We start from the raw sequence: 144,179 nt of genomic DNA, 5'->3' as shown, positions 1-144,179 counted from the left end.
TGTCAGAGAGAACAAAGTCTTAACAGGGACGAGGGCAGTGCATCTGACCAGAGTTGCTTTCATGAGCAGGGGTGGGGATAATCCACTAGAGCAAGGGTCACGTATCAGCTCTGAAGAAATGTCTTTCTAGCTGCAGAAACCGTTGACTACCTTCTGTCTTTATGTCCTCAGGAAAAGTGGGGCCTAGAAGCCTCTCCCTCAAGAGATTAAATTGTAATACTTTTTTTTTTTTTTTTTTTTTTGAGACAAGATTTCTCTGTCTAGCCCTAGCTGTGCTAGACTCACTTTGTAAACCCAGCTGGCATGGAACTCAAAGATCTGCCTGCCTCTGTGTCCTGAGCTCTGGGATTAAAGGTGCATGCTACCATGCTGGGCCTATCTTGTAATACTTTTAAAAGAGTGTAAAATTCAAATTTAGTCTCTATTTTTAAAAGTTTTCCTGAAACACAATCATGTTCACTCTGTTTCATATTCCCTGCACCTGCTTCCACAGAACTACGTCATCACTGGGAGTTGAGAGGATCCATACAGGGGACAGATAGCACTAACCTTACCACCCGGATCTCTACAGAAAACATTTGCCAGTCTCCGTTAACTGAAACCTCTGATCAGTAACTATAGCTTGATGATTTCATTTTGTCTACGTGGACATGTGTAAAATGAAACTCTCAGCACTGGCAACCCTGAATGCTGTCTGGAGGAGGGAACAGCGGATATACAAGGAGAAGGCGAGGGTCTAGAGGGGCAGCGAAAACTGAAACAGGGGAGCTTGATCTGCTTGCCCCCATCGCTGCTGGGTAAGGCTCTTTGGGTACAGCTGATGTGAGGAGTTCCCACACCCCAGTGAGTAACTCCTCAACTAAGTTCTGTAAGGAAGTCCAAGAAACTCAACAGTTCCCCAGAGTGACCTTTGGTGGAATTGTAGGAGAAGAGAACTTTAGTCTCCCCCTGGTAAGGAATTTTAACAATACATACCTAAATATGCATGATCAGGAATAGACTACATATGAATAAACTACCCAATCTGTGAGTTCTTCCCTAGTAAACAGTCCTGGGGTGACAGTTCCCATTCTGTTGTTATTGTTTAATTTTTATTTATTTATTTATTATCATTATTATTATTATTATTATTTGTTTTTTCGAGACAGGGTTTCTCTGTGTAGCCCTGGCTGTCCTAGAACTCACTCTGTAGATCAGGCTGGCCTGAAACTCAGAAATCCGCCTGCCTCTGCCTCCCAAGTGCTGGGATTAAAGGCGTGCGCCACCACTGCCCAGCTTTTTATTATTATTTTTAACTTTTATGTATGAGTGTATGCTTGTGCACTTCTCTGTGTGTTCTACACATTTGTGTTCCTGGTACCCACAAAGTCCAGAAGCGTGTATTAGATTCCCAGGAACTGAATTTGCAGGTGGTTATAAACCACCACCATATGGTTTCTGGGAATTGAACTCAGATCCTCTGCAAGAGCAGCCAGTGCTCTTAACTACTGAGCCCTCTCCATCCCAACCCCCGTTTTGTTGTTATACAACAAAGAAAGCCCCTGAAGTTGTGTAAAAAGCTTAGCAATAATATCTCCCTACCCCCGCTCCCACCCCCATGTAAACTGAAGGAGAACACACATGTGCCCAACTATTTATTTCTACACAACTTGAACTCTTTGAATGTATCACGAGAAACTAAAAGTGGTGGACCTCCCAGCTGGAGAGTCAGAGCTGGACTGACAGGGAGAAGTAAGGGAAGATTTGACTCTATCCCTCTTCAGTACTCTTTTGATATTTAAATCATTGAATATATGACCTTCTTAAAAGTTAGGTAACTTTTAAAGAAATGAAACAAAAATTCACAAGTAATGCGCCACTAGTCTTTCTCAGTGATGTGGTCCAAACCGACCCCTCCCAGGCCTCCTCTCTTTTCAGCAGATAAGGGTGTTAGGCAGGATTTCCTACTCCTCACAACCATCTCTAAGTCATCAGGAAACAGGTTTCTTCCTGTCTGCCTCATCTTTTGGACTCCATCTGATCTATCCACACTGTAATTTTCAACGGTACTATATTTTCCGATCTATTCATGGCCTCTTCCACACCTTCAGTGTTCCTTCACCATGCAGACCTCCCACCATCCTCCATCACACTACATCTTTCTCCTTTTCTTTCCTGAGTCTCTGGCCACTGTCTTTACCTGTCAGTGAAGCAGCCTCCACCTCTGAAATGGTTACAGGCTTCTCCCTTTAAGAACATGTCACTCAACACTCTAACGTTGTTCAAGTCTACTCCACCAGCTTTGGCCACCACAGTTAGTTTTCTTAGAGCTTCCAAGTCCTCTGTCTGTAGTGCCACCACAAGTATCCTTAGTCCCAGATCCCCACACCTCAATTCCTTACCCACACCACTCTCCTGCCTGCCCTCTATAGTAGAGGCTACACCATATACCCATTTGGGGTTTCTGCTCTCTGCTGGCTTATCAAATGCTTATTCTTATATTTCCAAGGCATTACCTAAATGGCCATTCATCCCTATTTTCTCCTTTAACTCTAATGAAGTAGTTATCCAACATTAAACTTGATTCTGTATTTTAGATCTGAAGTGTTCCCCCAAATGTTTTGTGTTTAAGTAAAGGCTTGGTCCCTGATATAGCCATATTTAGAGGTGAGTTTTTTGAAGACATCAGATCATGAAAACTCTGACATTATTAATAGACTGATCAACTGATCCATTCAGACTTTGGTGGAATTACCAGCAGGTAGTAGAAACTTTAGGTGGACAAACTAGGTCACTGGGCACTTGCTCAGGAAGGGTTTATCTCATCCTTAGTCCCCTCCTTCTGTTTCCTGGCTTCCATGACCCACACAGCTTTACTCCACCTCTGTATTCTGCTTCACCATGGCCCAGAGATAATGGAACTGTGTGACCATGCACCAAAGCCACTGACATTACAAGCCAAAATAAACCATTACCTGTTTAAGTTGGTCAGCTCAGGTATTTTGTCTGACTACACTGTCTGTCCACTGGAGGCTTGTCTTTTTAGGCTGTTCGTCTCACTCGACTCTCCACACGACTCATCTTTTCTGACACATCTACTGGCCTTTCCTCAGAGTTCCTTTCACAACTCATCACCATTACGTCATCTGTCTCTCTCTCCTTTGTTGCATTCTGTGACATGCCGTTCGTCACTATCTCACTCTCACACTCTCGCTTTCTCTTCCAGCCTCTCTTCTCCATTCACTTACCACTGTGAGCGTCCCCAAACACTACTGTCTATGTAAGATCCTTTTTTGAAGACTTCATTTTTCATGTTAAAGAACAACTTCCACATTAGCAATTGAAGCACGAGACAGATAGTGCCACCCACGCACATCCACACGTGTGCACGCACACACACAGTGCTTCATTACATAGACTAAGTAGCTGATGTCAATGGGCACATCATATCCAGGGAATGCCTCCGATCAGATAGAGCTTCTGGCAGAATGTGTATCTAGGTGGGAGCAGGGAAGGATTGCCTGGGAGGTAGACCACCTTAGTGGCCCCACTGAGTCTTGGGACTCCATAATACCTTTCCCATGACTCCACTTCAGTATTGTTACGTATAGGTTACCAGTGAATGGTCTGTGGTTGGTATTCAACATAATTGAGATAAAGTTTACTAAAGAAAAGTGGGAAGTACTCTCTTGAGAAGTGAGTGTGACAGGACTTTTACTCAACTCCGTATTGCTACAGCATCAGGCACCAGTGACTTTCTGCTGCAGGGCCACACAGTGGCCTTCTTGCCAGGTGTAGTGATATAGAGGGAACTGAATCAGAGGTAGAAGATACTCAGAAGGTGAGTTTATGACTCATCCAAGAGGTAGCTCTGGGAATGCTCCAAGCTGCCCCAGGGCGGTCAGAGTTACATTTCTTCCACCTAAGCATCTAGTAATCATTATCTGGAGTGTTTAAAAAAATTATCAGGCACTGTTCTAGATACTGGTGATATAAATACTAAGAAAATTTGTCCCCTTCCTCCCAAAAGATCATACTCTAGTACCCATTGAACCACATGTTAAATCAAGTGTAATCTAAAGTTAGACTGTCTTAAGAGAAACAAGTACAAAGCATTATCATATTTGATGTAGTTCTGATGCTTATAATGTCTTTTCACATCTATTACTATATTTAATATGTATAGAACTTGAGAAGAGGAAGCAGGAGAATTGTTAAGAATTTGAGACCAGCCTAGTCTACATAGTGAGTTCTAGGCTAGGCAGTGGTGGTATCCACCTTTAATGCCAGAACTCGAGAGGAAAAGGCAGGTGGATCTTTATGAGTTTGAGGCCAGTCTGGTCTACAAAGCAAATTCTAGGACAGCCAGAGCTACATAGTGAAACCCTGTCTCCAAAACAACAACAACAAAAACAGTGAATTTTCAAGACCCTACCGTAAAAAAGAAAATTCCTATATCCCCCCCCCAAAAAAAAGTGCACAGAGAAATAGTGTGGAACACATGTTAGAGAAGAGGACACCAAAGCATGAAGAAGTCATGTGCACAGTTGTGTTTCTAGCCGATGGCTGAGAGCTGGGGCGAGAACCCAAGTAGTCAGGTGGGATTCACATTTCTATACCTGGTTCTGCCTTTCCCTGGTTCCCTGAGCTGCTTAGGGAAGCTGCTAAGTTGACTGCTTTTCTTTTATGGTTCCTTTACTAGTAAGAATCTGTTCTCCAGGGAATTCCTAGTCCAAGAGACACAGAGGGACCTAAAACTAGCAAACCTGGCCTAACCACATCGTAGGACTCTAGTGCATTCTATAGCCTTCGGTACGTAATGCACACTCCATTGAAGCACTTTCAGGTGCAATAAAACCAGACCTAATCTTAGTCTGTTGTATCTACCATTCTAAGAAGAAAATTTTCCTGGCTTCCTTTCTTTTCCCAAGCGTCTGCCTTTCCCAGAACTCAATAGAAGCAGGAAGCATGCTTCATTCACCACTACTGGCAGCAATCCATGTGGCTAACACGATTATGAGCTTCCTGTGAGCGACACGCATTGTTGAGGAAACAACAAAAGATGAAGACAGGTTATCCCTGGTCTGTGCTCTCTACCTCAAAGCATACACTTGTGCTTCTCAAATCAACTAGGTCAGTGTATGGGTGCAAGTTCCATGACAGTTGCATAAGGCTGAGGGTGAGCGGAGAGGAAAAGAGAACAGAAAGGAAGAAGATAGCTTTTCAAAATCCATCAATGCTTTTGTCTCCATAGCAGGGAGAGCTAGGACTTCATTTGTTTGCATCCTCATTTCTCAAGATTTCAGATAAAAAGCAGCCATCACCCTAGGTCAACTGTGAGGAAAGGATCCTAGATCCTCACAAAAACATCATATTCCAGGAAATTGTGCTGGAATCACAGTAGAAGCAGTGGCTTCAGTAATCACTGCCCCCAGATTCCTCCAGAAAGGCTGGACATAGCTTTGTGTTATTTTAGGCTCTCTGGCTCAGAAAGCACCATTGGATGGAACATTTTACCTTCCCCCGCCCACCAGTTCCAATTCCCAGTGCTGACTTGTGGTCAGTAGAGAACGTTCAGTTTATGTCTTAAGAAATATGGGACAAGACGATGGGTGGAAAAGTGCCAGTGTGACAGTGAAGGTGCGTCAACAGGCCCTATGACAGGTAGCAATTGCCAGCCTGGGAATCACTTACAGTTACAGAAGTTGCTTTCTCTCCCGGCCACTGTCCCTGATGGGAATGAAGCAGTTGACATCCAAGCCAAACCACAAGACTCTGGAGATATCTTGGGTAATTTGCACACGAGTTTTCTCATTGTTGAAAAACTGCCCAGAAAGTCATATTCTGAAGAGGAATTTCTTTATTGGCTGCTTTTTTATTATTTCTTAAAGACATTTTTCTCCCAGTCACTTGGGTAGCATGCTTACTTAGGCTTGCCATATTCTTGTTATAATGAAGATTTTTCTGTGTGCCATTAGGAAGGAGCTGACTTTGGATATGGGGACAAAAGCAGGTAAAAGAGTAATGGACTTATTTTGTGCAAGTATGTCCATGAGAATGTGCCACCTCAGCAGTGCCACCTCAGCTGGATATACAAATTAGGCTGGAACTGGCAACCCCAGCACAACGAGTCAACAGTATAGTTGAGGTTGCTAGTCCTGGAAAATGCAAACTGGGGTAACCTCTCACTTAAAATATGGGTTCTGTGCTGCCCATTAATTCTCTCTATACGTAATCCAGCAGGTCACGCCTACATTCTGGGCCTCTGAAAAGAAAGAAAAGAAAAAGAAAATCCCAGTTTACACAGGTTGCCAGTTTCCCTAATGTAAATAAATATTCTGACAATGGAGAACTTCCAACAACTGATGTAACCTGCTCAAAAAACTTGCTAAGCATGTAACAATAGGCTCATGCTAGTGATTCCACATGGCCTGGGGAGGGGGGAGTCATCTTACCTGCTACTTCCAGGCTTGGTGGCTTTGTTACTTATCACACACATGCACTTGGCAAGTCTCACTTGCCTCTAGTGCAGTTGTCTCTGCAGCCCAGGTCATGTAGTAAACACTACTGGTCTCACAGCCAGGCCCACAACCTCTCTTCTTAGAAAACTGTGGCCTCCTTGATGCTCCCTCATGCCGCCATATTTGGACTAATGGGCTCTCTACCCTAAGCTTGATCTGATTAAATCAGAGCCGATACAGATGGTTGGGAATGTCTGGACAGTGGCAATCACATTCTCTTGTGATTATCTGAGCAGAGCAACCTAGAAGCTAGGTTTGGAGAGAAAGGAAAGAAAAAATAAGGGGGGGGAGGAAGGAGGGAAGGAGAAGAAGAAAGAGTGTTTTCTTATCTGTGGCTGCTATAGTGTTATAATTGAGAGAGGCAGCCAGCTGCTTCTTATGAGTGTTCTTCAGGTTCAGGCTTGCTGAGCGGAGTTACAGCAGAGCTGTGAGTGACACGCCTCCAGGCCTTTTGGAGCCCTGACATTCCATCAATAGTTCTGTCTGTGCCTCAGACCAGCAGCCTTGACTCCAAATGAACACTTAGAATTGCCACCTTGGACTTTACTACAGACCTGTTCGGTCAGGAGCTCTAAGGTAGACCTAGAAATTTGTGTTTCTATATGCTTTCCTTATGACTTTGGTCCTTGCTCAACTTTGACAAAGAATGTCTGTTATTACTATTCCAAAGTGATTACATTTTATACAAGAAAAACATGTTCAGACTGTTGCAGGTTTATTTTCCTACTAGCTTATTATAATAAAGACCAAAGAGATTATTTTCATTAGTTAAGTGTTTACTTTTCGGAATAAAATCTAGGAGCTGGAGAGATGGCTCAGTCAGTGAAGGGCATCCATTGAGAGTATAGAAACCTGAGCTTGGTGCCCAGCATCTATGTAAACGTCAGACACAGCAGTCTGAATCTGCTGGGAGACAGGAACGGGTGGATCCTAGACTCATTTGTGAGCTCCAGGTTCAGGGAAAGCTCCTGTCTCAAAAATAAAATAGGGAGTAAGTGAGGAAGACACATGCTGTCAGCCTCTGGTCTCTATGTACTTGCTCACACGCATGCACACTCACACAAACAAACATGTATGTGCAACACACACACACAAATAGATAAATACAATATTACTCAAGATAAATGATAAATTCTTTTATTTAAAAAAAATTAATCCAACATTCTAAAAGCTAGTCTAAAGTAACAGAAGGCAAGTATGACGACTGAAACATGGCCGTTTCATGAAACGGCCATGAAAGCCAGCACAAGCATTTCAGAACGCTGCAGCCAGAGAGAACTCAGAGCAGATGGCTCAGAGGCGGCGTGGTTTTGAGTGGACAGGATTTTACAAAACGCACCACTAAGAACTGAAATGACTCATGCTTTCTGGCCCTAGGAAACAGCTTAGTGCCCACTAGAGAACGATTTGCATAAGTACAGTAAAAAGTGAAACGGGAACTGACCTCACTCTATCCTGACGTATATCAAAGCATAGTTTTCACTGCTGGTTTTGAGTCATTTGATTAAATAGGGATTTTCACTTTAAAATGTTCTAAATCGGCAGTTCCCATGCGGAGGGCTCAGGGTTAACTTTTTTTTTTTAAACTAATGTTATTCTAATTCCAACAGAACAATCTAGAGGCTGGATTTGGGAGGAAGGAATGGTAGGGAAGACAGACCTGAGAGAAAGGAGTCGGCTGCTTTGTGCCTTGCTTCTTGAGAGAAAACTGCAGGTTGGATAAAGGGATCCTTCACATAAGCAAAAAGGGTTTCCCGGAAGATTGTTACCATTCAGCATTTGAGATGGTTATCTTCGCCAACAGCCACAACTAGTCCTGTGCGGCATGGAGAGACAGGCGGTGGAGGGAGGGGCATGAAGGAGTCGGGGAAAGGGATTCCCTTTGCAAAGTGGAAGGCAGAGGTGAAGGGCAGATACGTTCCACAGAGGAGTGACTTTCTCCATGATTACAGTGACACTTCAGGCCACTAAATGAGTGTAGGTTACTGTCACTCCCAATATTTCAACTGGTGTTCAGTTCAAGTCCTAACTGACACAGTTAGCATCGGCTCCACGAGGGAGTACCCAGTCTCACAAGACTGTTAGTCAAATGTTCCAGGGTTGTACCTGTACTGTCACCAAGGGACCATAAACTGAAGGTCCCCTCCAGGCTCCTCTCAGATTTGGTTAGTTATTAGAACCATTCACAGAACCTCAGGAAACACCTGCTTACCTTCTCTGGATTGTTAGAAAGGAGAGAGGCTGGGGTTGGTGGCATGCCTGGCGGCCCTTAATTCTACAACTTGGAAGACAGAGACAGGCAGATCTTTGTAAGGATGAGGCGTGCCTGCTCTACATAGTGAGTTCCAGCCAGCTGGGACTACATAGTGAGAGCTTGTCTATAAATAAATAGATAGATAGATAGATAGATAGATAGATAGATAGATAGATAGATAAAAAGCCAACAACTAGGAATTAGTAGAAGAGCCAAGAGAAAAATGTAGCATGAGATCTGGCAGGATCCAGAACAGGGGTCTCCTGTCCTTAGAGCTGGCTGGTGCCTCTGTTCCTCTTCTTGAATGTGTTCACTCATCCAGAAGCTCTCTGAACCCTGTCCTGTTTGAATGGTGCTTCATTGTGTATGCATCATTACTTATTGAACTATTGGCCAAGTCAACCTCCAGCCTTTCCTCAGAGGATAAGCTGAAATTCTGATCCTCTAGCTCAGCCACTGGCAGCCAGCTCCCTTTTTCAGGCAATCTAATAGCCCCTCCTCATTAACGTTCGGAAAGGAACCTTATTTTCCTGAGACCCGCTGTGTTTTAAGGGACGTCAGGAAATAAAGAAAAGAACAGATACATCCAGTGACCAAATCTATATCAGTAAGTTGGAAAATCAAAAATTGGGGGATAGCCCTATTTGCAGTACCCATGCTGTGTCCCAATGTAGACCTCCGAAGCACAGTAGCTATCATTGCCAGCCTTCAGGCAAATAGATCCTGGGCTTCAATACCAGTTACCAGCTCAGTGACCTGGTTATTTATTAAATTAAAAGATTAGCCCCACTTTTATTCTCTGGAAAGGGGAGAAGAGCATAATTAAATTACTTTTTAAAACCTAGTGTCCCGGTTTCCTTGCCTGTAAAATGGAGATAATAATAAAATGTTATTTTTATTATTTTGTTTATAAAATTTTAGTCCTTTCTGGCATGTCCCCACCCTTCACCTCTGCCATCCGCTGTGCAAAGGGGGTTCCTTTCCCCCACTCCTCCCTCTACCACCTAGCTCTCCCTTTATGTTTTATCACTTTATAAATTATGACATAATTTAAAAGTGTATTTGTTTTCTTCCATTGGTCACTGGCATGGAGCTCCTGAACTAGGAAGCAGAAGTACTAAAATACATATTTCCTTCCGCTATCTGGTTCTCATCTCAGGTTCCTGCCACGAAGCTGCTAGCCCTTTGGAATTTTCTGGGTGATAGGCACATCTCTCTCTTTTTTCTTCTTCTTTTTTTTTTTTTAATTAGATGTTTTATTTATTTACATTTCAGATGTTATACCCCTTTTCCCTATCCCCCTCCCCATTAACCCCATATCCCATCCCTCCTCCTCCTTTTCTGCTTTTTTTTTTTAGGTTTTTTTCGAGACAGGGTTTCTCTGTGTAGTCCTAACTGTCCTGGAACTCACTCTGTAGACCAGGCTGGCCTCGAACTCAGAAACCCGCCTGCCTCTGCCTCCCAAGTGCTGGGACTAAAGGCGTGTGCCACCACTGCCCGGCCGGATCTACTGTTAAAAGAAAGTTTGTTTGTTTGTTTGTTTAAAGAAGAAAAGCAACAATAGTGGTAACAAAAATAATTCAAAAGAAGGCCTGCCTTTGCAAAAAGTACCGGGAAATGCAGTGGTACATTGTCTACAATTAAATCCAACACCAAAAATTTAAGGACAGCAAGTGTCACCATCCATTACTTTAAGGTAATATTTATAACTTTCATTTCATTGTTCTATATGCATGGTTTATATTTAGTTTATAAATTTGGTTTGTAAACAAAATGAGTGCTGTAAGTATACACATTCTTACTGCATTCAACTTTTTAAAAAGAGTATAATTGGGGCGCTTGCTGTTCTTCCAGAAAACCTGACTTCCCAGCACTCATGTTTAGCAGCTTACAAGCAACTCCATGGCTTCTTCTAGCTTGACAGACACCCACACACATGTGGAATTCAGTCAGGTCACACACATACACACACACACACACACATACACAAATAAATCTTACAAAAGAACATAATTAAAATGACTAATCTCCACACTGATTGTTTAAAACATTTTCCTTTGAATAATTACTTCATTTTCATACTTAAAAATATTGACTTAGATGGGTGCATCAATGTTCACCTATGACCCCTAGTATTTGGGACACTGAGGCAAGAGATTTCAAGTTCAAGGCCAGCCTTAAACATAGAGCAAGACTCCATCGCAAAAATAAATAACAAATAGTGGCATTGGGTGGTCTCGATGGAGCAGTGCTCCAGAGCTTGCCCTGGTGGTGCAGGCAACAACAGGATAAGTGGGAGGAGCCCCAGTGAGGATCCAGTATCGATGGTGGCACAGAAAACAGAGACCTCGAACCAGACCAAGGACTCACTGCAATGAACATTTGCAAGAGAAGATGTGTGGACAGAATGATATATTCTAAGACACACAGTGACATAATACAGCTTCTACAACAAGATGTTTTTCTAGGCTTTGAGTGTGTGTGTGTGTGTGTGTGTGTGTGTGTGTGTGTGTGTGTGTGTTTTACTTTGGGCGGAGGTTGCAAGAGCAAAGAGCAGATATGAGGAGACAGGGAGCCAGTGGGACTGAGATGCATGATGTCAAATTCCAAAAAAATCAATAAATAAAAAGTTAAAATAGTAATAATAATAAATATAATAAAAGAAAGAAGAAAGACAAAAGATGTTGACTTAATAATATTATAAATTTAAGAACCATTTTCAGCATCCAGCCAGAAAGAAACACACACAGAGACTCACACACACGTGTGCTTTATGTACTTCAAACACACACACTTTTTTCTTCCAAAATTATTGTTGCTATGCTTGTAAAGTTGTGGGTCCAATTGTTTTTATTATTGTTGTCCTAGTTTCCTTCATTAAGGATCTTTACACATGTTTACAATATTCTAAAGACATTTGCTCATTGTGCTCTAAACATCCCAACCTCTCTGAGTCCTGAGAACCTGCCACGCTCAGTCTACTGCACCTGCGCACTTGCTGACTCCACCCCTTTCAGAGAACTCTCCCTGTCGCTGCATAGCTCACTCTTCCAGATACTCTCCGCTGAAGGTTCCCTTCCAGAATGCCCTCCATAGCATCTGTATATAAAGAGGTCTGTCCTGTTGTCACTCACTGTCTCCTTTACTCCCCTGTAATAATTACAGGATCTCCTGGCTAAAATGATTGCTTTACGTATTCAGTACCTACCTCCTTCATGAGACTGTGGTGCTCAAAGACAGGCTCCACTGCCATCACCGTGTTTGTTTTCCTGTGTTTTGCCCTGTTTGGGATCGGAGCCACCTTAAACACATTAGATGAGCACTCTCCTGCTGACCCGAAGCTCCGTGCCCCACAATGCATGGTTTTGACCACTGTATTCTCAACATCTGGCACATTCTATGATACATAACAGAGACATGGTAAATGTTGGGAAATATGGTGACCCCTGCATTCTTGGTGTAGTGAATTTCTGGACATCATATCTCCCAGGAGGTCATTGAAAATGCTCAGGGCTGACTCTGTGAAAAACATTCAGCTGGGCGGTGGTGGCGCACGCCTTTAGTCCCAGCACTTGGGAGGCAGAGGCAGGTGGATTTCTGAGTTCGAGGCCAGCCTGGTCTACAGAGTGAGTTCCAGGATAGTCAGGACTACACAGAGAAACCCTGTCTCAAAAAAACAAAAACAAAAACAAAAAAAAAAAAACATTCAGTAAGTAAACTGAAGGGGCCAACAGAGGGTCAGAGACACTGGAAGAGCCAAGTGACAGAGCACTCCCAAACAGACACCGAGAGGGTAGCTTTGCTAACTAACCGACAAACGCTCATTTCTTCTCTTTATTACCATAGGGTACTTTGCTCCATGGTTTCATACAAGGGTTGGAGGGGGGGAATTGGTACTTTAAGGGCCCGAGTGAGATCCAGGCAAGTTGATGCTCTGCAATGGCTAGGAAAGACGAAGCAGTGGACTGCAGGACGCAGTTAGATTGTTATCCAGAAGAATAACCAGGTCTTTGCTCCCATGTGTTTGGTAAACTGTATGTTGAATAATTGCCATTTTGCATTAACTCTAATATGTTGTTTCTTCTGAAATCGGTTTTAATAAATGATGCCATGTTGCAGCTTTACTCAACTCAGTAGCCTTTAAAAAAAAAAAAAAAAAAAAAAAGAGCAGCCAGAACTGTGTGTGTTTTACAGTTGGTAACACGTTGGAATCCATTTTAGAAAGACGAGAGGTGATGATCAAATATTAGTGTGTTCAGTGAAGGCACTTGGGAGCATCTCAGTTGCAGCAAGCCCTAAAGCAGTGTCTCAAAACAATGAACAGCAAAACACGGGTGCCAGCAAGGCCTGGTGCAGCTGCAAGGCAGTGGGCTGTGTTCTGCTCTGTGAGGTTCTAAGCTGCTCTTGCATTTTACACTGCTCAGTAGAATGTGGGTGAAGAAAACTGCATGACTCCTTAGGCCTTGCAAGGATGTTGAGAAGTTTGGAGAATCTGCCACCCTGGTATAAATACAACCACTGAAATGGTGAGAGATTCTACAGAGGGGCACTTGGAAAAGCAAGATCAGTCCATGTCTTCCAGATGATGGCCCAGTCACCGCTGTGTAGGCTAAGATGAGTCACTCACACAGAGCGCAGCCTGAATTTCCTATCACTCAAAATCATAAGCAGTAAGATGGTTTTCATTTTAAGACCCTGAATTTTAAGATAGGTTGTTACACCATAATAAACGAGAGAGCTACAGAGTTAGAAGTTGAGTCCTACACACTCTTCTCAAGCTTTTCCCAGTTTGGAGCCAACTCTCTCCTTCAAATAGCCCTTGGCAATGTGAGCCCTTGCACTAACAAAGCATTGTAAGGCAGAATTTAATTAAAAAAAAAAAATTCCCTTAGGGTCATTACCTCAAATTCCTTTTTATTGGTGATTGTTTCTGTTCAATGCCACAACGCATCACTGATCGTCAGGGCTTCCAAAAGATGTTTGACTCCTAACCTGGTGTAGAGCTTCAGGACTGCCAACAGAATTGTATCCAGCAGTCTCCTTGCCTAGTCATGGTACTTCCTTAACAGAGCCACCTCCGGTGACTAACTCAAGCCCATAATCAGTGAATGATCTGAATCTGACAAATTTCAGAGCTGCCAGAGCCCAGGAGACACCAGCCCACTCCCTTGAGAATTGCCGCTAAGAACAGTCAACTTGGTGACCAAGCAGGATATTCTCAGTGTGAGCAGAAGTTTCTCAATAGGAAGTGTGAGAACCAGGAACATTGCAGGGAGGGCCAGGACCCAGAAATATTAATATCCGGTGAAATGTAAGAGGGAAACAAGCCACTTCAGGAAGAAAAGCTATTTCAGAAACCAAGTGTAGAAAGAGAAAAATGACTGAATAAACCACAAGTCACAAAGCTAAACATGAACAGGAACTTGTGATTCTGTTTTTTGCTAAGATTGTATGCTCTTTTGAAAAAGATTTTCCTCTTTTGCTCCATGAAATGTGTGTGTGTTAATACTTTAAGATAAACTACATTGAATCATTAATTTCTATTATTCCTATTCTGTGGAATGCTGAATCTGTGCGTGCAATCTAGTAATATTTATTTAAACTTCTCTCACCAAGCCAACATAGTACTTTCTCCTCTGGGACCCACAGGGCTTTCTAAAGGGGCACCTAAAACTGAGAAAATTGAAATATCTTTTGTAGCCTCTGACAAGCACATGAGGCCTTCTGCAGGGACTAACAAAGATTTATAACACCTTTCACAAGTCATAGTACAAATCCATCTGCCAACCCAGAAAACAGGTAGTTCTTCTCCATCAGAATCCAGCCTCACGTGAGTCTGCTGATGTGTTCAATCAGACAGTGACCAACACTATCCTATCTAGAATTCAGAGGAGTATCAATCTTGGGATTGAATTGTAGAACTTCAGATTCATAAACCCAGGAAGAAAACTAAGGAATGGAACCCTTCCCAAGGAAAAGCAAGCTACAGAGAAGAGTTGGCGGACAAACAGCCTGATGTGCTCTGTATTCAATAGCTTGCTGTAGGAGAAAGACCATTATTCTTTGCCATGAAGTACATATGTCCACTGTCACTTGATCATTGTAGAAGGACATTGATTAGCATTATCTAGACAAACCCCCTTCTGAGGTTGGGGAGCTCCTCTGAGACCTCCAGATTTTTTCTATGGCTCCCAGTTAGCAAACAATGCCAAAATGTAAACAATGCAAAAAATGTTTTGACACACTGCAGATCAGTGATTCAAAGAGGAGTGTCAGAGCGGGACCCTCCTTCCTCAACATAAGTAAGCTTAAAGTAACTGCAGAAGTAAGAGATGTCGTCACAAGGCCATCTCCCCAGTCCCCAGCATTTCTGCTCACAGCACCTGAGTGTACCCACTTCCCTTTCTGACACTTGGGTAAAAGACCATCAATTTTACCTCCTTCTGAAGATGCAAATGTCCCTGGGTAAGGAGTTTGGGGGCAGCAGGAACTGATTCTACATCTCTGTACTCAGAACAGAAAATAAGGAGGAAGTAGGGCCCAGGAGATGTGTGCTTAAAGTATGAAGGCTGGGTGCTCGTGGGACAGTAGGCTTGTACATCAGCCACAAGTTTGAATGGTGAAATACAAGAAAAAGCTGCTCTGTCTCTATAAATTGGCTAAGTTTTAGAAGCTATGTTTAGTGCTTCCCATAATTTCAGTTAACTCAGCCATTGTGGATTTCTGACGGGGTTGAAGACCTATAGTCTCATAGCCAATCCTGGCTATTTACTTTGAGAGAAAAGATCTGAGTGGATGGTTTTCAGCTGACATTCATTCTAAAGCCAAGAAAAAAGCCAGGTTCAAAACTAAGTGTTTTAGTTAGGAGAGATGACAGAGGTTCTGGTTAGTCAACAAAATGATGGACTGGGTATTAGGACTGTCTTGTACCTCACTGGTACAATTAGGAATAATTATGCTCTAATTGTATTTTGAGAGAAAAGTTTTATTTTAACAGGAAGGGTGATGTGTAGGAGGAGCTAAGGGTGGAGGAGTACACAGAGGAAGAAATGGAGTAAGGAGAGGAGAAGATGAAGGAGAGGAGACGCTAGGTGATGAGAGAGAGAAAGAGAGAGAAAGGGGGGGCATGGAGGCAGATGTTCACTTGTCTCCACCAGTCAAAGGTAGTTTATATATCTAGGTTGGGTATTGGGTTACACTTCTGATTGAGCATTACCAAACTTATAAAGCCTTTGATTAACATTTTTTAAAAAATTGTATAAAAGCAAAAAGGGAAAGGGGGCATGGGATAGGGGTTTTCTAGGGAGGGGAAATGGGGAAAGGGGATGGCATCTGAAATGTAAATAAAATATAAAAGAAAAAGAAAAAAAAGAAAAAGCTGCTGAAATAAGAATCCTCTAGGAAAGAAATCGTGGCTGAGTGAAGAGGAGCAAGGACAGTGAAGGATGCTGGGCAAGGAACCATCGCAAGTTGGCAAAACGATACCAGAAGTTGGGGCTTAAAGAATTCCCTAAAGTGACTGTGGTCCAGGTCATCCTGAGATGTAGGGAGAGCATGAGGTAGTGTTTTCTTTCTGTCCTCAGGCTCCAGGATTACAGAAATCATGGCCCTGGGGATTCACATCATGCTGTGTTTCATCCTGACTTGAAGGTAAAGTTGTGTCTCTGGCCCAATGGAAGGTTTCCAGGGCCAGTCACATGTGGTCACACCGAGTCAGGCGCCTTCTGTTTAGGAAACTGCTGGCTGACGTACAGCTTCTGTTATCTTCCTTTACATTTCCGACAGTCAGCATGACACGTGACAAAGTTCCTCTAAAGACCAAGAAAAAGACGCAATCCAAAATTCAACGAATTCTCAGAAAGTGCTCCATTGCCTGTGGCCATGATCTGTGATGTATATATGATTCATGAATTCATAGTAGATGTCAAGTTGTCAGGACTACAACAGCCACTGCTGAGTAGTATTTGTTTCTCGTTTATTTTTAAAGGACTTTCTCCCTAAAGCAAAGTGAAAAGTAGAAGTTTTCATATGAAATATAATTTCTCAAATCTGAGGAAAAGGTTTAGACTTTGGAGTGTGATCAGTTTTTGGTTTTGGGGGTGTTTTGTTTTGTTTTGTTTTGTAAGACAGCATCTCATGATGCAGCTCTGGCCATCCTGGAATTCACTATGTTCACCAGGCTAGTCTCTAATTCACAATGTTAAACCCAGCTGTGTGTGTGTTGAGGCCAGAGGGCAACCTTATAGTTTGCAGGTACATATGCCAGACTAGCTGGGCTATGGCCTTCCAGGGATTCTCCTGACTTTACTTCCCATCTCTCCACAGGAGAGCTAGGATTACAGATGTATGTCTACTGTGCCCAGCTTTACATGGACTCAGGCTATACAAACTCAGGTCCTCACACTTGTATGGCACTATCTTACTGAGCTATCTCACCAACACCTAAGTATCCTGTAGGGTGGTGGCACACACCTTTAATCCCAGCACTCAGAAGGCAGAGGCAGATGGATCTTTGAGTTCGAGGGCAGCCTGGTGTACAAAGCAAGTTCCAGGACAGCCAGGGCTACACAGAGAAACCCTGTCTGGAAAAAAACGAAAATACAAACAAAAGAAATATTGTTTGGAAAGCATATTTAGAAAAATAAGTCCAATCTGAATGTGACAAGATTCTGAAACCAACAATCTGACAGGTCTCAGGACATGGTCAGGGAAGCCCTTGAGTGTCTAGGTTCTTTCGTGGAGATTCCCAAGATCCTGTCTTCCTGACTGCAGTTCTCAGACTCTTCATTCACTTCAGCCAAAGCTGAAGATTCAACATAGAAACAGATAAAAGTTCTAGTTGTCCTCTCTTTTGCCAGATACTAAGTACATTTCTAAAACTTTAATATAATACCCATTTTTTTATTGCATTTGGGGAAGATACACTATATTTTTTTTTGAGACAGGGTTTCTCTGTATAGCCTTGGCTGTCTTAGAACTCACTCTGTAGACCAGGCTGGCCCCGAACTCAGAAATCCGTCTGCCTCTGCCTCCCAAGTGCTGGGATTAAAGGCGTGCGCCACCACCGCCCGGCTCACTACATTTTCATAATCAGTGATGTTTATGTTAAAGTGTATGTTGTTGCTATTTTAACTGAACTGAACACATCAAAACATCTCAATTTTATTTTCTAACATAGGACATTTTAGTAAATATACACCACATAAAAGCATTATTCTTAAAGTCTTCAATGTTTTTAAATAGTATAAAGTGGTCCTCTTATACTGAAATGTTTGGAAATTGGTACACGCATCTTCCTAGTTGGCTTTCCTCAGGTTAATTCTTTAAACTTTGCAGCCATATGCTGTGGTTTAATGTGGTTTAAGGATTTATATTTTTTAAAAGTTTGGTCCTCAGTATGACTGTGGTGAGGAAATGGGCCTGGTGAACAATGGTCAGGTCATTAGGGCCACTGACTTTGGAAGAGATGAAGAAACCTCTCATGCGATTTCCTAAGATTTTACAAGAATCACTAATGAGAACAAATAATCCCTGATCTTCTCCTGGTTTCCTATTTTGAGATGTGACCTTTCTTTTACCTGTTCCCACAAATGTCATCCACCATGTAGGGACCCAAATGGGACTCTCTGCAGAACCTGTTCCATGCTGCTTGGACCTTTAGTGTCTCCCAGACTAGGAGATAAATAGAACTCTTCATTACAGTTAGCCATCCTGCACAGTTCCTTAGAGTGATGAGAAGTAGACTTATACCCATTCCTTCAGCTTAGGTATCCTGCTGCCTGCACTCTGGCCTCCACCTCCCAACAGCGTGAAGGAAATAATGAAAACTATGCAGTGATTGGTACGACACAGGAAGCAACCAGTCTCCATGTTTTAGCAACCACAAGCAACGATTCTGCCTGAAAAGAGCAGGTCTCCCACCACCACACCATCTCCGAGCACCTAGGTCTTTCCTCTCCACTTGTAAACTCTTTCTTGAATATATGAGAATTCCTTCTCCCACACCGAAGTCCATTCTACTCAAAGGAGAATCATGGGGCTTAGCACTGTACCTAGTGCATGAATTAAGATAGCAGTAGTCCTCAAAAATTTGGAAGAACACAAGGAAAGGTTTTATTATAGCAGCAGGAAGAAAACAGGTCTCCAACCTAAGGAGATGGTACTTCAAATATTGTGTTTTTTTTTCCAGTGTCTGGAGTATCAGATTCACTTATGCAGGATAGGTACGTAGCCACGTGGATCTGCCAAAATCAGTTTAATAAATCTGCCAAATCAGTTTAAGTAAGATCTGGTTAGCACATTGTGAAGAGTGCCAGTGGGTGGTTGTGTCATCAGAAATGCCTGGAATGTACTTAGATGTCTCTTTTTTAGTGGGATGAAATTCTGAGAATTGGAGACGCCAGATACAGGGAATTTCCAGGGCTCTGAGACTAAACACAAGAATGTCAACTCTGCACCCTTTCCATTCCTTTAAAATGGGTGTCTCTTCAAGCCTTTGTTCTTCTTTCTTGTTGCTTTTATAAATGGAATAGTGTCTTCCCCGTTACATCCCTAACTCAGATATTAAAGTGTTAGCCCTACTTCTACAGACAGGTGAACATCAACCCAGTAAGACTGCTGTTCTTATAAGAATGGGAAATTCAGACCCATCAACACATACAGAGAAAGACAATGTGAAGATACAAGAGGAACAGATGTGAACGTCAAGATGGGTGTCTTCAAGCCAGTGAAACAGGCCTAAAATCCTTCCTTGCAGATAGCCTGGTTTTGAACTTCTCTCCTTTAGAATAGACAGATGGGGATTTTCTGTTTTTAAGTCACTCAGCCATGGGACTTGTAGCCTCCAAAAACATTCCTTCAGGTTTCCAGATTCAGCCAAACTTTCTGTCAAGAGAGAGAACTTGCTTTAAGGAGAGAAAAATCTCAAGAGCTCCTTGCCTTCCTAAGTGAGCTATAGCAGCAAAAGAATTCCTCTCATTGCGGCTCTGACAGCTACTTGAGCGACTTGCCACTCAGGAAAGCCTTCCTCCACCTAAGGCTTGGGATGTCTTAAGCAAGAATAAGGAGACACTCCTCCATGGAAACTAGAAGTGTGTCCTGGAATACACGAAAGCCAGACTTTCCAAATCTGTACATATAGCATTCCTTGGGGGTCTCCTTCTTGGGGACTGTTGTTCAAGATAGTCAGAACATGATCTCCATGTATATCTGGCCCACACATGTCCTGAAACATGTAATCACCAACAGGGTGAACTTTCTGAGGACTTTATTGTTGCTTCTGACCTTGACTTAATCAACAGTTGTTCTCTCTCCTTCTGTGCCCACACCCTCTTCTGCTCCCGCCCCCCCACACACACACACAACTCTTGCTCCAAATATTTTAAAGCTGATTCTTTTTTTCTTAAATATTTACTTATTTTCATTTCATGTGTATTGGTGTTCTGCTTACATGTATGTCTGTGTGAGAGTGTCAGATTCCCTGTCACTGGAGTTACAGACAGCTGTGAGCTGCCATGTGGGTGCTGGGAATTGAACCTGGGTTCTCTGGAAGAGCAGAGAGTGCTCTTAACCACTGAATTGTCACTCCAGCCCCTAAAGCTGATTCTTAGAGAGTAAATCATTAAATGTGTGTATATATGTGTAAGTACATAGGACAACTTTCACCACTAATGCCCCTGGCGTCAATTTTTAGCCCATTTACTATAATGAAGACCTGAATGGCTGCTGGGTGAGCATGCAGTACAGTTGGCTTTCCTTTTGATCACGTTCGTCTACAGGGTGAAGTAGGAAAGTGTGGAGCACCTCCCCAAATGTAGGAATCCTCCCCTTTATTATGTACATTTTTCGTTTTCCATTTCCAATTGTTAAGCTTGAGAATTCTTTTTTTATAGGCACGCGTGTGGTTATGTGCATGTGTGAGGTATGTACGTGTGTGTGATATGTACATATGTGGGTATGCATTATGTACATGCATGTCTTCAGAGCATGTAGAAGCCTGTGAGTCTTCCTCCATAACTCTCGACTTTATATGTTGAAGCTGGGTCTCTCACTGAACACAGAGATTATGCTCTTGACTAATCTAGTTAACCAGTTTACTCCAGGGATCCCTGTTTCTGTCCTCCCTCCTCCTGCAATTACAAGAGGGCTGCTATACCCATGCAGCTTCTGTGTGGCCTCTAGTGACCTGAGCACCAGTCCCCATGCTTGCCTGTTGAGCATGTTAAAAGCTGAGTTTTTAAAGGGTATGCAAGGTGAGCAAACATGTGCTTGGCTGGTGCTGTTCTCACTCCTCATGGAGATGATACAAAGTGGCTTTTGGTCTTTAGCGTGGAAAGTCAAGAGTTTGATTATTTTATTGACTCCATTTTTTCCCTCTCAATCACTTGCCTTTTATAAAGATAGCCGTCATAATGGTTTGTGTGTGTGTGTTGAGGAGTCAATCAGTTAAAAGTGTGTGATAATTATATTAATTATAATGGGTTTGTTTTATATTTGGTAGTGGTAGGTGTGTGTGTTTGTGTATGTCTGTGTGTCTCTCTGTGTGTGTGTCTGTGTGTCTGTGTGTCTGTGTGTCTGTGTGTGTATGTGTAAACCAAATCTGTGGCAACTTATCTATTTATTTATCATTTTATTTTTTGTTTTGTTTTGTTTTGTTTTTCAAGACAGATCTAGCTATTCTGGAACTCGCTTTGTGGATTAGGCTGGCCTCAAACCCACAGAGGTCTGCCTGCCTCTGCCTCCTGAGTGCTGGGATTAAAGGTGTGCACCTCCAGGCCTAGCTAAGCCTGGGCAACTTTTAAGACCTTTTTGTGAGCCTCAGTGTTCATAGAGAACACTATGTACTGGGGCTAAGATCTTATTAATGAGTAAGTTAATTCTTGCAAAGTACAATATTCAGGGTGCCTGGGAAGTGCTCATTCATTTTAAAGCCACAAGCCAAGTATGTCTGACAAGTATCTCCTGTGTGAGTCTGAGGGCTCAACATGGGGGTGAGTACTAGGTGTTATGACACAAAGTGTCTGCATGTCTCCTCTCTCGGTCTCTGTATGTCTCTGTATCTGTGTGTGTTATAGTACACACATGCCTTAACCAAAGCTTCTCTTCCTTGGTCCTTCTTGCTGTGACCCCAGGGCAGTCTAAAGAAATTCCTGTTTCTATGACTAGAACTACATTAGTCATATACAAGGTATTTCTCTAAAGCTATGTAATCAAGTTCAGAAAAGTCACGTTTCCTAGGAGACTTGGGGATTACGACAGCACTTTCCACCAGCCTCCTTCTCCTACCTCTTGCCCATCAGCCCTCTCCAAATGTATGAATCCAACAGCGACCAGAAGGAGACGTTGAATGGGATGAACTGAGCCACTCATCACAGATGGCATCTGTCTTTGTGCTTGTCCGATGTAATTTCAGGCTTTTGTTTTATTTGGCTTAGTCCAGAAAACACTCAGCAGTTTGTCACCCCTGATCCTCTGTGAGGTCCATGCTGTTGTCATTTTTTAAAACCCATTACAATTAATATAATTATTACACATTTTTAACTGATTAACCCCTCAACACACACACACACAATCCACTATGATTTTAAAAGGCAAGTGATGAGAGAGACAGACGGAGTCAATAACTAACCGAACTCTTGGCCTTCTGTGGTCTACACACTCCACCACCACAGCTCTCAGTGCTATCTTGTGGAGGGTTTTCCTTTTTTAAATTTTCTTCCAAAATGTTTTCTGAGAAATAAAAGCAGAAATTGTCCTGTGTGCCCACAAAATCCACTTCCTCTACTGTGTTCCATGCTGAATATTTTCTGAATGGAAATGATAGTACATGCTTCTGCAGCAAGATGGCTCTCTATTCATTCATCTCTCTACGAGTTTGTCTGTGCAACAAACTCTGCCTAAGCAAGTTCCTACCTGGTGTGTGCAATCCACAGTCTAGGAGTTGCATGAACCCCAGGATAGCTAAGTCAGTGGCTCAACACAAAGTCCGTAACCTTAAAGCACAAGGGATTTTCTCCACCTTGGGGGGTAGAGTTAAAACAGGGTTTCTTTTTATTTTTTTCTTTTCATTTCTTTTTCTTTTCATTATTATTTTTTTTATTTATTTATTTTATGTATGAGTGCTCTATCTGCATGTACACTTGTGTGCCAGAAGAGGGCATCAGATCCCATCATAGATGGTTGTGAGCCACCATGTGGTTGCTAGGAATTGAATTCAAGACCTCTGAAAGAGCAAACGGTGGGTGCTCTTAACCACTAAGCCAACTCTTCATGCCTGAGAGAGGATATCTTTGTGTTGCCCTTACTGCCCTGGAACTCACTCTGTAGACCAGGCTGGCCTCAAACTCAGAGATCCACTTGCCTCCCAAGCGCTGGGACTAAAACTGTGTGTCACCATTGTCCGGAATTTTTCACTTTTTTCGATAACTGGATTGTTTTCAAATGTGAACTTTGTAGATGAAAACAGCATATAGCAATGTCACAAGGCTAAACACACTATTGAGACACTGAGACTAAAAAGGCAATGTGTTTAATATTGTCAATGAATATAAAGTGCTAATAATGATGGTTGACATTTGACATCAATGTGAGAAACAAAAACAACCAGAAAAGTATGTTCAGAATGCAGTACAGTGATTGAAAATTGAGGGCAGTCCGTGGCTGTGAGTCAAGGGGGTTGTGACCGCATGGGCCAGTATCTAGGACTCAAGGAGATTGTCTTGTCTTCTCACTGGGTGTATGGCTCTTGGCTTACAGGTTATCATTATTGGTCTGGAGTGGTAAACTGAGTCTCTGAGAGGCAGAGATGACTTTGAATGTCTAGAAAGGGTTAGCAGATTGGTAGCAGTGTAACACTGGTGGGAACCCTGGGATGGTTATGTCTCATGTGGCAGCAAGAAGGCCAGGAGCAGCTTCTGAAGAGGAGGAAAGCAAGCGATGGGGATGTGTCGAACCCTGCTCCAGATGGGTCCCACAAAGTCTCCGGCTTGGCAGAGGATAGGGTGTAAACAGCCGTTGTCTCTGTCTCTGTAGCTGCCCCTGCCCTCAGGTGGTCCAGGGTAGAGTGTCAGCAGGGAAGGTCTGTTGCTGCCTGTCACTCTCTCTGCAGCAGAGAGAGGAGAACCTGGAAGGCCCTCTGGGAGAGCCTGTGTCTTCTGAAGTGTTACAGCTCTTTATTAAGCCAGGAAGTGTCGGCTAGGTAGCAGGGAAAGAGAGTAGATTTCTTGCCCAGTGTTAACAGCTCTGGAGTTAGTAAGAGCCCCCCCCCCCCCCCCACTGGCTAGCTGGCGAAGAGGGGAGGATCCACGAATAACTCAGGGAAGCTCTCGAATAACACAGGATGATTCTTGTGCGCCTTTACTTCTCAATTAAGCTCAATATATACAGTTTGGGGTGGGTGAAGGTTTTAGCAGCAGGTGATCCTATTGACTTGGTCTGAGGTTTTGGGGGATGCCTCATATGCATGAGGAGAGCCTGGGGCACTATTCCTACTTGACCCGATGGCCATAAACCTCCCTCTATGGGAGGGGCTGTGAAGGGCAGAAGCTGAGAGAGCCAGGGGACCAGGAACAGAGCTGAACGTCTGCTGTCCCAAAGGGTCTCAGGGGTTCAGAGGCTCGTTCGACCAGGCGCCTGGTTGTCTCTCATAGCTCAGCGCCCCACAGGGATGTATGTCAGTGGAGAGGCCTAGATGACCCCTGCTCTTCCACAATGACAGGAAAACCCAAGTGAGAGTCATGTCAGTCTTTCTCCATGGTCAGGAGTTAGGAAATGGGAGTTAGTCAGACAGTTTTAAGGGTCAGAAACTGCAGCAACAGTGGCTGCTGTTGCTGCTTTTTTTCCCTCTGCAGTTTGCTTTGACAATTTGCATAAGTGAATTTGAAAGAATGACAGCTCTGAGCCCAGAGGTCACCAGAGGAGCAGTTAGTCATTAGCCCACTTCTTTACCTCCTGTCCACTTGATGTTTCTAGCCAGGCCAGAATTTTTTTAACAAAACAACCCTGGCATCCAAGCCTCCAGATACACAGCCATCTTCTTTGAACAAGCCCTTCCTCTAGTACAGACTTGAATTGTTTAATTTTCATTTTCCTAATTTTATAGAGACAAAGACATATGGAGCCTTGTACTTTTAAAACCCAAGTTGTCTTATATACACAAGCATCTTCACCTTGTCGTGCCTCCAAAGTGTGTTCTTCAGCCCTGCAGGCACAAGAGCTGGCCCTCAATAAGAACTAACACTGCCCATTCTTAAAATGAATTCACTATATTTTTTTTTCTCTCATTCTGGCTACTCTCCCTGCTTTGGAATGGATCCCAGAAGAATCGGGTTTGGCTGTGTCATGGTGTAGAAATGAAACACAGAGAAAACAGAGTCTGAGTTCTGTTCAGACACTGGCAGGAAGCAGGAAATCATCCGAAGACTTCAGCCACTGGATCCACAATGAGCTTGGGTGGGTGGGCAGAGCAACACACTGAGTGTGAGCGCTGGAGTGCCAAGCCTGTGGGTGGAGAGGGAGCTGATAAGAACTCCAGGCCCATCGTCATCCAACATTCACAACATGTCTCATTATTTTGCTTCTTCATGAGTTAATAAACAGAATGTTTTTTATATTGGAGAAACCAGACACAGCCTGAGAATAGGGCGTCTGGGAGTAGATAGGACAGCACTGGGGAGACAGTACCAGCTGTTGAGTCAGACTGGCTGGAGTTCAGCCCTATGCCTGACCAATTTTTCTTTGAGGCCCTGCCTCACTTGCCTGGAACCCAGACGTTCCTCCAAAGAGGACATGATGGTCTGCGGCTGTGAGGATCCCTGATGAGCTGTGGGCAACAGCTGATTCTGTAGTGGGCCAGTTCCAGATGCTTCAGTCTGGATTCTACATACTAGAAGGTTATTATTGTATTTGTTGTTTCGAGATATGTGGGAACTATAGTCTAAATGAGTTTCATGTTGAGGCTGAAGGGACAGTTACTGCTGTAGAACATCGTGGTGACTGTATCACATTCAAGCAACTATTCACAAATCATTACACTTTTCCCCCCAAGCTGGGAAGTAGCTTCAGTTAGGGCTCCACTGAGGCCTCAACCACTGGAGCTTGTGCTGCGTAATCCAGATACCAGTCAACCAGACTGTAAGGCATTTCTGCGTGTGTGTGTGTGTGTGTGTGTGTGTGTGTGTGTGTGTACACTCTCGAGCACGTTGAGGTCATTGTAATGAGGGAAGGGATTTCCTTCATAGATATCCTCCAACAGTGAAAATTGAGGTGACTCTGCTATCAGCACTGAGCTGTGGAAGGCCACCTCAGGGAAGAACACATTTAAGAAGTTCCACAGTCTCTACATTCTCTTCTTAATAGTTATAAGTGAACTCTCCCCCATTGTCGATGGCCCAGGAAAAACAGATTCAGCTGTAGTCAGTCCCACTTGCTTCAGAGCCTACTGTGTCCCTTCAGGCCTGGGATATCCCACTACCCCTAGCTACAGTGTCCCCACTCCATCCCAGCTTCCTGGCTCTCTCCTTCTGTCAACCCCTGCCCAGATGGAGTCGGGGAGTGATCTGGGGCTCAGCCTCCTCCACTATGCAAGCCTCAGCCAGAGCTGCCGCTGAGGAAATGGGAAGTGTATTGTCTTCCCTTCCCAAGACCCAGGTTTTAGCACTGAGTGGAGATTCCCCAGAAAAAGACAGAGTCTTAGTGTGATGACATCCAGCCCCGAGTGCAGGCCTTGAAATGAGATAGTTAGAAATGAGTAAGCACAACTGGGCAGGAAAACCAGGGAGTGGGGAGAACCAGGGGATTCTTGGTCTCAAATTCCTAGTTGGCCTCATCCTGAGCCGTTCTGTTACTTGTAAGACAATCCCTGCCCCAACTGGCAGAGTACAGTGGGAGAGGCTGTGGTACCTGTCTGTAGATGACTCAGCCCACCTCAGGTGCTTTAAGACATTTCCCTGAAGTCCCCCACCCCAACACTTCTTCAAAGACACAGAAAACGGAAACTACCCTTCATGATGTTGGGACTTTGGGTGGATCCTTTCATACCCAAGACCTGCCATCAGGTTCACAAATATCCATTAGGTTTAAGTGGGATGAAGGCACAAGTTGTAAGATGCAGCATAGCAGGGAGGTGGGATTTAAAGGCTAGAGCTTTAGTGCAAAAGACAAAACAGCATGTAAACAACAACCAGAATGCACTCTGGGAGATACAAAGAGTCTATGAGTGAATGCCAGGGCCAAACGCATGAACCATGTGAACAAGGGTAAGCGAACCTCCCATGCTCTACTGTAAAGGGAAAGGCAAAGCAGAACCTCAGAAACTACTCAGCGAATTCACTAGGTCCAAACCTGAACCAATAAGTCTGCAGCGGCTGTGGGTGAAGCTCAGTGGGTAAAATGCCTGCATAGCTTATACAAAATTCTGGGTTTGATCCCCGACATCATACTACAAAATCTAGTTGCTCACATTTTTAATCCCAACACTCTCAAATTAGAAGCAGGAGGATACAGAACTCACGGTCTTCCTTAGCGTCATAGAGAATTAAAGACCACCAGGCTTAGACAAGAGTTTATCTCAACCTAGCAGTGGTGCCAAATGCCTTTAACCCCAATACTTGGGAGGCAGAGGCAAATGGATCTCTGTGAGTTCAAGGCCAGACTGGTCTAAAGAGCTAATTCCAAACCCTGTCTCAAAAAAAAAAAAAAAAAAAGTCTCTTAACAGCTATGTAATTGGACTTAGAGCCAGCTGAACTGGAGAGAATCCATGTGCGATACTAGAAACCTAGCCAATTGCCTGTGGCTGGGGGGTGTAGGCCCTAGAGGAAAGCCTACTACTGCTACTTTCCTAAATCAATATCGTTTCTCTGGCTTCATTCTGAATACTGATGCTTATACCCACAAGATAAGTGCAACTGTCACTCCTCATCAGAGAAACTTCTATTATCAGCACTGAGGCTACTACAGAAAATCCACAAATGGTCAAACAGAGAGGATAAGGGACCAAGGAGTGCCCAGCCCCAAGTGATGTATATCAACAATGCAACCTATACCTAAGGAACATTGCAGAAGAAGAGTTGAAAGATTATAAGAGCCAGAAGACTAGGACACCCTGCTGCTAGATAGTGCCTTCTAGCTAGACATGACAGAAAAACAGTACCCATGAAATCTCAAAACTATGGATGCCTAGGCAAGACCTGAATAATGATACCACCAATTGACATGCCATTGTAAATAGGGGAAATAAAAAAAAAAATAAAAAAACCCTACCCCTAGATGAAGAGCCACAGGCAATCAATAGCTGAGAGGAAATTAGTCTGCTCCAAGGCCAAACCCCTATCAAGGTTATCTAATCCCAAGTGAACAGCCCTAAATGTGTACATAAAAGCAACACCAAGTGATCTCAGTCAGATGTGGGGGCAGGGAGAGTGTGGTTCCTATAGTCTTTCCATCCCCTCTTCTGCATGTGTGATTATAACAATAATAGTTCAAGAAAAAGATTGGAGGTAGGGATGTAGGAGGAGTTTGATGGAGTGGTAGAAACAATAGAAATACTATACTCATGTATAAAATTCCAAAAAAAAAAAAAAAAAAAGAATTAATTTAAAACAGTCTGGGTCTAGAGAGATGCCTTAGTAGGCAAGAGTGAAGGACCTGGGTTGGGTTCCCAGAACCTAAATGTTGGTTCACAGTCACAGATACCTCCAGTTCCAGGGGATCTGACTTCCTCTTCTGACTTTAATGGATGTTGGGGGCTCACAGAGAAACACTAAGAGAACCAGGAATGTTATACATGTGAGAGTATTTCCTCAATGGGGGAGATAAAATTTTTAATTTTTTTAAAACTGTATTCTATCTAGAAAGCTAATAGTAGATTTTGCTAGTGACCTGGGAAGCTTTTGCTACCTGTAGAGGCCTCAGCCAAATTACCCAGAATGAGTGATTACTCCAGACACCCTAGACAGCTATCCATCCTGAGGGAAGACTATACAAGTACTTTATGGCCTACTGACCTCTATGCTATTGGTCAGAGACCACACGAGATTCTAGGCCTTTTAGCTATAGAGCCCACCCTCATGGTCACATGTGCTTTCATTGTGCACCTGGAATTGGACTGATTAAACTGATTGTTGGCTGGAAACCTTTTCCCAAATTGTACTGTGTTTTAAATACGCTGACAATGAACTTCCTAGTATTAGACACCCTGAAGACTGATCCAGGCTGAAGAAGTCAATCTGCACCAAGTTTTCATGCGTATCTCTTTGTGGGGTTTACTTCTCTATCTGACACCTGTAGGGACCCCCTCACGTTGACACCATGCCCACATATGATGTCTGTGTGTGTGTATGTGTGTGTGTGTGTAGATAGTCATACACATAAAATAAAGTTAATAATCTAAAAATTTTTAAATATATAAAAGGAATGTCTCTTTTTTTAAAACCTTTCAATTAGTCTATAATAAGAATGAAATTAGAAATCTTTCTTACAGCCCCAAAGTTGGCCTAGGACAGAGACAGTCCTCCAGACAGACGAACACTATTCATAAGTGAATATCCTTCTATAGGTTAAGACTGGCTTTTCTAGCTTTTCTTACTTTGTTTGTTTTGAAATCTATATCTAAGGGAATTTGGATAGAAAAGAATGCTTAGCCGGGCAGTGGTGGTGAATGCCTTTAATCCCAGTACTTGGGAGGCAGAGGCAGGCGGATTTCTGAGTTCGAGGCCAGCCTGGTCTACAGAGTGAGTTCCAGGACAGCCAGGGCTACACAGAGAAACCTTGTCTAGAAAACCCAAAAAATTAATTAATTAATTAATTAATTAATTAAAATAAAAATAAATAAAAGGAATAGAAGAGAGTAACATTACCAATGCAGAGGTCCAGGAAACATCTTCAACAAACTCATAAATGAAAACTTCCCTAACTTAAACAAAGAGATGGCCATAAACATACAAGAAGCCTACAGAACACCAAATAGATTGGACCAGAAAAGAAATTCCTCCTGTCACATAATAGTCAAAACACTAAAAACACAGAACAAAGAAAGAATAATAAAAGTGGTAAGGGAAAAAAAGCCAAGTAACATATAAAGGCAGACCCATCAGACATACACTAGACTTCTAAACAGAGATTTTAAAAGCCAGAAGAGCTTGAACAGATGTCATGCAGACCCTAAGAGAACACAAATGCCAGACGAGGCTACTACACCCAGCAAAAGTCTCAATCGTCAGAGATGGAGAAACCAAGATATTCCATGACAAAACCAAATTTAAACAGTATGTTTCCACTAATCAGCCCCACAAAGGATAATGGAAGAAAAACTCCAACATAGGGAGGGAAACTACACTCAAGAAAACCAAAGAATGCTCCCAAGAAGACACCATATCCGAACCTTCCTAGAGCAGCCAGTAAGAACCCTCCCCCAACCCCCACCCCTCTGGAATATCACTCCCCTTCTGCCCCTGGCTTGGCCTATCAGAATTACATCAGACTTCTCACCAGAGACTATAAAAGCGAGAGGATCCTGAACTGATCACATACAGAACCTAAGATAACACAAATGCCAGCCCAGATTACTATAACCAGCAAAACTCTCAATCACTATAGGTGGAGAAACCAAGATATTCTATGACAAAACCAAATTTACGCAATATCATTCCACAAATCCAGCACTACAAAGGATAATAGATGGAAAACAACACAAGGAAGGAAATTACAACCTAGAAAAAGCAAGAAAGAAATCTTCCAACAAACCCAAAAGAAGATAGCTACACAAGCATACTTCCACCTCTAATAACAAAAAATAACAGGAAGAAACAATCACTTTTTCTTAATATCTCTTAACATCAATGGACTTAATACCTCAATAAAAAGACATAGACTAACAGACTGGATAGGGAAACAGGACCCAGCATTTTGGTGCATACAGGAAACTCACCTCAGCAACAAAGACAGACACTACCTCAGAGTAAAAGGCTGGAAAATAATTTTCCAAGCAAATAGTCCTAAGAAACAAGCTGGAGTAGCCATTATAATTTCGAATAAAATCGACTTTCAACCAAAAGTTATCCAAAAAAGTCTACCAAGATGAACTCTCAATTCTGAACATCTATGCCCCAAATGCAAGGGCACCCACATTCATAAAAGAAACTTTACTAAAGCTCAAAGCACATATTGCACCTCACACAATAATAGTGGGAGATTTTTAACACCCCACTATCAGCAATGGGCAGATCATGGAAACAGAAACTAAACAGAGACACAGTGAAATCAACAGAAGTTATGAACCAAATGGATTTAATGGATATCTATAGAACATTTCATCCTAAAACAAAAGAAGATACCTTTTTCTCAGCACCTCATGGTACCTTCTCCAAAACAGACCATATGATTGGTCACAAAGCAGGCCTCAACAGATACAAAAAGATTGAAATAATCCCTTGCATCCTATCAGATCAACACGGACTAAGGCTGGTCTTCAATAACAACAAAAACAATGGAAAGCCCACATACACATGGAAACTGCACAATGTTCTACTAAACGATGACTTTGTCAAGGAAGAAATAAAGAAAGAAATTAAAGACTTTTTAGAATTTAATAATAATGAAGGTACATCATACCAAAATTTAAGGGACACAATGAAACAGGGCTAAGGGGAAAACTCATAGCTCTAAGAGTCTACAAAAAGAAACTGGAGATAGCATACACTAGCAACTTGACAGCACACCTGAAAGCTCTAGAACAAAAAGAAGCAAATACACCCAAGAGGAGTAGATGGCAGGAAATAATCAAGCTCAGGGTTGAAATCAACCAAATAGACACAAAAAGAACTATACAAAGAATCAACAAAACCAGGAGTTGGTTCTTTGAGAAAATCAACAAGATAGATAAACCCTTAGCCAGACTAACCAGAGGGCACAGAGAGTTTCCAAAATCAGAAATGAAAAGGGAGACATAAAAACAGAAACCAAGGAAATTCAAAAAAATCATCAGATCCTACTACAAACGCCTATACTCTACAAAACTGGAAAAATCTAGATGAAATGGATGATTTTCTTGACAAATACCAGATACCAAAGTTGAATCAGGACCAGATAAACTGTCTAAACAGTCCCATAACCCGTAAGGAAGTAGAAGCAGTTATTAAAAGTCTCCCAAACAAAGGGGAAAAAAAAAGCCCACGGCCAGATGGTTTTAGGGCAGAATTCTATCAGACCTTCAAAGAAGACCTAATACCAATTCTCTTCAAACTATTCCACAAAATAGAAATAGAAGAAATACTGCCTAACTTGTTCTATGAAGTGACAGTTACTCTGATACCTAAACCACACAAAGAACCAACAAAGAGAACTTCAGACCAATTTCGCTTATGAATATCGATGCAAAAAATACCTGATAAAATTCTCACAAACCGAATCCAAGAACACATCAAAACCATCATTCACCACAATCAAGTAGGCTTCATTCTAGGGATGCAGTGATGGCTCAACATATGGAAAGCCGTCAACATAATCCACTATATAAGCAAACTCAAAGAGTAAAAACCACATGATCACATCATCTCATTAGATGCTGAAAACCCTTTGGCAAAATACAATATCTCTTCATGTTAAATGTCTTAGAGAGATTAGGAATTCAAGACACATGCCTAAACATCATTAAAAAAACAATATACAGCAAACCAACAGCCAACATCAAATTAACTGGAGAGAAACTTGAAGCAATACCACTAAAATCAGGTACAAGACAAGGCTGCCCACTCTCTCTATTTATTAAATATAGTGCTCAAAATTCTAGCTACAGCAATTAGACAACAAAACGAAGTAAAGGGGATACAAATTAGAAAGGAATAAGTCAAGGTATCACTATGCAGATGATATGACAGTATACTTAAGTGACCCCAAAAATACTACCAGAGAACTATTACACCTGATAAACAACTTCAGCAAAGTGGCCGAATATAAAATTAACTCAAACAAATCCATAGCCTTCCTATACACAAAAGATAAACAGGCTGAGAAAGAAACTAGGGATCAATACCTTTCACAATAGTCACAAATAAGATAAAATACCTTGGCGTAACTCTAACCAAGCAAGTAAAAGATCTGTATGACAAGAACTTCAAGTCTCTGAAGAAAGAAACTGAAGATGATCTCAGAAGATGGAAAGATCTCCCATGCTCATGGATCAGCAAGATTAACATAGTAAAAATGGCCATCTTACCAAAGGCAACCTACAGATTCAATGCAATCCCCATCAAAATTCCAACTCAATTAATTCTTCACAGAGATAGAGCAATTCTCAATTTTATCTGGAATAACAAATAAACCAAGATAGCGAGTACTATTCTCAACAATAAAAGAACTTCTGGGAGAATCACCATCCCTGACCTCAAGATGTACTGCAGCACAATAGTGATAAAAACTGCATGGTATTGGTACAGAGACAGGCAGGTAGATTAATGGAATAGGATTGAAGACCCAGAAATGAACCCACACACCAGTGGACACCTGATCTTTGGCAAAGAAGCCAAAACCATAAAGTGAAAAAAAAAAAAAAAAAAGACAGCATTTTCAATAAATGGTGCTGGTTCAGCAGCATGTAGAAGAATGAAAATTGATCCATTTTTATCTCCTTGTACAAAGCTCAAGTCCAAGTGAATCAAGGACCTCCACTTAAAATGAGAGATATGCTGGATCTAATAGGAGAGAAGGTGAAAAAGCCTTGAACACATCGGCACAGGAGAAATTTTCCTGAACAGAACACCAATGGCTCAGGCTCTAAGGTCAACAACTGACAAATAGGACCTCACAAAACTGCAAAGCTTCTGTAAGGCAAAGGACACTGCCAATATGAAAAAATAGCAACCTACAGATTGGGAAAAGATCTTTACCAACCCTACATTCAATAGAGAGCTAATATCCAAAATATACAAAGAACTCAAGAAGTTAGACTCTAGAAAACCAAATAACCCAATTTTTAAAAATGGGGTACAGAGCTAAACAAAGAATTCTCAACTAAGGAATATCTTTAGATGGGCCAAAAAGCACCTAAAGAAATGTTCAACTTCCTTAGTCATAAGGGAAATGCAAATCAAAATGATCCTAAGGTTCTACCTTACATCAATCAGAATGGCTAAGATCAAAAACTCAGGCAACAGCAGATGCTGTTGAAGATGTGGAGAAAGAGGAACACTCCTCCATTGTTGGTGGGATTACAAGCTGGTACAACCACATTGGAAATCAATCTGATGTGTCCTCAGAAAGCCAGAAATAGTTCTAACTGAAGACCCAGCTATACCACTCCTGGGCATATACCCAAAAGATGCTCCACCATAAACAAGAACACATGCTCCACTATGTTCATAGCAGCCTTATTTATAATAGCCAGAAGCTGGAAACAACCCAGATGTCCTTCAACAGAGGAATGGATACAGAAAATGTAGTACTTTTACACAATGGAATATTACTCAGATATTAAAAATGTCAACTTCACGAGCTTTGTAGGCAAATAGATGGAACTAGAAAATATCATTCTGATGAGGTAATCCACACCCAAAAGGACATACATGGTATGTACTCACTAATAAGTGGATATTAGCCCCAAAGCTCAAAATACACATGATACAACTCACAGGTCATATGAAGCTTAACAAGAAGGGCCAAAGTGTGGATGCTTCAAACCCACTTAGAAGGAAGAACAAAGTAATCATGGGAGGCAGAGGGAGAGAAGGACCTGGGTGGAGAGGGGAGGTGGGGAAAGAAAGGGGGGCAGGACCAGGTATGGGAAGGGACAAAAGAAAAGTCTAGAGGGCCAGGAGAATGAATAGAAATAAATAGCAGTGGGGGTGGGGAACTTGGGGAACCACTAGAAAGTCCCAGACACTAGGGATGCAAGAGGCTTCCAGAACCCATTAGGGGTGACATTAGCAGAATCCACAGCAACAGGGAGATAGACCCTGAAGAGACCACCTCCAGTAGATAGACATGGCCCCCTAGTGGAGGGTTGGGGCCACCCACCCATCTCAAACTTTTTTTTAATTTCATTTTTTATTGGATATTTTATTTACATTTCAGATGTTATCCCCTTATCCCATCCCTCCCCATGCAGGAACTCCCTATCCCATCCCCCTTCCTCCTGCTTCTATGAGGATGTGCCCCCACCTACTCCCCACTCCCCCTCCCCACCCTCGAATTCCCACCCTGGGGCATCCAGCCTTCATGGGACCAAGGATCTCCTCTCCCACCTATGCCAACGAGGCCATCCTCCCCTACATATACAGCTGGAGTCATGGGTTCCTCCCTATGTGCTCCCAGGCTGGTGGTTTAGACCTTGGGAGCTCTGGTTGGTTGGTATTGTTGCTCTCCTCATGGGGCTGCAAACCCTTTCAGCTCCTTCCGTCTTCTCTCTAACTCCTCCATTGGGAATCCCTAAACCAGATACACTGAAACTAATAGAGGAGAAGGTGGGGAAGAACCTTGAATACTTGGGCACAGGAGAAAAGTTCCTGAAGAGAACACCAATGGCTTATGCTCTAAGACCAAGAATTGACAAATGGGACCTCATAAAATTGCAAAGCTTCTATAAGGCAAAGGACACTGTCAATAGGACCAAATGGCAACCAACAGATTGGGAAAAGATCTTTACCTATCCCACATCTGATAGAGGGCTAATATACAATATATACAAAAAAACTCAAGAAATTAGACTCCAGACAACCAAACAACCCTATTAAAAAGTGGGGAACAGAGCTAAACAAAAATTCTCAACTGAGGAAACTCGAATGGCCGAGAAGCACCTAAAGAAATGCTCAACATTCTTAGTCATCAGGGAAATGCAAATCAAAACAACCCTGAGATTCCACTTCACACCAGTCAGAATTGCTAAGATCAAAAACTCAGGTGATAGTAGATGCTGGCGAGGATGTGGAGAGAGAGGAACAGTCCTCCATCTCAAAAATTTTAACCCAGAATTATCCCTGTCTAAAGGAAATGCAGGGACAAAAATGGAGCAGAGGCTGAAAGAAAGGCTATCCAAAGACCACCCCACCGTGTGGTCTGTTCCATCCTCAGACACCAAACCCCAACACTATTGCTGATGCCAAGATGTGCTTGCAGACAGGAGTCTGGTATGGCTATCCTCAGAGAGGCTCTGCCAGCACCTGACTAAGACAGATGCCCAGATACTCACAGTCCAGACCCCAGTGTAAGAGTTAAAGGAGCTGAAGGGGATGGCAACCCCATAGGAAGAACAACAGGATCAACTAACCAGACCTGTCAGAGCTCCCAGGGACTAAACCACCAACCAAAGAGTACACATGAGCCAGTCCATGGCTCCCACGACATATGTATCAGAGGACTGCTTCATCTGGCATCAGTGGGAGGGGACATGCTTGGTCCTGTGGAGGCTTGATGCCCCAGAAAAGGAGGATGCTAGAGGGGTAAGGCAGGAGTGGGGGCGGGGGGAGTGAGGGAGCATCCTCTTAAAGGTAAATGGGAGGGGGAGGGAATTCACGGAGGGGACAATGGGAATGGGGAATAACACTTGAAATGTAAACAAATAAATTATTAATAAATTTTTAAAAAGATAAAGACATCTAAATTACAAAATAAGATTATAATTATTCATCTCCTTATAATACTTTATAAGGGCAATATGTAAGTTCCTCTTTAAACATTACAAACCTCTAGTAAAATAAAGACCTACTAACTGGATAATAAAAAATGAGATTAATGAGTTTCTATTTACTAATTATTAAAAGTCAGTGTTTTTGGGCAGTGGTAAGAACAGTGTCTCGTGTGTGGCAGGGAAAGGTGCATGTCTGCTAGCATTGGCGGTCTGACTGACAACTGACAGGAGTTCTTTTCTCTGTACTAAGAAGCATGTGTACATGAAGTCCTCAGTAACAGTCGAAAATAACATTTTCAGAGAGTTTGGGCATGACCCCCTAGCCATCCAGTAGAGACGACAACAGCCCTGACTCAGATGGTATCTCTTCACTAACTGATTAACTACCCAGTTTTCCATCCAGAGTAGACCCAAGGCAGAGGCAGGGAGCTCTCACCTCTGTCACCAGCTTCACTGCCTGAGCCTCCCTTGCATGGCTACCACACTCCAGATCAGTGTTTGTCACTCTTACGGTGTGAACTCAGAGTCATCTGCAGGGCTGGTACGGCTGAGTGGCTGGGCCTAACCCTGGAGTTTCTGTCCTTATATCTGGGGCTGAGAAGTCACTTTAAACCCATTCTAATAAAGCTGCCAGTGGGACACCACAGAGCCACAGCTTGGAACTGGCTTCGTGGGCGTGTAGCATCAGTGTTGCAGAGAGGCCACTTGAACAGTAAATGAGCACTACATAAACAATTCGGGTGTTTTGACGATTGGTAGCAATCAGTTGATGTTTTCAGCAGTTGTCGATGTTCAATAGGCCCCGGTGGGTGACCCACACACCAGGGATTGCTGTGACCGTGCTGGACATATTGGCTCATGTCTGTAAGTACAGCATTCAAGAGGCTGAGGCAGGAGGATTTCTTTAAGTTCAAGACCAGCCTGGGCTATTGTATTAGTCAGGGTTCTTAGAGCAGTGATTCTCAGCCTTCCTAATGCTTTGACCCTTCAATACAGTTCTTCATGTTGTAGTAACCCCCAACCATAAAATTATCTTGTTGCTACTTCATACTGTTATGAATCATAATGTAAATATCTGATATGCATGATCTCTGACATGTGCCCCCTTTGGAGGTCATGACTCACAGGTTGAGAACCACTACTCTAGAAGAACAGAATCTATAGAATGTATGTGTGTGTTTGTGTGTGTATGTAAATTCCATATATACACATGTATACATATATATGATTTATAAAAATGTACATATATGTATACATGATTTATATTTATATGTATATATACACAAATATTTATATATGATTTATAAGAATGGCTAACAGGCTGTGGTCCAGCTAGTTCAACAATGGCTATCTACCAAAAGAAAGTCCAAAAATACCGCCGTTGTTCAGTCCAGAAGACTGGATGCCTCAGCTGGTCTTCAGTATATACCAGAACACATAGCCTCTAACGCCAGTGGAGGAATGGTCTTGCAAAACAAAAAGCAAGCAGGCAAAGAACAGAAGCATGCTTCTTCCATGGCCTTTAGGTAGACTGCCACCAGAAGCTGTGGGCCAGATTAAATGTGGACCTTCCAAATTCAAAAGAAAGTTGTATCTTCCTATCTCAAAAGGTTTCGATTAAAAGTGAGTCTTCTCACTTCAAGTGATATAATTTTAAAATAATCCCTCACAGAGGCACCCAGCTGCTTGGTTTTTTCTTAATTCCAGATGTACTCAAAGCACTAGCCAAGACTAGTCATCATAACTATGTAATGAGACCCAAGCACAAGTACCAAACAAACAAAAAGACAGGTGGAATTAATTTAAGATTTTGTGTTTAATTCAATAGATCAACATGAAATCAATGTAAGAATGATTAATGGGGTATTTTTACATCCTTTCTCTCCATATGAGTCTTTGAATACTGCCCTACATTTCAGCTCAGACTTAGTGCGCCTGCAGTTTGGCACCTAGCTTCCTGAGGCTTGTGCCTATGAACTGACAGCATGGCTCGTCTGCATTTGCAGCCCTAGATGAGTCCAAACCTGCAACCTATCACCTAGGCAAAAGCATCCAACATATCTATGTTTACCGAAACAGGACTCGGGCTTTAGAGTTCTCCGGAGACACTGGTTAAAAATAGAATGGCCGCCTTCAGACCACAGATGTGTCTCATTAAAACGGGCCAGGAGAGACGATAGCTCAGTTGTAAGAAGCGCCTTGAGCAATTTTCTGCATCTTTGCCAAGTTCCAGAGAGGAATAATGTTCTGAATCACCGGATAGAGGGGTGACACCCCACGCAGGACTGTCAGGCCCAAAGCCATGGTGTCCAGCTGCTTTCTCTGTACTCACACTTGCAGCCTGATTTACACAAGCAAGCATTTTGACTGCCAGGTTTAGATTATCACTCAATTTGTAGAATAAACAGTTCAGTTTCTTTAATTTACAGCAGATATGTAGATATTTGTATACAGGTGCTGCTACCTAGTGGTGGAAGAGATTACTGACTCCTGTGGATAGGACTATGACCTCCCTGCCAGCAAAGCTTAAAGGCCAGTAACACATAAAACAATGGGCCAGTCGATGAAGCAGCTAGTGACATTTTAAGCAGAAGTTCTCCATGTGTAGTTCCTGGACCAGCATCACTCACCATCAATGGCACCCCTCGGAACCTGTTAGAAATGTGAATTCTTGGGTCCTAGCCCAGAATCACACTGGTGTGTCAACAAGTCCTCCTTCCTATTCTAACACAAGATAGCAGTCAAGAATCACAGAGACAACATGAAATAATAGCTCTTGGTCTTTTTTGAGGCACATATCCCATAACCATTGTAGACAATCTAGTATGTGTGTAGGTACACATGCCCAGATTACAAAGAAGGATGTTAGATAACTTGCTCTATCATTCTCTACCATATTCCTCAGAGACAGCATCCCTTACTGAACCTGGAACTAGGCTGGCAACCAGGACTTCCATGCTGGTGTTACACATGCACGTGACTATACCCAGCTTTCTTCTTTCTTTCTTTCTTTTTTTTTTTTTTTTTTTTTGGTGGGTTGGTGGGTTGGGTTGGGTTGGGTTGGGTTTTGAGACAGGGTTTCTCTGAGTAGCCTTGGCTGTCCTAGAACTAGCTCTGTAGGCAAGGCTAGCCTACAACTCACAGAGTTCTGTCTGCCTCTGTCTCCCGAGTCCTAGGATTAAACGTGGGTGCTACAGGGTTGGAATTCAGGTTCTCATGGCTGCTTAGAAAGTGCTCTACCATCTCCACAGCCCCTATACCATCTCTGGTGAATCATATAGCCCAGTCCTACTCATCCCATGTCCCTCCATATCTGCCCTCTGCCCTGGCAACCTTCCCACCCAACCCGTGGGGGTGGGGGAACGACTCATTGTCAAAGCTGCCGTATGTCACACAGTATACATCCTTTTGCCCAAACAGTTTTACTTGCAAGTGTTCATCACAATGAGTCCTTCATCTGGCTCAAAGATATCTCTTGAAACAAAATTTCAAGAGCACACATATCTAATCTTTGGCAACCACACAAAGCTGGCCAGGTTTTCTAGTCCTGACCCCTGCCATGAGCCTGGTCACAGTGGATGTGAGGAAGAGTGTGGGGACTGGCAGGAGAAAATGTCTTTCTGCTCTCTGGTGTCAGATTAGCTCTGGTTTGAGAGTCAGGTCATGCTTTGATGTGCCGGGGTCTTAGAACCACTATGAGCCTATACTGCAGTTTTGCCAGATTAAAAAAAAAAAACTTTAAACACTTTATTACATTTTATTTATTAGGTGGGGGAATATTATGCATGTACATGCATGCCATGGTGTGTGTGTGTGTGTGTGTGTGTGTGTGTGTGTGTGTGTGTAGATGACAACTTATAAGAGTTTCACTCTTCTTCCATAATGTGAGTAGTGGAGATCAAACCTCGGTTGTCAGCTTAGAGATGGGCAGCTTCCCCCCGCCCCCCGTTAGCCATTTCACTGACCCCAGAACAGGTTCTTTACCCAAGTAAAATCATACTGTTAAATTTAGTATGTTAAAATCATACTGTTAAATCATACTGTTAAATGCTTTAAGCTTTTGATAGTGACCATTTTCAACTAAATTAGTTCTATTTGAAGTAAGCAAATCAAATTCCTGATGGTAAAATAATAGAGAAATATTTTTCAAAATACTGTGGAATTCAGTCACCCTGGGAGATGATAGCCTTTTCTATTATCTGTGCCAAGAAAAATGAATGGCTATGACATTCATTCAGCATTATAATTCTTTGAATAATGAAATCTTGTCTCCAAAGCCTGCTAACTCCTATCTCATTTTCTACAGTTATTATTATTGTGTTTAACAGTTTTCCTGTGCCAGCACAAGTCCTTATATTTAGCATAAGTTTACAGTAGTTTTTTAAATTCAATTTTGAGAGTCTATCTTTCATTCTGATTATGTTCTTCACTGGCTAACATAGCTATTAAAGTTACAACGGTGCTTGGAATTTTCTGGTAGATTATTGATGCATACTTATTACAGTGCCTGAAGGAAATTCAGAATTGATTTCAGATTTTTTTGAGAGAGGACTTTACTTTGTATCTCAGGCTGGTCTGGAGGTCACAAATCTCCAGCCTGAGCTTCCTAAGAGATACCCATGTCTGAATCCTTATATTAGAATCTGGAAAACACTTTAAATTTTTAGCTTCTCTAACTGGGTGTCATGGTGTTCACCTCTGATCCCAGAACTCTCAAAGCAGAAGCAAGCTGATCTATCAATGCCAGCCTGGTTTACATGTGGAGTTCCAGGCCAGCCAGGGATATACAGTGAAACCTGCCTCAAATAAATAACTAGATAAATGGATGGATGGATGCACAGGTATGTAGATAGATAGATAGATAGATAGATAGATAGATAGATAGATAGATAGATAGACAGGTAGATATTTTTTAAATATGAAGAGTTTTTAGCTCCTCAAACATCAGGACATCTCATACATGATGTGTTTGTAAGGTCTAATTTTATTTGTTAATGTAGCTGAAGTAGTTTATCTTCTAATTTCCTATTATCTGTGCCAAGAAAAATGAATGGCTATGACATTCATTCAGCATTATAATTCTTTGAATAATGAAAGCACTACCTCTTGGGGTCCAGTGGCTAAGCTGATCATCAGCCAGTTTCACCAAAATAGCAAGCCCTGCATTCAGTAAAAGTCCTGTCTCAAAAACTCAGGCGGAGGCCAGGAATGGTGGTGCACACCTTGGATCCCAGCACTCAGGAGGCAGAGGCAGCCTGGTCTACAGGGTAAGTTCCGGGATAGCCAGGGCTACACAGAAAAAATCCACAGTACACACACATGAGAAAGAGAAAGAGAGAGAGAGAGAGAGAGAGAGAGAGAGAGAGAGAGAGAGAACAGTATGTATATTAGGTTTGTTGCTGTAACATTTTATCTTATATTGTACTGGGTAAACATCAAACTTAAATCTATATCCAAAAAAATCATTGTTTTGGAATTAGTATTCCATATTGCTCCTCTAACTCAGTCTTGTTCTAGATTTAGGTTTGGGGTTTTATAAAAGTGTGTGTTTTTCTGTATTTCTCGTTGCTAAAGAGAACAACCATTTAAAAATTTCCATCAGCCTGGCGGGGGTGGCGCACGCCTTTAATCCCAGCACTTAGGAGGCAGAGGCAGGCAGATTTCTGAGTTCGAGGCCAGCCTGGTCTACAGAGTGAGCTCCAGGACAGCCAGGGCTACACAGAGAAACCCTGTCTCGAAAAAAACTAAATAAATAAATAAATAAATAAATAGAAAATAAACAAATAAAATAAAAAAAATAAAAATCTCCATCAAAAAAAAAAATTATTGCTCCATTATCACCTAAAGACATGGAAGACTTTAGAGGACTTCTTTTTTTTTTTTTTTTTTTTTTTTGGACTCACTGTTTTCAAATGTAAGCCCAGCTTGATTCACACTGCCCGTGTCCCTCACACGATTTTGTTGAGATGCAGTTTTCATAGTTGGCCTATTGAACGTGCGTGTGTTCCTTTTGTAAAACTCCGCCCACATGTGCACGTATGAGAAACAAACAACTGAATGATAGCAACAGTCCTAATAACTGAACTTTCAAGTTTTTCTTGTCTTATGCAAAATTACCAGCTAGACCCTCCATTATGCAGCATTTGGGGGTCACACTCAACTGGCCTGAAATTTAAAACAAACAAACAAACAAAAAAAACACCCAAAGATATAAACAGTTCTCATCTTTATAATTAGTTTTAATTTTTTATTATGTTTTAGTGCTCTCAGAGCCAGGAGAGAGCATTGGGTCCCCTTGAACTGGAGTTACAGATGGTTATGAGCTGCCACATAGGTGCTGGGAATTGAGCCTGGGTCCTCTGGAGGAGCAGCCGGTGCTTTTAGCTACTACAGCATCTCTCCAGCCTTTGTCTTGTTTTAGAAAGAGTGCATGTTCACACTTTTATTATAGCAGATTGTTGTTTGTTGTTATTGTTAACCTCTGAACCTAGTTTATAAATGAAACTTCACCAAAGATATGTCCATTAGGTAAACCAGTACAGAGGTTTCGGCTCTCTCTAGTCAGGCATGCACTTGCCATCTCAGTCCCCATTTTCCATGTGTGAGGGGACAGAGACTGCTGTAATTCTTCATCTGTGATTTCCTTTTTATTATTAAGTTCTGAGGTTTGTCTCCTAAATAAAACATACTATTATTTGGAGTCAATGTTTTACATTCTGTATAATCCTATTTCTATAATCAATATGTGCTATGGCTTCTGCCACATGAAGACATTGCACATTATAAGAGTAAGGTTGTGGGTGGTTCCCTGATGTTTACATAGTGTTTCGCCAGAAGTCAGAGAACTTCCATCAAAAGCAGTATGGTATGTATGTTTTATTTACATACGTCCTTCCTCACTCTGCAGCACTGACTGTGGTGTGTGTGTGTGTGTGTGTGTTGCTAGGAATACAACCAAGGCCCTTGCACACGTCAGGCAAACACTGTACCCCTGAGCTACATGTCCAAACAGTTACACATTTTGAAGTAAAGTTTCATCACTGAGTGTGTGGTCCAGTCATGGTGTTCATCATCTTTCTGTTCATGGTATTTACCAAGACTACATGATGACTGATAGTCTCTTATTCATCCTTACACTTTGATTTTTAATTCATTTGTAAGCAGTTATAATACAAATAAAAGACTGCTGGGGGAGTGCAGTAAAATAACACTTGCCACTGTGTTGTGTCTCATTGTTGGGAAAGAGGAGTGAGTGTCTACGGCTCTCAGCCTGTCTCCTATGTGACAGTCCATCCGTGTGGCTCCTGGTCTGTCTCCTATGTGATAGTCCATCTGTGTGGCTCTCGATCTGTCTGTGTGGCTCTCAGCCTGTCTCCTATGTGACAGTCCATCTGTGTGGCTCCCGGTCTGTCTCCTATGTGATAGTCCTTCTGTGTGGCTCTCAGTCTGTCTGTGTGGCTCTCGGTCTATCTCCTATGTGATAGTCAGCCTGTCTCTCATGTGACTCTCAGTCTGTCTCCTATGTGACTCTCAGTCTCAAAGAAGAAACAAATTTAAAAAACAAACAAGCAAACAAAAAATTTCTCAGGTGAAAGGGATAACAAGTAGATAAAGTTTAAGAGGCCCTAGGTTTGTAGGTGTCGATTTCTGCAAGCCATTGCCTGGTATGTGTTCACATATTTGATTTCATCATGTCTTGGATGTCTTAGCTACTTTTCTATTACTATGGTAAAACACCATAACCAAATCAGCTTTTTTTTTTTTTTTAAATCTTTTTGGTTTTTTGTTTGTTTGTTTGTTTTGTTTTGTTTTTTGTTTTTTTCGAGACAGGGTTTCTCTGTGTAGTCCTGGCTGTCCTGGAACTCACTCTGTAGACCAGGCTGGCCCCAAACTCAGAAATCCACCTGCCTCTGCCTCCCAAGAGCTGGGATTAAAAACATGAGCCACCACTGCCCGGCCCAAAAAAAGTTTAATTTCACAATTCGGAGGACTAGAGTGCATGACGGCAGAGTAAAGGAACATCTAAAGGTTCATATACTGATCTGCAAGCAAGAGGCAGAAAGAGAGGGGCACACTAATAGTGGCTTTGAGAAAACACTCAAAGTGGCTGGAGAGATGGCTCAGAGGATAAGGGCACTGACTGCTCTTCCAGAGGTCCCGAGTTCAATTCCCAGCAACCACATGGGTGACTCATAACCATCTGTAACAAGATCCGATGCTCTCTTCTGGTGTGTCTGAAGACAGTGTACTCACATATATCAAGTAAACAAATCCAAAAAAAAAGGCAGTGTGAGAAAACCTCAAAGCCCACTCCCGGTGACACACCTCCTCTAGTAATTCTCCTAATTCTTCCCCAGTAGCTCCACCAGCTGCAGACCAACTATGTAAATATATGGGCCACGCTATTCACTGCCAGGCCACTCAGCGGCTCCCCTCCTCACCAGACTGTTCAGCATCCAGTCATTATCTGACCCTCCAGGTTTTGAGAACATCTTGTCCAGGTGTTTTTAAAAGTGTCTGTCATCCTTAAAACTGTGCAGAAGTCCTGAGATCTTCTCTCCTCTGCTTCCTCTCATTCTTCAGCCACCCCTCCATCACACCCTGCTCAGCAGCAGGCTCAGGTCTCCTGGGAGATACAGGCAAATTGATTCTAGGTATTTTCAGAGGGCACAGAACACAATAGCACCTTGTAAAAACAATTTTTTATTTACATTGATGTTTTGCCTGCATGTATGTCAATGTGAGGATGTCAGATCCCTTGGAACTAGAGTTACAGACAGCTGTAAGGGGCCATGTGGGTGCTGGGACTTTAACCTGGGTCCTATGGAAGAACAGCCAGTGCTGTTAACTATTGAACCATCTCTAACCCTTTCTTTAGATCTCTTTCATTATGGGGTGACTTGTGTTCCCCTACATTATAAGCTAAAGGTATCATCAGTACCTCAAAAGGTGATTGGGAGGTTAAGTTAAAATGAGGTCAGAAGAATAGACCCTGATACAATATGGTTTATCCTTAGAAGGGGAAATTTGGGCACAGACATAGAGAATGCCAAGGTGACATGAAGACGAAAGACACCCCCTTGATTTTGGACTTCTCCCCAGACTGTATAAAAACAAATATGCATTGCTGGCTCCCCTGGTCTGTGACATTTTGTTTTGGCAGCCCTATAAACAAATGTATCTCCATCACTGGCGTTAATTTTGTTCTGACACATGCAGCCAGTGGTCACTAAAAGAAGCATTGATCTGGGGGCTGGAGAGATGGTTCAGGGGTTAAGAGTATCTGTCTCTGCTCTTCTACAGGACCTGGGTTCAGTTCCTAGCAGCTAACAATTGTCTGTAACTCCAGTTCCAAGGAATTTGATTCCTTCTTCTGACTGCCTTAGATACCAGACAAGCATGGGCTATATACATACATATACATGAAGGCAAACAACATATGTATAAAATAAATTATTTTTAAAAAAATTAAATTAATTATTTAAAAAAATTGTTAAAAGAGGCATTGATCTGACATAAAGAAAATATAGTGGAGATGAAGAGATGGCTCAGCCATTTAAAGCTGGGTTCACAATCAAAATATGAGGAAATACAGTAGAATCTACTTTAAATCAGTAGCATCCTGTTGACTAGTACAGGATTTGTCCATCAGGAACTACAAAGCAATCTGAAATAGGAAAGACTGAAAGAAAAAAGGGCAACTGGTAACAGGGTTCAAAAGAACATGGGGATGTCACTCAGTAACAGAGCACATGCTCTGAGCCCTGGATTCCTAGCATTCCCCCAACCCATCCCACACTACCCCATCCCACCCCACCCCCTGCTGCTGCCACTACCACTGCCTCCCCCCCCCCCCCCCGCCCAAAAAAAAAATGCACCCTAGGGAGCAGCCTAGAGAGGCAGATCACTCGGAGAAGAAAACAACTTGGCAGGAAATTTCTGTTAGACAGGATGTAGTGCAAAAAAAAAAATGATGGGGAAGTTTGTGATGCCAGCTGCATGTGCTAGGCTTCCAGTGGACGTGTGCCGGAAGCTGCCCGCAGGCAGGCTGTTCAGGCTTGCTAGCCAAACCACCTTGGATGTGCCTCACACTAATACCAGAACAGACTGAAGCAGTGCTGCATTGTTCCCTCACAATTAAGAGTTGTTTAAAACTGTCTTTCTAGGGGGAGAGGGGAGGGGGAGGGGCTGGAGACATGGCTCAGTGGTTAAGATTAAGAGCACTGACTTCCAGAGGTCCTGAGTTCAATTCCCCCGAAACCATTTGTAACAGGATCCGATTCCCTATTCTGGTATCCCTGAAGAGAGGAGACAGTGTACTCACGTAATAAAAAATTTTTAAAATAAAGAAACAAACAAAACATTCCAACAAGAAACAGGAGCTTTGAGTAGAGACAGGATCTTGCCCCTTCTTCTGGAACAAGACCTTCATGTCCCACTGGGACCCACAGCTGGGTCCAGAAATTTCTTGGCTTCCTGCCATCCCTTCACCCCTTATACACTACTGTGAAGAAGGCAGAAGCAGGCTAAGCATGGCTTGCTCCCCATTTCCTACCCAAACTGTAAGCCATTTCTATGTTTTATGTTTTACACTGATTTCTCTTTATACAGTTGAATGACTGCACCCAGGACCAGGCCTTTGTGGGCAGGAACTTTGGTAACAGACTTTGTCAGGTATTAAGGAGTGCCAAGAGCCAAGACTCCCTTCTGCCTGGGAGCAAGTCAGTTAAGTAAGCAGCCTGAGTTAAGGAATACTTTATTGCTGTCCTGCCAGGGAGAAAATATTAATCAGATAAGCAACTTGAGCCGAGAAATGTTTTAATTGCCTTCTTGCTTGTGAGAAAATATTTAGATAAGTAATTTGGGCTAGGAATTCTTGTGGGCTTAGAGAGCTCTGCAATTACGGGATGACCCTGGACCCTGACTGTCGGATGACCCTCCTGCCTGCTTGCCTTTATAACGTCAACCCGAACAATAAAGTCTAAGCACTTGATCAGACATTCAGACAGGAGCTTCTTCTTTGGGTCTCTTGTCCTATCATTCTTTGGACCCCTTCCCTAGGGTCTTATTGAATCCCCACAGGCCGGGGCAAAGGAGCAGCACTGTGCACCACAACTACAGGGTTTTCCTTATCCCTGAACAAAAGGGGAAATGGAGGTCATCCCTATAGTTTTGAAATCTAATTTTGTTTGGGGACTTTCCTTCTTTCTCTCTGAGCCAACACAGATGGCCTTTTTCAGTTTGTAATGAGAAGAAGAGCAGGTGAATGTGTTGGAAACTATAAGCCCAAATCTGGTTTGTTGTTGTTGTTGTTATTTGTTTGTTTGTTTTTTGAGACAGGGTTTCTCTGTATAGCCCTGGCTGTCCTGGAACTCACTCTGTAGACCAGGCTGGCCTCGAACTCAGAAATCTGCCTGCCTCTGCATCCAAAATTCTGGGATTAAAGGCATGCACCACCACTGCCCCACAAGCCCAAGTCTATTTCCCGGCTGTCTTCTCAGTGGTGGAGCATGCCAGCTTCCTCTTCTCTCTCTCTCTCTCTCTCTCTCTCTCTCTCTCTCTCTCTCTCTCTCTCTCTCTCTGTGTGTGTGTGTGTGTGTGTGTGTGTGTGTGTGTGTGTATGCTTGTGTGTGTATATGTATGTGTGTGTGCATGGTTGTACACGTGTGTGTGCATGGGTATGCATGCATTCATGCATGCATGTGTGTGTGTTCTCATGAGCCAATTTGAGAATTGCTGTGATCCAATTTGGGGATTCTCTGTTGAACAAGTTTGGGGTTCTATTTGAACTATCTGAAAAGAAAGTTTGGGTTATTTGTGCTTTGTGCTGTTTTTGCCAATCCAAGTTGTCCAGGGCACAGGGAAGCTGGCAGAGAGTTTGCTGTGATTGGCATGAGAAAGAGAAACCCTGATTCTACTTTGGGGTTCTCTAGAGAAATCATAATAAGCCCTGCAGCATGCTATGCATCTGAGATGTTGAGTCTCTCCTGTGTGATGCAACTGCTTTCTAAAAGTGTCTGGATTCAATAGCCACAGACTTTACTTTTTGATTCTTTGTTGTTGTTGTTGTTGTTGTTGTTGTTGTTGTTGTTGTTGTTGTTGTTGTTTTTAACTGATGGATTCACCTGTTAGGCCCAGGTCTCAGGACCTCCAAGAGATCTCAAAGAATTGCCATATCTGCTGTAGAGATACATAAGAACCTTTTATCTCAAACCCAAGTTTGGACCAAAAGTTGCACAAAGCAAAGTTGCGTCCAGTGATAAGGAATGTAGGGAATATACACAAACAGGTTACACAGGGGGAGGGAAGTGGCAGATAAAAAAAGCTTTAATGTTTTTACAAACCAGTCACAGCTGCCTGGGAACTCTTAATTGGCATGATTTCTCTCTAAGGATGTACGGTTTTTGCTCTTCCCAAGGCCATAAGCCACCTGTGTGGTGCGGTGGCGGTGCACCTTCCTCTGGGGAGAGGGGACTTGCTGGTTTCACGTGAGTGCAGTGTATCCAAGCAGCAATACCGTCCACTTTAACAGCAGTCGGTGTGGTCAGCAAGACGACGTAAGGCCCCTTCCACCTGAGTTCCAGCATGTCACTGTGAAACCTCTTTACGTAGACCCAGTCTCTGGGTTGGAACTGGTGTGGTTCTGGGATCCAGCCTGTTTCATAGAGGGCATGCAGTTTAGGCCAAACCTGCTCATGAACCCACCGTGTTGCTCTGACTTTAGTTATTAACTCATCATCTTCTAGTTCTGCAATAGCTGCCGACTGGAGGCTAGGTATGATGGGAGAGGGAGTACCAACATGATTTCAAAAGGTGTTAACCCCATCCGGTAAGGAGAGTTTCTTACCTGGTATGAGGCAAAGGGAAGGATAGTGACCCAATTTCTGGTAGTTTCCAGGGCTAATTTGGTCAAGGTCTCTTTTAAAGTTCGGTTCATTCTATCTACCTGTCCTGAACTTTGGGGTCTATATGCACAATGTAATTTCCAATCTGCCCAATAAATCTTGCTACATCTTGGGTTACCTTGGACACAAATGCTGGCCCATTGTCTGACCCTATCATATGTGGGAATCCATACCTGGGCAGCATCTCCTCCAGCAACTTCTTAGCCACTACCTTTGCAGTTTCAGTTTTTGTTGGGAATGCTTCCGTCCATCCAGAGAAGGTGTCCACGAACACTAGTAGATACTTGTAGCCATATTTCCCTGGCTTGATCTCTGTAAAATTAACTTCCCAGTAGGCCCCCGGTCTCTTACCTCACAGCTGAGAACCCAGATGTTTAGCCATGTTGTGGGCGTTGGTTAACTGACAAGCTTTGCAGTTTGACACTATGCCCTGGATAACATCCTGCATGTCTCTGAAAGTCACCTTTCAGAGTGACTTTGATTGTCTCACTGCGTCTGTCGTTCGTCTCTCTCCCATGTGAGTGACTCTGTGGATTTCCCTGAGGATAGACCTTGGCACTGAAGTGGGTAATATTAGTTTACCTTCAGCTGTCTGCCACCAGCCATCTGAACACTGGCTCATGGGCTGATTTTTGGCCCATTTGACCTCTTCTTCCGTATAGGCTGGGCATTCTGGCAGGTTGGGATTGGGCAGTTCTGGTAGGGTCGCTGCCAACACTGTAGTAGCTGTTTCCTCTAATGCCACCTCTTTGGCAACTTTATCAGCTAAGTTGTTGCCTCTAGCCACCTCAGTTGCCCCTTTTTGATGGCCTGGACAGTGTATGATCGACACTCTCTTTGGTAGCCAGAGGCCCCAAGTAACGGTAGGATCTCATCTTTATTTTTGACAGTCTTTCCTTCCGCAGTCAGGAGCCCTCTCTCTTGGTATATGACTCCGTGCACATGAGCCGTGGCAAATGCATACTGGCTGTCCATGTAGATGTTGACAGCCAGCCCTTTTCCCATGGTAATGGCCTGGGACAGCGCTATCAGTTCAGTCCTTTGAGTTGAGGTGCCTGGGGGAAGAGACTGAGCCCAAATTACCTCTGTTTCCTTTGTTACCATTCCCCCACCCCCACCTCGGCTCCCACCCTCACCCTCTCCCAAGCCTGCTCTGCTCCCAGAGGAGTCCTTTAAGTCAGGTTGAGTGCTGTGCTCTTGGGCCAGAATTTCACTGCACTGGTGAAGCGGGTGATCCAGATCAGGGTCAGGTAGGAGGGTTGCTGGATTTAAAGAAGTGGGTGGCTGGAAAATAACTCGGCAGGGTTAATTAGTAAAGTCTTGCAATGTGTCATGCGGGCATTACTGAGCCATCGGTCAGGCGGCTGTTTGAGTACTCCCTCGATTGCATGGCGGGTAGTCACAGATAAATTCTGTCCTAAAGTCAGTTTGTCTGCATCTTTGACCAGCAATGCTGTGACTGCAGTAATGTGCAAGCACGTTGGCCGTCCCGCTGCCATGGGGTCCCGTCCCCCGTCACGGGGTCCCATCCCGCTGCCACGGGGTCCCATCCCGCTGCCACAGGGTCCAATTTCTTTGACAGCAAGCCACAGGCCATTTCCATGGCCCCAAAGTTTGAGTCAGGACCCCTTTGGCTATTCCCTTCCATTCATCTACATAGAAGTGAAATGGCTTGGTGATATCTGGCAACCCCAAGGCAGGAGCTGACAGCAGGGTCTGTTTTATTTTCTCAAAAGCCCTCTGATGGTCTTGGGTCCAAACAAAGTCCTTGGTTTCTCTGATGGCTTCATATAAAGGTTTGACTATTTCAGCGAAGCCTGGAATAGTCTGCCAACCTGTGGACCCCAGAAATTCTCTTACCTGTCGCGAGCTCTGGGGGCTGGGGATGTTGAGAACCATCTCTTTTCTTGCCATGGACAGCCACCGTTGGCCTTCCTTCAGGATATAGTCGAGATGGGTGACCTCAGCCTTACAAAGCTCTGCTTTACTGGCAGAACCCTGATATCTCATGTCCCCCAGAGCCTGTAGGAAATTCTGGGTCTCTTTCTGGCACCCTCTTTCATTTATGATGCAATCAAAATGTCATCTACATACTGTACCAGGGTTATGTCAGGGTTGTTAACTCTGTACTCACCCAAATCTTCATGTAGAGCTTCATCAAAGATAGTGGGTGAATTTTTGTAGCCTTGAGGCAGACGGGTCCACATGAGTCGCCCATTAATGCCTCTCTCAGGATCATGCCATTCGAAGGCAAAGTACTTTTGGCTTTTGGGGGTCAGAGGTAAGCTGAAGAAAACATCTTTCAGGTCTAGGACAGAATACCATCTCCAGTCTGGGGGCAGAGAGCTTAGTAGAGTGTAAGGATTAGGCACTGTAGGGTGTGTTAGTATTCTGTCTAAACTCCACCTCCCCAGTTACCTGGCAATAGCCAGGTATGCTCCTCCCCACAGTTACCTGGCAACAGCCAGGTATGCTCCTCCCCACAGTTACCTGGCAACCGCCAGGTAGGCGGATCCACTATAAAAGGGGCTGCTTGCCCCCTCCTCACTCTCTTACTCTCTCACTCTCACTCTCTTACTCTCTTACTCTCTCTCTTACCCTCTTGCCTCTCTGTCCCCTCCCCCACCTTCCTCTCTCTCCATGTGGTCATGGCTGGCCTCTACTTCTCTTCTCTCTTATCTCTTCCACCTTCCTCTCCCCACCTTTGCCCTTTCCCCTGAATAAACCTCCTCCCCCTTGGAACCGCGTGGTCTGGAGTGGTCTGTTCTGAGCTGCGGTCGGACTTTTTAAAAAAACTAACAGGGTGTATGTCCATCACTCTGTGGTAAACTTCCCGCAGGTCCTGAACAGGTCAGTAGTCATTTAACTTTGGTTTTTTCATGGGCAACAATGGGGTGTTCCAGGCTGACTGGTATGGCCTGAGAACCCCCAAGGCCAGTAATTTCCAGATCTGTGGCGTAATCCCCTCTGTCCCCCCTGTGACATGGGGTATTGGTGGACTCTTACAGGGTCTGCACTCGGTTTTAGTTCTACAAACACAGGGGGTCGATGTTTTGCCAGTCCCATACCTCCTGTTTCTGCCCACACCTGGGAAAACTTTTCCAGCCAAACCTCCAAATCCTGTTCAGGGGTTGCTGGTGGCTCGTATAGTCTATATCCAGACTCAGAGGCTAGGTCAAGTGTTAGCACTTGGATCGGGTTGCCGTTCTGAATTTCCCCAGGATTAAAATGAATCTGAGCTCTCATCTCGGCTAGCAAGTCTCTCCCCAGTAAGGGGTAGGGGCATTCAGGAATGACAATGAATGAGTGGGTTACCCTTCCCATTCCTAAATCCACCATCCTTCGAGTAGTCCATGAATATTGTTTGGCGCCAGTGGCCCCTTGGACCCAGGATATTTTACTAGACAACAGTCCTTCAGCCTTCACAAGCACTGAGTGTTGAGCTCCTGTATCTACCAGGAAGTCCAGGGGCTTCCCACACACACACATTCTAAGGGTTACCCTGGGCTCAGGGAGGGGTTCCGAGCCCCACCTTCCTCAGTCGTCTTCTTCCTCAGTGACCATGGTCTTGTTTGTAGGCTTTTCCCATGGACATTCTTTGGCCCAATGCCCTTCCTCTTTACAACAGGCACATTGATTCTTACATAGGGCTGGTCGGCGACCTTTTCCAGGGGTGGCCGACAGCCTTCTTTGGGCTCCCTCCCTTCTGCAATGTTCCGGAGCTGGAGCTGGTTACCATTGGCTAGAAGGACCTTGGCTAGGTCCCTGTTTAATATCTTTTCTGTTTTAATCTTTTTTTCATCTTTAGTTTCTCTGTTATGAAACACTTTCTCCACAACCTCTACTAAATCTCTCAATGACTTTTCTCCTAATCTTTCTAACTTCTGTAACTTCCTTTTATTGTCTGGTGCTGATGATTTATAAATGCCAGTGCCTCTGTGTTGGAATTCTCCCTGTCCTCGGGATTTAAGTGTGTATAGCGATGGAAAGCATCCATGATCAGCTCGAGGAACTCTGCTGGACTCTCACCATCTCTCTGCCTTACATTATAAACCTTAGCCAGATTAGTGGGCCGTTTTTGCCGCTGGTGATAAACCCGGAGGCTCTCTCTCCCTTTACCTGTGTTATAATCCCAATCTGGTCTCCTAAGAGGGAATCTCTCATCAATGTACTCGGGGTTCTGGGTTGGGGTGTCATTGTCCCCCAGGACATTCTTCCGGGCCTCTAAGATGATGCATTCTCTCTCCTCTGTTGTAAAAAGAATCTGTAACAACTGCTGACAGTCATCCCAAGTGGGCTGATAGGTAAACAGGATGGTATCTAAGAGACCAGTGAGTTCTTTAGGGTTATCAAAGAATCTAGCATGTTCTCTTCTCCAAGTATAACGATCAGCAGTAGTGAAAGGCCAGTAATGGTGAGGTTGGTCCCCACTCTCATTCACCAGCCCCACTGCCCTCAGGGGTAAAATCGTGATGTCCGTCTCTGGTTTCACAGCTTGGGGTTGCGCTACTGCGCACCTGCTGCGAGTCCCTTGAGCAGGGCCTCCCTCCATCCCTGAAGACACCATTGGAACCTGGGGCGCCCTCCCAGTGGGATACGAGGGTGGGGATGGGGTCAGCTCAGAAACCGCCAGCCCTGCCGGGGAGTCCCTTGGGACAGGAATATGGGCATAGGTCCTGCAAATGAGGGCAGAAGGGCAACTCCCAGAGGTGGGTATGCGAATGGAGGCTTGGGGGCCAGTGCCTGTGCTGATGAGTATTCGTGCCCAGGCTCCGCCGCCAGGAACGCCGGTCCTCCAGGCAAAACTTGTGCAGGTGGAAGAAGCATGTGTGGTTGTCCTGTTGGCCCGTATGCATGGATAGGTTCCGCAAACAGGGTCGCAGGCCCTGCTAGCGGAACCCATAGTGGAAGTGTGTGTGCCTGTGCAGGCGGGGGAAGCAGAGGTCCCCCAAAGGGAATGGCAGGAGTGGGCTCCAGAGGTGGAAACTGAGGGGTGGGTACAGGCGAGGGAAGCGGTGGTGGGGTTGCAATCTCAGTCGTTGGTGCCTGGACATAAGGTGGCGGGAATATGACTTCCTCCGGAGTACTATCCTGTAGAATGGGATAAGGGGACTTTGAAGATTTGGAGACTTCTCGCTCTCGTTAGCAGAACATGGGAGATTCACTGTGACTAAACAATGTAGAAAGGAGGATGTCCCAGACCAATGGAAGAGCTCCTCTCTCAAACCAAAGTGAAAGAGGTCTGAGGACTAGCGTCCAAGGTTGTCTACTGACCAACACACACGTGCATGCATGCATGTGTACAGTGGAGCCTTCCCCTCCTCACAAACTAGAAACATGCATTACAAACTTTGCAGCAGCCCTAAGATTTTCCATGAGGACATAAGAAATCACCACCCCTGGATCTTTCAAGACACGATGCCCCAGAGATACAGTGCTGCTTCCCATTTACCGTCTTGACAGAGAAGTTGTTTCCCAGTCCTATCCAGATGGCCCTTTCAGCTATAAAAGGCTTTATCACAGGGTTGGAGAGTTGGCTCAGCACTTGAGAGTACTGGCTGTTTGTTGTTCTTCCAGAGGGCACAGGTTCAATTCCCAGCACCCACATGGCAGCTCACAACTATCTGTAACTCCAGGGAATCTGGGACCCACACAGATATACTTGCAGGCAAAACACCAATCTACATAAAATAAACCTTTTTTTAAAAAAAATAAATGAACTTAAAAAAAAAAAAAAAGGCTTTGTTCCACAGGTCCAAAATCAATGTAAACATTCACTATTGATTTCAAAGTCGATTTGTTTACCTACAAAAGCCGAGCGTAGGCAACAACTACAGTGAACAAAAGAAGAGCCAGGTAAGGAAGCCATCGCTGACTCCAGGAGTTTTCATTGATGGGAATCTCATGTTTCTTGGCATTCATGTCAGTTGAGGACAGGAACTAACTCTAGAAGATTTTCATATTTCCCTTTCCTTCATCACAATTATGGTCAGTTCTTGGGAAACTTGGAGAAAATTCTCATAACCAAGGGTTGCTTTGTGAGTTGATTTAGGTTTCTGCCTAAAATTTACATATTTTTCCTCCCTGGACACTCCAAGTTGCATCTCCGTTGGCTACCCATTTGTTTCATTTCTGCTGGTGACAACATACCATGACAGGGACTGCACCTGGCCAGATGGCAACATCTCAGCAGCCCATGGCAGCTCTTTGTAAGAAACAGTTGTTCCTGTTTCTCCTGATCTTAGCCCATCTCCCAGCCCTGGACAACGGCTGTGTAGATTTCAGTTGAGCATGACTGCTTTTCAGTTGGCCTTGGTGTGCATAATTATTCTATTATATCCGACTTTCCTACTCTCTCCTCCTGCTCTGGTGAATTCTGTGAAACTAGTTGTTCCTTGATGTAATGATTCTTAAACAATTGAAAACTGAGGCCTAGGGCACAGCACAGCACAGTCCTAATGGCCCAGGTGCATGCTGTGTGTTCTCCTCTTGGAAACAATGTAATATCTGCACAATGCTAGTTCCAGATTAATGTTTGACTTGCAAAGAAAGCTTGAAGAAATTACTAGAAAATGAAATAGAGCCAACATTGGGACCCCGAGAAAGGAAAAAATTACTAAAGTTATGAAATGAGTTTTGCACAACATTTGAGGGTAGTTCCTGGTCTCCTTTGGATATGTGTGGGTAAAAAAGTATAGAATGCATAAAATTATATATTAGTAAAACTAAGTCACAACACTGGGACTCTTAGGAGAGTCATTGTGTGCAATGTGCAGAAGCAGAAAGCTAGTGGAACTACTGAATTAAGGGTTAACTTGATTCTTTCTAGACACTCCCTGGCAGCTTTGCCCATGTCATTTATCATCAGAGCTTCACAAGAAAATGCTAGTAGCTGACCTCAGAGCTCTGAGCTCTGAAGTATAATAAGTCAAAAACTAAAGTTTAAATAATGATAAGTTTGCTATTATGATTATGATTATTATTTTGGCCACAGGCCTGGAAATAGGGGAAGCTTGAAACTTTGGGGAACAATTGTAATTCTTGATTATTTGTGGGATGTGGTTATTCTTTTGAATTTGATTTGGCAATGATTATACAATGTCTTTTTTTCTACCTGCTTTTGGAGTAACAAAAAAAAAAAAAGGCTGGGGCAAGCAAAAGACTAGAGAGTGAGTGGAGAGGGAGTGAGGTGCACATGAGGTGTATGTGAGATGAGTGTAGCGTGTGTGGAGAACGTGTGGAGAGAGTGTGGAGTGAAAGGAGAGAGGAATGTGAACATGTATGAAGAGTGTGAGTGAGTGAGTGTGTGGTGTGCAGGGGAGAGAGAGTGTGAGAGAGAGAAAGTGAAGTGTGCGTGGAGAGAGTGTGAGTGAGTGAGAGAATGTGAGGAGAGACTGTGGAGTGTGTGAAAGAGAGTGTGAGGACAGTGTGCATGTGGAGTGTGTGTGTGGAAGAAGAAAAAGAATACACAGAGTGAGTGTGTGTGAGAAAAGGGAGCGAACAAGAGAGCACAACCCCCAGCCCAAAGAGAGAGTGAAAGTACATACAGCCTTCAAGCTAAAAGAGAGGGGAGGGGAAAGAGGAGAGAGAGACAGAGAGATAGAGAGACAAAAGCAGAGAGAGAGAGAGAGAGAGAGAGAGAGAGAGAGAGAGAGAGAGAGAAAGAGAGAGAGAGAGAACAACTTTAAGCCTTAAAAAATTGCCTGTCACTTTGTACTCAAAAACTTGTCTGTGTCTATGTATTATGGGCCTTCCAGATATCCCTGCTTCCAGTTGAGAACTCTGATCCTGTGTCAAGGCTGGACCCTGACAAACAATATAAAGTTCTAGGTTTTGTTTTGTATTCCTGCCAGCTGTGGACGTGGTGGATAATGGTCAGGGATTTGCTGTTGTTGTGGCAATGACCATTCTGATAGGCAGGAGATAAAATCTTTATGTTCTTTTGATTTGCAATTACCTGATGGGTAACAATGCGGTGAACATTTATTATTTCATATACTTATTAGACATTTGCACTTCTTATTTAGATAATTGTCTATTCAATTCATTTGCCCACTTATTGGTTGGATAATTCAGAAAAGTTTGGTGTTTGATTTTTTGAGTTCTTTATTTCTTTTTTTTTTTTAGATATTTTATTTATTTACAATACAGATATCAACCCCTTTCCCCATTTCCCCTCCCTAGAACCTCCCATCCCATCCCCCTCCTCCTTTATGCTATTATACCATTTTAATTACATGCATGTATTAAGATCAGTTCTAATTTAAGGGTCTAGAAATACAATAAATGCAAATAGTCAAGGAACAAGCAAGACAATAAACACAAATAGTCAAAGAAAAAGCAAGGCATTAAACCCAATTATGTGAACACTCCTGTGATCACTGTTTCTAAGGGCTAAGCAGGATGACCAAAGTATCTGAGCCAACTTCCCTGCACTAGCCCAAGGTCATTTTTATGTCTGAAGCCTATTTCCTTGTTATAGCCTAAAATTTAGATTCTTGTCTGAAATTACTTCTTTGTTCTAGACTAATATTTAGGTTCTTGCCTGAGATTACCTCTTTGTTCTTGCCTAAGATTTCAATTCTTACCTGAAATTACTTCTTTGTTCTAGCCTAATGTCAGATTCCTGCTCAAAGCCTACTTCCTTGTCCTTGGCTAATGTCATATTCCTGCCAAGCAGCCCATTTCCTTGTCCTTGGCCCATATCAGATTCTTGCCAAGCAGCCCCAAAGGCTCTCCACCTCTCCCCCTTTTTTATTTCACTAAGACTGAGCCTGTCTTAGGTCATTCTGACAAGAATGCCTTCCTTACCTGTCATGGAATATGCATTATCCAAAGCAATATATTTATGTCTTAGGTTGGTAAGGCTCTATGCAGAATATTACCTGTCCTTGGCTTGCCAGCCTGTTATTTAATAACTCTGTCTGGGGGTCCATTTTCAGGTTCAAGCCATGTACTTGGCTGCCAACATGTTGATGTTGTTGAAGAAAAGATTTAACACAATGGGCAGGAATAAAAGTATTCTCAGGACAAAAAGGGCTAGCATGATCAAGCTATATATGCCATTTTTGAAACTTGACCAAAATAGAAATACTGACTTCAGGCCATGGGTAATTTTATCTGCAGTATCTACCACATCAATGCTCAGCAGAGCAGCATTCTTTGAAATTCATAAGCTCCCTATGTATCGTTAAAAACATCCCAAGAGGTGTTAGAATTATGCCAAATACACTGCACGTGTCATTAAACTTCTTCCTTATTATAATGACTACCACCAACATGAATCCAATGGTATTTGGCATGACATTCAAGATGGCTCCTTACCCTTAAATTCTGAACTTCCTTCTAGTAATTTGAATAGGATAAAGAGCATCGGCCGGGCAGTGGTGACACACGCCTTTAATGCACTTGGGAGGCAGAGGCAGGTGGATTTCTGAGTTCAAGGCCAGCCTGGTCTACAGAGTGAGTTCCTGGACAGACAGAGCTACACAGAGAAACCCTATCTCGAAAAAAAAAAAAATGGATAAAGAGCATCGAGTTCTTTATTTTATAGTCTGGATATTAATCCCAGGCCACATAAATAGTTGGGAACGCTTTCTTTTTTAAATTTTTTTAAATTCAACTTTTATGTGTGTGGGTGTTTTGCCTGCAAATGAGGGAAAGAAAAAGAGGAAGGGTTTGAGACCTGGCCTCTAATGCCTGGGGTACAGTTACCCCAGAGGGGCAGGCTGTGCACTTAGAAAATCTCATGACTAGTGTTCCCTTTTCTCAGCACAAAAAGAGAAGAGAGCATGCTCCACAGAGTCACAGGCCCAGGAAAATCCTGCAAGGTCCCCAGAACAAATAGCTGAACCTGACCTGGCCCTCTATATGAGAATCAGCACCCACCTCAGCAGAAGCCACTGCCAGAGCAATTGGGGCTTGGACAGCACTGCTTCATATTTTAAAGTGATTTTTTTTTTTAAGAAACCAGAAGAAAATGAAGGACTTTGAGCTCATTAGCATTATAGGTAGGGTCTCTGAGAAAGAATTAGCCATCCATAATTCATTACATGTTTCCTGCTAGGGATGGCAACAGGCTGATCCTAGCAACAAGAGACGGAGCAGAGCTGCAGGGAGAGGACAGGGAGGGGAGAGGTGTGCGGCTCCTAGCTCCTCACAAGGGGCTGGCAAGGTTCATAGGGGTTACATGGAAATATGGGGGCAAAAAAGTGAGAGTGGAAGTGAGGAGGCCGGTATTGCTCACACAGATCCCTGCAAGCTACCACACTACCTGCTGCTCATGGACTCACTAGATACCGTTTCATTGCCACCTGTTACAAAAATCATATAACTCTGGTGAGTGCCTGACTGATAGGGGAATGTGAGGGCATCCAGAGGTGCTGGAGGGAGCACTGTGGGAAGGGTAGCCCTCAGCCATCACTTGGTTCATCATCGTCATTATCTGGTATGACTGGGGGGGTGCTTTACATGTGCCTGCTGTTCGACCCTTCACTTCCAAATGTAAAGTCCACCTGACTCTGACCACTTGATGTTGGGGTCTGTGACCCTATGAAGAGGATGTGTTTCTTCTAGATTGTATACTGGCACTAATGAAGACAGCAGAAACATGCAAAGCAATGTGGGAAAATGCCATCAAAGTTATGTATGGAAGACACCATTGGAACCTCTAAAGGCCCCAACCACCAGCAGCAGCAGCTGTGTGACTATCAGAGCCACTGAAACCTGAGAAGCTGTCAGTGTTTAGTCAGTAGAGACTGTAATCCTTGCCATGAGGGTTCTTAGAAGAACATCTCTTAACTGCTAAGCCATCTCTCAGACTCTGAGGCCTTGCTTCTGAAACCATTTTTTTCATCCTCAGAAATGGTTCTTGAATTCCAGGATAGCCAAGATTACACAGAGAAACCCTGTACCAAAAAAAAAAAAAAAAAAAAAAAAAAAAAAAAATGAAAGAAGGAAGGAAGGAAGGAAGGAAGGGAGAAAGGAAGGAAGGAAGGAAGGAAGGAAGGAAGGAAGGATGCTTGTCACAGGAAGCCACCATGTGGTCCCTTCTTGATGGACCCAAAGTTAGATGTACATCAAGCCACCTATACAGTTCTCTAGGAAGCAAAACTACCCACAACACTTGGCCTGCAAGCAGCTGAGACCAGCTCAGAGCTCTCAGACATCACTGGTACCCCTCTCACCTTCAGCTTAAGGGTTTTCAAGTGACTCTGGTAGATTTTAGAACCAGCCATATTCTGCAGAGTTCATGTGGCACCTTCAAAGCACCCCAGGCTCAACACACAGACATAGATGTGAACACTATGCCATGATATATGTCCCCCTAAAAAGGAACCCACGGAGCAAAGATGAGCATAATCCCCAGTCAGCCACCTGTCAAGCTTACCTTGGCAGAGAACAGCAAGCCTCGAGTTCACCGTGAGTTAAGAGAGACACAGTCTGGTGGGAAGTTCTGGTCTCAATGCATTTCCTTCTTCCTGGTTAAAAAAGTCACCGTCACACCCATTGGGGTACTACAAACTCATAAGTTCTATGCAACCTCCTGCAGTAAGTCCTCCAAGAATGTCCTGCTATAAGAAAGGTGTATACTTCATCTGCTCTGTGCTGTGGGACTTTGTGTGTGCTTCGGAATACCACACCATAATCATGGCAGTCCATCGAGTTTGTTTGATCTAACCCTCCCAGCCTACATCTTCAACCAGCACATTCCTCCTGTGGCTCACAGACAGGCACCAGAAGCACCTTGCCCTCATCCCCATTATACACTGTTAGAAGTCAATAGTATTGGAATTTGGGTATAAGAGGGAAAGCAATGGAGGGAGCCAGGGTCTAATGCCTTTTTAATTATTGTATTTATTATTATTTCATGTGAGACGGGATATGTTCATGCCACATACATCTGTGGAGGTCAGAGAACAGCTTTAGAGGATCAGTTCACTCCTTCCACCATGAGGGAGGGTTCCATGGCTTAAATTCAAGTTGTCAGACTTTCAAGGCAAATGCCTTTATCCACTGACCCATCTCATTTTGTCTGGCTTAATGCTGATTGTGTGTTGGCTTGTTTGTTGGTTGGTTTGTTTGTGTTTAGAGATAGCATTTCTCTGTGTATTCCTGGCCATCCTGGAATTTGCTCTGCAGACCACACTGCCCTCAAACTCAGAGGTTCACTCCTGCCTCTGCCTCCTTAGCACTGGAATTAAAGACAGGCACCACTTCCACTTGCCAAGCCTAATGTTTTTGAACTAATAAAATGTGGTGATGGTGCCTTTGCCCTCAGAGGACTCCATGATCATAAGCAGCATCCACTATGGGGGAAAAGGGAGACCTCCAGGCAGTGCTCAGCTGATCTGTGTAGATCTGAAGACCATGCAAAACAGGGAAGGAGGTAAGTGAGGACAGGGAGAATGCCAGTGGCAGCCAAATAGATCAGGTCATGGCTTCCCTTAACATTAACTGTTAATAAAATAAGAGATAAGACCTCCAGGCTACTTCCACGCAAAAGAGAACACAGAAAATGCAAGCTTCCGTTTCATTTTCCAGCACTTTAGTGAGGGCAATGTGTAAATAGGAGGAGCTAGAATTCAGAAAACCTGCCTCCAATAGAAAGTTCTGGAAAACATTGTTGTTGGCAGAGACTGACAGGAAAGCTTCTAGATAAGGGTTTTCAGCAGAATCAGAAGCCTGGCGGAAGTAAGTGTGAGGCTCACTTCCTGAGGACATCTATCCTTACCTTTGAAGAAGAGGAGGGAGGAGAGAGCCTCATTGACAAGCCTCTTCCACTGAATCCACTCAAGGAAGACACAAGTGCTGGGACTACCTTTTGTCCACTCTGTAAAGGTGTTTCTTTGTATATCCAGTTGTGGATTCTGAACTGACAGAGAGCTATGGCCCACCAGGAGGTTTTCTATTTCGTAAACATTCACCTTCCTTACTTGCTGATTGGCGTAATAAAGACTGAATGCCCAATAGCTGAAGCAGGAAGGGAGGGCAGAACCTCTAGGCAGAGAAAAGGTCTCTGGGAAAACTGATAGACACAGGATTTGCCAGCAGGATGTGGAAAGGAACAGATGTACCAGGGCTAAAACAGTGGTAAAGTACTAGCCATGTGGCAGGATGTAAGACTAGAATAGTCAGGATAATATAGATACAGCTAGCTGAAAAATCTGCCCAGCTAAAGCCCTAAGTTATAATAAAAATTAATAAGTCTCTGTGTCATTAACCACAAGCAATTACAAGAAAGTCCTGCTATACACAAGGAACCTGGCTTGGTGTCCTTAAACAGGGCCAGGCAGCAAGACCAGGGTTGTCTCTTTCCAAAAAGGACATAGAACTAAAGGAGTGATGTGACATACCCCACCCCATTCTCCCTCCCCCCCCCCCCATCAAAGACACAGGAGGGACCAAAACCCAAAGTACTTATATATAATTTATTTATTTTTTAGTTTATGTGCACTGGGGTTTTGACCGTATGCATGGCTGTGTGAGGGTGTCATATCCTCTGGAACTGGAGTTACAGACGGTGTGAGCATCCATGTAGGTGCTGGGAATTGAACCTGGATCCTCTAGAAGAACAGCCAGTGCTCTTAACTGCTGAGCCATCTCTCCAGCCCCAGGCCCCCAGCATCCCAATCACACAGTCAGTCAGCTCAAAGCACACAGTGTGTGGGTCAATGGGTCACTGACCTTCCCACAGGGAGCTTTCAAAAATGCACAAAGTGGAAAGGCAGCTTTTAGTTCTCTCCCGCTAAGGAAGCTGAGAAACTGACCTTTGACACAACCTGTATCCCTGGGGCCTATCTGGCTCCAGCTAAGCAAAGACATTTCTAACTCTGTAACTTAGAAATCAGAAAGAAGAGTGGAAATTTTTAAATCCTAACACAAGGCATAGAATTAGGGCACCTGTAAACAGGAACAGTCAGGGATGAGAGCCACAGTAGTTTTGGTTAAAGGCCAGATTGCATAGCTAGCTTCAGTCTGCTTCTCTCCTGGCAACTCAGGACGTAACAGAGTGGATTGAAAGGTAACAGGTAAGTAAGTGGAAGGAGCTGCCCCTGCCTCTACCTGTTCATTTTCCTAAGAGTTGTCTTCAGCCTCAACCCACCATCCCTCAGAATTGAACAAGCTGAGGACAATTTAAGGAGCCAGGTACAAGCAAAGAAAGTACCAGTCTCTGCTACTGACAGCTACCAACTGCAGGATAACAGGGAAGTTCAAGTATTGTCTACAAAATGGAAGCTACAATTTGTTTACTTCATAGGACTTTATAAAGCTCACAGGACACACCGTGCGTGTGCTGCACAGTGGGGCTCAAATGGTGAAGGCTTGCGTATAATAATATAAAAGAAAGACGGAGTACCCATCCAGCCTTGGGGGAGACTCCAGTTCTGAAGGACATAACCACTTCCTGAAGTCTGGACAGCAGCTCTCAAAGGGGGTGAATTCCAGTGCTGCCCCAATGGGCCAGACACACAGGCTGAAAGCAAATCTGGCTCGTGATTAACTATACATTCCGCTGAGGAACATTAGGATGGGACTCCATTATGTCTGTGCCATCCCAGGCTCTCCCCATGACCACTCACTCGCTCCCGATGACTAGGAGGAGGAACGACAAGGGAGCTCTGCCCGAAAGACACAAGAGCAGCTTCTGGGTTCCTCTAAACTGCACTGTGCAGCTCGCTGGTGTAAAGGATAAACAATGAAGGCTAAAACAAGAAGCCAACTGCAAATGAGTACAGTGTTCTTGCTGCACCTCACACTGTGCACCAGAGGGAGCGCACCAGGAAAGGTGTGCTATATCCCAGGTAAACCAGCCTCTGTTGCCCTCCTCTTTCCCTCTTAGATTCTGAACTCTCAGGAAAAAAGTGCTAAATGCTAGTGACCATCTGTAAGACTTCTCAAAGACCTTCCTGACTAGGTCACCTGATGCAGACGTGTCACCTGGCACAGAGTTTATTAACAGCCTAACCAATACCAAGGGACCAGAATCACAGCAAAGACATGCCAGGCTTTGGAATCTCAGTAGTTAGATGGGAAACACTGATGAGAAATAATGTTGAATAAGCCCAAGGGACAGGAAACTAGTTAATTACTTACATTTAAAAGTAAAATAAGGTGTGTTACCCTTAATCCTAGCACTTAGGAGACAGAGGCAAGCAGATCTCTGAGTTTGGGGCTAGGTTGGTCTACAGAGTAAGTTTCAGGACAGCCAGGGCTACATACACACAGAAAGAGAGAAAAAGAGAAAGAGAAAAGGAGAGAAAGAGAGAGAAAAAAGAAAAAGAAAGAAAGGAAGGAAGGAAGGAAGGAAAAACAAAGAAAGAGAGAAACAAAGAAAAAACAAAGAAACAAAGAAAAGAAAAATTTGTCTCAAAAAAACAGTAATAATATACAAAATACAATAAGTATATTTTTACAAAAGCAGACAAGTCAGACAGAGCTCTGCCCCAAGAAATGTGAGATAGAGAACAGTCTCCTACCTTCATCCAGGTGCTACATATACAGGGGTGGAAATCCATGATGCTCCACTCGTGGATGGGTATGTTGGGGGGTCTGTATGTTTTGTCTTCAGACAATCTCTGGGAGCCCAGGCTGACCTTGAACTCACTGTAGCTGAGGATGACCCTCAATCTCTGACCATCCTGTTTCTACCTCCCAAGTGCTGAGACTACAGGCATATACCACCATGTCTGACTTTATATGGTACTGGGACTTTGTGTGTGGCACACACCTGTAATCCTAGCATTTTGGAGGTAGAGGCAGGAGGATCAGGAGTTCAAGATCATCCTTGGCTACTTAATGAGTTTGAAACCTGCTTGGGATACATGAGACACTGTCTCAGGAAATATGAGTTAAACTGGGCATGGTGGTGTGCAACTTTAATTCCAACACTTAGGAGGCGGAGGAAAGCAGATCTCTGTAAGTGCTAGGCCAGCCTGGTCTACATAGTGAGTTCCAGAACAACCAGAGCTACATAGTGAGACCCTACTTCACAAAGAAAATAAACAAACAAACAAAAGAAATACTGTTAAGTAAAATAAAATTCTATAGTAAAACCAAGGAAGAATATTCTAGTTCAACACTTGTTAATCTAACCACCATAGCATTTAAAAGACTACAAGAATCAGTGTGGTGGCACATGTCCATCATCCCAACAGAGCTGAAGTTGAAACAAAAAAACTGCTATGAGTTTGAGGCCTGGAATCCATGGTGAGGAATCCTTGTCTTGCCCTGTGTCATAAAATTAGAAGAGAGACTAAAAAGAGGCTCAGCAGTGCTTGTTGTTCTCCCAGAGGCCCCAAGCTCAGCCTTGTCTGGAAACAGTCACCAAAGATGTGGCTAGGATGTCACACTACAGTATGACTGGGGACCTTTAAGAGTAGAGGGTCGGTGGCTGGAGAGATGGGTCAGCGGTTAAGAGTACTGACTGCTCTTCCAAAGTTCCTGAGTTCAATTCCCGGCCACCAAATGGTGGCTCAGAGCCATCTATAAAGAGATCTGGCGCCCTCTTCTGGCCTACAGGTAGATATAATAAATAAATATTTTTTTAAAAAAAGTAATTTTTTTTCATCTTTTTATCTTTATTGGATATTTTATTTACATTTCAGATGCCACCCCCTTTCCCCATTTCTCCTCCCTAGAAAACTTGTATCCCATCCCCCCTTCTCCTTTTTGCTTTTATACTATTTTTTTAAATGTTAACCAAAGGCTTTTATAAGTTTGGTAATGCCCAATAACAAGATGCCCATACAATCAGAAGTGTAACCCAATACCCAACTATCTGACTGGAGGAGACACTCGAACATCCACCTCCATGTTCTCCCCACCCCTCGTCACCTAGCTCCTCCTCTCCTTACTCCTCCTCTCCTTATTCCTCCTCTTGCTCTCTTTACTCCTCCCACCTTAGCTCCTCCTACATATCACCCTTCCTGTTAAAATAAAACTTTTCTCTTAAAATACAATTAGACCATAAGGATAATTCTTTAAAAAAAAAAAAAAAAAAAAAAAAAGGAGCAGAGGGTCAGAACACAGAACACAGCACACATACAAGGACAAGCATGTGAGTGCACAGCCAAGGAGAGAGGACTCAGGAGGAATCAGCCCTGTGACACCTCACACACACACCAGCTGCAGCATCCAAATATCATGGGTGCCCGGTCTCCACTGAGGCTGAAAGAGGTTTATGTAGCTCACAGAGGGAAGCAGAAAGGGACAAAGGATGAATCCTGTAGCAGTTGGTGGTGTCCTGCCAGGCTCCAGAAAACAGGCTTAAACCCATTGTCATCACCACTCTTATTCCACAAGATGAGGCACTGCCCGGGTACATGAATGGCCCCTCCTGCCTGTCTTCTCCCACAGCCCTGACCCTTCCCAGCATGTCTTACTCTCACTCCATTGTTCTCATGTCGATTCTAGTCTTAACACACAGTCAAATCCACACCTGAGGTCAGAGCAGGAGCCTCAGAATTGTCCCAGGACCTGGAGACCAGCAGAGCTGGGACTCTGTGACTTATTCTACAGTTCACAGCTTGACTAACCCGTGGGACATAAAGCCATGCCAGGTCGACACCTGAGTCTTAGGTGACTCCCCAGCTCCCTGCCAAACTCCTGACTTGGAACACACATGAGCCGTGCATCTCACATAAAAGAGACATGACCACAGGTCACGTAGGATCAAGAGACAGGGGTCTTTATCTAATGAGGTACCTAGTGTCCCAGAGGGCATAATCAATAATCTTTCCCTCCCAGACATTCTTCCCTACAAAAGGTATTGATCTCAGGCCCTCCCTGGGAAGTGGGTATGGCAATAAAGGCCTCAGAACCATGGACCATCTCTTTTCATCAGGATCTGCCGTGGGGAGCCATGGAGAAGGCCTTTGCCTACTGTAGAAGACCTCTCTGTACTCCCAGTCACAACCGCCACCAAGCTGGCCACCTGTAATGACAAAGACAATGCCCCTCCCACATACTCTGCACTTCCACAACCGGCCCCAGGCTAGACCCAGCCCAAGGACCCCCACACCATTCTCAGCTCTTCTGAGACTTCCAGTGATGCCTGGATGTCCAGAGCCTGAGAACCCCATTACCTGACTCTTGAGATATCATATCAGAGTGGCTTAAGACAACAATAGTTCACTGGCCTACAGAGCTGAGAACTTCACATCTAAAGTCAAAGTATCCTCATTTCCTACAACACAGAAAAAGCTCTGAGGAGGGGTCTTGCACTCCTGCCAGCTTTCATCTCTGTATGGCCTACTCTGTCTATGAGGCCACCACTTCTTTATCCACATGGCCTCATCAACCTCCTCTGTCTCCAAGCACCTCCCCCCTCTGTCTCCATGGAGCCTCCTCCTGTCTTCATTCTTCACCAATGTCTCCATATGGCCTCTTCTGTCTCCACCCAACTTCTCCCTACCTCCCATCCGCCTCCACTTTTGTATAATTCACACAGATGTCTTATAAGGGCATCAAACGTTGGAATCTGGGGCTCCAGTCCTGGATCATCTCATCTGAACTGGACTGTAGAGACCTTGTCTCCAAACAAGATCATCTTCTTCACATGTATGAGTGTAGAGATGACTTCAACATGTCTTTGAATGACAAACCTAGCCCCTAGCAATGAGGCCATTAGGGTACCTCTATCAATAATCCCACCCCTAGAGACAGCATATGCTACCCAGGGCTACTAACAGTCTTGGTTTGACCATTTCCAGCTCCAAGTTTCTGTTTGTTTGTTTGCTTGTTTGTTTGTTTGTTTGTTTGTTTGTTTTTGAGGCAGAATCTCGTGTGTCCTAGGCCAGCCTTGAACTTCTGGTCTTCTTGTTTCTACCTCCCTAGTACCAGGATGCAGGTATGTGCCACCATACCATTTTATGTGGTGCTGTTGTCAAACATAGAACCTTGTGCACATGTGGCAGACAGTGTACAGACTGAGCTACACTGCACGCAGCCTTTGACTTCCTAATTCTAACTTTAAGCTCAGCTAGTAGCTCTGAACCAGCTGTCAACAGCACAGATAGAAACAGAGAACAGGAGTTATCCTGAAGAAGTGAGTGGGAAGTCACTCTCCAAGAGCTATTCCAAGGGGAATCACTGGTCAAGGACTATCCAAGGACACATCTGAGAGTGGCTACCCTTTGCCAAAAAGTTTGGCAAAGAGAGACCAGAAGCCAGATACAATCCCATACATCTTAATGTCAGCTACTCCAGGATGAAGCAAGAGGGTTGCAAATTCAAGGCCCCACAGAGGAGAGAGTGTGAACTCAGAACTCCTTCCTTGAACATGGTCTTCAGAAAATCCAATCTAATCAGTGAGTGTTAAAGCTGAGTTCAGTCAACTTTTAATCCTAACACTGGGGAGGCAAAGGCAGGCAGATCTCTGTTCAAGGCCATCCTGCCCTACATAGTAGCTCCAGGACAGCCAGGGAGATACAGAAAGACCATGTCTCAAAAAAAGTACAACAAAGAAAACTGAGTTTGATGTTCCCTTCCCTGACTCAGCTTCCCAAATAGCACAGGATAGATTGTCCTGCTGTCACTGCTTTGTGTTTACAGATGTGACCAACACCAGGGGCAAGGCCTTACAGTCCACAGACACTTGTTCTCTCACTCCACCCACCAATCTCACCTCCCAGCAGCCTTAGCTTGTCCTGAAAGATGAGCTGCACTCTGGAGACAGAAGTCCCTGCAGACCTCAGGTGAAGAATTCCATCTGCTCAACTTCAGAAATTGGCCCCACCTCAGAGAAATATATTGTCCTTTGAGCAGAAATATATTGTTGAAAAAGATAGTACGCTGGGCGGTGGTGGCGCACGCCTTTAATCCCAGCTCTTGGGAGGCAAAGGCAGGCGGATTTCTGAGTTCGAGGCCAGCCTGGTCTACAGAGTGAGTTCCAGGACAGCCAGGGCTACACAGAGAAACCCTGCCTCGAAAAAAAAAAAAAAAACAACAACAAAAAAAAAAAGAAAAGAAAGAAAGAAAGAAAGAAAGAAAGAAAGAAAGAAAGAAAAAGATAGTACTCCATCCCAAATCATTGGCCATGACCTTGGGGTCATGGCATATGTGCCCTGAAGCACATGTGACTGGGGCAGCTACAGGCATGCTTCTGTGCTCTGTATGACTGCCACAGGGGAACAGCTACCTCTATGTACCAAGCAAGACTTTCCTCCAGCAGTAGAGAGGCCAGCAGATTCCCTCTCCCTGCTGGGGCAGCTTGATCCTGCTATACAAGAAAGGGACTGAATCCTGTGCTGTCACCTCACTGGTGGGCCATTCCTAGCAGAGGCCTCCTGAGCACCTTCTTTCTGCTTGGGAGTCTTCCCTCTAATGCCCTGCACACAGCACACTGCCACTTCCCTGTGTTCCGGGCTTAGAGCTTCATATGACATCTGAAGTGGAAACTTAAGGGTTCTTTGGAAAGTCAGTTGGCTGGTGCTTTGCTGGGGCAAACATGCGGAGGTGTGTTTTCCTGAAGTGGACACAGGTGAAAGACTAAGGCAGACTCATGAAGGAACACTTCACTGAAGCAGACACAGGAGAGAGGATGTCCTGCTAAAGCAAGCACGTGAAAGGACATGCAAGGAGGATTCTTCTCTAATGACACACATGTATTGGTTTGTAGAAACTTAAAATTAATTAAAAAGCTCCTATTTCGGTTTTTAAACTCAAACATTAACTTCCCCCAGGGACACATCCGAGAGAAGCACATTTCAAAGACTCAAACAAACATTCCAGAAAGACCCAAGATAGGAGTTTATGAGCCCTCAACACAGTAAAACCTGGGTAAACAGAAGCCACTTAAACAAATTCCCCCAGATTATAAAGATAAGGTGCAAATTTGAGTTACTTAGCAACCAGGCCTGAGAACAGAAACCGAGCCTGAGAACGGCTGTTAGAGTTTGGACTTTATGGTTAATGTTTAAGACGTAATTGTATAACTAACCTCATAAATTCTGTAAAAATAGTATAAAAGCTGCCCTCAGCTATAATTCGGGGTTCTTCTTGCTGGCATACAAGGAAACCCCAGCCAGGCAGTGGTGGCGCATGCCTTTTATCCCAGCACTTGGGAGGCAGAGGCAGGTGGATTTCTGAGTTCGAGGCCTGCCTGGTCTACAGAGTGAGTCCAGGACAGCCAGAACTACACAGAGAAACCCTGTCTCGAAAACACCAAAAAACAAACAAAAAAAAAAAAAAAAAACAAAAAAAACAAACAAAAAACACCCCAGTGCACTGGTTTTTATCAATTTATCAATTTATTAATAAACATGTTATTGCAGCAAGTCCCACATCCATGAGTGTCTCTGGGGGAGCGTGTCACCTAGTTTTGGATCATTAAGTCCAACAGGTGTACCTTACATTGCATAGTGGAGCTGCATTTGTCAAGACTCCAGAGAGAGAAATGCACCAAAAAACATCTGGTAGTGTGCTGCAGTTTCTTGTCGATCCCTAGGACTTGGGCTGACTGGCAGAGTGATGTCAGCTGAGACAGACATATGTGCTAAGTAAGGCAAGACCCGTGGAGGACACATGATGTTTGCAGAGAGTATTAAAATAATAATAATAATAATTTGACAGACAGTGAGGGGGTTGAGCTAGGCTTCCTTATAGAGCTAGCTGTGCAATGCATGTTGGTTTCACATCTTCGTTGATCACCTGAGCTGGGCGAGGCTTCGGCAGTACTGCAACTCTGTCTCACTACCACAGGCTGAGGTTGGGAAGCTCTGGCATGTGAGAGGGGTGGGTGAAGACAGAGTTGTAGAAAGGTCTGCAGTGATTACACCATGAGCAGCTCTGTGTCTACCAAGAGGGTATTTCCTACATCAACATAGATTCTGTATCCGTATGTGAGTACTGTTGACCTGAAGATGGGTCCCTGGCTCCCAGCCGCCCAATCTAGGCATCGCTTAACACCTAGAAAGGAGGCACCTAACTAAGATGGACATGTTCCCAACTGAGCTTGGTGTGAGTCACAGCAGAACAGACTACATCTGGATCATCTGTCCCCATGGAACAGATGGATGGGATTCATAGCTTCTAAAACTTCTGAAACTGTTGGTAACTATTTTCCCCTTAGTGGCCACAGATGAGGTATGACAGAGGGACATGCAGCCAGTGTGACTGTGCTATTGAGTACTGATGGCCACAGGTGACTCTATTCCATTTGATCTTTAAATTCAAAGAAAAATCTTGCTCTTCACTCAACCTTTGACAAGGCTGAGCTTTTAACCTTGTCCCATGTCCTAGAACTCAGAGAACTGACTTACGCTAAGTACACAAGCACTCCTTTGGCAAAAACGGTGGTTTAATTGACTACTAAATCAGCCTTTGGTGATGTTTTAGACTCAATTTCCATGATTTCTTGTGACAACTATCATCTGCTATTCATATCAAATTTGAATTTTTTTGATTAAGGTGTCCTTGGAAGTGGTAACAAAAATATCTATTCAAAGTAATTACTATTTTACCCAAGTGGTCATATTTTATAACAACAATTTGTCTTTTACAGTTTTGTTTAATGACCTGACAGAGCTACTCCCTAATTAACTCCAACTCTGACTGAACTGGCTGTGATAAACAGAACCAGTGCTGAAGAGGAGAGGTAGAAGAGGCTGCCAGAGGTGAGGTGTGCACACAGGACAGTCTCCATATGCAGGACCCAGCCAGATCCTGATGTTACCATCTGGATAGATACACACTGTGTTCAACAGAGATACAGAGAATAGAACCACCAGCATGTCATCAGCCTCTGGGTGTAACATCCCAGACTGCAAACAGTTGCACAGCTGTGTGCAATAATCCTGGCTTGAGTTGGGCTTGTGGTCTGTAAAGCATATAACACTTAAAGCTATACTACAGCTAAGAATTAAGGGGTGAGGGTGTAAGAGCACATGAGACTAAAGTGAGTCTCCTCCTAGCTGTTCCCTTTCCAGCCCCACAGCAACCATTGTGTGTTGGGCCTAAGCCGAGGAGGCAGTTGGGGGTGCCTAAGTGGGACCCCTTCCTGAAGCAGCACTATTGTGGATTGTTCTAATTCTGCCTGTGTTAGTTCTGCTCCCAAAATTACATGGGAACCCACATGTCTGCATGTAGGACACTGAGGGTCCCTGCCACAGCTGGCTTTGGTTGGTAAATAAAGTAGCCAGTGGCCAATGGCTGGGCAGGGAGACAGAGGCGGGGCTTTAGGATTCACAGGCAAGGAGATCAAGGGAGAGGGAGAATCATCATTGCCAGAAAGGAAGAAAATGCAGGCTTGAGAGCTGTAGAAGAGAGAGCATACAATTATGTAAGAGGCAGGAAAGATCGGCCCAACCCCCACTCCCCAACTGGGTCAAGATGGAATATACATTTTAGTAAGTAAGAATTCAGGAGTATCTGAGGGGAGTTAGCAATGTGGAAGTTTGGGAGTGGCCCAACCGTTGAGCTGATTAAGACTTACTAAATATAAGGCCATATGTGTGGTGTGTGTGTGTGTGTGTATGTGTGTGTATGGTATGTGGTGTGTGGTGTGTGTGTGTGTGTGTGTGTGTGTGTGGTGTATCTTTCAATCAAGAATCTACACTGGAGCAGCAGTGAGGAATTCGCAATGCCCACTGCTGCCACCACTGCCATCTGGGAGATTAAAGCACATTAACCAACTACAGCTACCCAGCATGGCTTCCGAAGTTACCCAGACAGGTGCTGGAGAGCCCACTGCTACTGTTGAGTGCTGTCACTTTAAGTTCTAACATTAACTTCATGTGAGACTTGGCTAACTACTCTCATGTCAATCATAAATCATCTGACCTTCCTCAAAACTGAAGCCATAGGGCAGGCAAGAGAGGCAGTGGACAAAGATGTTTGCTACCAAGCTCGACAACCTCAGTTTGTTCCCTGGGATCCATTTGGTAGAAGAGAAGCAGCCCTCAGTTGTCCTCTGGTTTCTACATGCCCACTGTGCATACATGCTTACCCATTACACACACACACACACACACACACACACACACACACACACACACACACGTGTAAAATATTCTAAATTTTTTTTAATCAAAACCTGGTATTGGATGTGGTATTAACTCTAAAACTCTGGAGCTCTGGAGGCAGGAGCAAATGGATCTCTGAGTTTGAGACCAGCCTGGTCTACATAGTGAATTTCAGGCCAGCCAAGGATACATAGTGAAACCCCATTATATTATTATTATTATTATTATTATTATTATTATTATTATTATTATTATTATTGCCAGGTGTGGTGGCACATACCTTTAGTCCAGCACTCAGAGGCAAGGACAGGCAAATCTCTGAGTTCAAAGCCAGCCTGGTCTACAGAGTGAGTTTCAAGCAGTTAAAACTACACAGAGAAACTCTTTCTAAAAAATAAAAATATAAATAAATGTTTATAATAAAGTTAATGTAATTTAATTTAAAAATTGGAACATGGCTACTCATAGTGCATAAACACATAACTCCAACACTGGAAAAGCCAAGACCAGAGAACTGAGAGCTCAAAGCCAGTCTGAGCCATATAAAGAGACTCTGATGCAAAAACAAAAGTCCCTGCAGCCAGTCTAGGCATCTCTGATTTCCTATGTTGCTGCTGACGCTAAGACTCACTTTGTGGGGAACAGAGGTAGTCTACCGCATGTCTCCCCACTCTTGCATTTTTGGTAGGGATCAAAGGGCATCACATGAGGGGCAATGGCTTTTCTTTCAGAGTTGACTAGGGTTGGGATATTTCGGGGTTTTTTCATTTTATTCTATAACTCAACAATTTATGGAGAGTCAGGGACACAAGATGACACACACTTGGCTCCCACTAGACAATCCAGGAAGGAGGATCTGAAAATCAGAAGTAGAGAGACTCCCGTCTACCTCGGCAACCCCACTTCTCAGGCTGTTCACTGTACTGTCAAGAGTGGAATGTTCAGAGGACTACAATTCTGGGCCAGACAGCCCCATTAAGCACTTTCTAAACCATGCTGAAATGAGTTTTGTGGCATAAGAAGATAGACGCCACCCTGTCCCTACAGCCAGAGGCTGACCCAGCAGCTCTGTGGGCATGGGTTAGTGTCCTGTCAACGTAGTGAGAGTGGGATAGAACTCAGAAAGTGACCAGATTTTCTTAGATAGAAAGGGCTGCAAATACTGGTGGGTTTTACATTTTTTCTATTAACCAGGAAAACACAAATCACTATTTGTCATGAGTGAGTGAGAACAGAATGACCCTATCATTTATCACTGTCTTCGGGACTCCTTTGATGTGCCACCTGTAGGGTCATGATGCTGAGTAGTGACTCTTGGATGCAAACCTCCCACTCCTCAGGAAAACTATGAAGGGGACAGCATAAGGGCTGTCATCCTCTCACCCTGCAACTCAATTTTAACCTCAAGCAACTTGGACATAGTTAAATTAAGGCAAACCAACTTACTCCTGTATGCATGTGTGCTTGCAAGCATCTATGTGTATGCACACAAATGTTCATAGATGTGAACATACCAAATGTGTGTGCCTTCGTGTTAGCATATATGTGAGTGCATGTGTTCACATGTGTATTATGTGCACATGTAAGTGGGGGGGTGCAAATGCCTATCTGGGAGCATATACGTATCTATGCATGTTTGTGTGGGAATGTGTGTGAAACTCAATGTGCACGCATGCATGCATTTCTGTGTGTGAGTATGCATATGTGAATACAGGTATTACTGTGTTCCCACATGTGCTTGCATGCATCTTCAGAAGCAAGAGATGATCTGTGAGATCGTTTTCTTCTGTTGAGGCGCCCTCTAGTGACTCTTGAAATTGTTGCCTCCTGTGATGACTGAGCAAAGTCTTTTTTTTTCTCTGTGAAACACTCAGATTCTTGGTGTAGAAATAAAAAATGCTACTACAAAAATGCTACTAAGACAAATAAAATATATCACATAAGACATATGGGAATTTCTCACAAAACATTTTATTTGTGGCTAGATACCAGGTTTGGAGGGTAAGAACACTTACTGTTCTGTCAGAGGAATAAAATTCACATCCCAGTACCCATGTTAGTAAGCCCTCCATCACTTTCAACTGCAGTTCCAAATCTGATCCCCCATAGGCACCTTCTCCTCTCTCTCTCTCTCTCTCTCTCTCTCTCTCTCTCTCTCTCTCTCTCTCACACACACACACACACACACACACACACACACACACACACCTTTTTTTTTAAAGTGAGGCAAGTACTTGAGGCCAGACCAAGCAAAACAAAACCCCACCTCAAAGTCTCCATCCAGAGCTAGAACCAGTGAGATGGCTCAGCGGTTAAAGACCCTTGCTACACAAGCCAGACAACCTTATCTTGATCCACAGAACTCACATGAAGGATAGAACCTATCCCAAAAGGTTGTCTCTCTGACCGTTACATGTGTAGTGTGACATGGGTATACCTCATAAACACGCCAGACATTAGACATACACAATATTAAACAATTTTTTTTACATTGGTATGCTTAAGGTCCAAGACACAAAGGATGCACTCTTAGCACAGTTTCCAGCAGACAGCAGCGTGCCCTGAGCACACACTCAGTGCCTTATGTCTTTTTTGTTTTTGTTTTGTTTTCTTTTGTTTTGTTTTGTTTTGTTTTTCCCAAGACAGGGCTTCTCTGTGGAACCTAGGCTGCCCTGAAACTCTCTCCGTAGATCAGGCTGGCCTCAACTTACAAATATCCACCTGCCTCTGCCCCCCGACCCCCACCCAAGTACTGAGATTAAAGGCTTACACCACCTTGTATCTTAGGCTGCAATAACAACAGGTCCCAAACTTGGAGGTTACCCCTATTCTCTCAAAGTTCTAACTCTAGTGGCAGGTCTCAGGAAGTTCCAGGCAGCCCAGCTCCTGCCACAAACTCACATCATGCTACCGTCTTCATATAGCTGTCTGTGTGTCTCAGTCTCTACCCCCTTCTCTTACACTTAGCAACCCAGCACTGCAGTCTCCACCCTAGAGAAAACAAAAGCCTCATCTAGATGTTTGTCTATCTGCAAAGACTGATCTCCCCACAGGGTCACATCCAGGGGCGCAACAGTCAGAATTTGCAGTTTCCCAAGGGCCATTCTTAATCTATGCAGAAACCAGAACACCTCATGAAGGGACAGGGATAGAGAGCAGCAATCACAAGGAACACATCACACTCTGAGGGTGACAGGCTACAGGGCTCTGTGACACAACAATGGTAAAGTCCTGCCTATCCTTATCTGGGATGGTCCTGACCTAAATAATGCTCTTATTCGCCTGGCTTCATTCCTACCTTCCAAATCTGTGGAGTCTGACTGGAAGGTGTGAAGCATACAGCAGCACAAACAGGATGCTGAAAGAAAACAGAAGCAGGCTACCTACTCTTCTTCTCCACAGCTCACAGCTCCAAGGCTGCTCTTTGGTCCCGGGGATGAAGGACAGAGAAGAAAACCTCTCCATGGAGTCCCATGCTCCAGAGCCAGCCATGCCTTCCTAAGTCAATGATGAGGTGTGGTGGGGTGGGGGATGTTTGGGAGAACCCAGGCTCTGTGCCCTGTCAATCCAGCCTGCTGCACACTTACCCACAGTACCTTCTCCAGGGAGGAAGTCATCCCAAGATCTCAAGTCTCCAACAGGGCACCTGTAAGTGCTGGGAACATCGCTGTGACTAGACTTTATAAAAAGCCCCAATTTAAAACAACACAGACTGTCTGGGCTGGGAAAATTAGCTAAGTTGTATCCCAGGCTGCCTGCTGCCAACCCAATATGAATGGTGTGATGGACTTCCACAAAAAAAACACAAATAGTACAGGGTTGGAATATATTAGGGATATATTGGGTAACCTCCATACCTGCCTGTGGACCCCAAGGACGTCACTATCATCTTGGAGTACATGTCCTGTGTAAGTTACCTCCACTGTCGCCAGCCAGAAGCCTAAAACTCCCTACAGAGCCCCAGCCTTGATACCCAGTAAACAGAAGAGCTCCACACCACACATCCACATTCTAAAGGCCTTGTGTGTGAAGGCCACCCTGTGGTAAAGGCAAGCCAGCCTCCTCAAGCCAGACCCAGACCAGTCAAAAGCCAGGGTTACACTTTAGCCCGTCTGCCCAAACAGACACTTGGAGCACCAATCCCATAAATCAAAGTCACTTTCTCAGCAACAGGAAGAGTCATTATCCCGTGTCACCATCAAGACCCTGTGTCACGGTGCAATGGCTATCCCATCAGAGAAACAGCCATATTTTACGTCATAGAGGCCAAATTCTGCTTGTCTATATGCATTGCGGGACAGCAAAGACCCACTGACAAAAGGAGAGCAATGAAGGTGACCGCTCCAAAGCCCAGGAGCGTGGCTGACCATCTGGAGCTCCTTACTAGTCAAAGAGACTATAGAAGCAGGTAAAGCCTGAATATGGCTCCCCATAGCAAAACCTGTAGTGAACATGGTACCAAGTTAGCTGAGCGGAAGAGCAGCTAGCCCAGGCTTACACTCTGTACTGGGCTGGACTGTGCCCCAAAGTCTGCTACTTGAAGTGCCAGCCCCAAAATGTGACAATCAGGAATAACAGGTCAAGACACACAACTCAGAGGGACATTGGGGAATGATGCTATCTACAAGACAAGGAGAGAGGCCTCAGGACGATCGGGCCCTGAACTTGGACTCATCCTCTTGCACATGAGAAATAGGTCTGTAATCTGAACCCCACTACAATGGCCACACAATATGTTCTCTGCTTTCCAAAAAAAGTCCACAGCCTGAAGTACAGGCAGAGGAAGTTCTAAGCTGCCAGACAGAAGCAAAACAAGGTCTAACAGCCGGACAGCAGACTCATCTAGTCAGCATCCTGAGATACCATTTAATCTACCACTTAACACATTTGCCCAGGAGATGCCAGGAGATCCTGGAGATGGTGTGTACGGTGTGCACATGGTGTCCCTACAATGCACATGGAACTAGGTTGCCCCATCAGTTCTCCTTGTATCCAACCTGTCCTCCAGTTCCAGAAGCTGGACACATGGGACAGAGAGAAATGTGACCTTGCTAATATGGTCTTCTCCATCACCTTCCAAGCTGAAGCTGCAGACGCTGCTATTCTATGCCTGTGAGGGCTTATCTTTCTCACCCCATGTACCAGACACTCATACGGTACAGGACAGGGTCCTTAACCACTTCTGCACTAGGTTTTTGTCTTTGCGGCCACATGCAGACATGGTCATGCTGACTCTTTGTGGCCCTTATAGACACTTCTTGCTGCCACTCTTCCTTCAGGACTCAGGTCTATGGTACTCAGCTCAAAGCTTAAGTTGGGCTAGGGAGCAGCTCTCTGGAAGAGGTATATGCATGAGGTCCTAAGTTCTATCCCCAACACAAGGCAAATAGAAAAGCAGACCTCAAAAGAAGAGTGTGGTGCAGATGGCCCTGGTAAAGCAATCAGCCCATGCATCCAGCCTCTCTCGTAGGGTCTGTCTAATGAACCGTGGAAAGCAATTAGCAACAAGCTCTCTAAAGCACTCACATACATTGTGTGTGTGTGTGTGTGTGTGTGTGTGTGTGTGTGTGTGTGTGTGTGTGTCTGTGTCTGTGTCTGTCTGTCTGTGTGTCTGTGTCTCTGTCTCTGTCTCTCTCCCTCTCTCCCAACCCTCACACATATACACAGTGGGAGAGGAAGAGGGGAGAGAGAATGTGTGCCCAGCATGATGATGTGCACTTTTATCTACTTAGTGAGTTCTAGCCCAGCCAAGAGTACATAGTGAAACCTTGTTTCAAAAAAAGTAAAAGGGATTGTGAACGGTTGGTGCCAAAAAGCTGGGGAAAGAACTGGGTAATCAGTATGTCATTGGGTCAGATACTGGAAAGAGATTATTTTGGAAATAGCTACAGACTTAAAATGACACATTTTATGCTATGCATACTTTATTAGGAAGATTGCCTAAGACTTATTATATTATTATATATTACACACACATATATATGTATGTGTATATATATAAATATATATATATATATAATATAATATATTCTATATATGTAATAAATATATATAAATACATGTATATGTATATGTATATGTATATATATAATTTGTAGTATACATACACATACACACACACTTTTTTTCTTTTACAGGATTTCTCTGTGTAGCCCTGGACATTCTGGAGCTCAAGAGAGCCTCCAGCCTCTGTCTCCCCAATGCTGGGATTAAAGGTATATGCTACCAGTGTCCAGTGTGTTTATTTATATGTGTGTGACTGGCCTACGTGCATGTCTGCCAACGTTCCAATGAAGATGGCATTGGACCCCTTGGAATTGAAGTTACAAATGGTTTGAGCTGCCATGTAGATGCTAAGAATTGAACCTGAGTCCTCTAGAAAAATAGCCAGTACTCTTAACCACCCTGAAATCGTATTAAAATTTTACTTTAGTTGGGTATCAGTGGCACATGCCTTTAATTCTAGCACTGAGGAGGCAAAGGCAGGCAGAGCTCCAAGCTGAAGGCCAGCCTGATCTACAGAGTGAATACTAAGACAGCCAGGGCTACATAGAGAAACCTTATCTTAGAAAACTGAATTTAAAAAAAAGTTTTGTTTTTGTTTTTAAAGACAGAGTTTCTGTGCAGCTCTGGCTGTTCTGGAACTCACTCTGCACATGGCAACATTTTTAAACAGGTGATAAAGAGGCCCCACCTTTGCTGTCTTGGTGACTGCCTTAGGTTTCCAGAATTCTAGGAAAACCACTTCTCCTAAGCAATATCATCTATCTGGCTGTGGGGTGTTGTGTTTTGCAGGTGTGTAGCCTATATCCAGCCTTGAGACTCTCACAGCCCAAGCTATTTAAGAAGGAAATTTAAGACAAAGGCAGACACACAGTCAGTCTTTGTTTAGTTTAGGGGTTTTGGGGTTGTGGGTGGTTTTTTTTCTTTTTTTTTTTTTCCGTTTTTTGTAGGGTTTTTTGGAGGGTTGGGGTGGGGGGAGATGGGTCTCACTGTCCTTGGTTGTCTTGTAACTCAGGATGACCTCAAACTCTGTGCTGAGATTACAGGCATGCATGGGCCACTACCACCCAGCTTCTGTGGTTTTTACTTCGCTTACAGAAAATGGGATGAGATGAACAGGAGCTAGGTACAGCAGACCAAGCCTGCACAGATCCCATCCACCACAGGGGGACACAGCAGGGCCAGGGACCGGCTTCAACCTGTTATAAAGTACATGGCAGACCCTTGGGTTTCCCTGATGCGTATCCTTTCCTCACAGCTGTAACCTCAGTTCCTTCTCACTCCCATTACTCTCCTTTCCAAAGTCCCTCCATCACCTAGACACAGAAGCCATGTACAGTAAACCCTTCCTGACTTCTAGGCTTTCCACAATGTCAGTCAAAGCCCAGAGTCAGACCTCCTGCCTCAGCCTGTCATCTGTTCTTCACCTATGGACAAGAAGTGTTCTTTTTACCTTTAATGGTGGCCAGGCTCCTGTGAGTGGAGGGCTCAGTTCTTCCAAGTGCTGCTGGGTACCCAGCTCGGCTAGCAGGCCACTGACTTTGTTGCCTAGGAGCTGCCCACCATTGATTGGCAGCCTTAGGGTTAGAAGGCAACATAGTGATGGAGAAGTACTCTGCATTGAGATGGAGAGCTGGTCCCAAGGAAGACAGCATGAAATACTGTCAGGCACTCCTAAGAAAGGCTATGCTACCCGCCCGCCTAGAGAAAGTTCCCCAGCACTGCCAGGACCGCTGTCAGAGCCCCAGGCTCTACTCCCAATCTTGGACCACTGGGGATGCGCATAGCTCGTTCACATGGAGCCTACCACGTATTTGACATAGCCTACAGTGACCCACCCCAGAATGACTTAGGACCCGCCTGCTTCATCATGGCTCTCAGACAGGGTGGCACCACACTTGGTAAGTCAGTTGACAGGGACATGTCAGCCAGCAGCTTTTTATAGACCAAGCATCACCTTTGGATGAATGAGAATACTCCAGCGGTATCTCTAAGGGCAGAGTAAGAGAGACTGGGAGCTGCTCCAGACCAAGATCTGAGGGTACCAGATGGTTCCAGTTGCCATTTGGAAGTCAATGGGATAAGTGAGATCTCCTCCCAAATGAGCCGCAAAGTAAAACCCTGTTTAATCCATATATTGCAACTTTTCTTCTTTGGGGGGTTGGGGAGTATACAGGCAGGGTGTGTCTTACTACACAGTGCTCGCTGGCCTAAAAATATATGCAGACCAAGCTGATCTCAAATTCAGATGTTCAGCCTACCTCTGCCTCCCAAGTACTAGTATTAAAGGCAAGTATGGGTATTAAAGGCATGTGTTACAACACAGAACTACAACTGTGACTGAATGACAGTTTTGCTGAGACACTGGGTAATAACTAGAGAAGCTTTCAGAGTGCAGCATCCCTTCCGGGGTTTCTCTCTCTGCCCTACAGCTAAGATGCTTCCAGACCTTGGGTCTTCACCATGCTCAAAATGATTACATTCTCTCTCAAAGAGGGTGGAAGGGTCCCAAAAGTACCCGGCAGATCCTGGGTGTGGTCCTGACCTCTCCAGGTCCCCTCTCCCCAGCCCCATTGGGCATTTCCACACCCAGAGTTCCACCTTTCATCTCACACATGAAAGATCAGAAAGATAATTGTGTACCAGCACTGTGTCACTGGAGATAAACAGTTTACCCCTATTCTATACTCATTCCCCTCTGGCAGGATCCTACACCTGTCATATCAGGAGGCAGTAACCAGCCTGGACTGGCTAGCATACTGCAAACTACTGAATAGATATGGCTGACTGCATAATGCCCCAGCCCATGTATGGACCAGCAGCCCTGTCTTTTCTGTGTCACTTTATCTAAGCCCTTACCTAGGTATACACAGCAAGCCCTACATAGATGTTGGCTCCTTCCTGTCGGCTATCACATTGGGAAGAGCTGCCCTTGGACTGAAGTTCATCTAGAAAGTCAGGCTACCTGAAGACATGCAAAGACTTGGTTAGGGTTAGGGTTAGGGTTAGGGTTAGGGGGTTAGGGTTAGGGTTAGGGTTAGGGTTAGGGTTAGGGTTAGAGTTGGGGTAGCCTGCTGGTTACACATCTGTGACAGGCCTAAGGTGATGTGGCTGACATCAACAGCTAGACTGGGGTCTGAGTGGCCAAGGAGCCTCATCTGAAATGGTCTCTCACACATGCATTCGAGCACCTTCCTTTTCAGTAAAGCAAACTTGAGCAGTATATTGTCACATTCATGAGGCCAGGCTGAGAAGGAACCTCTCCTCCACGCTCCCAGCATGCTCAATCAGGCTGCTAGTCCATAAAGCCATGCTCACTGGACGACAACTGACCTTTGTATGGGACACCAACACATCTTTTCCCCCTAAAATGTCACTTTATCTTCCATAATTGAAAATGTAGGGGCTGGTGAGTTGGCTCAGTGTATCAGTCTGTTTGCCACCAAGTCTGACCACCTAAAATGGGCACCCAGAACTCACAAGGTAGCAGCAGAGGACCAGCTCTCACAAGCTGTCCTCTGACCTCTACCCATACACCAGAGTACACCCTGCACATACACACACAAAAAACCAAATGTATAAAACTGTATTAAAAAAAATACAAGACCTGCTTTTATTTTTCATAGTAACAGTGCAACTTACAGACAGGGAATGACCACAAGAGAGCTGGACTCTGTGACGCTTACAGTTTATTTACGTCAGTAGCACTAAAATACATTCCTCCTTGAGGGTCACATTTCCACAACACACAACACCAATTCACACTCCATAAGTGCCCACACCTCCTCCCACCAAAACCAAGCAAACACAGCAAACACTTGTGGTCACTTCCTCAAAACCCAGGTGACCCTGTCCCAGCTCCTAGCTACAGCAGTGCCCGTAACTCACAAAACTTTCCCTGTCCACACTGCTGAACCCATCTCAAGCTCACAAACACTTTTATAATGTACTCACTGCCAGGGGGACAAAGTTCAAACAACAGATCCTCGTGGCCAAAAGGAAGGAACACAGCTCCCAGAAGTGAGATGGCATCAGAACTACCTGGTGCTCCATGCAAACCACAAGTTAGGTGACAGTGTGGCATGGGTTGTGATGGGACAAAGCTTGTGAAGGGGGCCATTACTTGCAACTTAAATAATTGATTATTTTGCACGCGCCTCTGTGTGCTGTGTGTTTGTGTAAATAGCCAGTAGCACTGACCTATCATTACTAGAAATGGTATTGCTAAGCAAAACCTTTTGACTAAAAAAGGACAAATATTTCTCCAAGAAGAAAAGATGAGATATCCCAAAAACTAAACTATATTTGGTGTCAATTTTGACTACCTGGAGAAGATTAAAAGTTGAACAATAAATAAGGAAAGACTACATCTGAAGGAAGTGGCTCCTGATGGCCTGTGTATGGCCAGAGTACCCTGAATCAAGCATCCTGATACCCATGGCTCAAGGCACAGCTTACTTTACTTGTAAGTTCCACTGTACTTAAAACTGCACACTGTACCGCCGCCAGGAGGCAGTCTATCATGAACACATACCCAGTGCCCTACTGGACCCTACGGACTCCTACAACTACAAATACCTCAGAGCTCAAAGCAGGGCTTTGGGCTGCTGAAAAGAATTAGGCAGACCCTTACAACTTGAGGAAACTGCTGTGGATTTAGTGTTGGGGAAAAGCAGTTACAAGGCTGAGGGTGTGTCACAAACGTATACAAGCCACCCGAGATTGCTGCCTCCACCGCCAACACCCCTGATCCTACCCATCCGTGGGCACACACGTCCACAATCCTGATAAGCGAAGTGACCCTGGGCGGCACTTAAAGGATGCCGCTGCCGTGCGCGCGCGCGCACACACACACACACACACACACACACACACACACACACACACACACGAGAGCGGCTGCTGTGGCTGCCGCCAAGTCCAGCCTAGCGGTTCCCTTTGGTCGACTTCTTCTTCTTCGAGTCCTCTTTCTGCTTCTGCTTCTTCCTCTTGCCACCTTCTTTGAGCCCTAAGGAAACATGGCTTGTGAAACACTGCACACCAGCAACTGCATCCCATGAGGTGCGTCAGTCTCTAGACACTTCCCCATGTACAAAGAAAGCAACAGACAGCATTTATGGTGTCCACATCAAAAAGAAAACACCAACTGTTTGGAATAGCATGCCAAAGACTTTCCATATTGCTCCCAGAACGTCACCACCACACAGGGAGTGTGCAACGCACAGCAAGCTTCCTACATTTACCCAGCAGCCCAGCCACAGAACCAGCTCTGTCCAACAGGCTCTCAGAGGCCCTGCCAAGGCCCTACCTGCAGAATGTACAACCCTGTCACCTGCGCAGCCAAGTCAATCAGACACCCTCCACAGCTGCCTTTGGGAATGGAAAGTCCATTCTCTCTGGCAGCCTATTTTTCTATCTTGAAAAAAAGTCTCTCTACTTTTTCCTGTCATTAAAGCTAACAGGTACGTGACCTCACCAGCCAAGGCCATGGTAAGACTGACAGAAGCCAGCTCTGGATATTGCCAATGAGCTAGAAATGAAGGGCTTTGCCTTCAGTCCTGCAGAAGCTCAGACCCTGGCCACATGAAGTAGGTGGGATATAGGCCTGGTATTGAACAAGAGCCACAAGAGATCTCAGAACTCTAGCTTCTATAACATGCCCACGGATACATTAAAATTCCCATGGTGAGATCCACCAAAACCTCAACACGTGAATTAGTTGGGGGTGTGAGGCGTGAGGAAGGCAGGCCAGCAGCAGGATTAGATGCAGGCTCTAGCTAAGAATTGCAAGCCATGCTCTGTGAAGAGGGTCACACTCCACAGCTACTAGGCAGGGCCAAGTTGGCAGCAAGAAGAAGGAACTGTTCATTCTTTCATTCATGACTCTTCTCATGTTGAATGCTTTTTAATGACCATGTTGTGTGGAACCCACAAACAAATGCACAATGCCACTAATCCCTTTTCCAAAATGCAGCTTGCCCTCTGCAGAACAAACTTTCAAGGCCACAGAATAGCCTGAAAAAAAGGAAACGGGGGGGGGGGGGGGGGGGGGGGGGGGGACGGGACATATCCTGAACCCATGGCTCAGCAATATAGAGCTTACCAAGCATGTGGGCAGTTCACACACACACGCGCGTACACACAAACACACACACACCACACACACACACACACACACAACCAGCAAATCAAACTGCATTTTGTCTCCCCTCACCAGCAGTTTGGACCATGGCTATTCTGGCTGACCACAGTCCAATCCATGAAACTCCTGATAACCCAGGTGGCTTAAATTGCACAATAAATCCTTTTCTAGGAAGATACCTCAGTGAGAATTTTTTTCATCCACTTGCTGATGCCAACCAGCCAGGCTGTACCCAGGCTGTACCTAGGCTGTACCCAGCAGCTCCACAGCTGACAGCCACTGGGAACTGCAACTGGGATGGCTTGCATCAAATTTTTCTTTGTGTGAATTTTTAGGAAAACTTTCTCAAGACTTGTAAATCCAACCAAAACCAATAATAACAGCAAAGCCCCTAAAGGCTGCCCTGAGTAAAGTGTAGGAAGCCGGGCCCAGGACATCTTAAGTTCTTCAACAGTGGCTCTCAGAATTTTAAGGTCTGGACTTGGTCCCCGATCCCAACAGCAGAGGGCCAGACTTTGCAAAGGTTTCTGTGTCAGCCAGAGGACAGTTGCTTGCAGTACAGACCAAGCTATGCTGCCTAGGTCACGGTTTTGTTGTGGAAACCAGAAACCACTTTTGTATGGTAGCTGTTTCTAATTCCCCTCTCAACGGGCCTCTATCTTCACTTAGTTAAGCCAAACCCTTGTGTAGTCAGGTGGCAGTTTAAAGAACACGACTTCTCTGAGAGAGAAGGTAAGTGAAGGGCTACAATTTTTTTTTTTCTATAGGAAAGTATGGCTCCGTAACTTAAAGCAGAGGAAGTGCCAGCTCCCCCCAGAGCCACACTGGCAGTGCTTTTGACTCAGGACACAGGGAGACCACCTCATTCACCTTTTCCAGCCTCTCGAGTAAGATTTCTACCGGGGTCCACAAGCTCACCAGTACACACACACACACACACACACACACACACACACATACATACACACACACACATACAGAGCGAGCCTGAATCTGCACTGACAAAACAACAAAGTGAAAGCACTTTGCTGTTCTTACTACTAAATTCTGTCTCCTGGTCACCTTTGGCTTAAGAGGTGTGGCCAGGGCCTAGAGAATGGCCATGGGCTGCAGCCGCACTTCCTGTCGAGATCCTGCTGTGGAAGGCCTACACACCTATGAAACAAGTTCTGCAGTCAGGCCTGCCCCAATATACCTCCTAGAAACCAGAAGATTAATGGCATGGCACCTCATAGGCCAGGCTCCAGCACCTTTACAACGAAACAAGAGTTGAGGGAAGTTGCCAAAATCTACAAGGTTGCTCTGTTCTGTTTCTCTTACCACCTTTTCCAATCCTCTTGGGCTCACTCAGCACTGGGACAGTGCTCATGGGAGGTGTTCACAGCCACTGAAGCACCAGGAGCTCCCCGATACAGTTAGGCAAGCATCTGCCACTCAGCTGCACAGGGCTCAGTCACCCATCTGTTTCTGCTGGCATCTCTCCACAGCAAGGTAACTATGCTGGCTACCCAAAATTCTAGTAATGTCACAAGTACTGTTTGCTTCCTTCTGCTTGTAGAACCCTAAAGGACACCTGCTTCATTCTCCTCTGAGGAGAACGGGAGTGGGGGGGGGGGGGCGCTTGCCTTTAATACAAACTTCTGAAAAGCAAAGGAACTGAATTTCGCTTAGGGCACTTTGCAACACAACGTGACAAAGACCACCAAGCCACATCTCTGTAGTTTGGACTGGAGTTTTGTGCAGCCATAGGCACAAACTTGTCACACTTCTGGGCAATAAAACTACACTGATACAGGGCTGGGGCCTGACTGAGAAGCTCTATGTGTACACACTGACCACCCAGAATGTTCTATGAGAAACACAATACACCTGGAGATGTCTAAGCTCCTGGCTGAGGGTGGCGTTGGATGGTGGACAATCCCATCATGAGCACAGAGGGAGAAGCCAGGCCTCCACCTTCACCTGTGGCTCACCTGAGATAACTCTACTGGGAACACGGCTAGGGCTTTCTGTCTGGAGACTGAAGTTAGTAAGTGTGCAAGTGATCTTGGGGCAAGTCAGGTTAAGTGATAGACCCCAAGCTCTAGGATCAAGTTATAAACCAGAACCATTGGGGACAGAAGCAGTACCTAGCAATTCCCTAGCAGTCAACCTAACCCAGACAATATACTCCATACACATCAGAATACTGGGACCCCCGTTTTAATCATGGGGTTGGCTTTGAGCCACGCAGCTAAGCCATACATAGAGCAGCTGTGGGAGGTGAGCTGGACACACGTATCCTCTCTGTCCCTTTTCGGCAGGCCTGGCACCTACCCCCAGGTCCCCATGCCCACTCAGGTCAGAATGCAGCAACACAGGCCTGACTTCTGTGCTTGCTGTCCTGGATCTGGGGGCAAAACACTTTGGGGTTGCTCCACACCAGCTCCCTCCTGCACACCTGCTGAGGTCATAGGGGCATCCCGGTTGCCAGGAGCCCGCTGCCTGTCCTGCTCTTCATCTTCCCAGCTGCTTTTAGACACAAGCTTGGCCGTTGGGGCAGGCCTGGGTGGCTTCTGTGGGCGGGTGCTGACAGAAGGGGCCGGAGTCTGGGCTGGAGCTGGGGCCGGGGCCGGGGCCGGGGGCCGGGCCTGGGAGGGGACCCGGACTGGTGCTGGGGCCGGGCCAGGGGCCAGAGCTGGTGTGTGTTGGCCTCTCCGCTGGCATTCTTCTGCAAGGGCGTTCTCGTCAGCCACACCTGAAAGCACAGCACACCAGGGAGAGCTGTGAGCCTCAGCCCTCCCTTGGGAGCAAAAGGCTTCACTTGCCTTCTTTCCCAACAGGTGGCTCCATCTCCAGAGCCACCATATATTTATAAAAGAAGAAGAATCCATTCCCTCCACTGCACTACTGGGCCTGAACATTCTCTTCCCACAGTGGGGAAGAAAACAATCCCAGAGAAAGCAACTCCCTCTCTCTCTGCTGTATTATCATCATCCAGATTCTCAGCTGAATAGTCAAGGCCTAGGCCTGGCCGATACCACTTAACACAGTTCTTGCCAACCCAACAATTCAGACCTGCAAAGAGGCCAAGCATGTTCATAGGCTAACAACCAAGACCACCTCTGTACAAGCATAAAGTGGCTTAGAAGGACTGCAGAAGCCTCTGTCCACCATCTCTACAGGATAGAGCCAGGTCCCAGGCAATCTCCCCAAAATTTCCCAGCCCAGCCAGGTAGCTCATCACACCCCCAACACTCTGCCCCAAAAACACTCTGTTTTTGTTCTTTGGCAAAAACATGTGAAACATGGTTTTACACACTAGATGAATACTGAAAATAAAACAAGAAAGAGACGATTAAAGGGTTAACTTCCATTCCCTGTAACTGAGTAACAGCACTGTTATCCTTTATACCAGGCATAAAACTGAGAGCAGTGACTCTCCATTCTAGACACTCAGTTCACCAGGAGGATAAACCTTTGCCCTGCAACCATCCATTGCAGCCTATGTGTCAACTCAGCCACAGTCATGCAAGAGCTGCCTTTCTTTGGTAGTAAAGAAAGGTACAGCCACCTCACATGCAGGTTCCCCTTTCATCCCTGGGAAGCACCTGCTCGGAGCAATGTGGTAAGTAAATCAGTCCTCATCTGGACATATCCCATGGACCCAGGTTCTGCAGGAGCCAGACCTGTGGAGATGCCTGGTAGGTAACATTAGAACCTGCCATTATCTTAACGGGGTAATGCAGCTGGGAGATGGAGGCACTTGCCTTTAGTCTCAGCACTCAAGAGGCAAAGGCAGGCCAACCTGGTCTACAGAGCTCCAAAACAGCAAGGGCTACACAATAAAATCCTATCTCAAAACAAAACAAATAAACAAACAAAACAACAAAAGACGGAAAGGAAAAAGGAAAGGAAAGAGGAGGGGAGGGGAGGGGAGGGGAGGGGAGGGGAGGGGAGGGGAGGGGAGGGGAGGGGAGGGGAGGGGAGGGGAGGGGAGGGGAGGGGAGGGGAGGGGAGGGGAGACAACTGGGGTAATGCATCACACCTGGGACACCTAGGGCTACCAGGTCACCAGTCACAAGTCCAGAGCACTGAGCTTGCAAATTTCCCCAGGTCCCTGGCTATTTCCCGGCATTCAGTGCAGCAGAGACCTTCCACACTCCACGGTGCATCTGTTTAACCAAGCACAGAGGTGAGCCAGCAGCTGCAGCCTGCTGGAGGCGCCACCGTTTCCACTCCACTGTTCTCACCCGTCCTCTATGCTCTGCCAGACCTGGAGATCCTGACGAGCAGAGGACAGAATGTGGTGTGGGCAAGCTTTGAGGGTTCAGCAAACATGTCTGAATGAGAACAAAACCTGAGATCTGGGAGGCTGTGGAAAGGAAACTACCATGCACCCCACATTCAGGCACCGGGCTGAAGCACTGTATTCAAAGAACACTGAGGAAAGGCATAGTTTGGGTAGGAACAGGGATAGCACCACCCCAGCCAGGGGGCTTCTGAAACAAACATCCAACCTCTGCTGGTCTGCAAACAGAACACAGTTCCTGACAACTCAGGTGGTAATGGTAGACACATGTCGACAGGGTTCAGAATCTGGATGGTACAGATGATGGCATGTTAAGGTTACATAATGTGGATGCTCACCTGATGCCTACTGTCAACTATAACTGGCATGTCCCACAGCTGGCCAGTTTCTCCAACACCATAAACAAACTGAGAGCACAAGAAGAAAGACCAGACACACTCCAAGCCAGACTACTCTGCTGAACAGAAAACAATGCCTGTAAATCCCCGGCAGGCATGGTCATTCGCGGCGTATCCTCAACACTGGCGGTGCACTAGAGGCCGCCCTGGACAACATTCCAAAACTTTATCAAAAAACAGACCAGGTGTGGAGGCACCTGCCTTTATTCCCAGCATTCAGGAGGCAGAGGCAGGTGGTTCTCTATGACTTCAAGGCCACTCTAGTGTTCAAATCCAGGACAGGACAGCCAGGGCTTGTTGCACAGAAAAACCCAGTCTCAAAAAGAGAAAAAAACAGTTCTAAGCCAGCCTAGGACTACATAATCTGAGGCTATATAACCCCATATTTCATCACAGTAAGGGAGGGGAAGTGCTGAGGAGAAAGGGAGGGTGAGCGTGTTGCCCGGTTGTGCCTTGTAAAGGAAACCACATTTTTTTTTCATGTGTGACACCACATACAACTGCTGCCAAACCTTTATTTTGGGGACACTGTGCTGAACCTCCAGACAGCAGCCTCTTGCTCGTCTTCTCACTTACCTCAGTGCCAAAACGGATATCCTCAGGTCTATTCAGAACCAAGTTCCCATACAGCCAGCCACAAGAGGAGACACAGGGTGCTCCCCACATCTCTGCTTCAGAAGCACCCTTCCCAAAAGTCCTGCTGGATCCACAGGTTCTGGCTGGATGCACCCCGCGAGGTACAAACAACCCCCAGCAAACGTCCTAAGTGACCTTTACAGGCCTTGGGCCTCAGTGGAGGAGCTTGGCTGGGACTTCAATAGCAGGAAGCCAGTCACCACAAGGATGGCATGCTTCTCTTCTCACGGTGGGCTCTCTGCACCTGCACTCTCTACATTCCCCAGCCTGGAAACAGAGTGTCCCTGACTTCAGAGCACCTTCAAAGAGTTCTGTGCTTACCTGTTCAAGAGTTAAACAACTAAATGTGCAGAGTAAACTGGCTTTTTTGTTATCTTGGGACTGGCAAATGGCAAGATGGCCCGGAGAGTGAATATGCTTTGCAGATAAGGTAAGCCTGATAACCTGAACTTGATCCCCAGGACCCTCATGGGAGAGAAGCAATTGTCAAATTGTCCTCTGATCTGCATGTGCATGCACGCACATACACACCCCCTCACAAATAAATGTAGTAATTTTAGAAAGAACTAAGCTCTTAGAATAGCCGAAAGACTAGCAGAAAGTTGACACTGTGCCCGACAAACCTTCCAGACCCTGGTCTTCGTTCTCATGACAGCTAACTAGCAAATCAGGAGCTCGGGACTCAGAGCACAAGGCCAATACTTCTTGGTGGCTTATGACAGCCAAGCCAACCCTCTCACAGTTGCCACCTTCCTGCTCAGAGTGCCACCCAGCTCTCGGGGCTTTCCTGAAAATCCCCACTAGGAATTTCCCTGCCCATGGCCCAGCACTGAAGAGCATGGGGACACAGGCCATAGGGTCCCACAAACTCAAATGCCTGGGTCAGAAATGAAGGTGGGAAATCAGCAGATATTAGCTCATCTCTCTCCTCGGGCATCCCCACCAGGTACTCCCTATAAGGGATGTATTTGTCCAAGCACTCCTTCCAGCCTGCTGTCCTCACAATATACTAAGAAGTAGTGGCTGGCAGCCAGCACCCCAGAATAATGAGCTGGCTGGGATGACAAGACCTGTGAAGCTATCCACGTAGCAACTGCTGCCTCTAAGGCAATTTGACCAGAGCAGACACAACATGACCACTGGTGTCTGGGATATTACCAAGCCTGATTCCCATGTGGAAGGAAGAAGCTGGGCTGGGCTCACCCCAGCACACAAACCTAGATCCAGCCCAGATACAGATGGCCCTGTGGACTGACTCTGTGCTTACAAGCTCCAGCGCTCTTACAGCAGGCCCTGTGGACTGACTCTGTGCTTACAAGCTCCAGTGCTCTCACAACAGGCCCTGTGGACTGACTCTGTGCTTACAAGCTCCAGCGCTCTCACAGCAGGCCCTGTGGACTGACTCTGTGCTTACAAGCTCCAGTGCTGTGTTCCTGTCCTGCTTGAGAACTGCTAGTCCTAAATCCTCTGTTCTTCGTCTTCATGGCTGCCGAGGAAGAGAAGGAATACAAGTACCCCAGGAGCATGGCCAGCATGACAACGGCCCATGGAAACTGCTTTTACAGGAGATGTTGTCTTCCAGTTGATATCATATCTGTCCTGTTATGGTGGAAACCCACAAAGCTACAGATAACTATCACACGACGACCTTCAAGTGATGGCAAGCTCCTGGGCTCAAACACCTTTATCCTTACTCCTTAATGTGGAGATGCCCTACAAGCTTTGAGAAGTGGGCAGATGAGTGAGGACCATCCCTGCCATCTTCATATCTTGGCCCAAAGCACATCACTCCTCATTTCCAGTGAGCTGGTTGGCTCTAACCACAGCCTTCGTGGCACACTCTAACAGAGCTGAACATGTACACACACACACCCCACACACACACCACCACCACCACCACTACCACCACATCACAGAGCAGCCAGTCAGAGTCCACAGAACCCAGAAATAAGCTAGCACTACTTGTCCTGACCAGCACCTACCACAGAAAGGACTTCGAGTGCAGCCTGCAAAGACTGCAAAGACACAGGAAGGCAGAGCGGAGGTCAGAGTGGCCATGCTCTTGGTGGGCAGAACTGAAAGTAAAATCATTTGTGGTACTGCCATGCCCTACAGTTATCCCTCAACACCTAATCAGGCCTGGAGTAAGAGGGACAGCTAGCCCACAGCACAGAGGGTAGAGCTCAGAGCTCATCCAGAGGGCCCTTAAAACACATCCAGTGCCAGTGGCTGGGAGGAAGATCAAATCTTGAAAACCAGAGCAAGGGCTGATAGTAGCAGCTCTAGGGAAAAGTGACATCATGGATTCCATACCCAGGACCCCCCAAAAAAAATTTTAAAGAATGAAAACCTGTAAACAAAGCTAAGTGCCATAATATCCATGGGAGCAAAACAAAAGAAGTCCCATGAAAACCAAAGAAAGCACATAAACCAGCAGTTCTCAACTTGCGGGACATGACCCCTTTTGGGGGCCGACGGGGGTTAGGGGTGGGGGGTGTCAGACAACTCCTTCCCAAGGGTTACTTATCAGATATCCTGCATATCAGACATGTATGCACATTCACAATAGCAAAACTACTGTTATGAAGTAGCAACAAAATAATTTAATTTCATTGGGGTATACCACAACATAAGGACTATATTAAAGGGTTGGGCATTAGGAAGGTTGAGACCCACTGCCATAAACTCTTAACAGACGTCCTCAATGCTTGCTTGTTAGGAGTGAGAATGGTGTGGTCCCAGCTTACACTGTGGTATGCTGTGTCCATCTCTTCCAGGGACCCAAATGCAGGAGCCTAGTATCCACCGCTGTTAGGCAGGCAGAATGTGCCAGGACACAATGAAGGATGCATGTGCATAGTCTGAGATTAAACAGCATTCATATTTAAAGACAGGAGGAACCATTCAACTGACCAGCTCTGTTCTATCCCCTTAACAGATATGGATGATACAAAAGTTTAACTTCACAATTTAACATATCAGACTGAGATGGATGGAATACTCCCAAGATCACATTCAGCCCAAGAATCGAGTAAAACTCACGCTAACAGAAAAACTCAGGTGCAACAAGACAGTCTTTGACAGAACCCTAGGGAAGGACATAGTTCCAACTCCACAAACAGCAGCTTAACCTCACCTCAAGATAAGCAAAATTTTGCTATACCTTTTGGGTTCCTATTAACCCAGAGGATCACACAGCTGCAAGGCCACAGGCAATCTGCCCAAACCTGCAGGGCTTGAATGAAGCCAATGGCAGCAGCCACCAATCTCCAGAAAGAACCTGCCCTTGACAAGTGTCTCACCTCACCTCACCACAATTCCATCTAGCCAAGGTGCACAAGTCTTCCTCCTCCACCCTGTGATAAACAAACACCAGCTCCATCCCAGATACCCCAGCAGCAGACCGACACCAGTCATTGGGATCTTTAAGGCTATGAGCCAGAAGCACAGCCCTTCACAAGGTCTGTAAGCATGAGACCTCCAATCCAGAGGGTCTCTGAATCTTTTTCTCAGAAGCTCCTGATAGCCAACCTGAAAACCTAACTTGTAAGGACTTGTAAAGTTCCAGTGGGAAGGAAATGCCATTGCTATCACACAAGTAGGAACCAGCTCTGAGTCAACTGCCTTACATGGAAGACAAGCTGGGCCCACAGCTAGCATGTCTCAGAGTGCTCACCACGGCAGCTCTTACACGCATGTCCCAGAGGACATGTGGGTGTGTGCACCTTGAATCTCGGTGAGGATCCCAGGGCTTGCTATATCTAACTCAGCTCACACACAAAGCTCCCTGCATTGAGCCATCACTCAATCATGTACTTCAGCATATTACACAAGTGGGGCCAGCAGGAAAGCTCACAACAAGGGCACTTGCTTCAAAACCTGATGACCTGTTTCCTGGAAGCCGACTGTACTCCATCTTCCACGTGTGTGACAGAATGCATTTACACATATAAACAAAGGTAATTTAAGGAAAGATGTACGAAAGTCTTTTCTGGAATTTACAGAAGCACACATTTTCTGCAACTGACACAAACACCAGGTCCTCCTAGCAAACCTTTAAAACTAGGGAAACAATCTGAGAGTCAGGAACACAGCCTTTTTGGACAGTATGTTACCAAGCTGGGAAGGATGTGCATTTGCTGTTCTTCCAGGTGACCCAGGTAAGATTCCTAGCACCCACACCTGCCCTGCACACAGAAATATATACAGCCAAAACCACACACACACACACACACACACACACACAAATCCATTTTAAAAATTTAGTACAGCTGGGTGGTGGTGGCACATGCCTTTAATCCCAGCACTCAGGAGGCAGAGGCAGGCAGGCAGGCATATCTCTGAGTCTGAAGCTATCCTGGTATACATAATGAATTCTAGAACAACCAGAACTATACAGAAAAACCCTGTTTCAAAAAACAAAAACAGAACACAAAAAGGCATAATTTCTGCTAGCCAATCTGCTAGCATAATTTTTATTTTATATTTTACTTAATTATCAGGGTAGGGTCTGGAATTCTTCATAGACCAACCAAGCTGGCTTTGAACTCAGACTTTCACCTTACTCTGACAGAATTAAAGGTTTTTTTTTTACCTCATCAGCCACTGATGCCTTTTTTTTTTTTAAATGTAATTTATATTTTGCCTGCATGTCTGTCTGTATGAGGGTATAAGATCTCAAGAGTTACAATTGTGAGCTGTCATGTGGGTGCTGGGAATTGAACCTGAGTCCTCTTGTAGGCCAGTGCTCTTTTTCTCTTTCCCCCGCCCCCGGTTTTTCGAGACAGGGTTTCTCTGTGTAGCCCTGGCTGTCCTGGAACTCACCCTGTAGACCAGGCTGGCCTCGAACTCAGAAATCCACCTGCCTCTGCCTCCCAAGTGCTGGGATTAAAGGCGTGCGCCACCACCGCCCGGTTAGGCCAGTGCTCTTAACTGGTGAGCCATCTCTTTTGCTCCTCTGATGCCTTTTTGATTTTTTGTCTTGGGGTTTTGGGGAGGGAGGTGGTTGTTTGGGGGTTTGTGTTTTTTTGAGATGTGTAGCAGCCTCAGATGCAGAGACCCCTTGCCCCTGCCTCCTGAGTGGTGGGATTAAGGGCGTGTAACACACACATACACACACGTTACATTCACTTTTAAAAAAAAATTTATTGTATGTATGTGAGTGCACTGTTATTCTCTTCAGACACACCTGAAGAGAGCTTTGGATGGAACCCATTACAGATGGTTATGAGCCAGCATGTAGTTGCTGGGAATTGAACTCAGGACCTGTGGAAGAACAGCTAGCGCTCTCAACTGCTGAGCCATCTCTCCAGTCCCATATTCATCTTTTTTTTCTTTCTTTTCTTTTTTTGGTTTTAAAGTGGGGTTGTTTGATGCTGGGGATGCAAACCAGAACCTAAGGCCACGTCAGGCACTCAGCCACATCCTGGATTATGAGAGCTCATGTTTCTTTCCCACTCGGGGAACGAAACACATCAGAAAACATCTGCCTTAACAACAAATTAAATGGAACTTTTAAAAAAAAAAACCACAATCATGTACACTGCCAGTGTCCTGAGCCAAGACACTGAGGTCATCCAGAAGCTGAGACAGAAATACTTGGCAGCTGTCACACAAGTGTGGTACGACCTCAGATCCCACTGAGTCCAGCTGAACGTGGTGCTGACTTCACATGCCTCCCCAAGCACACAAGGTGAAAGAATTTGCTCAGTCATTAATGTCATCGACCCAGTATTTCACCTGTATCACCTGCTGGCACACAAGATGAAGTCAGTCAGACCACTGGTGTCAAACATGTGCTGGGCACTGTGGCACAGGGTTCTTGTTCTTAAGACTCAGTGCTGTACACTTTCAAACAAGCTCTGTGCTGTCAGTCTCAAATGAACACAACAGAATGGGGACATTTGTGAGAGGATACGCTTGAACAGAAAGGGAAGTATACAGCAGCCAGAAAGTGGGGAACCAGGTGGGGTCTGAATAAAGCCAGCCCGGAATGAGGGGGCAGACAACAGGGTGGAGAAGAGTTAGGAAACGCACACGTATGCAAGTCACATTTCATCAGGAGACCTAGAAACCAGGGAATCCCTAAAGCACTGGTTTCAAACAGGACAGTGACTGTGTTTCTAACTCAGGCAGACAAGTGCCCTGCACTGAGTCACATCCTCAGCCTTATGAAGAATATTTAAAGGCTATGTCCTCTGGGGTCAGAGATACATAGAGGAATTATAAAAATAACTGGTGAGCTGGGTGACACTTATAATTCCAGCATTTAGGATGCTAAGACAAGAGCTGAGTTCGACAAATCTGAGTTCCAGGGTAGAGACCCTGCCTCTGTGGGTAAGAACTATGGAAAGCACCAGTTGAGCTTCTTCTGGGTACTGTGTCACAAGCATCCTGAAGTCACTGAGTCACAGTGGACAAACAGCCAAGTGAAGCTGGTATGCCCTACACTGAAGTGTCAGCTCCATGTGATATTGTCCCCTATGGCACACAGACCACATTGTTCATGCCCATCAGTGTCCTGAGTAAGGGTCCCATAGTCAATAATTTCTCAGGCTGGTGGGGCTGGGACTTAGGGGCATCTTAAAAACACCAACTGTTCCCATGACTGGGGCCAAATGTTGTTAGTTACAAGATGGAGATGCAGGACAACGCCTCACAGCTGTAGCCACTCCTGAATGCCTCTTGTAGCACCCTCGAGGATCAGAGCCAGGCCTTATGAGGAACACAGGCAAGGCAGCTTCCGCCCCCAGGCAGTAAAGCCAGACTTCCCCTCCCCCTGCCATATGCTCACCAGTAAAAAGACAAACAGGACTGAGAGGCGCTGGACATAAACCAGATGCCACTCACTAAATTTTTTTGGAGCTGGAGAAATGGCTCAGCAGTTAAAAAACTGCTCCTAAAAACCAAAACAATGATGGGCGGTGGAGGCACACAGCTTTAATCCCAGCACTCAGGCAGTAGAGGCAGGCGGATGTCTGGGAGTTAGGTGTCTTAAGAGTTCCAGGACAGCCTTGAAACTCTATCTCAAAAATAAATAAATTGGGGAGTATTTACTTTTTGAGTCTTACTGCACTCATAGTTTATCAAGGAATGGAGACAAAATGGAATTCTCACTTTGGTCTCTGTATTTGCCTGGGACCACAGGCTTGTCTGCAGCAGTTTCCCCTTTCAGCCCCAGAAACCTTGTAAACCAAGTGGTACCAGCACTAATGACTCAAAAATACCAGGACACAGGCACAGTTGAAGTGGATCTTGTAAAGGCCAGGGAGATGCCAAAGCCAGCTCCTGAGTCCTATCCTGACCTCCTAGACCACCCATACACTGGAAAGCTAGAGGCAGTAAATCTGCAGGTTGGCCACCCAGAGATTGGTATGTCTCCTCCTGCCACTGTGATGACATATTCTGGCAGACAGCAGGGTGGTAGAAGCAGCAGTCAGTTACAAAGAGCAGCACAGGATGTTAACCACCTGTGTCCCCATCACAGAACGTTGCCAACCACAGGTGAGGGTTCTTACCTCAAATATCAAGAGAAGTCTCCACAGACATCCCAGGTACCCATCTCCCAGTTCATTCTAAGTTCTGGATATCAGAGCTATCCTATTTTTACAGAAAGTTCCAGAGAAAATGGATACAATTCAGGATTTATTTCCTCAAAACTGGGAAAAAGAAGACTTTTTTGTTTTTTGGGTTTTTTTGTTTGTTTGTTTGTTTGTTTTATTGAGACAAAGTTTCTCTGTGTACCCCTGGCTGTCCCAGAACTAACTCTGTAGACCAGCCTGGCCTCATTCAGAGATCTGCTTGTCTGTCTCCAAAATCAGGAGATGTCGTGCCACCTTCGCCTGGCTGAGACTTTTTGTATATTATTTCTAAAAGCAGCCTATCACAGAACATAATGTTGTCAGTGGGCTGGAGAGCTGGCTCTCCGACATCTGGTATTCTCCCAGATGGCCTGAGTTTGGTCCCCAGCACTGCAGCAACCTCATCACCACCTAGGACTGCAGCTTTAAGGAATCGGACACACTCTTGAGCCTATGTGAGTACATGAATTCATATGTGCATACTGAGAGAAATCTAGAATCCAAACCGAAATCTGGGGCTGAAAAGATCAGCAGCTACAGTTCTTGCTCTTCCCGAGGACCCAGTTTCTATTCCAAGAATCCACAGGGCAGTTTACAACTATCTGTAACTCCTCTTCTAGTTTCCAAAGTCACTAGACCTTCATAGTACAGACATATATAGGCAAAACACCCAGATTTTTTTTATTTTAAACACATTGTCACCCCTAACAGAGTTTGGCTACATGAATGACATTCATTTACATTTATACGTAAACTATATTTTTTTAAAACAAGAACAAAGGCTAGAAAGATGGCTAAGCAGTCAAAAGCACTGGCCATTCTTCTAGGGGAATTCTCAGCATCCATATGGTCGTATGGTCTCTAACTCCAATTCCAGGGGATCTAACGCCCTCTTCTGGCCTCCTCATGCACTGCATATTCATGGTGTACAACCATACACACAGACAACACTCACACATAAAGTAAAAATCAACAATGACAAGCCAAGCTTACATACAGTAGGCACTGAATTCTGCCCCAACACTGAACAGTTTAAAAAAAAAAAAAAAAAAAAAAAAAAACTGAAAACTTGCTAAGCCAGGCCCCTGAGAAAGCATCACAAGCACCTGACCCTTAACCCAGGCCTGAAGAGGGTGAAGTGGGAATCCCAGGGCTCAGGAGGCAGGAGGCAGATTTTTGCATTCTAGGCCAGCCTGGTCTATACAGCAAGTTTCCATCCATACCTGTCTCAAAAGAAAGGGTGTGACTACATGTGGTGAGTGTTTCTGAAGGGACTGCACAGCTCCACAGAAGACCTGGGTTCAATCTCAGCAGTTCACTCCCAGCACCCACAACACAGCAGGCATACATGTAATGCACAAACAAATGCAAGGAAAACACACATAAACCTAAACAGTGATCGTAAAAGGTAAGCCAACCTAAAAATGCTTAATGTGAGCTTGGGGGGGAGGGGGGGAACCAGTGAATTTACTACTGACACACCTGCAACAGAAACAAACCCTAAAATCCAACTATGAAAGTAAAAATTGGCCTAACAAGATGTCTCAAAAGGTAAAGTTTCAACCCCCAGGATTCTTCCTCCACGCTGTCTTGAACTCTTCTCTCACACTCACACACACACACACACAGAGAGAGAGACAGAGAGAGAGAGAGAGAGAGAGAGAGAGAGAGAGAGAGAGAGAGACAGACAGATACATGAACTCAATACAAATTCACAATAAGTTGTAAGCATACTGCATCTAGCGGTTAGTAATGCTAACAGTGCTTATGAACAGCTTTATGAAAGGAGCGGTCACACGGCCTCAGCAGGAAGGGACTCACTGTCACACCCCACATCCCAAGCTGGATCCCTAGGTCTCATGTGGTGAAAGACAACTGACTCCTGAAAGTTATTTCTCCATGTGTGTGCTGTAGCATGTACATACCCATGTTGAAATTTGTCTGTTGCTAGGTACTATAATGCTACATGTACAGGCCCCAAAGACCTGCTTGCCCAGAAATGAGGCAAGTAGACCCAAATTATTTCTGATTGAATAAAGATGCCTACAGCCTACAGCTGGAGAGAATTGAGATAGGTGGAAATTGGTGTCCCTGGCCTTAGGTTCAGAGGAGACCATGAGGAGAAAGAAAAGGTGGAGAGAGGAAAAAGCAGACACAGGTTAAGTCTCAAGAAAGCATGGCCATGAGGGCTGTCCAATAGTAGTTAAGAGCAGGCCAGATAAAACATAACAACAACTCAGGGGTTATGGTTAGAAGAGTAGACTTTAATAGCACAGAGCCCAGCTCTTGTGCTTACTCTTTCTTTGGTCAGACCTTGATGTTCCCTGCACACTGCCCTGCCCTGACGTGATCTTCTGTAAACTATATCCCTAAGAATTTCAAACTACTTTTCAGTGAAAAAAACCTTTGCATCAGTTCCTTTTCTTCACACAAATGTTAAACTAAAACCTGTAATAACAAGGCACGGTGGAGTATGCCTATTATCCCCACACTTGGCAGGAAGATCTCAAGTTCAAGACTAGACTGAGCTGCTTAAAAGATACTTCAAAATACACAGATGAGGAGTAAGCTACCTGTGTAGCTTGCATCAAGCCCTGGATTCAATCTCCGGCAGCACTCCCCAACCCGTGATGGATATCAGGTCACCATATAATCTCCGTTCCCACGCCCACCCCCTACAAATCACACTACGTTGTTGCTCATTGGTTAGTCTTCATTCATATGCTTTCCAGAGACACTGAGGACAGGTCTATGTAACGTCCACTCAGAATCCACCCTCGTGACAGAAGGAAGCACTAATGAGGTGACACTAGAAGCTCAAGCACAAAATCACACAGACACAAGAAGGCTGCAAACCCCACTCATGAAAGAATGCACCAAACACATTCGCATTTATTTTCTTTTTTTTTTTTTAAGCAAATGACAAAAACCCAAATTACCAGCTTTTTTTAACCTAAGCTTAACATTACATATTTAAACAATAGTCAAACTGACAAGATTGCCAACATCCATGCACAACTAGAAAACATCCTTAATTTACACTAAACCAGAAATGTATTACCATTGATGCAGTAATAGCTTTCATCACTAAATACTGAAAATAAAATTGAAATATTTCTGTAGAAGATTCACCTGGCAATGTTAACTTCACAGCAGGCTGACACTACTCACTCACAATTCAACACGATGGGAAGCAGCTCCATGCTGGTGTTAAAAACAATCTCGTCCTAGCACTACTCAGTCATAGGGCTCACCCCAGATTACGTTTTGTTTAAAGCAAAGTGCATACAGAGATTACAACAATTTTAAAGACAAAAAAAAAAAAAGAAAAAGAAAAAAGGAAGCAAGGTCCTATGTTTTGTGGTCCCAACAACAAACTCAGAAATCTGACAAATGGGGGCTCCGATGAGCTGTTTTATAAATACTTTAGATTAGGTACAGTTATACAGAAAGTCGAGTTCGTTTGAAATCTTCAAAAAAAAAGTTCCTGTTATTCCTCACATGGTGCTTGCTATGGTTTAGCATTTCTGTTAAACACGTGCGTTGAATTACTTGTTATCCAAGCGCAGCAGGTGCTCCTTACCATTTATCGTCAAGGACTTTAACTGCCCGTCTTCTTCAACTTCTACTCTTTCTTGACCGTTCTCCACAATTCTGTAAGAAATGACCCATTTAGACACCTCTGTTCAATCAGGATGTATAGCAAGAGTTTTCCTAGCAAACTTAGGGTCCTGGGCTGAGTCCTTAGAACTACAAAAAAAAATTTTTTATAATATTTGAGAATTTACATAACAGACACAGGAAAACTAAGCTTAAGAGTTTTTCCTAAAAAGTTTGGACTCTATAAGATACGGGAGATGCTGCTAACCAGGGAGAGTAAGGCTGGGGCTGGAGTGTGGCTAAGTGGCCTCAGCCCAACTCTGCCATGAGGGTTCCTGACACTGGCAATGCCAGGGAAGCGCATTATAAATGAACACACACTGGCATGTATCAAAGAAAAAATTAAGCAAATACTGAAAGCAAAAAGCTTTAGCTGATTTAGAAATTAAGCATACAGTTGATACTTCAGCCCTGCGAGCTGTGCGTGCATATGAAATACTAAGAACAAAATACTAAGCTACATGTGATGTGCAATACTTTAGTCCTGTTGACCCTCACTAGGAAGACAGGAGTAGGGCTAAGGGTTCAATGTCATCTAGGTCTGCCATCTCTCAAACAAATACAAACTTTGAGAAACAACAACAATGATGCTGGTGATAATATGGTGATATCTCAGTTTGTAGGGAACTTGCCTAGAATGAGTAAGATCCTGCACTTCAAACCTCAACACAATAATGGTTTCACAAAGGGTGTGACTACAATACTGTAATCTCAGGAAGCAGAAGAATCAAGAAATTCAAGATCCTAACTAAGCATTTAATGCACTGGAGGCAAAGGCAGGTGGATCTCTTGAATTTGAGGCCAACCTGGTCTAGGTGAGTTCCTGGTCTGAGTTTGCTGCCTCGAAAGTAAATGTATAAATTAATTTAAAAATACCTCTTTGTAGTGATTTTTTTGCCATTAACTATCTTAGTTGAAGTTGATATTGATTTGAAGTTGCCCATTCCACTGCCGCCAAACGATGCTGAAGAGAATGAAGTGAGACCCCCATGACCTAGTGAACCAAATGGAGTAAAGCCTATAAAGAAACAGAAAAGGACAGTTAAAAGCTACATATTTTAAAATTCACACAAAAATTACTGAAGTCCAAATGTGTAGGCCTCAAAGGGAGGCAAGTGAGCTGAAGACGTGGGTAAGGTACATAACTAGTTCAAGCCTGAATGATACTCTACCCACATGGTAGAAAGAGAAAGGGAGAAGTCCTCTCCATCTCTGTGCATGCCAGGTGACCCCTACCAAGTGCTTGTGCATACAAACATGCACAAATACATGTATTTTTCATTTTTTTTTTCTCCCAAAAAGCTACCTCGACATGCCACGGTCCTGGTGTGGCACATATCTCTAAGTTAATCCAAGCATGTGGGATGAGGAGGCAGGGGGATCCCTGTGATCTCAAGACCATCCTAATTTATAGGGTGAAACTTAAGGATTGGGGGTGGAGCCAACACATAACAGCAAACATCAAGGCCATACCCAGAAACCACTGTTATAGGTCTATTAGCTACTATTTTCCGGGGGGGGGGGGGGGGGGGCACATGCCATTAAAACCTTAGTTCCATCCCTAGAACCCATGTTGAAGGAGAAAACCACCTATAAGAGACTTTTCTCTGGCCTCTAAACACACACAGTGGCATGCCTGTGTTCAAACATACACACAATAGAATTATTTTAAAGATGGAAATAATGTCCTGCTTTCTCATATACAGATTTTGAGAACCCTGAGTATGTCACATTTGGCCCACACCTTATGAGCACCTTAATTAAGGGGCAATTTCATACCCACAAACGCCCATAATTAGTGGCCATGGCTTTTATTCTGGCAAGATGCCTTTACAAACCCTGACTGGGCTCAAACCTAGCATCCTGTGTGGTAGGATTACAGATATTACCTTCACTTGGGGCTATATAAACCAACATCTGTCTACACTTACCCACTCTCAAAACAGAAAACAGATTTCCAAAGAGAAACTTACCTGCCCTGTCCCATACAAATGTCAAACTAGCTAAAAGACAGATGAAATGTAAAGCCTCAATACCTGTATCAAAAGCAGGAAATCCACTTCCAAAAGAAGGAAATCCACTGAAGGCAGAGAAAAAGGAGCCCGAACCTCGGCTTCTATTTCCTCGGGGACCTCTTCGGTTTCCAAAAAAGTCTTCAAATGGGTCTTCTAGAAATAGATTTTTTAAAAATGTGTTACGAAAATATTTAACTTTTTTTCCACAGAGGAAGGAAAATGTGTTAGATGCCTTGATACACAAGGGTCTGTTAGGCACAAACACCCAACAGTGCTCCTAGCATTCTGGAGCGCATGCTCAATAACTTTCCCTTATTGGTTGTCGCCGCCTGCAGCCAGAGACAAACTGGGTTCACCTGAAAGTGGGGCTGGAAATGAAAAAGGGAGACAAAGAGGTGAGAGAAGCATGAAGCCAAGACAAAGTTTTCTGATCAAGGATCAAATCTTAATATTCAGCTCTTTTGTTTAAGGAGAAAGCCCTGCCGGGCGGTAGTGACACACACCTTTAGTCCCAGCACTTGGGAGGCAGAGGCAGGCGGATTTCTGAGTTCGAGGCCAGCCTGGTCTACAGAGTGAGTTCCAGGACAGCCAGGGCTACACAGAGAAGCCCTGTCTCAAAAAAAAGGAGAAAGCCCCACCAAACCATTCTTGTTTCAGCCAGATTACATCTCAAGGCAAGCTCGGCGGGCAACCTATTCTTCTAAGTTCCTGTAGGAGGTTGTCCATGCAGCCAAGGAGGGTAACTCCACCTAGGTCCTATTATGGTAAACAAGGTCTTTCAGGCCTGCTCAAGGCTGGGAGGGCACAGCAGCTAACATAATATTTATAACTAATACTTTTTAAACTTACCTTAGTGTTTTCATTTCCCCTAGTGAAATAGAAAGTCTATAAAGAACCATATACCACATACTTTCAAATATAAATGCATGTAGGAAGTTGTCATAGATGCGTAAATGACAAAAAAGAGAAAAGACAAAGCAAGAACCGGCTGGTCTGCTTAAAGTCAGATGAACTCAACATCCTAGCAGGCCCAGGTTCCAGAACAGGCATCTCTGATATCTTCAGGGCAGACCACGGGGACCAGATCGAAGGCTTGGCATGCTCTAGAAGGCCTGAGATGGGAAAGAGAGGCTCAAGATGGACAAGAAGTTTCTCCTGTACAAGGCTCACCAGGCAGCTCTGCCTAAGGGCCCCACCTCAGTGGCCCTGGGTGGCTTCTTCCAAGGTCTGACAGTGGCTGGGTGAAAGGAACTTGTGTATTCAGCAACATGACCCACTCTACAGCAACTACAGGGCAGGGGTAAACAGCTGTCTGAACTGGGACTGAGAGATGCCATCTTTTATGAATTCTGTTTTATTCTATTTTATGTTTTCTTCCTAGAATCTATTTTTAAATTTTTAAGAGTATGTGTATAGGTTTGTTCATTTGGGTATAGTGCCAGAAAAGGGAACCTTATATGAGCTGTCTGACCTGAATGCTGTGTTGCTGTGTTCTAGTACAGGCCAGCCCTTAACATCTCTCCCTTAGACTCTTTCCTGTTCTCCCATCATTTAAAAAAGACTAAGTAAAATTTACTAGTAGCTACAAAGACTTTGTACAAATAAAACTTGGACACAGGCTGGAGAGATGGCTCAGAGGTTGAGAACACTGACTGCTCCTCCAGAGGTCCTGAGTTCAATTCCCAGCAACCACATGGTGTCTCACAACCATCTGGTGGCCTCTTCTGACATGCAAGCACATATGCAGGCAGAACACTGTGTAATAAATAAAGCTTTTAAAAAAAATTTAAAAAATTTTGGACATTTCATCTATTAGAGGCTCTGAGTAGCAGCCAATAAACAAAGTACATATGCCACTGCTGCAACACCAATAGCAATTCTTGTATTATAATACCCAAACTAAAGGAATCATTAAGCTAGTACGGTGATAGTACTTTAATACTAGCACTTAGGAGGCAGAGAAAGGGGAATCTCTGAGTTCCAGGACAATCAGGGCTACATAGTAAGAGTTTGTTTTGTTTTGTTTTGTTTTGGAGGTTTTTTGTTTGTTTGTTTTTGTTTTGTTGTGTTTTGTTTGTATTTCAAATGGCTGGGCACCTGTAAACCCAGCAGTTGCAGGAGGCAGGATGATCAGATGTTAAAGTTCATCCTCAGCTACATTGCTGAGTTTGAAGCCAGCCAAGGCCCTCACTCATATCTTGACAATTACAAGCAGCTAAAACATACTATGTAATAATTCACAAACTGGGGACAATCCACATCATTATGAAACACAAATTCTCCACAGTTAATCTTAAACTAACCAGGCCTTTGTCTTTTCAGAAATCTTTAAGAGTGTATCTGTGTACACAATCTGGAGTGGGAGCACTAACACAGCATGCTTATGGAGGCCACAGGAGTTCTCTCCACCCACCTTTACTGTCTCTGTAGAGACTCAATAGCTCAGGCTTGCACAGCAGGTGCTGCTACCAGCTAAGCCAGCTTATGCCCGTCCCAACCTTGTCTTTAATTGCAAATGCTTAAGTTTTATTTAGTGGTCTGTTTTCTGTTGTTTTGTAAAGGATACCAAATCAATATAAACGAAGTCATTTATACTAGATTCAAGGGTTGTAACCTGCAATTCTCCTTATTAACTGTCCTGTATTCTTTGGGGACTTTAGTGTGGCTCAGTGGAAGCACTTCCTTAACATGTGCTAGGCTATGTGCTCCATCCCATGAATCACCAAGACATAACATTTCATGTACAAAGTTAAAATTCATTCATAATAGAAATCTGGAAGTGATGAGATCACAATTTTGAAGCCAGTGGAGCTATTACATAAGACCCTGTCTCAAGGAATGAAAACAGAACAAGGGCTGCTAAGACGCCTCAGTGTGTATATACGTCTGACAAGAGTGTAATCCTTGGGGACTATCAAAGTAGATGGAGAAAACTGCAAAATGTCCTCTGACCTCCTACAGCCAATACACTCACCTGCTTGTAATTTACTGAACAAAACTTTAAGAGGGGCTGGAGAAGGCTCAGCAGGTAAAAGTAGTGGCTGCTCTTCCAGAGGATCCAGGGAGTTCAATTCCTATCATATACAAGGTGACTCACAGCCATTCATAATTCTAGCCTCAGGGAATCAGACTCCCTCTTCTGGCTTCTGCCAACACCAGGCATGCACTCATACATTTTAAATGTTTTAAGGAGGAACTTTGTGTAATCCTGTTTTCTGACACTGATGTAACCAATACTCCATGGACTGACAAAAATATCTAAGTGGTAGAAAGAAAAAAGGAAGAGAGGAGAGAAAAACCACACTGGGTACATAAAAGGTAACAAAGAGCCTAAAGGAGGAAAACGTGTAAGACTGATGAAATGCTAATGTGAGATCCAGCAGCAAACTAAACGTGGCTCACATACAGGTAGAGTGTACTAATGGTTCACGGCCCAAACACTCCAGATTCCTACCCCTCCTTCCTATCACCTCCCAAATACAAAAGCCAAAACAGAAAAGTACAGCAGGAAGCGGGGAGTGGAGGCAGAATACACCATGGGAATTCCTAACACCTAAAAACTCTGAGTGACTTTAAAACCAAATTACCAACACAAAATAGAATTAAAATCTCAGCACTTAAGAGCTAAGCCAACCTGGGCAAGTCATTGGGACCTACCTCCCCACAAAACTTAGCACATGTCCCCTATTCCTAGCCCTAAGACAAAAGGACTGATACAAATTGTCTACTAGCCAAGACCACATGATGGAGCCAATTCTCAAAGAAAAAAACAAAAAACAAAAAACAAAAAACAAAAAACAAAAAACAAAAAACAAAAAAACAAGCAAACCCAGGGCTGGAGAGATGGCTCACCAGTTAAAAGCACTGACTGCTCTTCCAGAGGCTTTAGGTTCAATTCCCAGCGACCACATGGCAGCTCACAACCGTCTTAACTCCAATTCCAGGGGAATCTGACACTTTCACAGACATATATGCAGGCAAAACACCAATGAACATATAATTTTAAAAGGAAAAAAAGAAACATCCTAAGGAGACATACAGTGCTAGGACTAATTCCACTCCTAAGAGCTAAAATTTAAAGTGTTCTCTCATTACAACTCCCATTTTTCAAATGGTATCTTTTTACACTTCAAGAACAGAAAATGACTACTTGGAATTAACAGAAAACCACAGCCCACCACCATACTGAGCCACAGATCAGCACTCAGGATGACAACTAAACAGTGTCATGTATGTTAAACCAATTGTGTCACTTCCAACTTGTAAAGTGATTTTGTGATGAGTCTACTTCATGAGGAGCCCTGGAGACACAGCAATCACAGACTTCCCCCCAGAGGGAACGTGCTAAGACATCCAATGGCTCTATTGGGAGGATAGGGGATGCTTTCTGCTGTTCTAAGATGACGATTCAGTATTTCGTTCTATCTTATGTGCTAACTGTGCTCACACAATGTGATCCTGCTGCTTCCCCTTGCACAAGATAAATTAAAGAGCAATACATTGCCACTGTTCCCTAAACCCACACCAGGAAGCTTAGGGTTCATTAAACTACTTTTTCTATCCAAGAAACATCATGGATAGACCCACCAAGGACGTGGAGCTCACCTGTGAGTTGTCCACTGTAATGAACACAATATAAAAGAGAATGAACTAAGCCAGACGAGATGCACACCCCTTTAATCTTCACACAGGAGAAAGAGGGAAAGGCAGGCTAATAGAAGTTGGGGCTAGCTGGATCTACATAGCAAGGTCCAGGCCAGGTGGGACTACATGGAGTGACCCTGTCTCAAAAAGTCAAATTTTGTACTGTGCAACCAAGCAAGGTACTCGTGTTCTTTCTTCATTTATGTGGAGGGTAGGGGAGCATAGAGAACAGGAAGTGAAGAAAAACCTTAGAGAGTAAATGAAAACCTCACTGCACTGCTTAATGCTGTGGGGTCTACAGCAAAAAAAAAAACCACACAAGCCTCAGAACTTCACAAATATGTCTTCAGGGGCTGGAGAGATGGCTCAGTTGTTAAGAGCACTTGCTGTTCTTCCAGAGGACCCAAGGTTCAATTCCCAGAACCCACATGGCAGCTCACAACAGTTCCAGGGGATTTGACACCCTGACACAGACATAAATGCAGACAAAACATCCATGCACATAAAACACAAATCTTAAAAATGAATATATATCAACAATCTTCAATCAACCAGATCATATTGAGAGGAAGGGGGAATCTAAGTAGCCTCCAGCTTCCTTCCTTCAAGTTTTTGAGAACACAGTTAAGTATCATTCTCTAAATTCAATGTGGCATCTACCATCTTTTTTTTTTTTTTTTTTAAAGAACGAACAAGGAAGCTAATGAAAGATGCAGGCAAGCTGTAGTCTAAAACCCAATGAAATGTAACATTTTAACTAACTGGAAACTAGTCTATAATGTGTTTCTACATACTTTTAAATCTTAACCGTTACTGTCTTTCAAATCCCACTGGGAAGAGAAATGGTACTTTGTCCTTAAAGCAAATAAGGACATATGTGACCAAGCCTGAGATGTAGTCACCAATCCAATGCAAGAGTAAGCCATCTGTTTTGTCGGCGCCACTCTGATCTCTGAAATTACATTTTTTTTCTAACTTCCAACTCTTCTAAACATCCCCAACTTTCAAGATTTCCTACTTCTAAATGCACTACTAGCTTCTACGCTGAACAGACTAAACTTTAAACCTAAGCAACTACTAAGAATCTTACTGAGCTGGACTCTCATCTCATCTTAGGGGATCCTTGGCTCTGACTACCAGCTCCCTGAACTAATCAACATCAAAGGGAATTAATTATGGACCCAGGATCACCACTGGTCACAGGATGCGATGCTGCTGTGGCACAGAGATGACTGAAGGCTCACTGAGGCCTCTGAGCAGTTCCAAGTTGCCTACAGTACACCTGCCTCAGGCCAATGGGACTTAGCTACCTTTATCTTGGCTGCAGCACTCTGGGGAAGTTTCTGTTCTTTAAATCACTTTGTTACAGCACCCCCAGTGCTACCTGTGCTGTTAGCTCAGTCCCCCTAACAAAGCACTGGCCTTGAGCATCTGGACCCTTCCCCTCCTTGGTCTCCAAGTCAACTCTGGTAATCTGACCAAATACAACATGGGAGTGATAGAAGCAATTCTTTTTATTCTAGATAAACTTTAAATAAAATAAACCTTCTTATAAAACAGAGACCCAGGCCATTCCTTTTTGTTTATTGTTGAACAAGCAGCGCCTCGGGTTCCGGCCCACTGTGCTCCTCCTCGCTCAGCAGCTCCTCATACTCCTCGCTGAGCTCCTCCGCATCCCCGAGACTGGCTTCCTCCTCGCTGGAGACGAGGTCCAGGTCCTCACTGAGAAGTCCGCCCTGGCCCCAGCTACAGCCTTCACTTGACTCATCTTCACTAAGGTCCAGCTCCTCACTGGATATCACATCCAAAACCTCACTGTGCTCGTCACTCAGGGCGTCTTCTACTGACTCCTCAAAACAGGGATGGTCTAGTTCTTCACTAGGTTCCAAGTCCTCACTGGCCACTTCCTCGAATCCTGGAGAGTAAAATGACTGACTCACTACATTAAATTTACGGCTCAGAAGAAGTACCCTCCACACAATTACCCTCCCCCACAAGATTGTTTCCAAGGTTCTCCATACCATGGGCTTTTTCCAGTGGACTACCAAATACTTCTCCAGATTCACAAGTCTTTGTGAAGAAAGAGCATACTAAGCAGTAAAGGGAAAGGAAAGACCCTCTGCCAACAACAATTTCAAGGCAATTTGGTCATTCCTGAGAATGAGAATAAAGTGTGGAGTTGAATCCACACAATTCTCTAAAGAGATGCTTCCTGTTTTAACTACTAGAACCAAAAGCTCTACTGCTAGGGATTTGTCAGTCTTATATTACCAGGTTTACAGAACCAGGACACAAGTAATGATGTCCTGGGTCAGTAAAACACACAAAGAGATCAACCTAATTTGAATTAATGCATACCCTGTCTTCAATCAACATTTCAGCAAAGGTTCATTTGTGGGTAAGATCCACAAATGTAAAGGTTAGCTAACCTCAATATTCCATATACACCCCCCTCCACTACTAAGCTCCTTGTGAAAACTGCCTACATCCTGGCCTTCCTAGAAAAGTTGCCAGTCACAGGGAAAGGTGTTTCAGCTCCTGCAGGATTCTAGAGCATCTCCCTTCTCAGGATCCCTAAGGTCCCCACCCCATCACCAAGGAAAAAGACCTGCTTTTTTTTTTTTTTTTAAAAAAAAATACAGTGTAGCTCAACAATACCTTACAATAGGATATGAGGACACTGTGCAATCCCAGCACTTGGAAGGCTGGCCAGAAATACAGGGACAGCCTGGACTACATTTTAAAACAAAATCATTAAACTGAAAAATAACTGGCTACAATCAATAGACATTGTGACTAGATTAACAAGGGCTCTGAATGCTGCTGACCATACACTAAGTCCCCCAGCCCTGCACATAGGACCCAGTCTACACTCCACATACCACCAGCAGGCTGCACGGTCACCTCATACACGTAGTAGCCATGGAGCAACTTCTTTTCCTGTGCGAAAATCCTTACTGCCTGAAAATGGAAGTCCCCTAGAAGACCTACAAGAATGGATTAAAGAATTATCACTGCCACACTTATGTCGGCAAAGCAGGGAAGGAGTGCCTACGTGAGTCATACCTGAGGTGGAGCAGACTTAGCAAGACTGCTACATTCTTTCCTGCACTACTGATACTAACTTAGGCACATCTCTAATATAAAGCTCTAATACAGACCTTCCATAGAAAGAACTGTCCAAAGAGTGTCAGATTCTTTTTCTTAAGGTAAACAAGCACTGAGTATTAATTCACTAAAAAGGAACACAGGCCTCTTTTCTTGTGACAGTGCTAGGGACAGAATCCAGAGTTTGTACAAGACAGGTAAACATCTATCACTGACCAACATCCACAGCCCTTAATTTTTGTCTTCTATCTAAACAGTCTCTCAGAGTAGCTCAAGCTAGTCTCAAAATATCTATGTCATCTATCTACCCTCCCACCTCAAGTGAGAGTTTGGAGTTTTTAAGTTTTTGTTGTTTATGATTCACTGTGTATCCTTAACTGACCTCAAACTCAGGATCCTTCTGTCTCAATCTCCCAAACTCTACATTACAGACATGTGCACCACAATACAGGCTTTAACTGCCTTCTCTAATTAGGCAAGATGCCTGACCTCCTCAAAGACAACAAAGTTGGCTTCCTTTATCTTATTATCTCCCAAACTGGAGAAGACAAGTCTTTCACTCAGCTATCTACCAGCAGATAAGACATCAGAACAGACTCCATTTAACACTGATGCCCCATAACAAACATAGCTATAAATTACTAAACACTAATTTCTAAAGAAAAAAAAATTTTAAAAAAATAGTAATTTCATTGCTCCATTTTGGTTATTGCTAGGTGGGGTAGGCTGCCATGAAGCTCGGAGCTGGTACTTCAGCTAGACAGGATCACATCTAGCTGTATCTTAGTTTTCTTAAGAGTTAGAGAATTCAACAAATGTTACTACAAATTACTTTTGCTCATCTTAAATATGTAGAGGCCATAGGTAGAGATCTTTAAATTTTTAACACTTTTTTTTCCCACACATTTATTTATTTGTGTGTTCCTATACAAATACTCAACCACCGAATTCAGGACCTCAAGTACCTTTACCTGCTGAGCCATGTTTGGACTGTCTACTGCTAACGGACCGCTCCTACTCTGAGACTTTAAATGCTCTACAATCGTGTCACTTGCCTCACTTACTCATCTGTTTAGAGGGAGCTTTCTGTATGTTTCTGCAAACATTAAACAAGCTGGCCCATCCCAATCCTCTCCTATTTAATTTCAGCTATGAGTGAGCATGCTCTGATACATTCACTGTTTTCCTTCCCTCCAGAAGGCAAGATAAAATATCTCTTTCTGAGAGGCAGGTTAAAGGAAAAACCAGTCTCTGCCTCTCCCTCCCCTCCACACACACACCCACTGAGACGAACTTAGTATCACAACATGAAAAGCCCAAGACCTACCAGATCCAGCGTGACTTGTTCCTCTTCATACCCATGACAACATGTCATGCAGGGATCCCACCTGTCTCCCTTTGCTATCACTGGTAGACACAATTGTCTCTTTTTCCTCCTGGGGGTTTGCTGGTGATGTTCAAGTCTCTTCAGCCACACAGGATATGTTTCCCTCTCAGTGCACCAGGACAAAAGAGGCAGCAATAACACGTTCAACCCTGACCTCCCATGTCCAGTGCTCACCAATGCTCAGCCATAAGGAAGATTCCTAGTAACCAAGTGACAGCTGACAAGGACATGGAAAAGTCTGCACCTGTGCACAAGATCCCTAAGAATCCACGGTCATTCAGCAGACGAAAGGCAAGAGATGGGCGAATCTACTTCCCCACAATCCAACAGCTGCTATCTATCCCAATACCATCTGCCTTGCTCTAGATGCATCCTTTCTTCACACTCTAAAGTGGACTACAGCAACAGTTAGAAATCGCGTGTTTATGGAACTCATGTTCTGGACCAGCATCTATGATGCTGAGTGCATTTCTCAGACTCACTAATAAACTAGCTTGCAGAGTGGAGGTAGGTGGACGCTAAAGATGTCAGTATATCCAAGATCCTGGTTTCAAATCCTGAGTACCAAAAGCAAGAAATTAATGTTTAAAAGAGATTAACATCAGATTTCCAACATCTTATCCTGTCCCCAACCATAGATTCACTGTCAAGCAAAAACAAATTAACTAGGATAGACTAATAACACATGGAAGAGAGAAATAATACCCTAAAATCTTTATCGCAGAAGTTACAAATCCAAGAGCTCTGAAAAGGTTGGCAGGAAATGTCTGAGGACTCCACTGGTCCGTAAACATAGAATGCAAAGGGTACCACCAGCCCTCACTAGGCCAGACCAAAGACAGACCACGTAGGTACTTACCAAAGAAGTCAAATGAAAATGGGTCCCGTCCACCAAAAAATTCCCTGAAGACATCATCTGGGTTCCGGAATGTGAAGCCAAACTCAAATGGACTGTCAAAATGACTTCCACCTATACAGCACAGTAAAGAGTTTAGCTTATGAATTCTCTTATTTCAGAGCAACTGTTTGTTCATAAACTACCATATATTTCATGGTCTAAGAGAGAACATATTCCACACACCTGGAATTCTAAAAACCCAAGAGCCTTATCACTAATTGCATTTGACCACATAAGTGCTCAGATCTCTAAGGCCTACGAATTTTTCAGTCTCTGTCTACAATGCTGCTTTAACGTAATTAAATCACTGTCCACTGGTTTTGTCATTAGTTATAAAGGCTTATGAAAGCCAAGAATATTCACTCCACCAATTTCCTCACAGGTACAACATTAGGTCCCAGCAAGCATTCTAAGGACCACGGTGCTAGGAGGCATCTCGTCTGCAGAGCACCACCCTCACACAGCGGGCAGGGTCACTCCGGAAAACATGGGAAACTTGTCTTATCAGAGCAAACACCTCCACATGCATCTCCTAACTTGACAAGTGTGGTTCCTTTTCTCCCCCAAGCCTCCTTTTATTAAAGAAGGTAATCACTATGTAAAAGCAGGCTGGCCCTTAACTCTCAAAGCTCCTGTCCAATTTTCTTTTGGTTCAGATTTTTTAAATTACTTTTTAATCCTTTAAGGAGGCAGATAATCATGTAGAGTGATCTGAAAGCCCCCGGGCAGGCTAGGGTTTTCAGCATGCACCACCATGCTGACCAACAGGCAGCTCCTGTAAATGTTTGTTTCTCCTCATTTACACAAACTCACCACTTTCAAGACAAGTCCCCATTGACTATCAGGTACAAATCGTTAAGAACTCAACAAATTTGTAACTTTTCAAAACCTTTTGTCCCCAAAAAGAAAATTGACATACCTCCTCCTCCACCACCATTTAATCCTTCTTTGCCATATTTGTCATAGATGTCCCGCTTTTTAGCTTTAAATTTGAGAAAAAAACAATCAGTGTGAGTAAGTTCTCTCAAACCCTCAAAATTCAGTCACTACTTCCCATCTTAAATCTCTATCCATTTAGAAGACCCTTGACTTTAAAAGGAGGCAGGTCTCCTGGACTGGCAAACTTACTCGTAACTGCTGCAGATGCTTACTAGGAAGTCCAGGGAGGGGTGGATCCAGGGGTGGATCTGAGCCCTAGCAGACTGCAAAGTGGATAAACACTATAAAAGGAGCCAGCCTGCTGACAGGCTCAGGCTCGGCATGTGCTGAGCTGACCACTCAGTTGGCTCACAGGTGCTATGCTGGTGTGCACAAGCCCTGCTTGCTACCTTGGCACTTCTAGGACAGCCATAGCCCAGCTGCCACATCCTTCTGTCTTCCCCCAGAATCTTATGCTGTATTCTATAACTGGGGAAACAAAGTGAAGAACAACCCCATCCTGACTAAGAAGAACCCTTGTAAGAACAGTGACATAAGCCCTGAAGCCCAGGCTCCACAACTAGAGCTCAAAAGCCAACAGTATTAAGACCTTGCCACATCTGCAAGATTTCAGTTATCAATGTCTTCAATAAGTGAGGGTTGCCTTTAAAACTGGGAAGAAGGTTACATGTTTAAGAATATTGATAATGCAAGGAGTTGTATGCCAATAAGCTGGCTCATTGAGTTTTATGTCAGGTTCTTTTTAGAAATAGGTTTTTAAAGACAGTGACCTATTATTTCCTATGATCTGTCAATCAGTACCTAACCTTTTAAATGCTTCTGCCTTGACTCATGCCAGGCCACCCAGCAGGATAGTGCTTATGATGTGGGTATTACTTTTCCTGTCTCTGGCACTATTCCCAGCTTTGTACATGCAAAATCTTTCCTTTACCACCATCTCAAATTTGATGGCTGCCCCTAGCTGACAGTTAACCCTTTACCCAGTTGCCAAAAACCTCCACAGAGGCATCTAATGTCTATTCTCTATTTCCAAAGTGGGGTGGTTGGGTAGGTGTGTGTGTGTCAAAGTCTAAATTGGAACATCCTTTCCTTGTGAAGTAGTAAAACCCCATTAACAAAACCCTGCTACAGTAGAACCCTGTCTACAGCCTACAGCTCCTCAGCACCCATGGTTAGACAAAGCCCACAAGAAAATAAAAACCTTGGGGAAGGGGAAGTAGTCTAGCTGAGAGCAAACAAATTTTGTGTCTGTGTTGTCTTCTCTCCAGAACCCCCTGTTCTGATGTACCCTCTCAGAGCCCTTCACAAGCTCAAGTTTACTTACCATCCGATAACACTTCATATGCCTCAGCTACTTGTTTGAATTTCCGCTCTGCTTCTTCTTTATTTTCAGGATTTTTGTCCGGGTGCCATTTAAGTGCTTGTTTTCGATACCTTAAAAGATGAAAAGGATGTATACTGAGTACTTATGAAATGTATAGAATTTTAATAACATGAGCAGCTAGCTGTGGTAGTAGCACACCTTTAATTCCAGCAACAGCTTTCTGTGAGTTGAGACCAACCTAGCCTACATACTGAGCTCCAGGCTAGGCACGGCTACATCCTGTCTCGAAAAAAAGAGACAGAAACAAAACAAAACACCCTACCCGTAAGCAGAAAATGGCTACACCATTAGGTGTAAGAATATCTTGGCAGTAAATCTCTCTTTTCCTGAGAATGAAATAAGCAAGTTCTAATTTCAGATACTAGCACAAATTGGCAAGCAGAATTAGTTTGAAAACTTGTATGTTGGATAATCCAAGTGTCCAAATTATAGGCTCTGGTGATCAAGCTAAGCATGTACAGAATGTAGACAACTCCTTGTCCACTGAGCAGAACAGATACAATTTAAATAAATTCCCTAGTATTTCTATTTTTTCCCAGCCATCCCAATATTCCACTCATCAATATAAAGAAAGAACATCTCCCATAACACAAGCCAGACTCCTAGTATCTTTTAAATAGCATCTGTTCTAGATGTAATAATGTCTAAACAAAATTGAAATATCAACTTTTGTGGCTACAGTATGGCCAGTGATAGAGCACCTAGTATGCACACAACTTTAACCTAAAGCAAAACATTAGGGGAAGTTATGTCCAATACTAGAATTAAGACAAGTATCCAATGTCCTGTAAAAATCTGATAAGGAGCATATAAAAACCCAGGAGTGATGTTAACTATAATTGTTAACTTGACACAACCTAGAATCACTTGGAGAATGGTCTCAAGAGGGCTGGTGTGGGGAAAATTAGGTACAGCATCATTCCGTAGACAGGACCTCTAAACTGTGAAGAAATTAAGCTGAGCTTGTACAAGCAAGAACACAGCCATCTAAACACTCATTTACTGTAACTACAGTAGAGATAATGTAACTGACTAGCTGTTTGAAGCTTCTGCCATGACTTCTCCACAGTGACGACCATGGGACCTGACCTCTATCATGAGATAAACCCCTTTCTACTGTTTCTTTTGGGTATTTCATCATAGCAACAGAAATAAACTAGAACACTCAGACTCAACTGGTTATGCCCTTGGTTACACACCAACCCTCTGTGTAACAGAGTCCTAGCTGTCTTGGACTCACTTTGTAGACCAGACTGGTCTCAAAGTCACCAAAATCTGCCTGCCTCTGCCTCCGAGTACTGGGATTAAAGGAATGTGCCACCATCACATTGTACACCAACATTTTAAAAAATAATGGTGAAGAGCTACAGATATAGTTCAGTGGAGACAACAGGCCTAGGCTGAAATTCAAAAACACCAGGGAGAGAAAGAGGCACAATATAAATTAACACACAGTAAATACAGATAGTGCCAGGAACTGCAGATGGGACCCAGGACCTCTGCACACAAGGGCAATTTTAACATTTCTATTTTGGGACATGGTACGAGTTAGTTTTGGGGTGTGTGTGTGTGTGTGTGTGTGTGTACACAAAATGTGTGTATATATGAGTGTGAAAGCCAGGTCAACCTCCTAAGAATCATCTACTTCATTAAGACTGGGTGTGTCTTTCTTCATAGGAAAGTAAAGATCACCAATTAGATAGAATGCCCAATGATCCCCAGGTCTGAGCACAAATGTTAGCACTTTAACCTAAAACTAAACCATAGGGTTAAAAGTCACTTTCGGTCTGTGTTGAGCAGTACACCAGTGCCTGCCTATCATGTATGAGTCTCCTAGATGAGACCCCAGTACAGGGTGGGTACCTTGTTCAGGGTTTGAGATCACCTGTTACTCTTACTGAGATCCCAAGTTTGAATTCCCAGCACCCATATGGTGGTTTGCAACTATCCATAAAGTCAATTCTAGGGGATCATATACTCTGTTCTGGGCGCCTTGAACACTGAGTATACACATACATGGAGGCAAGCAAACCATTCACACACAAAATGAATAAACCTAATTTTTGCATTATCCAGTTACCAATAAACCATGGTACAATAGAATTACTTACGCCTTTTTAATGTCCTCAGGTGAGGCGTGTCTCTGCACGCCCAGCACTTCATAGTAATCCACCATGTTTTAACAGACTGTTGGAACAAATCTGCAAATAAGAAAATAACAGTCCATGACAACACTGCCCAATCAGTGGAACAAACGAGAGACTAGATGAACAGATAGCACCTACTGGCCTAGAGAGAACTTCTGGTAGCCCGTCACTAGCCTGTATCTTAGGCAGGACCTTCGTCCAGAAACTGGGTTCAAGAGTCACTTCCCATCCACATAGTGGGGCACACCTGTAATCGCAGTGCTAGACGTGCAAAACACAGGCAGATCTGGCTTCTATGCCAGCCTGGTCTACACAGTGAGTTCAGGACAGCCAGGGCAACTTAGAGAAATAGGGCGGGGGGAGGTATTTCCCCAAAATCTACCTAGAAAAAAATGCTTGGAAATTACCTAATAATAGCCTAAACTATAAACAGGTCACTGGTCTCTGAGGCAGAGATAGGGTGCCACTTGACCAACAGACTGGCTACATCTGCTTTCCTAGACCACAATGCACTTGTGGAGACTTGGTTACTTCCCTCCCCTGGTGCAGATGAGTTTCTGCACCAGGCAAGACTGCAAAGATGAACGCCCTATCCCTGCACTTGAGAAGTGTGTCAGCCTCAGCACCATGGCTCTCTCATGGGAACAGCATCAGCTGCTGCATCAAGTTACCCACAAGAAAGGGAGAAACCTACTTGACCAGTCATATAGACCACTCTGTCCAGCACCCAACTACCAAACCAACCTAACACTGCTCTAATGCTATTCTGCAGACTAATTCTTTAGCTGAAATCCAGAAACAAAGCAAAGCTTCCTTTACTTGTGGATTGATTACATCTAGTCTCCACAGAGCAGCACAAGGAAGCCATTCAGCTTCTAACTACTTGATAAGTAGTCTCACTGTTCTCTAAATAATGTGCTTTCACTTAACAGTGTCTAAATCACTTGATCACACTCTACAGAAATAAGACTAAGGGGCCAGTGGTTAAGAACTCTTGCCTCAGAGTTTGCTTCCCAGTTCCCACTCCAGCTCATCAATCTAATGTTTTCTTGCCTTGAGTGCATGCACATGCCCACAAAATAAAACCTGGTTAGTGGCACGCCCTCAATTCCAATGCTGGGGGGGCTTGGACAGGGACTAATTTAGCCATTTTCTAAACCCCAAAGATCCCATTTGTATAACATCTCTACTTTCCAAATAGGTTTTTACAAAGTTTTGAATTTTTAATGATTCCTTTTTACTTTTCATGTGTGTTTGTGTGTGTACATATCTGTATATCAGGATATCAGATCCCAGAAACTGGAGTTACAGTTGTGAGCTGTCATGTGGGTGCTAAGAATTGAACCTGGGTCCTTTGGAAGAACAATCAGTTATCTGAACTGCTGAGCCATCTCTCCATCTCCTCCTTGTACAATTCTTATTTAACGTGTATAGACTAATTCTAACTAAATCTAACTCTTATTGTTTGTAGTTTTGTTTTTTGAGACAAGATCTCACTATGTGGCTCTGGCTGAAAGTCACTAAGTAGAAAAGGCTGGCCTCAAACTCTGTCTAGGCCAGAGTGGTTTAAAGGCACTACTACAATTGTTCAGCGTAACCCAATGCTTGTTTCTAGACCAGAAATCTCAAATAACTTCAGGTGGGTAGCGTCTACCACACCCACTGTAGCACTAAGGAGGCTGACAGGAGAGCTGTTGTCTAGTCTGGACTACACAGCCAAGTGTCAGGTCAGCATGGGTTACAATAAACTCTGCCTCAAAACTAAACAAATTTCAAAACGACTTCACAGAAATCTAACAGAGAATGTCCTTCTGCACATCACACAAATATATTAAAAATGTACAAGAGAATATAAACTGAGGCGGGGTGTGATGACACACGGCTATAACCCCAGCACTCTGGAGGCAGAGGCAGGCGTATCTGTGTGAATTCGAGGCCAGCCTGGTCTACAAATCAAGTACAGGACAGCCAGGGCTCTTGCACAGAGAAACCCTGTCCCAAAAAATTAATTAATTAAAACATAGGGGGCTGGAGAGATGGCTCAGAGGTTAAGAGTAAGAGCACCAACCGTTCTTCCAGAGGTCCTGAGTTCAAATCCCAGCAACCACATGGTGGCTCACAACCATCTGCAATGGGACCCGATGCCTTCTAGTGTGACTGAAGACAGCTACAGTGTACTCATATACATAAAATAAAATCTTTAAAAATGATAATATAAACTGAAGGAAGGGATACAAAACAGAAAGGAGGCACAGTTCAGTTACTGGAAAGCACCAGGGAGTTTACAATCCTAACACAATAGCAGCCTGAGCACCTGACTGCAAGATCTGGGGTTTTCAAACTATATTCACCTTTCAGGCAAAGGAAAGCTACTACTGAGAGCCCGACGGGAAATATGATTCCTCAAAGGCTATCAACCTCAGGAGGAAGACAAGAAAAACTGCCACTCACCTTCAGAAGAAAAAGCTTTGAAAAGGGTCTTGACAAGCAGAATGGAAAAGCACAATATTTTACTACATCAAATACTACCTGATAACACCCATTATCTTACCCTTTCAGACATTATGCCCAACCTGGATGCACAATGAGACTTGTCTCAAAAACATGCACAGAAAAATTATCCAATAATATCAAAATAAAGACTGGAGATATGTAGAGAGCATGCCTAGTACATGTGAGGCCCTGGGTTAGGTTGTCAGCACAAGGGGGGGGAAAACACCTCTTCCTCTCTACCCCATTAAATGATAAAAGTTGTAGCTGCAAAGGATTTGTCTAAAGCAGCATTTTAAAAACCAATGCTAATAACTACAGGACCCAACAGAGAGACAAGGCAAACATTGCTGTGCTAATCCACTCTTAGAGAACAAGAAATCTCAAGACTGTTTCTGACTCCAAATATGTGAGCCTTACAAAGTGAGACAACATCCACTGTAGCTGCTGGTAAGAGGCACATGCCCTCTTCTTCTCGTTCCAGGTGGTCTAATATTTCCCCGTGTTCACGTTTCCACTATGAGTGATGCAAAAACTAGGGCTGACAATAAGTAGGGAGGCCAAATGAATCCTGACTTCAAGGCAGTAGTAGTGCCTGGTATTCAGCCAACACTTGAATGCTGGCCATCTTAAATGAAGAATGTCCCTTGAGTTAAACAATTCATTTGGAGAACTTGAGACACTTTGAGAGCTACCAACTTCTCAACCACCAAACCCCTTGAAATTGATTTGATTTAAGGTCCACAGCCTTGACTCACTACTAGTTTCCACTTGTGTCCTACCTCATCACTTGAAATCACCTGATTTAAGCTCAGCAACTCCTAAACCTCCCAATGCATTTAAGGGCTCTCCTGACTTCCCAAATCGCTTTCCTGTCTTCTCAGATCTGAATTCTATGATCAATTTCCTCACTGAAAGGTGCTCAAAGCCTCGTCTCACCATCTATTGCCTATTATAGAACACCCTGAGTCCCAAGTGGAAGCTTAATCCAGTAAACAGGCACATGACTGCACAAAATAGCCACTTGGATACTGAGCTTGTTGTTTCAAATAGAACATGACCAAAACTTAACTCCTGAACCTCCCCACTCCACCCAACATGTCTTTCTCTAGTAAACTCTACCTTGATTATTCTACCTTGGTTACCTCAATGTTGTTATACCCACCACATAAAGAAAGTCACTTTCTCTTTAGCATGGTCCTCAGTCCTTACTCCTGCAGAAAGAAGCCTTTGGGCCACCCTCTTTTCAAAGAAGACAGAGACTCAAAAGGTGTAATACCCTAAGCAATACCAACCACAAGGGACTCTACTAAGTAAACTAGGAAATTAAGACAACAATCACTCATTGTATTGACTAGTGTCAAGTATGAGAGGGAAGGAGTTACGAAATAAACCACAGATCACCAAACAAGGTTTAGGAACTATCCCGACTTACATCAAGCTGGTGTGGTAGAAGGATCAGGAATTTAGGCTATAGTCTGACACAGGTTTGTAGACAACAGGAAACACATGTGACCCTGTCTCAGAAAACAAATAGAAAAACCCATCTTTTGCTCTGGTTGAATGGTTTGGTTTGGTTTTTTTGAAGTCAGGGTTTCTCTGTGTAGGGCACTGGCTTTCCCGGTAATAATCCACCTGCCTCTGCTTCCTGCATGCTGTAACTAAAGACGTGTGCCACCACTGGTATCCAGCCTACTGAATTTGCCTGGAACCGCCAAAAGTAAACTAAAATCAAAACAACAGTTTTGAAAAATACCAGGACCTGGAGAGATGGCTCAGAGGTTAAGAGCACTGACTGCTCTTCCAAAGATCCTGAGTTCAATTCCCAGCAACCATAAGGTAGCTCACAACCATCTGTAATAGAATCAAATGCCCTCGTCTGGTTTGTCTGTAGACAGCGACAGAGCACTTACATATATAAAAAATAAATAATTCTAGAAAGAAAGAAAGAAAATAAATAAATCAGTTAGATACCAGGATCCAGAAATACAAGGGCCCTGAAAAATACCTAAACAAAAATCAAGATATCCATGCCCTTTCCTCCCATTTTGAGTCTCTCTATGGCAGGGCAGTGGTAATGCATGATTTTAATCCCAGCATTCAGGAGGCAGAGGAAGGCCTCTGTGAGGCTGGAGGTCAGCCTGGTCTACAGAGTTCCAGGACATCCAGGGCTACAAAGAAAAATCTTGTCTCTTTTTTTTTTAAGTCTCTGTGGTGTCTTATCTATTCCTTGTGCTTTAGAATTGGTTAGCAGGTATCTGACCTCTACTCTTCAGGTACTGAAGGACCCATATATCCAAGCTTTGATTATTTTAATAGGCACTGCTAGAAGCCAGGCGTATATCTTTGATCCCAGCACTAGGTGGGCAGGGGCAGGTGGCTCTCTGAGAGCTGGAGGCAGCCATAGGTACACAGTGAGACTATTTCCCCGCCCCCCCCCCACCTGCGCTTGATGAACAGTGGCCCTTGATGAACAAGTGGAGTGGCAGCCTGAGACAAGCTGACTGCTAAGGAAGAACCTTCATCACAGCAGGGACTAGTGGTGCAGGCCTATGATCCTAGCCACTTGCTACCACTGAGGCAGATGCTCTAGACCTTGAAATGAAGACGGTTCAGGTGCAGAGTGCTTGAACAAGGCCCTGGGTTCAGTTCCCAGTAACTCATGACTTGTAATTTGAGCACTGGATAGAAAAAGCATGTGTTTGACTAAAATATTCAAGTTCTACCCAAAACACTAAATTTTAGCTCAACTTCACATTTTGACCGTACTGTCAGCTTCAGAAACAATTCTGTCCCTGTTCTATCTTTTTCATAGTATGTCACTTAATAGGTAGAGGGTTATCAGAGAGCCTGAGTGCAATCTCCAGTACTACCAAAAATGGAGTGATAAAGACACACAGGCCTCCAATACCATCCACTACAGGTGAAACCTCAGTAAGGACTTCAAGCTCATCCTGTCTCAACCAGCTTCAGACCCATCTATGCTACTTTAGATTATTTCAATTTTAGCACTTTTTTGTATTAGTCCTATTTACCATGGGTATGCTTTAGTAGTAAAGCACTTGCCCACAATGCACAAGCCCAGACAAGCAGGCATGTTTGCACATATGAGATAGATAGATAAGATTAGATAAGATAGATAGATAGATAGTATCCATAAAGACTGGGGGTGGGAGGACCTCCAACTTTGATTACTATAAAGTGATTATCATTTTCCATCTAACTGTTGGCCTTTCCTGCTGAGATCAGTAAAACACAGGCTACAGAGATGCCAGCAAGGGCCAGGCACCCTACGTACGTTGGGGGGGTGGTGGTGGAGGTGGGGGGACACAACTCAGTAGACGGCGCTTCTACTGAGATGATTACAAGCAGTGAAACCTCAACCAAGATTTAAAAAAAAAAAAAGGAAAAAAGAGGCCAACAATGAACTGCAAAGATAAAGAGCACATGTAAACAAACAGAAATGAAGATGGAAGATTAATTACAGAGAAAAGACAGTCACTGGAGTGGAAATGAAATCTCAAGGACCTACAGGTTGTTCCAATGCTACACGATAGTACATTGATGATAGTGCCTGCCAAGATGCACTTCAAACAAGTACTCATAATTGACACTACAGACACTTACACTACAGACAACTACTAATACCAATACTAATACAATAGACTTGCTTATCCACTTAGGATAAAATGTTATCCACTATCTAAATATACACTAGACATTAACAGGAAACATGTTTTACTCTATTTGAATCCAGAACACCCACAAGCCCATATTCAATGCACTGGGTAATTATCAAATGCCAAAATTCAGCTGGGTGTGACGGCAAACTACTTTAATCTCAGCATTCTGGAGACAAGATAGGTGGATCTCAAGCTGCAAACTACTTTAATCTCAGCATTCTGGAGACAAGATAGGTGGATCTCAAGCTCAAGGCCAGCCTGGTCTAGAGACTGAGTTCCAGGACATCCAGGGCTAAAAAAAGAAAATGTCCCTTCAACTCTCTCATTTAGTCTCATTAGTCATTTTACTTCGGCCTCACATATGGCAGGTAGCACTAAACTACTAAGATACAGTCCCAGCCGACCCATGGCCCTTTGAAGCATGGTCTCACTAAATTATTCAGGCTGACCTTGTATCTGGCAGTCCTCCTGCCTCAGACTCCTGAGTAGATGATATTACAGGCCTCAGCTACCCAGCTCCAACGTATCAGTTATACTTAGTCTTGTCAATCCAGGATACACTTCGTCTGAAGCTCTTTTAGTTTATCCAAGAGCAAACTGCTGCCAGAAGCGTGTCTTATATAATTCAACTAGCAGTAGCAGTGTGAAACTAAGTCTACTCGTTATAATCTCCCACTTCTAATGAGAATATCCAGCATTATTTTTTCAAGACAAACCTTAATACACACACACACACACACACACACACACACACACACACACACACACGAGAGAATTATCTGAGGCCAAGCATAGTCTACATCATAGTCCCAGACCAGTCATAGTGAAACCTTGCCTACAATAAAAAAGGGGTGGGAGTGGAGATATGCAGTGGTTAAGAGCACCAGCTGCACTTCTATAAGACCAGGGTTCAGTTCAGAGCACGAATATGGCAGCTCACAACTGTCTGCAACTCCAGTTCCAATAGGACTGGACACCCTCTTCTGATTTCCTTGGACACCTGGCAAGCACATATTTACATGAAGGTAAAATATCCATACATATTAAGATTGTTTTTAAAAAAATAAAAACGTATTTATAACTGCCACAGTATTGCCAGGATCAGGAGTTAAAGAACAACCTGGGCTACATACATACAAGATAATCTCAAGAGGAAATCCCCACATACCCCTAAAAAACTGAGTGTGGGTGTGGAGGGATACGGTGAGAGAAGAACAGACACTAAATCTAAGGTGTTCAAACTTTACACAAGTTGCTAACGCAAAAAAGGAAACCAACTTTTGAATATCTCCTGTAAATACAAGGAACGCTAAACAACCTCTGGTTGATTTACAACATTCTTGAGGCTAGCAAGATCACAAACCATGTAAAAGTACCCCTCCCCTACAAGGAAGAAAACCTACTTGCCTTTGACCCCCTCCAGACTCTCCCTTCCCCCTGCACACATACACACAAGTTGTCCTCTGAACACTACATGCATGTTGTGTCACAATTCACACACTAACATGCACAGCTTTTTTTCTTTTTTCTTTCCTGCCCCCACTCCCCACCCCTGACACACAGAAACTCTGCAGCCCTGGATCTCACTCCATAGACCAGGCTGATCTTCAACTGGAACTCCAGCAGCAAGTTAAAGAACACTCCAACAGTAGGATTTCTGGTAAAACAAATTATAAAGACTGCTTTATTTTTAATTTAAGTGTGAATCCAGGTGTCTAGGGAGGCAGGCCATTAAGTTGCACCTCCTGGCGACTTAAGTTACAGGCACTTGTGATTCCAAGAGCTGGGATCAACTCTGCAAGAGTGGTACCAGCTTCCAGATGGGAAGACTGTTCAAGTCTCATTGATAGACTGCCCATCCTAGGAGAGGAGGAGCAGGGTGGAGTGCAGGCTAGAATGAAAAAGGAAATAAACACCACGTGCCAGGCAGTGGTTGCACACGCCTTTAGTCTCGTAGAGGAAGGTGGATTTCTGAGTTCGAGGCCAGCCTGGTCTACAGAGTGAGTTCAAGGACAGCCAGGGCTACACAGAGAAACCCTGTCTCGAAAAACAAAAAGCAAACAAAAAAAAAAACCAGCATGTGTGCAAATCTTTCGAATCTCAGTTTTAAACTGACCCTGGTTCAGTGACTGATTTTCATGTAAAACAGATTCAATCCCCAAGATTCAACCCCAACTCTATCCTTTGGACTTTTCTCCTTAAGAAACCGGCTGGCAGGCCCAGAAACCTGCCAGATTGGACCTGTTGTTACTGCACCCTCCCATTTGTTGTGCTTTGAACTCTACTACCATATTCCTGGGCCTTGTTGTCAGACACTACTTGTTCTGATGCACACACATTTCTCTGTCCACGAAGGACTGGGTAACAATCTTTTGCAAGAGTCTTGCCAGGCCACCAACAAGAATAGCTCTTTTCCTTTCCCACAAGAGGATCAGTACTGAAGATAATACAATCCAAGGCCATGTCCACTAAAGACTAAAGCTCTTTTCTCTTAAAAGTAAAGGCCAGGTGTAGTGGTAAACACCTTTAATCCCAGCACTATGGAAACAGGGGTAAGGGAATATTAGTTGAGTTCAAGGCTAGCATGGTCTACATAGAAAATTCCAGGCAGCCAAGGCTATCCTGTCTCCAAAACAAAAACAAGAAAAAAATGAGAAAGTTTTACTCGACATGGTGGCAGACACTTTTAATCGACGAACTTGGGAGGCAAAAGCAGGCAGATGTACATTCAAAACTAGCCTAATCTACATATTCCATTACAGGCCAACTAGCACTACATAGTGAGACCCTGTCTTGGGGGGAAAAGATTAAATGGGAGCTCAATTTATGTGGTAGCATCAAACTAAGTAAATGTAGTACTATTTTCTTGACAAAATGGAAGCAGGAAGCAAATGTGAAGAGGGTAGGTGAGGCAGTCCTACAAAAAGCCAGCTAAGGGCAGGAGGAGAATTCCAAGTCACGGAAGCATTAACAAAAGCTTCAACTGTCAAAGCAGTAATGAATTATTTGAAAGGAAATAAATTATAAATCCAGAGACATTTCCTGAGTATAATTTCTCCTTTTCCTCCTCTTCTTCCTCTTTTTCATCATCATCCTCTCGTGAACTCCCAGAATATATTAAATATACTGAGACCCCAGCAAGGTAAGACACTTGCCACCAAGCCTGGGTTCAATCCCCAGGGTCCAAAAGGAAGAAAACTCCATAGGTGAAACATCTGTCAAATCTGAGTGGGGGAGGTCATACACAATACACAATACATACCTTTGAGGGTAAGAGAATTTTAACTAGGATTAGGGACAACTTTTGTTTTGGTTTAGTTTGTTGTTTTGAAACAGGGTTTCTCTGTGTAGACCAGATGGGCTTCTGAACTAGAGTGCCTGCCTGTCTGCTTCCCAATTAAAAGCGTACACAACCACAGCCCTGATAGAAACAAGTACTAAGACCAGTCTGAACAATTTAGTGACACCCTGTCTCAAAACTTACCACTGAGAAAAATCTTGGGGTTGGGAGTAGGCTGTGACAGTAAAGTGCCTGCAAAGCAAGCAGTCAGAACTGATTCAGATTGCCACCACCCCACATTTAGCCAAAGCAGCAGGGCTGGAGGCAAATCTGTGTGGCACAATGCACAGAAAGTGTAGCCATTTAGTGAGTCCCTGAATTCAGTGGGAGACCTCTATTTGGGGGAGGGGGGGTTTGAAAGCAATGGGGGGACCCAATGACCACCCCTGGCCTCCACGAGCACATGCACACACTCACATACATATACCACAAATGCAACTTCTTTCAGGTTCAATATCATCATTCCCCTCCCCCCCCCCCAAATACAAAATTTTACAGGAGACAAAAATCACATTGCATAAAGAAACCTTCCTGGTCTCGGGAAAAAAAAATCAACACCCCCCCCAAAAAAAAAAGAGAGAGAGAGAGAAGAGAAACCCTTCTGAAGGCTCATTATTCGTAAAGTACCCTAGTATTTTAATACATCACAGCTCAGCACTGTTGAAGCCAGAAGCGATGGCCTTTATTCAAAATACCCAAAAGGTCTCTATGACTTGGATTAGATAGTCCTTTTAAGAGAAAACCACCCTATAGCCAACTGAAGTACATGAACTGAAACCTCTTTAGAGGAACACTGTAACCCTAAGAGCTAAAAGTATTCTTAGCATTTTGCATTCTCAGGGAGGAGAGTTAACATGGAAGTGGTCATGTGCTCTTCCTTGGCCATCAAGACTATGGAGTTTGACAAAACACTTTAGCCTTAGCACTAGCTAATAAAAACGAAATCCCTAGACCAGTGGTGATGCTCTCCTTTAATCCCAGCTCTTGGGAGGCAGAGACTGGAGGATAGTTGTTGAGTCCAGGCCAGGTTATTTAACCAGGAGCTACAGAGACCCTGGGGGGGGGGAAATCCTACTAGCTAGCTGGCTTATCTACTAAGTCAGTTTCCAGATTACCCCCCCCCTTTTTTTTTAGGGATTTTTATCAGACTTAAACATGCTTAGAGGGGACTCAGTTGGTACATACCCAACTGTTGTCACCACAGTGTGGCACCTCAGGAGAAAATAGTCCATTTCTACCTCCCATGCTCATTAGGGGAGGCCACACCTGTGGAGTTCACAAGACAACTTTAAGGAGTCAATACCCTCTTGCCAACCTTATCTGGGTCCCAGGGATCAACGCTCGTCCTCAGGCTGTCCTGTGCTTAACCACCTCACAAGCCCAACTACAACATTAAAATTCTATCATGTTCCTCTCACCAGCTCTTTTCTCCTTAACCTCAGGCTTATTGCTTCAAGTAGAGTCTCACTATACAGGCCAAGATGGCCTCTACCTAAAATTCTACCTCACCCTCTTGAATTACTGGTAAAAAGGACCCACACAACACTACACAGCTCATTGAACCTTGTTTTTAGTCTCAAGGTTAAACTCTCTTAAATTCTTTTTTTCGAGACAGGGTTTTTCTGTATAGCCCGGGCTGTCCTGGAACTCACTCTGCAGACCAGGCTGGCCTCAAACTCAGAAATCCGCCTGCACCTGCCTCTGCCTCCCAAGTGCTGGGACTAAAGGCATGCGCCACACCACAGCCGGGCCTCTTAAATTCTAATACATAAAAAAGAAACATAACATTAATTTGCCATTCTAATCCCTCCTACAAACTCAAAGTCTTTAACTGTAGGCCCTTCACTACCAGATGGTGTCTTCGATAAATTTAAGACTTTACAATCACTTTCAAAGTAAAGACGTCAGTTTTTTAAGAATCTTGCAAAGGGGGACCAAGTAGAAAGGATAATTCTGTTCTATTTGCTTGCTCTTTAGGAAGGCATCAGACATGGTCTAAAAGTATATGAGCATCCTTTATCATTAAATAATGTAAAAGGCACACACTATCACACCAGTTGTGGACAGTGATAACAAAGTGCCTTCCTTAAAACTCTGAGGCTGGTGCTGGTGGTGCACACCTTTATTTAATCCAGCACAGAGGAGGCAGAGGCTGACTGAGTCTGAGGTCAGCCTGCTCTACAGAGTGAGCTCCAGGACAACCAGGGGTACACAAAGAAATCATGTCTTGAAAAACAACAAAAAAGTTTGCTGGGTGGGTTTGTTATCAGTTGCTATGGGCACAATACTGCTGATTTACAGAGAAATGGTATTGTCACTTAACTCTGACAGAAGTAGAGCCACTGTTCTGAGGAATTTCTACTTCTGTTTTCACAGTTTGCAAGAACATTTATCACCCAATACACTACTTAGCTCACATCTAACACTGAAATCAACACTTTTGTTTTAAGCAAGATCTCACTCTATATAGACCCAGCTGACATCCAACTCGAGGAAACTGGCCTGCCTCTGTCAAGCAAGAATGTGTTTGGCTTTTTGTTTGGTTTTTCTGAGACAGGGTTTCACTGCGTCGCCCCGGCTGTCCTGAACTCCATTTGTAAACCAGATTGACTTCCACCTCAGAGATCAGCTTGCTTCTGCATTCTGAATACTGGGATTAAAAGGCCTGGTCACTGCCTGGCAAACAATGATTTCTACTCTAAATGGAACATCTCAATGATCTGAGTCCAGCTTGTTCATCTTCCACTGAACCAAAAAAAAAAAAAAAAAAAAAAAAAAAAAACACTCAAAAAGCAAACTTGTCGAGCTATAGAGAGGGCCCAGCTGGCCAAACAATTCAGTCCCGCAAGTCTTGACAACCTAAACTTCGTCCCAGGAACCTATTGAAATAACTGACCCCAAAAGGTGAATGTACTCTGGGCCACGCATGGGGAATACTACTGAAGTTGAAGCCAAATTCAAGGCCAGCCAGATCTACATACCAAGCTACAGCTAAGAGGTAAAAAGAAAAAAGCAGGGTGTGGTGGTACACCCTTGATCTCAACACTTGGGAGGCAAATGCAAGCTGTGTTCCAGGTTAACAGTTGAGACCTGAACTCAAAATCAGAAAGAACAAACTCAGAACTGGCAGTGTACAGCTATATAAATAGGTGTACTGGCAGGAAAGACAGAGTGATGAAAGACTCCCAGGCATAGGCAAATAAGCAAAATAAAAATAGTTTAAAAGCCAAGTTTCTCACCTGGGCATAGTGAGCACTGCCTTCAGTGCACTCTGGGAGGGTAGGAGCAGAGGGATCTGAATTCAAGGCCAGCTTGGTATACAGAGCAAAGTTTCAGGACAGCCAGGGCTACACAAAGAAACCCTATTTTCTGTCTCTGGCAGGACAATGGGCTGGGGGACCAACTTCAGTCTTCCGTTCACTCTTTTACCCAGGCAAGAGTGAAGGAAAAGACTGAAGCTTCCAAGTCACCCATACCTACAAAAGGCACCATTTCTTCCCATATTTCATGTTCTTCCTAATTCCAAAGCTCCGCCCAAAGTTCACTGCAAGTGTCTGTACTAATCACACAGCAATCACACACCGGAGGGCAATTTGGCCTGTGGTGGTGACATCCCAAAGGACCAACAAGGGAGTCCGGTAACAAATGCCAACACTTCCTTGCAGGTATCAGTAAGTTTGGTATGAGGGTTACTTTACAAACAACAGACTAAATCCAAATGTCTGTCCTTTAGGCTGTTCCCTCCTCTGGCTTTTTTTTTTTTTTTTTTTTTTTTTTTTTGGTTTTTTTCGAGACAGGGTTTCTCTATATAGTCTTGGCTGTCCTGGAACTCACTTGGCAGACCAGGCTGGCTTCGAACTCAGAAATCCGCCTGTCTCTGCCTCCCAAGTGCTGGGATTAAAGGCGTGCGCCACCACCGCCTGGCCCTCCTCTGGCTTTTACATCCAATATTTCTACTAAAACAGTTGCTAAGTGTCACTTCCCTAGCAAGCAGAACGTCCTGAGATTCTAGGGCCTAGAATGTGTACACCCTAACCACAAATCTATGGTTCAAATAAAGACATTACTTAAAAAAAGAAAGAAAGAAAAGAAAAGAAAAACACCAAAGCGGGTGCACTGGGTGTACACTCCCCACCTTGGGCACCCCCCACTAAGGTGGGACTTAGAAGGTGGGACCATCCCTGCCATTCCCTTTCAACGGTTCACACAACACAACTTCTTCGGTAACAAAGCTTTTAAAACTTGACAAACACATTCTGTAAAAAAAAAAAAAAAAAAAAAAAATCCGTCTCCAAAGTTTTTAAGACAAGCTTTTAGTTTTCTGTGCAGAGTTCCCTTGTCTACACAACCGAAGTAAATTAAGGCTTAATGTAAACTTCAGTTACATAAACTTTGTTACATAAACCACAGCAAAGAAACCTTCAAGGCCAACAGCAAACGAGTTTTAAAAGTAAGCTGAGCCAGCAGGTCGCCTAGCAAACGTCCCAACAGTCCCAGGAGCATCCTGGAAACCGCCTTGGCCTTCCCACCCGGCCCCCTTCGCAGCCTGGCGGCCTGGGCCAGTGATTACGCCTTCCATGCGAGTCCTGCTCTTCGCATGCCACCTGACCCCTTGCTTGCAGAGTGCACTGAGGACGCCAGGACAGGGTGACACCAGCCTCGCTGACTCCTGGAGCTCTGCGGCCGACCTAGCGCGTGCTGGGCCCAACCGCCACCGCCGACCTGAGAGCCAGGGAAGCCGACCGCGACTAAGCCCCGAGCTAGGCCTGACCAGGAACGGCAAACGCCCTCCACAGACCCAATCTAGAACCGGCCCAGACCGGGAACACCTCAAGCCCCAGGCCTAGACGTCAGACTACAGCTTCGACTGGAACCCATTCGGCCCTAGCGAACAGTACCGGCCCCACTGTCGCCCCGGCTCCCTGCACCCGAATTCCGGGAGCCAAGCCGGTGAGCCCATCCGCAGGCCCTCCCCTCCCGCCGCAGTCAACCCTGTTTTCCGCCCCGGTATGCGGACCCTCACCGAGGACGCGGCGGCCAGCGAGGGAAGGGGAAGTCAGGCGGCCGGTCTCCTCGCGGCTCTGGCACAGCTGCGCTGGTGGCGGTGGCGGCGTCTCCTCGCGCTTTCCTTTCTCTCCTTTTCTCCAACAACAAACAGGAAGTGCGTCACGCGGTGGCGGCGCGGCGACGTCGACTTCCGCCCGGCCCTGACGCTAGGGTGCGCGGCAGCTTCCGTGCGCTTCGGGTTCGATAGCGCGCGGATCTAGCGTTCCGGAAGATTCTCCGAGCTGAGGCTGGTGGGACTCTGGAGGGTTTATATAGGCGAAGGCGGCTGAGTAGAGCGGGAAGGGCCACCTTGTGCAAGCCTTGGGCCTGGAGGACTCTAAAGCCTGAGGCAACCTGTAGACAACCCAGGAGCCTGCGTTTGCCCGGAAGCAGGCTGGGAGGAAGGACGCTCACGGCCTCTGACTGTGGATGCTGAGATAACGACCTGATAGTATACTATGACTCACACTCCCTGTGGACCCGGGGAGTTGTGGTCCCGAAGTTCGGCCGAGCCAACAAGCAGTCCGAACTAAGATCATCCATAGTGCCCCTGTTCCCAGCCCTCGTCACTTGAACCGTGAGAGCTCCCATTACCAGCTTGGAGTGCCGAATCCAACGTCTGGATTTCAACCACTTTTTTTTTTTTTTAAGATGTATTTATTTTATGTATGTGAGTACACTGTCACTGTCTTCAGACACACCAGAAGAGGACATAAGATCCCACTACAGATGGTTTCTGGGAATTGAACTCAGGACATCTAGAAGAGCAACCCACTGCTCTAAACCACTGGGCCATCTCTCCAGACCCTCAACCACCTTTTTACCACGCGGGGTTTTTTTTTTTCCTCTTGCTTGTTTTTGTTTTGTTTTCGAGTGGTAGACATTGAACCCAAGGCCTTGTACATGCTAAGCACGCTACCCTAGAGGCCTATCCCAGCTTTGTTTAATTTTGAGACAGGGTGACATTTAGTCGCTCACTCTGATCTTGAGTTTTCCAGAGATTACAGGTTTGGAATTACAACCTTCACAACCACCAGGCCTAGTTTACATTGAGATACTGAACAACAGGCATTTTGCACATTTTTTTTCTTAGTAATGAGAAACAGCGGTTCCAATAATGTGTCCCCAAGCCGCATCTGCCTGATGACACACCCTTCAAAACTGACTTTACGGACTGTGGTCAGCACCATATTCAGTTGTCCTGACTTTGAGGGCCCAGTGCTCTGATTCTTCTCAGTGGCCCAACCTCTGCTTATCTCCCATGTGGAGAAGGTAAATAAACTTCTACAGCTAACAGGAGTGCTGAATATTGGTGTTCATGTAGTGCCTTCATGTGTGCAAAATTGTACATACCTTTCTCTTGTTAATGTGCCTACTGTCCATCTATTTAATAGACTTGTTAGATAAAGATTACAACAGGTCATCTATGTAGAGTAAACTTGCACTTGGCCAACAACGTAAACTAAAAAACAAATTGCAGTCAAAAGTCAAACAAGTTACTTGTTTGTACTGCCTAGTTTTAGATCAACTTGATACAAGCTAAACGTCAGAGGAGGGAGCCTTAGTTGAGAAAAGGATCTGGCTGTAGGCAATCCTGTAGGGCATTTTCTTAATTAGTGATGGATGTGGGAGGGCCCAGCCCATTGTGAAGAAGGCTGTTCCTGAGCTGTTCCTCCTGGGTTTCATTAAGAAAGCCCCTTAAGCAAGCCAGGAAGCAGCACTCTTCCACAGCCTCTGCGTCAGCTCCTGCCTCCAGGAACCTGAACTGCCTAGATTTTGATGTGGAAGTGTAAATGAGCCAAATACCCCAGCCCCCAAGTTGCTTTGTCATGGCTCTCACTACAGCAATAGTAACCCTAACTAAAAACTGCCCATTCTAGAAAAGATTCACCCAACTGGCCAACTTCAATTGTCATGCTAATGAAGTTACCTCTACCTTAATCCTTATTCATTTATACAGTAACCTCACACTAACCTATTGATTATCTTTCTATTGCTGGGTCTCCCAGGCCCATTATGCTAGGAAAGTAACTTTGAAAGGCCCTGTGGCTTCTTTGCTTCTGCCTTCTTCAGCCTTTCCTTGATCATCCCATCAAACTACCCAAGGAAGACTTGCCTGATTCTAGAATTGAAATTAAAGTCAGTTAAGACTGGGCATGGGGCCGGGCGGTGGTGGCGCACACCTTTAATCCCAGCACTTGGGAGGCAGAGGCAAGCGGATTTCTGAGTTCGAGGCCAGCCTGGTCTACAAAGTGAGTTCCAGGACAGCCAGAACTACACAGAGAAACCCTGTCTTGAAAAAAAAAAAAAAGACTGGGCATGGGCTGGGTGGTGATGGTGGTAGAGCAGGCCTTTAATCGCAGCACTTGGAAGACAGAGGTTGCAGATCTCGTGAGTTCGAAGGCCAGCTGGTCCACAGCTAGTTCCAGGACAGCTGAATGTACACAGAGAAACCCTGCTTCAGAGGGGGAAATAAAAATGGGCTTGGGGTGATAGCACAAACCAATAATCCCAGTATTCTATAGGATGACATGGGATCACCAAGAGTTCACAGTGATCTGAACTGTGTGAATTAGTCTTTGTCTTAATGATGATGATGATGTTAAACCATGCTGCATTTGAGAGACTGGGGGATTAAAAAAAACTGAAGCAGGAGGATTACCAAAAGCCAAGGTCAACCTAGACTACAAAGTTGAGACTGTTTCAAAAATAAGTGTAGCCAGTCCAGTTAGCCCACACCTTTAATCCCAACACTCAGGAAGCAGAAAAGGGTGGATTTCTGAGTTCGAGGCCAGCCTGGTCTACAGAGTGAATTCCAGGACAGCCAGGGCTACACAGAGAAAACCTCAAAAAATAAAATAAAAGCTGAGGCAAGAGAAAAAGGAATTCAGGGGAAATTTGAGATGCCTTAAAAAGAAAAGGGGGAAATTTTGTTGTAATTGTATCCTTTGACAACAGCACTTTTAGCTCAGAGGGTAAAAGAAATTTTTGTATTAATCTTAGCCACTAAAGTTTCCTCATTTTAGACAACTGGAACATCCCATTGGTGGTTCTAAGGTTTCTACATCAGTAACTTGCTAATTGAGGGTTTGGGAGTGGGTTGATTTAGTAGCCTAGGGTGGCACCCTGATGGAGGAGGAAATATTCACAGAGACCCTTGTGCCCCTTTTTTCAGCTGTCTGACTTGAAGCAATAGATAACAAGGAATTAAAATTTCCCCAGGATCCATGCTAGGGGGAAGGAAAGATAAGAGGAGCTTGCATCTCAGAATGGTATCTCACAGAACAGCTCGTGTGAATGTAGTTCCTGGCTTCTAATTTCATCTTTTATTATAACAGTGCCACAGAAATGAATCTTTCTAATTTGTCCAAGTTACAAAAGAAATGCATTCATTATCCTAAACCAGTTATAAAGCCTGTGATAGCTATTGTTGGTTGTCAACTATATTTGGAATGAACTACAATCCAGAAATGGAGGGCACACCTGTGATCAGGATCTTGAGGCTTCCTGTAATCTGGCCTTACTTTCGACTGGAAACCTATATAAGGACAAGGACGAAGGAAGGCTTTGCTCTTTGCCCGCTTGCCCTCATTTTCCTAGTACATCCATTCTTTCACTTGGCATTGGAGCCTATTTCTTCGGGATTCTGGCATATACAGAGACCATCTGAGACCCCCAACCTTGTGAAACTAAGCAACCACTGGTCTCTTGAAATTTTCATCCACAGCTAGCAATTGTTAGATTAATTGAACTGCAGCCTGAATGTCATTCCAATAAATGCCTTTTATATAATATGTAATATAGGATATATATAATATATGACATATATCATATATATTATATTCTATAAGCTCTGTAATTCTAGAGAACTCTGACTAACACAGTACCACATGTCTGTACTTCCAACACTTGGGATGTGGGGGCAGGAGAATATTCAAGCTCATTATCAATTATATAGTAAGTTCCAGACAAGCCTTGGACACATAAGATCCTGTCTCTAAAAGCTAGATAATGTATATATACGTATGTATGTATTATGCATGTGTATATATAGAGAAAGAATGTGTGTGAGTGTGTGTATGCGAGTGTGAGCACACTCAAAAGCCCATGCGCTCCCTGAGAGTTGAAAGTAGGGCCTTATGAGTGTTGAACAAGTGCTTTACTAATGAACTTTAAAAAAAAAAAAAAAAAATCTTGCATGCATTTAATCCCAGCACTGAGAGGTAGGCAGATCTCTGTAAATTCTCGAGGCCAGCCTGGAGTACACAATCATCACAATAAGCTCCTGTCTCAATAAATAAATAATTTAAATCAGACACAGCAGCACTCTATTATTTGTTTCTTTTAGTAGGTTAAATACCGACTATTCAAAAAGAAATGACACAAATATCTGGCATCTCATGATACAGTCTAAGATCACCTCATCAAACACTAGGTTTTATTCAACTAAGCACCACTCAAGCCAGTCAGGCACAGTCACATTTAACTCTATCTGCCAACCTGTTGATGGAATTTCATTTACATCTGAGTGTTGACAGTACAATTATGTGACATTTCACATTCAAATAAATCCCTGCAGCCATTGTGAACTAATCTTGAGGTGCAGACACATGGATTTTAATTTTTTTTTTTTTCAGTTTTTGTGGTTTTATTTAAACACAAAACATGCACACAAGCCATCTATTTATTTTCTTCGCTGCGTAGCCTGGCGTTGGGATTGATGACTCTGATGGCCAGCTGTGCTGCTCTTTCTACGATGGCTTCGGGTTCTCAGAGGACACATTGTGAGCAATCTCAGCACAGTAAGACTTGTCGCACATCAGCAGCACTTCCGGCTCCTTGACATTGTGGACCAGAAACTTCCGGAAGCCGCTAGGCAGCATGTGCATGGTTTTCTTGTTGCTCCCATAACCAATGTTGGGCATCAAGATCTTCTCCGCACCCTGTTGTCAATGCCTCTGGGTTTCCGCCAGTTTCGCTTAATTTTCACATATCGGTCTGACTGGTGCCTGATGAACTTCTTGGTCCTCATATTGACGATCTTGGGCTTCACCAGAGGCTGGAGAACAGCCATGATGCCACAAAAGAGATGGCAGCCACCTCGCAGGCAGCGCCGAGGAAGAAGCGGCACATGGATTTTAAATAGTACAATGTGAGGATAGTCAGAGATAGCCTCTCTTCCCCTACAAAATAAACAAACTAAAAAAAAAAAAAAAAAAAAATGTAGAATATGTAGATACCTGGAGCAAAAACCAACCCCAAACAGAGCCTAGGGGAGAACAGATGTGAAAACTCCAGACTAAATAAATGTGGTGTATATGAGTGAATTCTGTTAAAAACAAAAAATTGCAGGCTGGAGAGATGCCTCAGTTGTTAAGAACACTGACTGCTTTTCCAGAGGTCCTGAGTTCAATTCCCAGCAACCATGTGGTGGCTCACTACATCTGTAATGGGATCTGATGCCCTCTTCTGGTGTATCTGAAGACAGCTTACTCATATACATCTAATAAAAACATCAAAACAAAACCCAGAAAATTGCAGAGCTCTGCCATGAGATTAAGGATCCATGCCGGGGTGGGGGGTGGGGGGGGTGGGGGTGGGGGTGACCCATGCCTTTAACCCCAGCACTTGGGAGGCAGAGGCATGTGGATTTCTGAGTTCGAGTCTACCCTGGTCTACAGAGTGAGTTCCAGGACAGCCAGGACTACACAGAGAACCCCTGTCTCGAAAAACCAAAAAAAAAAAAAAAAAAAAAAAAAAAAAAAAAGACTTCCATTTCAAGTAGGGATCCAATAAAAGTTTAAGTTTCAAAGTCCTCCCTGGGAACTGATCTACTACTTAGCAGAAAAAGACATGTACGTGGGTAACTGACATCCTGGTTGACAAGACACGAATGTTAAACAAGTCCCCTGCTACAGTGAACACCCCAACCAATGGGAACAGGATAAATGTACAACAAAGACATGCTCCTAAAGAAAAAAGACACGTCCCCAAATGCAGATTGGTGGACTAACTTGGCACAGATAATTTACAGGTCTCAGGCTTAAAAAGCCCTATAGGCTCTTGATTCAAAGTCACAGCAGCCAGCTTTCTAGAGTCTGAACTGTGGCCCTGATCAATCAGTCTTGGGGTGTGGGGTTCAATAAACCATCCCTATTTGACTAAGATCAGTGTTTGAGCAGTTTGTGTGGCAATTCCCAGACCCCAGCACCAGAAAGGACTGAAATTGAATAAAAAGTGTTTGGAGATAAAAGACAAAACACAAAATCGGAGAAAAGGCCTTAGGCCAGAAAGCACGTTGTCTTAACCAGCAGAGCTCCAGCAGGGATGATAGGAGACAGATGGAAGAGAACAGAGTCCATCTTGCAAGCAGTGGTTCACAATGAGAAGAGCTAAACAATGACTAAGCTGCAGTTTCCAGAAAGATCACTGGGATCCATCTGTTCCTTGTGTTCTCTTATGTCTGTGAAGCAGAGATAATGGGCTTGGGTGAAGATCTCCTGTGTGTTTATGTCATTCCTAGGCATGTACTCACACTCAGAACTAATAGCTCTTCTGTATTCCTGGCCTCTGACAAACTTGGGTAAGAGGATGGCTATCCCTGAGAGAGTGTGTGCAAGGGACAAGAGGAGATTTGTAGATAAACATGCACGTGTGCCCCCGACCCTGCCACACACACAAACACACTGCCCAGGCCTCCCCAAATCCAGGATCTCAAATGAAGGTCCTAAAAGACAGTCTAGCAATTTCATCAAACTGTAAAATTTACCTTTCATCTAATAACAGAAATTTGCCCTAAGACAATAAGTGCAGATGAAAGAAAAATAAGACACACACAGGTCATGAGTTTGTAGATAATTAGTTCCTTCCTATGAACTGAATATAAGGCATAAAAATAACTGTTGGGGTCTGCCTACCAACTAGAAGGCCTGTACTCAGTCTCCAACACTGCAAAAAGTAAATACATCAGGAAGAGACATCTAACTATACTTAATGATATAATGATATTATGGTTTTTAAATGTCTTAATTATTTTTTCAGTCTATGTTTATTCATGTGTGTGGCAGAGAACCATGTTCAGTGTTGGTCTTCTTCTAGCTTACTTGAAACAGAGTCTCTGTTGGTTTTTGTTTTTCCCACTATATATACCAGTCTGAATGGTCAAGAGCTTGCAAAGATTCTCCTGTCTCACCTTCCATCTTCCTATAGGTACACAGGAATTATAGACTTTCTAGCTACTGTGTCCAGGTTTGATATGGGTTCTAGGGATTTTTAACTTAGAAATCCCTAGCTGTTAATGAGGAAAAAAAAAAAACAAAAAACAAACAAACAAACAAAAAAAAACCTCGGGTTATTTGTGGTTTGGACCAGGAGAGAGGATGATACAAAATTACCCTTCACAAGATTAGCATTATTGGAAGAGAGAGGCCACATAACCTCAGAGGCCAAGAGATAGAGAGCATTGTAAGAGACAGTACATCATACAAGAGACAGTATGGCAGGGTTCTGAGGTGGACTTTATAGAAACATTTAGAAGTTATCCAGGTGTGGTGGTGCAAATCCTTAATCCCAACACTCAGGAGCCAGAGACAGATGGATCTGAGAGTTCATGGCCAGCCTGGCCAACATAGTAACAGGTTTGCTCTTCTGATGAAATAAGCCAACTAAAACCAAATTGATGAGAGTGTAAAGGCAGGTTTATTGGGGGCAGCTGTCAAGCAGGGGTTCCCTGATCTCACAGGAAGAAGTTAGGAAAGTTACCAAGCAGATGAGGAAGACAGAGGGAGATGGTGGGGGAGAGAAAAAGGGGTGGGGGAGAGGAGGAGAAAGCAAAGAGACCAAAATGTCTAGCCTCTGGGGGAGGGGAAACGCAGCCCCTGAGCTGGAAAATCCAGGGTAGGGGGTGGGGTATGCCAGCCAAACCTCACAACAAGTAGGGACTAAAAGACGCAGGGAGAACCTGGAAGCCAGGCCCACATTTATATGTTAAATAGGCACCTTGGTCTCTTGTCCTGGGTCTGTCTTGGGATATCCCAAGAACCAGGCTGGGTTATGAAGTACATGCCTATAAAGCTAAATCTTTTTTTTTTTTTTTTTTTTTTTTTTTTTTTTTGGTTTTTCGAGACAGGGTTTCTCTGTTTCTCTGTGTAGTCCTGGCTGTCCTGGAACTCACTCTGTAGACCAGGCTGGCCTCGAACTCAGAAATCCACCTGTCTCTGTCTCCCAAGTGCTGGGATTAAAGGCGTGCGCCACCACTGCCTGGCTTAAAGCTAAATCTTGAAACAAATACACACACACACACACACACACACACACACACACACACACACAGAGGAAAGTCCCAGACTTGCACGAAGTAAGCACACATATTCTCTACCACTGAGCTGCACGCTAGCTGAGTTTATTTTGAGATAGAGTCTCATTAAGTTGGCCAGACTGATCTTGAACACACTGCTGCTCAGGAGGGCCTTAAACTTAAGGTCTTCCTCTCTCATGCTCCCAAGTAGCTAGAATTATGGGGCTGTGATTTTAGATTTAGCTAGAAAATGATATTTACAAAATTAAAACCATGAATGCCAGACTCAGAACACTGTACATGTGGTTAAAGTCAAGGTTAAGTATGAGGGGTGCATTTTTATTTAGTCATTGATTGAACATGTATTAAACTCCTAATGTATACTAACACTACTCTGGTCTCCAGGACACACACATCTTAGAAGGATAGGACCTGGCCCTGAAGGAGCATCATCCCGGAGGAAAACTCCCATCCAGTGTTCTAATGCAGGTTCCAGCCCCAGTGCAGTGTCTCAGAGAGTATAGACATAGCACAAGGACTATGCTATCTATGAATGGCTGTCCAGGGTGAGTGACAATGGACAATGCTAGAAACAGAGGTCATGTCTATGGGTGACAGAAAGGAAAAAAGACAGTATACTTTTTGTTTGTTTGGGGTTTTTTGTTTTTTTTTTTTCCTTGGGGGGGGGGTTGAGACAGAGTTTCTCTGTGAAGGTCTCGCTGTCCTGGAATTCACTCTGTACGCCATGATGGCCTCAAACTCAGAGATCCTGCCTGTGCCACCACCACCTGGCATAGTATACTTTTTTAAAGCAAACTTTTTCACATTCTCAGTATTCTTTTTGGGAAAGTCTTTTCTGGGTATAGGAAAATAATTCTACTAGGCAAGTAGCCCGATGGAAGACCTGTGTGGGAACACTGGGTTGGATCGCTGGTATTAATTTAAACAAGCAAAACAAATAAATGAAGGTACAGTGGCACGGACCTTTAATCCCAGCATTCTAGAGATAAAGGCAAAGGGATTTCTGTGAATTCAAGGCCAGCCTGGTCTGTAGTCCCTGGCTAGTAGCCAGGGCTACTCAGAGAAGTCCTGTGGAGGTAGGGGTTTAAAGAGAGGGTCTCTACTCATTCCACCGTCACTGAAGTTTCTAGGCCTACTAAACTCCGAATCTAACCTCTGAATTACAGTGACAACCACCTTTTAACTTTTTAAAAATGTACATTTATCTGCTGTGTTCTTGTGTGTATATATACCAATATCACAGGATATATGACATTCTCAGCTTAATAGTGAGTTCAAGGTCAGCTGGGACTACATGAGATGCTGTCGAAAGAAAGAGAGAGAGAGAGAAAGGAAAAGAAAAGAAAAACATTGCAGTTGAGGCTGGCCTTAAACATTGACTCTCCTGCCTCCACTTCCTGAGTGCTGGGATTATAGGCTTGGGCCTGTAAGACTCTAGCAAGCCTTAGTTTACCGGAGACCCCCTGAGTGAATCACAGGGGGGGGAGAGTAATTTTTAATGTTCCAGCATGCTGGGGCCATCATGCATCCCAAAAGGAGTGGCAGACACCCCCCCACCCCCCACCCCCACCCCCACCCCGCCCAGTAGCTTGTTCAGCAGACATTTATACGGTCTCTAGGGGTCATTAGGCACAATGTGATTGGCAGAACAGTGACTTTTAAACTAATTGGTCTTTAGGGAGTGAGGCGGCAAGACCTCCCTTGTCTGCAGATGGCCAGGGTTGGTCCAACCTGCAGAATGTGTCTCTGTGCTCTGGGCCTTCCCCACCAGCAGGTGGGTTCCCTTCCCTGGGGTCTGAGGGATGTTAATTAGCCTCTCCCTTCCTCCTCAGACTGTTGATCCAGGAAGGGTCCTCAGACTGAGGAATGTTAATCAGCCTCTCCCATTGGGGGGTGGGGGTGGGAACAAGTTTTCCAAACTTCCTCTTCAGGCCAACCCGCAAAGCTTTAGAAATTCAGCTGTGACAATGAAGATGACCAGAGACTGACCCCTGCTTCTGGTCATCCTGTGAATGACCCTCTCCATTCTCGTTAGCTCTCCCCTTAGCCAGGGCCACCCTTGTTTTTTTTTTTCTCAGCGGACTTTTAGTCTCTCCACTTTGGAGTATGCTTTACCAATCACTCCAAGTTTCCTGCTCTGTCCAGTGAATGGAGGGAGCAGACGCCAACAGGACAGGCAGGAGCGCCATTTGTAATGAAGCCTACCAGAGAACTGACCTCCCGGTCCTAGCGGGCTCAAAGCCCTGGACTCAGTCCCCAGCGAAACACAAACATACACCTCTGAGTAAATAAGATTTTAAAATGAGCTGGAAAGTGATGACATTCCTGTTGCCAAAGCTATCCAAGCAAAGATTGTTGTGTATAATACGTTCCAGAAGCCCAGGGCCCATCAACCTTGGCTTCCTTCACTGTCAGCCTTTATCCAACACACTCTTACTCAATGGCCTGCAGAACTGGAGTGGCACAAGACAGGCTCACAGTGGAAGTCCTTGTCACTGTCACACATCAAAGCTGTCTGTGGCCTTCCTGAAAACACCCACATTGGACTAACCACACAGAGTACAGCAAAGCGCTGTGTTAATGACAACAAAGTATTCCGAGGAGGATCTTTTACAGATCCTCCACCCCCAGCCTGACTTGGGTTTCTTGGAGGCAGAGTCTAACAGAACCCAAGTTGATCTCAACCTTACTGTTGTGGCAGATGACCTGAAACGCCTGATCTCTCTGCGTCCACCGTATAAGTAGAGACTTCAGGCATCACTTGAGTGACTATCTCTGGAGGGAGAATTTCAAGTACAAAACTCAGAGGCCTGATTTTAGTAAAAGCGCTGTGAG

The 144,179-nt window shown here is 44.2% G+C and overlaps 1 protein-coding gene, 1 long non-coding RNA gene and 1 pseudogene across 7 annotated transcripts; 1 reads left to right on the top strand and 2 right to left on the bottom strand.

The window, feature by feature from the left end:
• Window positions 1-58,157: 58,157 nt before the first annotated feature.
• On the bottom strand, window positions 58,158-133,164 carry Dnajb6 (DnaJ heat shock protein family (Hsp40) member B6). Of its 3 annotated transcripts, none has more exons than XM_076913293.1 (10): window positions 133,005-133,163; window positions 118,433-118,522; window positions 116,262-116,371; window positions 114,918-114,980; window positions 113,960-114,070; window positions 103,983-104,114; window positions 102,823-102,964; window positions 101,870-101,940; window positions 60,663-60,753; window positions 58,158-60,180 (listed from the first exon to the last, which is right to left on the bottom strand). In XM_076913293.1, the coding sequence occupies exons 2-10, from the start codon at window positions 118,495-118,497 to the stop codon at window positions 60,021-60,023; spliced, it is 945 nt and encodes a 314-aa protein (XP_076769408.1). In that variant the 5' UTR covers window positions 118,498-118,522; window positions 133,005-133,163; the 3' UTR covers window positions 58,158-60,020. The 3 variants fall into 3 exon arrangements, with proteins under 3 accessions (XP_076769408.1, XP_034374889.1, XP_034374890.1); XM_034518998.2 differs by lacking the exons at window positions 58,158-60,180; window positions 60,663-60,753 and adding exons at window positions 82,912-84,247; window positions 87,822-88,118 and having other exon boundaries at window positions 133,005-133,164; XM_034518999.2 differs by lacking the exons at window positions 58,158-60,180; window positions 60,663-60,753 and adding an exon at window positions 82,912-84,247.
• LOC143434504 (uncharacterized) lies at window positions 85,985-96,235 on the top strand. Of its 4 annotated transcripts, none has more exons than XR_013103996.1 (5): window positions 85,985-86,113; window positions 86,733-86,872; window positions 88,779-88,988; window positions 89,477-91,136; window positions 93,645-96,235. It is a non-coding gene; the product is annotated as an uncharacterized LOC143434504 (long non-coding RNA). The 4 variants fall into 4 exon arrangements; XR_013103994.1 differs by having other exon boundaries at window positions 85,992-86,872; window positions 93,645-94,866; window positions 95,889-96,235; XR_013103995.1 differs by having other exon boundaries at window positions 85,992-86,872; window positions 89,477-89,555.
• A 4,490-nt stretch (window positions 133,165-137,654) lies between the features above and the next one.
• Window positions 137,655-138,174, bottom strand: LOC117720793 (large ribosomal subunit protein eL32 pseudogene; annotated as a pseudogene).
• Between the last annotated feature and the right edge of the window lie 6,005 nt (window positions 138,175-144,179).

Source organism: Arvicanthis niloticus, chromosome 15 (assembly GCF_011762505.2).
Source record: "Arvicanthis niloticus isolate mArvNil1 chromosome 15, mArvNil1.pat.X, whole genome shotgun sequence".
Classification (NCBI taxonomy): Eukaryota; Metazoa; Chordata; class Mammalia; order Rodentia; family Muridae; genus Arvicanthis; species Arvicanthis niloticus.
This window is presented reverse-complemented; position numbering and strand designations above follow the sequence as displayed.

Coding starts and splice junctions, on each gene's coding strand:
- Dnajb6 (XM_034518998.2), bottom strand. CDS start 118,497: ATGGTGGATTACTATGAAGTGCTGGGCGTGCAGAGACACGCCTCACCT. Junction 116,372..118,432: donor CCTGAGGACATTAAAAAGGC/GTAAGTAATTCT, acceptor TCATCTTTTAAG/GTATCGAAAACAAGCACTTA. Junction 114,981..116,261: donor ATATGAAGTGTTATCGGATG/GTAAGTAAACTT, acceptor TCAAATTTAAAG/CTAAAAAGCGGGACATCTAT.